The sequence below is a fragment of the Macaca thibetana genome, chromosome 11 (assembly GCF_024542745.1).
Source record: "Macaca thibetana thibetana isolate TM-01 chromosome 11, ASM2454274v1, whole genome shotgun sequence".
In the NCBI taxonomy this organism is placed as follows: Eukaryota; Metazoa; Chordata; class Mammalia; order Primates; family Cercopithecidae; genus Macaca; species Macaca thibetana.
The window spans coordinates 27,829,038-27,973,216 of NC_065588.1; the positions used below are offsets into that span (position 1 = coordinate 27,829,038).

At 41.7% G+C, this 144,179-nt stretch overlaps 3 protein-coding genes across 3 annotated transcripts; 2 read left to right on the top strand and 1 right to left on the bottom strand.

Moving 5' to 3' along the window:
• Window positions 1-827: 827 nt before the first annotated feature.
• Window positions 828-43,570, top strand: MRPS35 (mitochondrial ribosomal protein S35). Its single transcript, XM_050746752.1, has 8 exons — window positions 828-1,003; window positions 4,771-4,811; window positions 6,564-6,731; window positions 10,059-10,119; window positions 14,277-14,416; window positions 23,905-24,014; window positions 26,010-26,079; window positions 42,461-43,570. The coding sequence occupies exons 1-8, from the start codon at window positions 892-894 to the stop codon at window positions 42,728-42,730; spliced, it is 972 nt and encodes a 323-aa protein (XP_050602709.1). The 5' UTR covers window positions 828-891; the 3' UTR covers window positions 42,731-43,570.
• A 6,653-nt stretch (window positions 43,571-50,223) lies between these two features.
• On the bottom strand, window positions 50,224-58,969 carry MANSC4 (MANSC domain containing 4). The gene is made up of 3 exons (XM_050746751.1): window positions 58,739-58,969; window positions 54,275-54,409; window positions 50,224-50,948 (listed from the first exon to the last, which is right to left on the bottom strand). The coding sequence occupies exons 1-3, from the start codon at window positions 58,965-58,967 to the stop codon at window positions 50,332-50,334; spliced, it is 981 nt and encodes a 326-aa protein (XP_050602708.1). The 5' UTR covers window positions 58,968-58,969; the 3' UTR covers window positions 50,224-50,331.
• A 9,378-nt stretch (window positions 58,970-68,347) lies between these two features.
• KLHL42 (kelch like family member 42) lies at window positions 68,348-91,612 on the top strand. Its single transcript, XM_050746715.1, has 3 exons — window positions 68,348-69,522; window positions 80,319-80,512; window positions 86,334-91,612. Exons 1-3 carry the CDS (start codon window positions 68,651-68,653, stop codon window positions 86,783-86,785), a joined length of 1,518 nt encoding a protein of 505 aa, XP_050602672.1. The 5' UTR covers window positions 68,348-68,650; the 3' UTR covers window positions 86,786-91,612.
• Window positions 91,613-144,179: the final 52,567 nt, after the last annotated feature.

Consider the following 144,179-nt stretch of genomic DNA (forward strand, 5'->3'; position numbering starts at 1 on the left):
ATGTAGTCACCTCTCAACACCACAACTGGCTAATGTTGTATTTTTAGTAGAGACCAGGCTTCTCCATGTTGGCCAGGCAGGTCTCAAACTCCTGATCTCAGGTGATCAACACACCTTGGGCTCCCAAAGTGCTGCGATTACAGGCGCAAGCCACCGCAGCCGGCCGAGAATATTTTTATTAATTCGTGTATGTTAATCCATCCTACCGTGGAAAATAACAGTGTTCATTAAGGTTTATTTTCTAGGTTCTGATGAGTTCTGACTTTCTGTAATTCTAACCTGATCTAACAACAAGCTAACCATATAGAGCTAAAAGTTATAGGCTATGTACACGCGGTGTTCACTGTATGCCAATGCCGTACACAAACATTTGTCTATGCTAACTTGTCTAGGATCATACCTCCCAGAAATGGTGAAGTCAAGTTTGAAACTCAAGCACTCTGGCTCAGGATACTGCTTCTCTCCCCTTAGCGCATATCACTTGCATTACTTTAAGATTTCTTTCATCCAAGTAAATGTAGAAAAGCAGCAATTATAAAGAACTAGGAGTCCCTCGGGTAGACTGCCTGACTCTTGGATCATCTGAGGTTCCACCCAGACCACACCTGCCTTCAGTGAGCCGCAACCCCCATCCCTATGGTCCTTATCTGCAATTCTCTACGAACTGATTCACTCGAGTTTTAAGGACTTTTTTGTTTTCTTTTCATTACTTCTTTCAGTTTGGGGGTATCTTCCTGCACATTTGACTCGGCTCTGTGTGCGCAGACCCACGTGTTTCCTGTTTCTCCAGCCTAGTGCGGCGCCAGCCCAGGAAGCCTGTGTTTAGTCGCCCCAGGCACGCCCCTGACGCTGAACGGCGCTTGTCCCCTCCGGCTTGCCGTACTCGCAGTCATGGCGGCCGCCGCGCTCCCGGCATGGGTGTCTCTGCGGTCGAGAGCAAGGACTCTGCGTGCATTCTCCACCGCCGTGTCCCCGGTCACTCCGGTCTCGAGACGTGGCCTGCGTAAGTGTCTGTCTCGTCTTCTCCGGGCTTTGGGAGAGGTGCAAGAGCGGAATACCGGCCCCATGAAGGGTGCCGCGGTGGCTGAGCCAGCGCCGCGCGAGGGAGGCCGGTGCGTCAGCTGCCAGGCGGGTCTGGTAGGAAAGCCGTGGACGTAGGTCTGTGCTCTGCGCCGGCGTTGCCCGGCTCCTAGTCGCCTGTTTCTGCCCTGGGTGCTCTGGGCGTTTGCTCAGAAAGCTTACATCCCCCTTCCCCGTGACCTGCTCCTGTGTTGCCCCCGCCCGCAGTCCCTGGCACAGGTTACTGGTGCTCTGTATTGCTTATCCGGCTTCGGCAGTGATGAACTGTGGATTTCCCCAAACATTAAGAGAGTCATACGGTTGTGCTAGGACAAATTGCTGCTCTGAATTCCAGGCAACCAAATGGGCGGCCTTCATTCAACAGGCGTTGATGACCTGCATTTAACAGAGATTATAAGAATGCTTGATAGCGTGATTACCCCGGAGGAGTCTAGTGGAAAATACAGATTTATTAACGGAGAAGTGCTGTGTAGAGTGAGAGGCGCTGTGATAGAAGTATGGCTGGAGTGAGTCTAATCAATCAGCGGATTCTACCTGTGCTATTTCCTGTTATATCTCTACTTTACTCTCCTTATACTACCAACTATCTAGTTCCAATGACCATCTCATTTCTACAAGTTTCTTTTCCGTTTCCTGTTTCCCTTCTTGCTCTCTCCTACATTGAATTCTCACAACAGCCAAATGAGGTTTTCAGAACTTAGATCTTGTCTTGCTGTTCCCATGTTCAAGATCTACCCATTGTTTTCAGATAAAGTATAAATTCATTAATCCTAAATACTGGCTCTTAATAGGTCTAATATTTGTCTGTTTTTAATTTTTCATTCTTTCACTCTTGGAATATTTAACACCTATTGCATACTATGCAGTGTTCTGGACACTCACCGGGGATACAGCAAGGTGGGGAAGTCAAGAGTATAAACAACCAAACAACTAAATAAGATGTCAGATAGGGTTTAATGCTATGAAGAAAAATAAAGCAGAGTATTGAGAATGATGGATTTGTGGGGAGTAGTGGCCATAGGGTAGTCAGGAAAGATCTTTCTGAGGAAGTGACATTTGAACAGGGCCCCAAGCCATGCAGAGATCTGGGGAAAGAGCCTTTGGGGCATGGGGAACTATAAGTGCAAAGGCCAAAAGTTGAGAACAAGCTGAGGGGTGTGATCAAGGAACGGAAGAAGGACAACATGGCAGGAGCTAAGTGTGAGTAGAGGAGAGAGCAGTAGTATAAAACGTCAGAGAGTTAGTTAAATAATGATCTGATCTCTCCAGAGTTTGTAGACATTTCATTTGGATTTTTGGCTTGGGTTTTATATCAGAAGGCTTTGAACAGGGAACTGATATAACGTGATTTACATTTTTAAAAGATCACTGGCTGCTTTACTGGGGTAAGAGTGGAAGCCAAAGACATGTTTGGAGGCTGTTGTAGTAGTCAAAATGAGATGATAGTGACTTGGATTAAATAGTGGAGAAGGGGGTGTGGTTGTATTTGCAATATATTTTGAAGGTAAAGTTTGTAGGATTTACTGATGGATTTGATGTGGGGCTTGAGGACAAGTCTCAAAAAAATCCTGTTATATTTTTGTCCTGAGCAATTGGATGTCCTAGCAATTGTAAATGATTCCATTTACACGAGTTGGGAAGACTGGAAGAAGAAAATCAAAAGCCCTGCCAAGGGGCTGAGCATGGTGGCTCATTCCTGTAATCCTAGCACTGTGGGAGGTGGAGGCATGTGGATCCCTTGAGCCCAGGAGACCAGCTTGGGCAACATGGTGGAACCTCGTGTCTACTGGAAATACAAATTAGCCAGACGTGGTGGCACATGCCTGTAGTTCCAGCTACTCCAGAGGCTGAAGTGGGAGAACCACCTGAGCCTGGGAAGTTGAGACTACGGTGAGCTGTAATCGCACCACTGTCCTCCGGCCTGGGTGACGGGAGTGAGACCCTATCTCAAAAAAAGAAAAAAAGCTTTGCCAAGGATGCATTATAGTTAAGAAGCTTGTTAAGTGTCTTCAGCCTCTTTTCTCTCTGTCTCTCTGTTCTGTTCTTAAACTTCAGCCATATTGAATTTGTTCACTTTGATTTTCCATGTGCTCTCGCTCTGTCAAAACACTTTTTCTCACCTGCTTGTCTGCATGGCTATGTCCTGCTCATCTTTCAGGTTTTAGCTTAAAGTGCACTTTCTCAGGGAGATTTTCCCCAACTGTATTGGGGTTTTCCAGAGAGACAGAACGTAGATGTAGGATAGGATAGATGTAGATGTAGATATATAGACATGTGACAGGGGAGTTTTTAGGGGAATTAACTCACCTCACAATAGGCTGTCTGCAAGCTGGAAGCCCATGTCAGTCCAAATCCAGAAGCCTCAGAACCAGGGAAGCCTTGTAATTTTCAGGCCAAAGCTGAAGGCGTAAGAACTCAGGGGGCTGCTTGTGCAAGTTCCTGGAGTCCAAAAGCTGGGGCACCTGGAGTTCTGATGTCCAGGGGCTGGGGAAGAGTGTCCCAGGTCCAGAAGAGAGAGAGAGAGAAGATGTTCTTCTTTCATCTGCCTTTTTGTTCTCTCTGTGCCCTCAGCTGATTGAATGATGCCCACCCACATTGAGAGCAGGTATTCCTCACTCAGTCCACTGACTCACGTGTGTGTCTCTGCTGGAAACATCCCCACAGACATGCCCAGAAATAAATGCTTTACCACATGTCTATGTATTCCTCAATGCAGTCAAATTGACACCTAAACTTAACTATCATGGCTGGGCATGGTGACTCACCCCTATAATCCCAGCACTTTGGGAGGCCAAGATGGGTGGATCGCTGGAGCTCAGGAGCTTGAGACCAGCCTGGCAACATGGCGAAACACTGTCTCTACAAGAATTAGCCAGGTGTGCTCATGCTTTTAGTCCTAGCTACTTGGGTGGCTGAGGTGGAAGGATTGACTTGACCATGGTAGTTCGAGGCTGCAGTGAGCCGAAATGGCACCACTGGACTCCAGCCTGGGTGAGAATGAGATGACCTTGTCTCAAAAAATAAAAAAGAAAAAATTCACCATCACACCAACTAATTGACTAAGTTTAGTTCCCTGCTATATGTGTTCATAATATTTATCGCTTAATTGAAATTATTTGTTAAAAAGTTGTCTTACTTGACAGACTCTGTAAGAGTCATTTTTTAGATGATGAATTCACTGTATTGGCAATTCAAATAACTATAGAATTTTCCTTACTGGGGCTGGGCATGGTGGCTCACACCTGCCCACTGCACTTTGGCAGGCTGAGGCAGGTGGATCACTTGAGGTCAGCAGTTTGAGACCAGCATGGCCAACATGGTGAAACTGCATCTCTACTAAAAATACAAAAGTTAGCCAGGTATGGTGGGGTATACCAGTAGTGCCAGCTACTCAGGAGGCTGAGGCAGGAGAATCACTTGAACCCGGGAGGTAGAGGTTGCAGTGAGCTGAGATCACACCACTGCAATCCAACCTGGGCGACACGCCAACACTCCCTCTGTTTCCAGTTTTTAGTCTTCATTAAGATGATTTTGGTCCCTGAGCTTACCAAAAAAAAAAAAAAGAAAAAGTTGTTTCATTGTTATGTTACAGAATACCTTAAATTGTGTTAGAATAATGGGATCATGATTGATGTTGAACAACTAACTTGACATGATAAAATTCCCTTTATTGTGTTCTTTTACGTACAGAAGAAGGAACATCCAGAAATGAAAGGCCTCCAAGAAGAAAGGTAAAAAGTTCATATACTCTACCATCTTAATGGTTTCTAGAGTTCTAAAATGAGGCACGTGCTCATTATAAGGCAGAAGGGTGTTGCCAGAGAAGACTTCACAAGGTCATGTTTACTGGATGATTACCATAGCCCTGAGAGAGGTTAGTCTTTGTTTTTTGTCAGTACCCAGAGAATAGATCATCTTTGAGAGGTCAACTTACTGAGGAACTCCCAGGAAACAGGTGTATAAACCAGAATGTGGAACAATTTCTTTTTTTTTTTTTTTTTTTTTTTTTTTTTTTGAGACGGAGTCTCGCTCTGTCGCCCAGGCTGGATGGAGTGCAGTGGCCGGATCTTAGCTCACTGCAAGCTCCGCCTCCCGGGTTTACGCCATTCTCCTGCCTCAGCCTCCCGAGTAGCTGGGACTACAGGCGCCCACCACCTCGCCCGGCTAGTTTTTTTTTGTATTTTTTAGTAGAGACGGTTTCACTGTGTTAGCCAGGATGGTCTTGATCTCCTGACCTCGTGATCCGCCCGTCTCGGCCTCCCAAAGTGCTGGGATTACAGGCTTGAGCCACCGCGCCCGGCCGGAACAATTTCTAATGCTATCTTAAGTCCTGCAGCCTGGGACTTATGCATTAATATAACTAGTTTGTTTATTTATTATTGTTTATTTGAGACGGAGTTTCACTCCTGTTGCCCAGGCTGGAGTGCAGTGGTGCAATCTCGGCTCACTGGTACCTCCGCCTCCCAGGTTCAAGTGATTCTCGTGCCTCAGCTTCCCAAGTAGCTGGGACTTCAGGCACGTACCTCAATGCCCGGCTAATTTTTGTATTTTTAGTAGAGAGGGGTTTTCACCATGTTGGTCAGGCTGGTCTTGAACTCCTGACCTCAGGTGATCCACCCGCCTCAGGCCTCCTAAAATGCTGGGATTACAGGGGTGAGCCACTGCACCTGGCCATATTCTGACTAGTTTAGTCTCACCGTGTGGACATTTGGATTCCTTACTTCTGTGGAGGAATCTAAACTATAAGGTCAGTTGGTCAGCATAGTGTCAGAACAAAGACACATTAGTTGGAAGTTAAATGGTATCAAATTACAATAATCAAGAGCAGTCATTTCCTCAGGACTATTACCTGCTTCTAGGACATCGACTACACTGGTTTTGATATTGTGTAGGTGGGGCCTGGCTGAATTTTGCCACTATAAACCCTACTTTTGTATGTGGGCCATCCCCTAGTATTTGATGCCATGAAAAATAAATGTTAATGTGATTGACTAAGCTATCGAGTACTAGTTTTTCTCTGGGCCTAGGAGACATATAATTTTTCATTATGTATTTATTCAATCAGTTTAACCCTAATTATTTTTTCTTTTTCTTTTTACTTCTAAGTACTTAATGTCCCCTCGTGCTACTGATTTCCATCAAAGAAGTTTGAAAAATTATTTCAAAATGTATTGTTAATTCACCCTTTCATAAGCCAAATGAAAAAATTTTTGCTGAAAGTCTAAAGAAATTTTTAGTGAAGAAAATGTGATATTAAAGGGGACCCTTACCAGAGGGTGTGAAGAAACAGTGCAGAGATATTTAGCTATATTTAGTGTTTTTAAAATTTGGACAGCGGCAGCTTTGTGGGAGGTCAGATTTTACATATGTTGCAATTTTGCCTCTATTTCTTATAATTGTAGCTTTTGCTTTAAAATTAAAATTCTTTAAAAATTAAAGAATGTTTTTATATTTAAAATACTAAATGATTTTATATTTCTTAGGCACTACCTCCTAGGACAGAGAAAATGGCTGTTGACCAGGACTGGCCTAGTGTTTACCCAGTTGCAGCACCATTTAAACCCTCTGCAGTACCTCTTCCTGTTCGAATGGGTTATCCAGTAAAAAGGGGCGTGCCCATGGCAAAGGAGGGAAATCTAGAACTTTTAAAGGTAAGACAAATTGCTGATTCATTGACTCAGACTTACGTAGAAATAAATGCTGATCTTACCCCCATTTCTACTCTCTTATGCTTCAATGTTCAGTGTATAGCAGCTTACTGTATTTTAATTAAAATTGTTTAAAATAATATAATAGGTATATTATTATACAACACCAGATAATAATAGGTGTTGATTTTGATTATCAGTGGTAAAGGATACTCAAAGAATCCTAGGCATTCAATAATGTAATTACTTGCCTGGGCGCGGTGGCTCATACCTGTAATCCTAGCACTTTGGGAGGCCGAGGTGGGCAGATTACTTGAGGTCAGGAGTTCAAGACCAACCTGGCCAACATGGTGAAACCCCGTCTCTACTAAAAACACATAAAAAATTAGCCAGACGTGGTGGTGGGCGCCTGTAATCCCAGCTACTTGGGAGGCTGAGGAAGGAGAATTGCTTGAACCCAGGCAGTGGAGGTTGCAGTGAGCCGAGATGGTGCCACTGCACTCCAGGCTGGGCAATAGAGTGAGACTCTGTCTCATGAAAAAAAAAAAAGAATGTAATTAGTCAATCTTGTGGCTTCCCTTGTGACCTTTTTCTATTGTATCTCTTCTTTTTGGAGACGGGGGTCACTGTGTTGCCCAAGCTGGTCTCGAACTCCTGGGCTCAAGAGATATGCCTTCCTCAACCTCCCAAAGTGCTGGGATTACAGGTGTGAGCCACCACACCCAGCCTATCATATCTTTTCTATATTGCATCTTACCAGTGGAATTAAGAAAAATGAAATAACCTAGTTTGAGATTGAGAATTGGGAGGTAAAACTTCCAGTTTAAAAAGAGGGGCCGGGCATGGCAGCTCACACCTGTAATTCCAGCACTTTGGGAGGCTGAGGTGGGGGGATCACGAGGTCAGGAGATCGAGACAATCCTGAATAATACGGCGAAACCCCGTCTCTACTCAAAATACAAAAAATTAGCCGGGCGAGGTGGCGGGGCCCCCTGTAGTCCCAGCTACTTGGGAGGCTGAGGCAGGAGAATGGCGTGAACCCGGGAGGCAGAGCTTGCAGTGAGCCGAGATCGTGCCACCGCACTCCAGCCTAGGCGACACAGCAAGACTCCGTCTCAAAAAAAAAAAAAAGAATTTAAATTTTTTCTGTCTATAAAGGTAGAATATTATTTAGTATTATTATTATAGTCTACCAAATTTAACTTTATTGCTTAAAGCAAAATAGGTTAAGGTAAATGCTTTGATAGCATGTATAATTATGATGGGTGTTTTAAAGAAAATATAAATGCTTAGTCTGGGAATGCATGTCTTAGATGGTTTCTTAAATACGATGAAAGTTATACAAAGGAAAATGAACTGTTTTCCATTAGATGAGAGTCTTTGAAAAACAAAAGTTTGCTAAAAGGTGATGGGAACAGGGAGAACGGGTACTCTGTTGCTGGAGACGGGAAATGAAATTTAGAAATAGGAATGTGAAGACACAAGAAAGCGTACATCAAGGAAAACAAATGTTTTCTTTGAATAAAAGAAGATAATTTTGTTCAAAGAGATCTTTGGAGAATTACTGGGTGAGAGAGTAGCAGTATATTTGCAATAATGCTAATGGTTGTAAATGACATTTTAATAAACATAAAAATCCAAACATTTAATGCATGCCATTTATTTGTAGTGATGGTGTCATTGAATAAGCTTATTAACTGAGCTAACATATGCAAAGTGCATGGAACTGTGCCTATGTAAGTCCATGCAAATTGTCTGTTATTTTTTCCTTTTATGATTTTTGAGGTTTATACGTTCATGTTTCAAAAATAAAAGTCTGTCACTGTGATCTATTAAAAGTAGCCCCTCAACACTAGAGTTTATAATTTTTAAAATGTATAAAAAGGAAAAAACCAAAAAGTACAGTAAATGAAGCTGCCTATCCCCAAATCCCAGTTTTCAGTGCCTATTTTCTCTTGATTAAAACATTATTTTCTGGCCAGGTGTGGTGGTTCACACCTGTAATCCCAGTACTTTGGGAAGCCAAGGCAGGTGGATCACTTGAAGTCAGGAGTTGGACACCAGCCTGGCCAACATAGCAAAACCCCATTTCTACTAAAACTACAAAAAAATTAGCCAAGTGTAGTGGCGCATGCCTGTAATCCCAGCTACTCGGGAGGCTGAGGCAGGAGAATCACTTGAACCCAGGGGGCGGAGGTTGCAGTGAGCCGAGATTGCGCCACTGCAACAGCCCGAGACTCCGTCTCAAGAACAAAAAACATTTTCTGATGAGCCCTCAAGATACCTGGCATAGTTCTTGAGTAACTTTCGACTTGTTTACACTTTCTTTCCAAATGAGCCTTTAAGCTCTTTTAGATGTTTAACATTATTCAAGAAATGACCTAATAAATGCTAATTATTTATTTGAAGGAATCAAATCTCTGACCTTTCCTGAATTTTCATTCACACTGTGAATGATTCATTAGCCTTTTAATATGTCATCATAAATATATTCCTAACTTCATTAAACTATCCAGTTATGATTTGCTAGCTTCACTTATTAGTTCATAAAATGTTTCTTATGTACAAAGTGGAAATACTTTCATGCTATGCAGTCCAGGGGACTTGGGATGATTAAACAATGATCCATATCCTGGCCGGGCACAGTGGCTCACACCTATAATCCCAGCACTTTGGGAGACCAAGGCGGGCGGGTCACTTGAGGCCAGGAGTTTGAGACCAGCCTAGGCAACATGGTGAAACCCTGTCTCTACTGAAAATACAAAAATTAGCAGGGCATGATGGCACATGCCTGTAATCCCAGCTACTTGGGAGGCTGAGGGAAGAGAATTGCTTGAGCCTGGGAGGCAGAGGTTACAGTGAGCTGAGATTGTGCCACTGCACTCCAACCTGGGTGACAGAGCGAGACCCTGTCTCAAAAAAAAGAAAAACAAAAAAACAAACAATGATCTATGTCCTTAAGTCCTTTCAGTTTTATAAAGGAAATATACATGTATACCTGTAGATTTGTGGCAGGAAGAATAGTATAAAATGATGTTTAGTTTTTTTCATTATGATTGTCATTATAAGATGCTTGGTAAAAGACAAAAGATTTATATGATCTGAAGACAAACCCAGGTATCACTGTAAATTACTTGGTACTGAATTTATATTTTAAGAAATGTATTTCTTGAATTGACAACATCTGTGACAGAAAATCACTATTGTAAAAAACCAGAATTTATTTACTGCATGTTTTACTGGGCCTGTGATTTAGTTTTACCAGAAAACTATCTTTTTCATGTTTTTAAGACATTTAGCTAATTTATCCTTTAAATTTCTCTATTTAAGGTTCCCAATTTTCTGCATTTGACTCCTGTAGCAATTAAAAAGCACTGTAAAGCCCTTAAAGGTAAGTGGTTATTTTCTTATATGAACTTTATATTGACTTTGAACATAAATTTAAGAATCTCTTTTCTAATATACTGTATAGCCTTATATTAAGTTGTTTTCAGTGAATTGTTACATGTCAAGTCTGCAAATTGTTTTTGCTAACTACTACAAAGTATTAGGAATAATAATGAGAAACCATGATCCTTGTTCACAGGTAGGTTAGGGACTTACTGTTGAGTTTTAGAAAACATGCACATAAGGCTGGGCATGGTGGCTCATACCTATAATCCGAGCAGGTGTTTGGGAGGCTGAGGTGGGCAGATCCGCTGAGGTTAGGATTTCGAGACCAGCCTGGCCAACATGGTGAAACCCTGTCTCTACTAAAAATACAAAAAAATTAGCCCTGCATGGTGGCAGGCACCTGTAATCCCAGCTACTCTGGAGGCTGAAGCAGGAGAATCGCTTGAACCCGGGAGAGCGCAGAGATTATGGTAAGCTGAGATCGCGCCATTGCACTCCAGCCTGAGTAAGAAGAGGGAAACTCCATCTCAAAAAAAAAGAAAACAAACATGCACTTAAGAAGACTGAAGTAAATGTTGCAGATACTTCGCAGAGAAGAATTATCTTGAAGAAATTATTGAAAATTTTAAAAAATGGATGACACATGCATGTGGTAAATCAAATAGTAAAAGAGTTTATGATGAAAAAGCACTAGCCTTATGTGCTTTCTTTACCAGCCCCTCATTTATTTATGTATATATGCTTTTATTTATAATAAATACTCTATATGTAGTATATATATTTATATATACTTACATACTCTCTGTAGTGTGTATGTGTATTTATAAAATAACAAGTAATCACTGGACTATGATTATACCTTCAGTTCTGGATTTCTTGATTTTGAAAACCTATTGATTCCTAGGTATAAACATAGATTTCATGTACTTACATTACTACTTCTCCTTCTCCTTTCTGCATGCATGGAGGTAAAGGCAAATAACATTTTTTAACTCATGGTTTTGTGTATGTTTTTATAATTATGTACATATTCCAATTTAAGTTCTCATTGATAGTTATGATTGATTAGATTAATTCAGGAGTTGGTGCCTGTGGATAAAGTCTTAATATACTCATGCTGATTTAAAGGTGTTGTATATACATGCTCAGTATACTTATTAAGGCTTTTCAGGAAAGAATATGAAACCTAGAAACACTTCACAAGTATCTTGATTATGCTGGGAAGGAGATGTGGAGTGGTAAACATAATTATGATTAAATTTGAGCTTTTCAAAGAGCCTTCCATTTAAAAATATAAGGAAGACTATATAAAGAGGTCCTGAAACATAGGAATAATAACCTTACTCTTGAAATGAGGGAGGAAAAATATGTTTCCTTTCATTTATTTGGTCTTTTGGGACATTGGGATGCTTTTCTATCCCTTTAGAGTATGTGTTTCTATATGCATTTGTGCCTGGAATTAGACTAAAACTGATCACTTCCAAATTTGTGTCCCAGGCTGGGCATGGTGGCTCACACCTGTAATGCTCGCACTTTGGGAGAATGAGTTGGGTGGATTGCTTGAGCTCAGGAGTTCAAGACCAGCCTGAGCAATGTGGTGAAACCCCATCTCTACAAAAAATACAAAAAAATTAGCTGGGTGTGGTGGCACGTGCCTGTAGTCCCAGCTACTTGGGGGCTGAGGCGGGAGGATTGGAACCCAGGAGGTTGAGGCAGCAGTGAGCTCAGATCGCACCATTGCACTCCAGCCTGGGTAACAAAGTGAGACCCAGTCTCAAAAAATAAAAAAATAAAATAAAATAACAAATTTGTGTCCCGTTTGGCACAAGTCATGTATTACTATTTGATCATCTGTAAAGCCAGTTAACAAATGGCATTGCACTGTGAAAAATTCCGTGTTTCTTCTTTTTAAATATGTGTTTATAATCTAGAAACTTGTAATTTTAATAAAATATTTCTGTAATACTTCCTTATTTTTAGATGAAAGGCTTTTGACAGGGCATGTTAGCTCATGCTTTTAATTTCACAGCATTTCGAGAGGCCACAGAGAAAGGATTGCTTGATCCCAGGAGTTTGAGACCATCCTCAGCAACATAGTGAGATCATGTCTCTACAAAAATATTAAAAAATTAGCTGGAGTGTGATGGTGCATGCCTGTGGTCCCAGCTACTCTGGAGGCTGAGGTGGGCTTGGACGACAGAGTGAGACCCTGTCTCAAAACCACATAAAAATAAAAAATAAGTTGAAAAAAAATTAAGTGAAAGACTTTCATACAGCACATTCAGAAGAGTGGCATTCTATTTTATAGTACTTAAACGAGTGTCTTAATCTTTCCTTTGCACTTGCTGCCAGTCTCCGGATTTAGATTGTGTCTTCCGAATAACTCAAAGGCTTTTCAAGTACTTCTTCTCAGTTTTCTTTCAAAGTAGGTCAGTTCAGATTTTATATCTAACTTGCAAATGGAAAATCTGAAGCACAGGAAAGTTAGGTAATTTACCAAAACTTTAATATCAGTGGCAGAAGTTAAATACAAACCAAGGTCTTCCAAAGTCTCGTCTATTGCTCTACCTATCAGATGAGTAAAGGCTAATAGGAATCTGTTACTTATTTTCCATTTGGCTGTGTTTTTTTAGACATATAATTTAGGTAATTTAATTTTAAAACTGTAATTATTATTTGGTGATTGAAATAACTTATTCATAGTTTCTAAAAAAAGAAAAGAAAAAGAGTCAGTGCAAACCCAAGAGCTCACAAAATTCCCCAAACTAGTCTGTCTTACAAAGTGCTTGGCAGTGATGCATCTTGTAGTGCAGGATATTGGAATAAGTTCATGATGGGGATGAAATTCAGCCTCAACAATCTTGTTCTGTTCATATTTTTTAAATGTTAAAATGATGTTAATTGCAAAGATACTTTTTTCCCCTCAAAACGACTGGGTATTGATCTTTTAAACAGTGTTCAAGGAATGGAGTGAACTATATTTAATTTGTTAGCATAAGAAAATTGTTAGCCCAAGGAAATGTTATTGGCAAAATAGTTCTCACTGTCCCTTAGATTATCACCTACAAGAGCTCCCACGTCTGCCTGTGATTATGACCAGCCTCTTCTGCAGTTGTGCTTTTTTGGAGGAAGCATGTATGCAGTCTAATATGTTTGACCCAAAAAGCCAGTTGCTTTTAGCTGTTCATAGAGTGAGGCTGTGTAAGAAATGAGATTTCCATTGTGGACAGCCTGATAGTGCCAGAAATTTTCATCTCAAGCTGAAAGTCCTCTGCCATGCTAACTTGATTGAAACAGGGCAAGATGAAATCAGCTCTGATACCTGGAAGAGGCTGGGAGCTACCTCTTTTCCTTTAAGTTTTTCTTTTTTTTTTTTTCCTATTCAGGGCCTGAGTTTATACTTCTGTGTTATGAAGGTAACATGCTATGAAGATAACAAGAAGGCATGTTCACAGTGCTTGGAGCTCCTGTTGTGACCTAGGTCTCAGACCCAATCCCACTTCCTGTCTATGCTGTCTTGCCCAGATATGAGGACAAAGCTTTCTTCTTTCCATTTAGCCCCCTTGGCACATAGAAGTCACACAGAAGAAATATCAGTTCTTACAAGAATCCATTTAAGGGCTTAGGCTTTTGTACCTGTTTGAGTTGAGGTTCTATTCAGCCAGATTTCTAAACGACTGTTAACTCCATCTCAGTTTCTTCTCAGGGCTCTTTGAGAGCTTTCAATTCCTTTCAGCTGATTTTTAGTAACCTTTAGTAATTAATATTATCTGTTACTTTTTTGAAAACAGTAATGCTCTGGGTACTATAAACTGTTTGCTTTTAGTTGGTACGGAGGAAGTAAACTGTCCAATAACAGATATGTGCAAAGCTTATAATCAGCTTCCATCAAGGCATAGTTCCCTTTTAACTGAAAATACCACTACCATCAAACCTGAAATATCCAAAGAATTCCCTGATTAAATTGCCTAATTTAGCATGTACCTAATAGGAAAAGGGATAAGGGATGATGGTATATATGTAAAGTGCAGAAGAGAATCTGTTCTTTCATGTGACCTGGCAATGATCTCAATAATTTGGTATTGTCTAGTAGTATGCATTACAATGAGAATTTACTTGCAAAAGTGTAATTGAAATTATTTCTTTTATTCTCAGATTTTTGCACTGAGTGGCCAGCCGCACTGGACAGTGATGAGAAATGTGAGAAGCATTTTCCAATTGAAATTGACAGCACTGATTATGTTTCATCAGGACCATCTATTCGGAACCCCAGGGCACGAGTAGTAGTCTTAAGAGTAAGAGTTTTTTTCGTTTTTTGTTTTAAATAAGAATCATTATAATACATTATTTAAAGATGTCTTTGGTGGCTGGCACAGTGGCTCATGCCTGTAATCCCAGCACTTTGGGAGGCCAAGGTGGGAGAATTGCTTGAGCCCAGGAGTTTGACACCAGCCTGGGCAACATAGCAAGAACCTATCTCTAAAAATAAAGAGAAAAGAAAAAAAAAATGTACTTGATATGTGTGATTATAAAACTGTAATATTTATCACAGAAATTTTGGAAAATACAAGTTTTAAATTATACGCCAGGCACGGTGGCTCATGCCTGTAATCCCAGCACTTTGGGAGGCCGAGGCAGGTGGATCACCTGAGGTCAGGAATTCGAGACCAGCCTGGCCAACATGGTGAAACCCTGTCTCTACTAAAAATACAAAATTTAGCCAGGCATAGTGGTGGGCACCTGTAATCCCAGCTACTCTAGAGGTTGAGGCAGGAGAATTGCTTCAATCCGGGAGGCAGAGGTTGCAGTGAGCCAAGATCGCGCCACTACACTCCAGCCTGGGCGACAGAGCAAGATTCTGTCTCAAAAAAAAAAAAATTATAAAATTGCCCATAAATCTATCATTTGTAACCACTGTTAACTATAGTAGCTCATTTTAGTACATACAGCCTGCCTGTGTGTATATTAATAGGATGATACCGTATGTGTTCAGCAGTCTCTTACTTAACAAGAATTAACCATTTCCCAATAATATTAAACATTCTTTAATTTTAATTTGAATTTTTTTGAGATGGAATCTGACGGGCAGAGAGCAGTGGCACTAACATAGCTCAATGTGGCCTCCAATTCCTGGGCTCAATTGTCCTGCCTCAGCCTCCAAAGTGGCTGGGGCTACAGGTGTGAGACACTGTGCCTAGCCCATTTTCCTACATTTTTTGTAGATACGGGGTCTCACTTTGTTGCCCAGCTGTTCTTGAACTCCTGGGCTCAGGTGATCTTCCCACTTCTGCCTCCCAAAGCACTGGAATTACAGGTGTGAACCACTGCACCCAACCTAATTTAATTTTAATGGCTACGTAGAATAACGTATAAATGAGAGACTGTTATGTACCAAGACAGTGTTTGAATCTGGTGGGTGTAATGTTGATCACTTCAAACTTAGCTTTTTTTCTGAGACTGAAGTGATATACAAATAATTTCATAATATAGATCTACCATAATTTATCTGTATTATGGAACCTTTAGGCTTTTTAGTGGTTTTCTTTATTAGAAAAATGTTTTTCTAATAAAGGGTTGTCCTCTTACTTTCTTGATGGTGTCCTTTTTTAAGCACAGAAGTTTTAATTTTGATGAAGTCCAATTTATGTAAGTCATATGCTGCATAATGATGTTTTGGTCAATGATAAACACATACACAACAGTGGTCCCAAGAGATTATAAGACTGTATTTTCACTGCACTTTTTCTATGTTTAGATATGTTTAAATACACAAGTACAATTGTGTTACAATTGTTACAGTATTTAGTACAGTAACATGCTGCACAGGTTTGTAGCCGAGGAGCAATTGACTATACCATGTAGTCTAGGTTTGTAGTAGTCTGTACCACATTGGATTGTGTAAGTAGGCAATGATATTTGTACATGACAAAATCACCTAGCCATGTCTTTGTCAAAAAATATTGTTAAGTGGCGCATGACTAAGAAATCATTGTCTTATTCAAGGTCATAAAGATTCACTCTTGTGTTTTTTCCTAAGAGTTTTATAGTTTTAGCTCTTACATTTAGATCTATGACCTATTGTTTGTTAATTATCATACAGTTGTTCCTCAGTATCTGTTTGGTATCGGTTCCAAGACCGCTTGCAGATGCTTAGATCTGCAGATGCCCAAGTCCCTGATGTAAAATGGCATAGTATTTGAATGTTGAATATAACCTAGTACGTCCTCCTATATACTTTAAGTCATTTCTAGATTACTTATAATGCTTAATACAATGTAAATGCTATGTAAATAGTTGTTATACTGTATTTTAAGAATATGTATTTTAAAAATTGTTGTATTGTTATTTTTTCTGAATATTTTCAATCCACGGTTGGTTGAATCCACAAATGTGGAACCCGTGCAGACAAAGGGCTAACTGCATATGGTGTGAAGCCAGGGTCCAGCTTCATTCTTTTGCATTCCTTTTGCATGTTGATCCAGTACCATTTTTGAAAAGACTATTTTTTCCCCTTTGAATGGTCTTGGCACCCTTATCAAAGTCATATAGTTACCTTTTAACTTTTCATTTGGCTACTTTACCAAATTCTCTTTTTTAAATTTTTTATTATGAAAATTTTCAAATGTATGGACAAGTAGAAAGAGGCTAATATAATAAATACCCATGCACATGGCATCTTGGTTTGGTAATTAATATTTTGACAAATTTGCTTCATACACATACATACACATCTAAGTACCTTAACATTTCTGACACCTAATGTTTCACACTAAAATACTTCAGTGTGTTATCTCTAAGAATTCAGATGTTTCCTATTTAATTCTAATACTATTAACACATGTAACAAAATTGTCAGTAATTCCCAAATATTATCTAAAATATCTACCCCACACTCAAATTTCCCCTATTGCCTTACAAAATGGTATTTATTAAGCTCTTTTATTTAAACCAGAATCCCGTCAAAGACCATTGTATTTGATAATGATGTATCTTATGTCATCTGGAATGGCCAACAACTCCACCTCCCTCCCTTCTTCCTGATGAATTTGACTGGTTAAAGAGGCAGGTATTTTATCCTGTAACATTTCCTACCTTCTGAATTGGCCCCATTGCATCTGGATGTCATTTACCATATTTCTTTATCTCCTGTATTTCACATAACCTGGACATTAGATTTAAAGGACTGATAAGATTCCAGTTAAATATGTTTGGCCAGAATATTTTATAGATAATGCTATGTATTTTATATTGCATCAGGGGCACGTAAAGTCTGGTTGCCTCATTCTTGGTATGCTGAAATTGAGCACTTGGCTAAGAAGCTGACAACCTAATCATTCCTTTGTGAAGATTTTTGTTGTTTTGCTTTTCCCTTGAACAAGTAATCTGTGGGTGGATGTCAAGCAAAATCATTATCCTTTTTGATCCTTGAAGTATATCTATCTTAACTTTGGCCAGTGGGAACTCTTTTAAATTGGTTCCTGTGTCCTTTTGTTACAATCCATTAGCATTTGAAAGTTTCTTTGTATTTTGACACAAGATGGTTCAGGCTCATTTTTATAAATTTCTTATTCCGGACCTGGAATCAGCCATTTCTCAAGGAGCCCTAATACCTGCCATTGGACAATGGTGTTTACAGACCATAATCTGGATGCTAGGACTTCTCAGTTGATTCTTTCAGAAGTTTCTCAAGAAATAATAAATAATGGTAGTTTTAATTCCCCTTTTCAAGTATCCATAGCTTGTTTTTTCTTTTTGTCTTCTGCATTAGATAAAATTTCTGAAATCACATTTCTGTAGTCCCTTATGCTGTTCCATACTTTGTCTTTGCCTCTAGTGTTTAACCTCAGGTATGAGGTATGATTTCGGTGAGATAATATAATGTTTATTATGTTAATGGTGTATCCTATTCTTAGATTACTAGCATTTATGAAATTACCTCCTTTGAATTATTGAAGTCATAAATTACATTAATAGGTTTTCAGTATACTGATGCATTTCTGAATCCTGGTCAGTTCATGGTGTATCATTCTTTTATTCTACCACTGATTTGCTGTGCTAGAATTTTACTTAGGATCATTTGTTCAGATGCCGTATTGCTCTGGAGAAATATGAGATCCTGCTGTTACTCACCTGGATCACGCCACGTGCCATTGCACTTCCAAGGGTCTGTCCTAGGAACTTCTAATTTAGTATTTGAAACCACTGTTTGTTTCCTTTGTCAAAGAAATTTGGTACACATGGCGTATCTTTTTCACACAGCAGTCATGGAGCAGTTACCTGATACACTTTTTTAAAATTAAACTTTTTATTTTAGTTTTTAATTTGCAGAAAGGGTTAATTTGCAGAAAGGTTCCAAGAATAGTAGAGAATCCTCTATATTTCAGACCTAGGTTCCCCTGTTGTAAACATCTTAAAATATACTATGGTATATTTGTCACAACTAGTGAATTAATATTGATACTGAATCAATATTGAATTTATTGTTACTGAAGTCCCTACTTTGTTCAGATTTTCTTAGTTTTTTTTCTAACACGCTTTTTCTGTTCTAGAATCCCATCCAGTTTACTACGTTACATTTAGTCATCATAACTTCTTAGGTTTCTCTTGGGTGTGATGTTTCTCAGACTTGACTTGTTTTTGATGACCTTAACAGTTTTGAGGAGTACTAGTTATATATTTGGTAGAATGTCTTTCAACGTGTTGTGTGTTTGGGGAGAAAAACCCCAGAAGTAAAGTGCCATTCTTGTCACATCATATCAAGAGTATAGGCTATTAAGATGATTTGTTTTGTTTGTTTTTTTGAGACAGGGTCTCATTCTGTCACTTAGGCTGGAGTGCAGTGGCACAGTCACGGCTCACTGCAGCTTCGACCTTCCCAGGCTCTGGTGATCCTCCCACCTTTGTTTCCCCAGTAGATGGGACTACAGGCACAAGACACCACGGCTAGCTAGTTTTTGTGTTTTTTGCAGAGATGAGGTTTTGCCATGTTGCCAGGGCTGGTCTCGAACTCCTGGGCTCAAGTGATCGTCCCGCCTCAGCCTCCCAAAGTGCTGGGATTACAGACAGTGAGTCACTGTGCTGGCCATGATTTGTCAGTGATGATGCTAATCTTGATACCTGGCTGAGGTAGTACTTGTCCATTTTCTTCACCGTAAAATTATACTTCCTCCCCTCTTTTCCATACTGTACTCTTTAGAAGAAAGTTTTACAATGCAGAGCCCACACTTAAGGATCAGGAGGTATGCTCCACTTCTTTGAGAAGGAAATGTCACATAAATTATTTACAGTCCTTTTATATGGCAAATTTGTTTGTTCCTCCCTATTTATTTAATCATTTATATCAGTATGGACTCATGGGTATTTATTTTATACTATGCGTCATAATCCAATAAAACATGTTTTTTTGCTCAAATTGTTCTGAGTTTAACCATTGGGAACTCTTTCCACTGGCTCTTCTGTTCCTTTGCCATGCTCCCATCATTTGTATTTTAAGCAATTACTTACTTTCTGGCACTACAAAGTGCTCTGGGCTCTTTCCCTGTCCCATTCCTAGAATCAACATTTCTCCAAGGAGCCCTGACTGATGTGCTTTTGATTGGTCTGGAGGGTGACTACTACCTCTTTGAGGTGCCTCCTGGGACCCTCAAAATATTAACTTTTATACTCTCTGTAGCCTGTATTTTAAGCCAGAATATTTGAAGTACACTAAAGAAATTTGTTGAAAATCTATGCAACCATTTTTACATTATATACTAGCAAATAAACAATCTTTAATTTCTATAATTAAAGATTTTCCTTTAATTTCTATAATTTTCTATAATTTTCCATTTTCCTCAGTGATATTGTTGATTGATTTCTATAATTTTCCATTTTCCTCAGTGATATTGTTGATTGATTTGTAGTTTTCTTTCTTTGCTGCGTTTCAGTATCAGGGTTATACCATTTTTAAAAATTTAATATAATTTTTTTTTTGAGAGAGTCTCGCTCTGTTGCCCAGGCTGGAGTCCAGTGGCACAATCTTGGCTCACTGCAGCCTCCGCCCCCATGGTTCAAGTGATTCTCCTGCTTCAGCCTCCCAAGGAGCTGGGATTATAGGAATGCTCCACCACATCCAGCTAATTTTTGTATTTTTACTAGAGATGGGGTTTCACCATGTTGGCCAGGCTGGTCTCGAACTCCTGACCTCAAGCATTCTGCCCTCCTTGGCCTCCCAGAGTGCTGGGATTACAGATGTGAGCCACGGCACCTGGCCTGTACCATCTTTATGAAGTGAATTATGAAGCTTTCCAACCTTTTTTATTTTGTAGAACAGTTGAAATATCACAACAATATACTAAGTTCTTAGATTGAAACTATTTTTAAATCACAAAGACAGTATATGTTTACTGTATAAAATTTCAAAAATCCCAATAAAAGAAAAAAAAAGAATTGAAAGTTCAGCCATGCTTGTATCATTCCACAGGTTCATATTTTTAAGAACATATTAAATGTTACCTATTTTTCATAATAATGTTAACAACCACAATCAACAGTTGTTGAGCTCTGTTGTGTGTTGAAAAATCTCTGAACTGAGAGTCAGAAAACCTAGATCCTCATTTATGTTATCCACCTCAAGTTTTGTGGGCCTCCGTCTTCGGTCCTAGAATTGACATCTGATGTCCCTACTGGTTCTAAGTTTGCTTATTTTATTTCACACAAAAATAATCTCATTGCTTTATTTGAAGGATGGCACCAGATTTCATTTCTTATATCATGCTTTGCCTCTTGTCCTCTGTGCCTTGTGCTAGCCTGTGATTGCTCCCTTGTACCCCTTCTGCTGACTTCACATCTGCCCTGCTAGACTCAGCACTCCACGTGCTGGCTGTTGAGGTTCAATGGTAGCGTCCTGGATGTGCCATGTAGTTCAAGGGTAAACGTAGGTCAAACAGATGAACTAAAACACATGCAGTCCAGTATGATTAAAGCAATCTTGTGAAGGTAGTCAACTGTTAGAAACTATTGAACATACTCACATTTTTTAATTCACAGAAAAAACATTTTTGATAGTCATAAAAGTAGTTTAGGATTAAAAACAACTTATATATAACTTTACTTCAAAAGTGCTTTCTTCTATTAATCTCATTTATTTCTGATAAAAATTCTGGAATTAAGTGTTCCCGAGGAAACAGTCTCAGGGAGGTAACATGATTTGTTTAAGGTAACATATTAAATGGCAAATCTACAAATCAAACCAATTCTTGTCTTTTATGTAATACCAGCATTCTTTAACCACATATACTTGCATGTAGAGAAAATATTTCACAAGTTAGATATTTATCAATTTATGTAGCTCTTTTTGTGTTAAAATGTAGGCATTTGAAGATATATATATATATATAAAAAAAACCAACACCTCCTGTGATTTGCAATATCAGCGTTATTTTGGGGATAATGTTAACAGTATTATATTGATTCTTTGAAAAGTAGCAATTGAGGGCAAAATACGTAAGTACTTTGAATTTGGTAAAAGACAGTGAATGCCACTCAGCCCAGGTTAAAGTATTAGCCCATATTAAAGACTACAATGTTGCAGTGCCTTTGAGTGCTACCAGGTGGCGTGAGTGCACCACACAGCTGTTGCTGAAATATTTATGATTTTTGGCATAAACTCCATATAGTTTTTGAACATTAAAATGTATGTTAATGTGAGTTTTAAATGAATGTGAATGTGATCTTACATTACATTGTTACAGTAATGACCAGCTTTGCTGCCTTTTTTTTGGACCACTTCTTATATAAAAAGCTACAATACTTTAAGCTTTTGAAACTTTTAAATTTATTGTTAAACATTATTATGATTTCATCGAAGGGAGGTTTAAAAAAAGCAAAATCATGACATTCTCACTATCCTAATGTAAAAACTATTCATTTTTCTCTCCTTACTCCCTCTGTATACATGCATATGTGCATATATTTGTGTATTCATAATCATAATAAAGGTATATTTTATTTTTTGTAAAAAATTCTTCATGTTTGTTTTAATCAGAGTATAAAATGGCTTATTTTATCTATCAAGTCAGTAACCTGGTGGTTGATACATTCTCTTTCCAGAAGACTGGTGATTCACATTGTCTAATTGAGAGTTAGTAGTCGGTATTCATATTACTTGAGTTATTTTTAAGAGTGCATTTGTATTTATCTATTTTCTCTAGTTCAAATACAAAATACAAAAATTTACAGTGCTTTGAAAAACAATATATCCTTGCTTTTAAAAATTTATGTATTCATTCCACAAGTATTTATTGCATGCATTTTAAGTGTTAAGCCATTGCCAAGAACAAGATAGACATCATTCTTGCCCTCAAGGGTTTCAATTCAGTGAGAAAAAAATGGGAAAATAAATAGGCTACTATACTTTGATGTCTTGAGGGAAGTGTACAGGGTTATTGAAGCTTCAGAAAACCAAACAGATTTCAAAATCCTATTTAGCCTTTTTTCTTCATATAGTTACAGCTCTTTTTTTATTCTTAGTGCTCTCCCTGGAAGATTAATCTTTACCTTATTTAATTGTATTCCGGTATCTAACCTAACCTATCTTCTTTTTTTTTTTTTTTTTTGAGTCTGAGTTTTGCTCTTGTTGCCCAGGCTGGAGTGCAATGGCGCGATCTCAGCTCACTGCAACCTCCGCCTTCTGGGTTCAAGCGATTCTCCTGCCTCAGCCTCCTGAGTAGCTTGGATTACAGGCATGTGCTACCACAACCGGCTAATTTTGTATTTTTAGTAGAGATGGAGTTTCTCCATGTTGGTCAGGCAGGTCTCGAACTCCCGACCTCAGGTGATCTGCCCACCTCAGCCTCCCAAAGTGCTGGGATTAGAGGCGTGAGCCACTGTGCCCAGCCTGTCTTCTTGTATCAAACATATTCATCTCTAGATAATACCTTTAGCCCATGCCCTTATTCTCTGCAAATTAAAAAGTGTGTTCTTTTGGTCTTGCACTTCCTAAAATATGTCTAAGGAAGACTAGGGTTGTGAACTGTCCCTTGAAAAGTGGAATCTGAGGTCAAATAAATTTGAGAATCATTGCATATTAACCCTACATTTTGAAATTTCAAGATGCTTATTAGCATATTATCTGTTCTAAGAAATACTACCTTAAAAAACCCAATTTACCTCGGCATTTCCTAAACATTTTCAACAGAAAGAGCCTTTAAAAAAAATTCTTCTTAGCCTGTGGGACTAGTGTTTTGAGAAATGTTGAGCTAAATGAATTTTTTAAGTGTTTCCTTCCCTAATGCTGTATTCCAGCTTCCATGAGATATCTGTAGCTTTTTAAAAAATCTTGTTGCAATGATACAAGTCTCATAATTGCATTGTAGAACTTGTTGTAATGATACAAGTCTCATAATTGCATGGTAGAAATTTCTTTAAGCTCTTATGTTTTATCTATTTATTTCTATATTCCAACTTTACTAACACTAATTGAGTTTAATTCTATTAGTGCTACTCATAAGCACCATAATTTCATTTATTTACCAGATAATGTCATTAGTTCTTTCAGGGAAGGCACTAATGCCCAGAACTTTCAAAGAGCTTCAAACAGTATGTATGTTCCCCTCCCTCTTTTTGTTTCCATGAGTAAGATCAGAGTTTATAATATGTCCCAACTGCTTGCTCTGTGTAGAAAGGAGTTTGAAAAGCTTTCTTTTTAGTGGATTTAATGTTAATAGGAATAACACTGCTACCTTTTTTTTCACTAAACAATTATATGAAATTATTTTTTCAAATAGCTTTTCTTATTTTTAAGGTAAAGCTTTCCAGTTTGAATTTAGATGACCACGCAAAGAAGAAATTAATTAAACTTGTAGGAGAGCGATACTGCAAGACCACGGATGTGCTTACCATAAAAACAGATAGGTAATGGAAAAACAGTTCAGCCTACTGGTCACATGAGTTTCCCCATTGTCTTTCAATTCCTTGGCAGTCCTTTTCAAAGAAATTTTGTTGAAGACGGGGGAGGGGGTAGCCTTTTCTTATTAAGCAGAGTTCTCTAATTCATAGTTTTAATGTCCTCATACTAGCCTACTATTGCCATGATCTTTATGCAGAGGCATGCTTAGCTAATTTAATGTTATTTTTAACCTTGATTTTAATATGTCCATGTATATAAAACTCAAGAGAGATATTAAAAGAAAAAAGTGTGATTTGCTAGTGATTAATGCTTAAGCAGGCTTTTATACATTCAAAGCATATAAAAATCTTATAGTTCAAAAGTAAAATTATTAAATGGTCTATGTGGAATTGATCAAAGCACATTTGTAAATAATCAAAATCTCAGAGCCAGGACAGATGTTTATAAAGGCAATACTAAATCTATCATATATGAATTTATAAATTGGGTCATTTCTATTTGAAGTAAAGAAAGGTTATTGGTATGTTTTCACTAAATGGCTATTTTATTTTTAGAATTATACTTTAGCTGTTTCCAAATTATGTCAAAATATAAAAGACCCACTTTTAGAGATAACTAAGTGGACCAATCTGCTGTCTTCCTGCCCGTCCCTGTGTGAAAGCATTTGGAGTTGTCAGTTTTGATTAGGTCTCATGATTCACAGTGGTGGGAAGAAGGAGCCTGACACATGCAGAGACTGCAACAGTGTGGAGGCAGAAACAGCCATGGGGCCATGGTTTGTGATTATTACCATATGGGAGAAAGTAGATTTGAACTATATTAGGAATAGTCCTTTTACTATCTTTAGATAATGTTGGCTTTTCTAGTTCATGCAACTTAAACGCCTTTAAAATGTTATTGTGTGAAATTCTGTGAGTATCCAATAATGTTGCTTTTTTTTTTTTTTTAGCTAGTTTTACAAGTCTTAGTGTATGGCTATGTTTTATGGTAATTATTTAGAGTAGAGGACTTAAATAAATATAAGTACAGAATAAGCAGTATAGTTGAAGTTATTTGTCATATGATGGTTTTATTTGATATTTAAAGAAATTGGAAGTAATTGTATCTTTCTGTGTATTGTTTCATTATCCTTAAAGCTCAATGTGTCATCTCATGTATGTAGACGTTTTACCTAATTTTAGGTTATTAGTTTCATTTTAAATACAGCAGCAACAGCACGGCATTGTATAGTGTAACTCACTTTTAAAAGAATCAGTGTAACTCATTTTTAAAAGAATCAGCTCTAGGAAAACCAAGGTTAACATCTATCATCTTTCTGTACCTACGTCTTATTTATATTTTTAAATTTTTTTAGAGATTGAGTCACTCACTCTGTCACCCAGGCTGGAGGTCAGGGGCACAGTCATAGCTCACTGAAGCCTTGAACTCCTGGGCTTATGCAGTCTCCTGCCTCAGTTTCCCAAGTAGCTATGACTACAGGTGTGCAGCACCATGCTTGGCTAATTTTTTAATTTTTGTAGAAACAGGGTTTTGCTGTGTTGACCAGGCTGGTCTCAAACTCCTAGCCTCAAGCAACCCTCCCACCTCGCCCTCTGGGATTACAGGCATGAGCTACCATGCCCAGCCCTATGTCTGCTTTGTAGGTGAACTCATCAGATATATTCATGCTATTTGGCAGATTCTTGGCACTGAGATGGTGAAGGGAACTTGGATTGGACACAATCATAGTAAAAGTAGCGTAAAGCTATTGTCATATACAAATAACTCCATTACTAATGAAAACAAAGAGATACTCGAAATAAAGTTAAAATAACACCAGTATTTAGCTTCCTCAAGTAATGAACTACAAAGACTATTTTTATTCCAAAAACAGTTTTCCTAAAGCAGAGAAGGAATATCTGAAAGCATTGTCTTCTGTATTTAGTATATTGCATATTTTGCAAATTATTCTGTATAGTGAGTTTTTAGAATTTTGACTTCTCCCGCTTTCTCTTTAATAGGTGCCCTTTAAGGAGGCAGAACCGTGATTATGCAGTGTATCTACTAACAGTGTTATACCATGAGTCTTGGGTAAGTGTGTGTGAATATTTAATGATTTTGTCAGTGTAATTTAGATGATGTTAACCTTTCAAAATACTCTGTGTGGCAAGTACTCAGTTGAGTATTTTGTGAACTGCTAAATAATCTAAGTATGTATGAAATGTCATAGGTAGCTTCTACTGACTTTAAAAGTGAAGTAGGATTTGAAATACGATTATTCGGTTCATCTCAGGACCTTGCTGAAATCATATTCCTAAAATGCCTTGAAACTTCAGAGTTTTTGACTTTGGTTTTTTTTTTTTTTTTTTGACTTTGGGTGAAAGTTGTTAGCCATGAAGAGAATAATAATTATTGTATAGTTTGAGAATTTATAATTCATCCTCTTTAAATTGCAGAGCAAAACTTTATAGAAAGGTATTTTAAATGTTTATTGGAATTTTTAGTGAACACATAACATTTTGTGTGAACATTTGACTGTTATACATTAGGGACAACTAAGGGCAGTTAATTATAGCTTGAATATTCTTTATCCAAAATGCTTGGGACCAGAAGTGTTTCAGATTTTAGGTTTTTTCAGGTTTTGGAATATTTGCATATTAATGTATAATGAGATACCTTGAGGATGGGACCCACGTCTAAACAGGAAATTCATTTATGTTTCATATACACTTTATACACATAGCCTAAAGGTAATTTTATACAATATTTTCAGTAATTGTGTGCATGAAACAAAATTTGACCATGCTCCATCACATGAGATCGGGTGTAAATTTTCCATGTGTGAGTCATATCCGTGTTCAAAAAGTTTTGGATTTTCAAGCATTTCAGATTTTGGATTTTCAGATTAGGAATGCTAACTGTATTTAAATAGTATTAAAAATACTCGAGTCTGAATGTATGGAGTTTTCATATAAGTATATACATTTATAAGGAAGATTTCACTATGTCTGAGCAACAGCTCATCTGATTTGAAGTTGGTAGCTAATATGTTTAGGTAACTCAAAGTTTGAAATAGTAATTTTTAAAATTAAAATAATTTTAGGTATGCATTTGAATTAAATTTTTTGTGCCTTACCCAACACAGGGGAACTCAATAGCATTTCATACTAGGAATATTCAAAGGAATAAAGATAGCTGGAGAAAGGGGTCATGTTCTTTAGAAAGGACTTCATATGTCAATGTCTACAGAAACAGTGAAAAAAGGAAAAAGTAAAGAAAAATTGAAAAAGATAAATAAAATTTTTCATATGGAAGAGGGTTTACATTTGTTTTTAATGACTCTTAGAGATACAACAAGGTAGAAATAATAGTAAGACAGAGACAGACTTCAGTTTACTAAGTGAGAACTTTTTTTTTTTTTTTTAAGTCTTGCTCTGTTGCCCAGGCTGGAGTGCAGTGGTACAATCTCAGCTCACTGCATCCTCCGCCTCCCAGGCTCAAGTGATTCTTCTGCCTCAGCCTCCTGAGTAGCTGGGACCACAGGCATGCACCACTACCGCCTGGCTAATTTTTGTACTTTTAGTAGAGACGAGGTTTTGCCATTTTGGCCAGGCTGGTCTTGAACTCCTGACCTCAGGTGATCCACCGACCTTGGCCTCCCAAAGTGCTGGGATTATAGGTGTGAGCCACCATGCCCAGCCCTCCCAAAGGGGAACTTTCTAAGAGAGCCACCATAAGATGCAATGAGCTACTTCAATAGGTAGAAGACATTCTGTCCATTGGCCATTTAGTGAAGATAGGCCAAAAATGTATGCTCCCAGAATAGGTAGTTAAATTCCATGGCCTTTGGAACCTCCTTTCAGCCCGAGTTACTGTGATTCTGTGAGTACATGCAGCTGTTCTCTAAACTGCTCACAGCTCTTCCTTCATGTTATGATAAAAGAGTTTTAACACAAGAGGATGAATGGAAAGTGACAGAAAAAAAACTTGGTTGGGAGATTAGTAAATACAAAAAGTAGCTGGTAAGCTCTTCTCTTCTTTACAATTATTTCCATTATCATAATTTATCTGGATTTTCTAGTTCTGGCTTTAGGAACAACATCAGAATAGCAGTTAATCTCTCTTTCCTAACAATTGATTTTAGAAATGCCGTTGACTTAAGATAATTAAGTTTCCTTTTGAACCAGCAACAGGGCTGAAATAGCTACAGTTTTATGGCTGTTGCTGCTTAAAGAGTTAATAACGAACAATAAATACAACCCGTTTTGACTCTCTTATTTTGCCAGTATCTTATAAAATGAATTTGCCCCAAAGGAAATGATAGGCATAAATTCAGTGGAAGCTGATTTATGGGATTCTTTCTGTGGTTCCGCGACTTAGAATCCAAACAGGGTTGCCTTCTGGATTCACACAGAAGCCTTTGATCTTTAATGCTAATTACTTTGATGCCAGAATAAGTAGCCACATCCAACTGTCCAAACAAGCATGCTTGAAGAATTCTATATTAACATTGTTTCTTGGTCCTTTCTAAACAAGTACCATCAGTGAAGAAGATTTTGAATACAGATGAGCTGTGAAATTTTGCAGAGCTGCTAGAAAAAAAATTTTATTTAATTGAAATTCATTTTCTCTCACCAACATGGAATTCATACTTGAAATTGATGTTATCACCTGTTATTTAATCAAATAGAGAGCCTCTTTTTAATCCATTGCTTGATTTTTTATAGGCTAGTGTCTGAGCATTTAATATCCAAATACATGCTTCCCTCGGCTTTTTCTTTTTTTTCTTTGAGACAGGGTCTTGCTTTGTTCCCCGTGCTGGAGTGCAGTGGTATGATCATGGCTCACTGCAACCTTGGCCTCGTGGGTTCAAGTGGCCCTTCCACCTCTGTCTCCTGAAGAGTTGGGACTAAAGGTGCACGCCACCATGCCCAGTTAATTTTTGCTTTTTTTTTTTTTTTTTTTTGTAGAGACGGGATTTCACTGTGTTGCCCAGGTTGGTCTTGAACTCATAGGCTCAGGCAATCCATTCACCTTGGCCTCCCAAAGTGTTAGGATTATAGGCATGAGCCACTGTGCCCTGCCTTCCCTTGGCTTTTTAACCTTCCCCTAGAGGTTACCTCTAAGTAGCACTGAGGGGAAAGTAGCTGGTATTTTTATGTAGCTTGTAGTACTGAAATCCCTCTGGAGAAATGATCATCTAGACTCTGGTAGAAGGATATTACTGTTATATACTATTCAAAACAGTTTACTATAGAAGTGTCAAAGTAGACTTCAGTAAACAGACATCACAAAGCGTAAGCTTCAGGCATAAAGGCTTAGTAATACCTCAAAGAATAATTATTTCAGTGCTGGGAAGGTTAGATAAGAGTTGCATATTCACTGGACCATGCATTTATCCTTCAGCAGTTTAAAGAAGCAAGGAGGCTGGGAGCACTTTCGGAGGCCGAAGCAGGCAGATTGCCCAAGCTCAGGAGTTCGATACCAGCCTAGGCAACATGAGGAAACCCTGTCTCTACTAAAAATACAAAAAATTAGCCTAGTGTGGTAGTGGGTGCCTCTAGTCCTAGCTACTCGGGAGACTGAGGCATGATAATCGCTTGAACCTGGGAGTCGGAGGTTGCAGTGAGCCAAGATCGCACCATTGCACTCAGTCTGGGTGACAGAGTGAGACTCTGTCTCAAAAAAAAATAATAATAATAATTTAAAAATAAGAAGCAAGGAGAGTTGTAGAGATTTGGTTTCCTATTTTAGTATTACATATTGTTAGCATTGGAATACATTTATAACCCTTGGGGCCAGACAGACATGGATTTGAATTCCAGGGCCATTACTTAGTACCTGTGTAATAGTCAGCCTCTGACTATTTAATCTCTGAGGTTCAGTTTTTTTCCTAAGGATTTTTGGATGGATCAGGGAGAATTCGCATAAAGTGTCTGACAAATAGTGGGCTCACCATAAGCGTCTGTAAATATTGTTAATATTAATAATAAAATAAGGAAATTTTTTTCTTAGAATTTTAAATTCATGGTTTCCCAATTTCTGTTAATATATACAGTTTACATTTAATTTGGCGGAGTTTGTACAAGTAAAGTCAGATCTATACTCTTCAGGATGTGTATCCTACTCACAATTCGACGTAATTGATGATAACACAACTTCCTTCATTTTAACTTTTTAGTGATTTTTTAAAAATTGAAACCTTCCGTAAATGATTGGGTTAAGAAATGATTGAATCATTTTGCAAAGTGACTTACACAAAAGATAAGCACAAATACTGGGAAAGAGAAAAAAACACTTGCTTTAGAAAAGTTAGAGATCTGAAATCAAATTTCAGAGATTCATGGATGATGCTGATATTGAATTACTAATGGTTGCTTTTTTACATTTTAAAACTTCAGCTATATTATTTGGATTTCATGATAGTCTTATTGCCAGAACTGTATCTAGCTTTGTAATAAATTGGTTCTGAAAAGTCATGTAACAAGTATTTCTAATTTAGCCAAGCAGTGTTGCACTCCTGTAGTCCCAGTTTCTCTGGAGTCTGGGGCAGGAGGATCTGTTGAGCCCAGGAATTCGAGTCCAGCTTGGGCAAGTAGCAAGATCCCCCACCTCTAAAAATAAAAATTAAAAAAGTCTAAGTTGGAGAATTTTATACTTACTAAGAGTTCATTTTAAAGGGGACATTATTACAGATACTTCTGATAAAAATGAATACTTTTGCAGAGCCATAATCACCACTTCATCTGTCAGATGTATGAGTTCATTTTGATTGTGTATGCCTACACACCTGCATTTCCACTTGAGAATGCTTGAGCAATGTTTGTTACGTTGTTGTTCTCTTTTTGCATTCAACAACTATTTAGTTCTTGTGTACAAGATATGTTGCTAGGTGCCACTATCAAAATGAATGACCCCCTGCCTTAGGTACCTTGATTTCTGGAAGGAATCCGTTGATTATAATATAATCTGTTGAGTTTAATGGAAGTAGGAACACAGTGCTGTGAGAGCCACAGACAAGGGTTAACTCTCCCTGAAAACATCACAGGAATGATGATGGGTTTTAGAAGATGAATAGAAGTACGCAGTACAGAGTGGGTGAAGAACTTTCTAAGCCTTGTGAGTTTAAAGAGCAGGCAGAAGTTTGGTGTAGCAGGGGTATAGAACTGACAGGGCTGGCCGGGCGCGGTGGCTCAAGCCTGTAATCCCAGCACTTTGGGAGGCCGAGAAGGGCGGATCACGAGGTCGGGAGATCGAGACCATCCTGGCTAACACGGTGAAACCCCGTCTCTACTAAAAAAATACAAAAAACTAGCCGGGCATGGTGACGGGCGCCTGTAGTCCCAGCTACTCGGGAGGCTGAGGCAGGAGAATGGCGTGAACCCGGGAGGCGGAGCTTGCAGTGAGCTGAGATCCGGCCACTGCACTCCAGCCTGGGCGACAGAGCGAGACTCTGTCTCAAAAAAAAAAAAAAAAAAAAAAAAAGAACTGACAGGGCCAAGAAAGGAGGTGAAGCTGGCAGTAAGTCAGAGACAGGCTGTGAAGCTCGTCCTAGTGCTTATTTGCAAAATGTAGATTTGTAACCAGAGGGCAACATTGAGCTGATACAGTATTTTACTAGTCATTTGAAAAAGTGCTTCTCACTATTTTTGTTTTATTTTATTTTGGGGGCTTGTGTGTGTGTGTTTTACTAGATAATTTTAGAAGTTTATTTTCTCTTTGGAGACTGAGTTTTGCTTTATCACCCAGGCTGGAGTGCAGTAGCGCAATCATAGCTCACTGCATGCAGCCTCTACCTCCCAGGCTCAAACGATCCTCCCACCTCAGCCTCCCAAATAGCTGGGACCACAGGCAAGTGTCACCATGCGGAGCTAATTTTTTTATTTTTTGTAGAGATGAAGTCTCGCTCTGTTCACCACACTGTTCTCGAACTCCTGGGCTCAGGTGATCCTCCTGCCTCTGCCTCCCAAAGTGCTGGAATTACAAGCGTGAGCCACCACATCTGGCCCCCTCTGAGTGTTTCACTGTTCATGAAACAGTAAACCATCCTGTGTCAAATGTCAAGTGCACGTTCGTTAAAAATGTTGCCCAGCAAATGTTGGCTGGGCACGGTGGCTCACGCCTATAATCCTAGCACTTTGGGAGGCTGAGGCAGGTGGATCACCTGAGGTCAGGAGTTTGAGACCAACCTGGCCAACATGGTGAAACCCTGTCTCTACTAAAAATACAAAAACTAGCTGGGTGTGGTGGTGGGCACCTGTAATCCCAGCTACTTGGGAGGCTGAGGCAGGAGAATGGCTTGAACCCAGGAGGCGGAGGTTGCAGTGAGCCGAGATGGCACCACTGCACTCCAGCCTGGGCAACAAGAGTGAAACTCCGCCTCAAAATAAATAAATAAATAAATAAATAAAATAAAAACGGCAAATGTTTATTAATTGTCTATTTGCTTTGGATATGAAGGTTAATAAATCGTGGGAAAACCATTGTCTCCAATTGAGGAACACTCTAGTGGGAGCAAGGAGGTATAATAATAAATATCACAAAAGTGTTAAGATTATCTTAGTTTGAGCTATCATAACAAATTACCATAGACTGAATAGCTTAAACGACAGAAATTTATTTCTCACGGTTCCAGAGGCTGAGGAGTTGATCAGGGTGCCAGGATGGTTGGATTAGGGTAAGGGCCCTTCTCCTGGTTTGCATATGGCTATCGTCTTACTGTGTCCTCACTTGGTGGAGAACAGAGAGAGAGGAAGGAAATTCTCTCCTCTCTCTGTCGTATTGAGGATTGGAATTCCAATATCTGAATTTGGTGGGGGGACACAAACATTTGGTCGGTAGCACAGGTTGTATAATTTACCATTTCATGTTTAATTCTTCTCTACTTCTTCATATGTATCTTTCAAGACCTCGACCTGCTTTGAGGCTGTTAGTGTTTGTCTGACTTCCGCTTTGTATAGATAGCAAGTTACTCTGTTGTATTTTATTTTCTATGCTGGTCAGTGGAACACCTGACTGCAGTTAGCTGTCTTAGTCACGGATTGTTCCATGTATGTTTTCTTTTTCTAACTTTAGGGCCTCATTAGCAGGGACCTGACCTATTGTACTTTGTACTTCAAACTGTCTAGGTCAGTGCTAGGTAAGAATACTAAATGTTTCATAGCAACTATTGAGGCTGGGCGCACTGGCTCACGCCTGTAATCTGAGCAGTATGGGAGGCCGAGGCAGGCAGATCACTTGAGGCCTGGAGTTCGAGATCAGCCTGGCCAACACAGCAAAAGCTCATCTCTGCTAAAAATACAAAAAACAACTAGGAAGTGTTTTAAAAGGTATTCAAATTCTACATTACTTTGTAAGTTCGCCACAAATACTTGCTTCTGTGAGTTCAGTTCATGATGCAAATTTACAGTCAGCAATGTTAATAGAATCTACATTCTAAAAAAGAACTGGCTCTTCCTGGCAAGATGCATCTCTTTAACATGAAGCGTATGTTTTTATTTAACACTTTATGCATAAACTTACTAATGTTACAGTGTTTGTTAAACAACTAACTATATGCATGCATTGAATTCCCGTGAGTCCGAGCATTAGTGGTTGGCCAGTAATGGTAAAGAATAACTACATGCCACAGTTTTACTTGATTTCAGACAAATACATCTGGCCTTTGTTCTAAAAAGTAGACCTGTGATGTTGCTGTGAGAGTTAACTGGGTCTCTGTCTCTGACTTTCTTTTTTTTTGTTTTTTTAACTCTGTGCTGCTTCAGTGATCACTTTGCATTAACATAAAAAGGACACCAGAAAGGGGGTTGAAGTAGTTGTTCCAACTCTCCCTGACAACACACAGTGAGGTGGGGTCTCACTCTGTCGCCTACCCTGGAGTGCAGTGGTGTGATCTTGGCCCACTGCAGCCTCTGCCTCCCAGGCTCAAGTGATCCTCCGCACTCAGCCTCCCGAGTAGGACTACAGGCGTGTCACCATGCCCAGCATGTTCCGTCTTTTAAAAGTGCTTCAAAATACTTTTTCTTTTTCTTTTTCTTTTTTTTTAAACACAAAGCATTTAGTGCAGCCATCCATTTTAAATTAGGGCTAACTTTGAAGGTCAGGAATCAAACAGCTTATCTTATTATATAGCCTTTTCATTTTATCCACTGAGAAAGTAAAATTTAGAGGAAAGGTCAGGTACTTTGCCCAAGGTTACAGAACTTTTTAGTGGAGGAACTCAGACCTGAACTGCAGCTTCAGCGTACCATATTCTTTCCATGGTATCATATTATTTAGTTTTATTTAACTTTGACTTTCAAAATGTTATGAAATAAGAGATGAAATCAAATCTGACTTTAACTGCTAGTTTAGTCTCCTTTCAAAATGAAAAACTGACTAGCTGAAAATTCATCTATCTCCATAACCTGTTTTCAGCTGGGGGTTTTGTCAGTGCCACCTGAGAAGCTTTTGTAACTACAGCTGCTGGGGCCCTGCAGAATCAGAATCTCTAGCTGTAAGACCTAGGTTTTTATACAGTTTTAAAAGCTCCACAGGTGATTCTGGTGCTGAGCCCTGATTGTGAATAATTTCTCCAGTCTTTGAATGTTGTAAATAAGGAAACTGATTAAGTTGGCTTGTCTTTTTTAAGACAGCTTTTGTACGTGTAAGTTTGAGTATCCCTAATTTGAAAATCTGGTATCTGAAATGCTCCAAAATCTGCAACTTTTTGAGCACCGACAGGATGCTCAGAAGAGCATTTCACATTTCAGATTTTCGGATTAGGAATGCTCAACCAGTCAGTATAATGCAGATTCTAAAATCCTTTAAAAAATCGAAATCTGAAACACTTCTGATCCTAAGCATTTTGGATAAGGGATACTCAACCTATATCTCATATCAGAGCTTGAGGATAAAGTGTGGTAATTAGAATGAAAGAGGCAGGCAAGAAAATGGAGGGATTTTTCTGTTGTACATAAATAGGAATTTAGACTTGATGTGGTAGACAATAAGCAGTGTTCTAGATCCTTGAGTAGGATGGTGCTACACAGAAGGTGACAGTCACAGAAGGTGACAATCTCAATTTCTGCCCACATTCTGCTTCCCCACCCAGTGGCTGAAGTCATACATTTGAGAGTTACAGTCTTCTTCCCTCTCTTCTGATACCAAATAAGTTACCAAGTCTTTCAGTTTTGCTTTTAAATATCGGTTAAAACCGTTTCCCCCTTTTTATCCCTACCGCTACACTCTAGTATAAGTTTTCATCATCATTTACCTGAAAACTACAATAGGCTTCTAATTGATTTCCTTGTCTCATCCACCTTCTATATTACTGTTAGAGTAATTGTTCAAAAAAACAAATCTCTTGCACCATAGTCCTTTACAAAATCCTTCAGTGGTTTCCCATTACTTAGGATAATGTCTGAACTCCTTAGCATGCCATTCACAGCAATTTGCCACCTCATTACCAGCACTCAGGAAATATACATTATATAGCCTATACCTTAGACATAATGAACATAATATGTTCTTTCATAACTTTGCATATGTTATTCTCTTTGCTTATAATTCTTTTTTCAAATTGATCAGCCTTGCAAATTCATATGAATCTTTTAATACACGTCAAATGTAACCTCTCTGTTTCCTGCCCATCCCTTTTCCCTCCTCTAGCTAGCGTTCCTTTTATTACTTTTCTGGTAATTGCCTGTACACGTGTCTGCTCACCTCATTAGACTGTGAGATCACAGAGGTATAAGGAGTGTATATTCATTCATCTTTGTATTTTCAGCATCTAGTACAGTGTCTGGCAAATTTGCATTCAGTAAATGTTTTTTAAAACTTAATTGAATTCCTTGACATAGTTAAAAATTTAGCTTTGGTAGCTGAAAGAATTGACAGTAATTCTTTTCTCACTTTTTATGAATATTTGCCTCTTCGTATTTTTTATGATTTTCAAATTGCTTGGGATTTTAAAAAATGGTTAAACTGTTTTCTCTCATACAGCACAAGGCCTTACTTGTAATCATGAGAAGTGGAATATTACTATGATTCATGTCCTAGGCAAAGAGAGTTGTAAATAAGAAGGTAGGAGGTGACAGGCTTGTGTATTCAGTGGAGCAGATATTTCTTTGCCTTCTGTTACAGCAGAATACACTGACCCTTGCATGAATTAGCTATTATGTTTTTCTTTGTATTAAATTGATACAAGGAAAAAAAAAAGATGATAGGTTCCAGTTATGTTACTATATTTTTTTGTTACTTCTTTTATCATGCCTGGAGGTTCCTTAGAACATGTTGTTCTAACACTAACAAGCGGTGTGGTTTTGGGCAAATTATTCGGTTGCTCTGGGCTTCAGCTTCCTGATCTGTAAAACAGATGATAATAGTAATAACTCACTCCTAGGTTTATTGTGAGAATCAAATGAGTTAATATCTGTAAGGCACTTAGAATAGTGCCTGGCATGGAGTGAGTGTTCCAACAGCTTTTCAGCCTCAGCCCATGCCACTTCCTTCTCATTGGCCTTCATTCATTTCCTTGATTGTGTTAACCGGCTTCAAGGCCTTTGTGGATGCTTCTCCTCTACTGGGATCACAGTACTCATCTGACAGGCTCACCGTCAACTTCAGGTCTCTCGTTAGACTGAACGTTTCCAGAGAACACTATGCCTGGTAGAGTAGTTGTGCAAGAAATATTTATTGAATGGATGAGTAAATAAATAATCGAGCCAACTGGAAAAGAGAACAGGATCACATGGAATGGAAAGTTGCTTCTTCAGGGGTTGGGGTCAGGGCAGATTCTCTCATTGCAGGCAGGAAGGAAAGGAAAAGGGGTGTGTGTGTGTGTGTGTGTGTGTGTGTGTGTTACATATACTTATAAATTAAATGGTGAAATTGTAAATATTTAATGGTCAAAGCATTAAAATAGGAGTTGACAAATTAATTGATTTGCCTAAGTAGTGATCAATTTGAGCTTAAAATGGTATTGTTAATTGCCCCCAGTAATTTGAATATGCTGTTGTTTGTGCTTTAAAATTAGTATATATTTTAAAATTAGTATATAGTGTAAAATAACTACACTTCAATAAAATAAACTTTGTGTGTGTGACAAGGTCTGGCCCAGTCACCCGGGCTGGAGTGCAGTGGTGTGATCTTGGCTCACAGCAACCTCTGCCTCCCAGGCTCAAGAGGTAGGGAAATGTGGGTTTGAAACCCACTCCTCTTTAAAGTTGTATTATTAACAACAACATTTATGTAATGTTTACTATGAGCCAGATCCTCTAAGTACATAGATATTCCTTACCTCTTTTAACCTTCAGAACAGCCCTGTGAAGTCAGTTCTTACAGAGATACAAGTTCAAGGAACTCACCTATTACAATAATAAATGATGAAAGTTAGGATTTAAACAGGTCTGGGAGATACCAAAGCTCACAGTAAATACCATCTTATACTAACTTCCTGGGTGACCTTGAGCAAAACTTAGCTGCCTCAGCCCTGCATCTGTAATTTAGAAACCCAAAAAGCTTTAGAAATTGTTAGTCTTTCCATAACTTACTTGGTGACAAACATGTGACCTGAATAGATGAGAGGCTATTTATATTTTTTGTTCATTCCATTTAGTGTAAATATTCATATATGTTGCATTAAAAATTACGTGTTGGATTAGGTGATGCTGCTATAGACCCCCCTCTAGAGGTGTTAAAAAATATATGCTATATGCACCATAATTCACTTTCTAAAATACAAAAATTTCTGAATTCTCCCAATAGATTGTGGACCTCTGTTTAACTTCCATAATACTCAGTTTTCTTACCTATGTAATTCTTAAAATTTATCCCAGTACATCTTAACAAGAATTATATGTAATAGTATACGTAAGCATTTAAGATACCTGATATATAATTAAATATTCAGTTTGTTGGGATTGTTACTGTCATTATCTTGGAATTTTTATTCAGCTGTGCAGAGTTTGGATCCTAAAGCTAGACCATGTAGAAAATGTGAATTTGGCTGGGCACAGTGACTCACACCTGTAATCCTAACATTTTGGGAGGCCGAAGCAGGTGGATCACTTGAGCCCAGGAGTTTGAGAACAGCTTGGGCAACATGGCAAAACCCCATCTCTACAAAAAAATGCAAACATTAGCAGGGCATGGTGGTACTCTCTGGTAGTCCCAGCTACTCCGGAGGCTGAGGCAAGGGGATCGCATGAGCTCAGGAAGTTGAGGCTGCAGTAAGCCAAGATAGCGCCACTGCACTCCAGCCTAAGTGACAGAGGGAGACCCTGTCTCAAAAAAGAAAAAAGGAGGCCAGGCGCCGTGGCTCATGCCTGTAATCCCAGCACTTTGGGAGGCCAAGGCTGGTGGATCACCTGAGGTCAGGAATTCAAGACCAGCCTGGCCAACATGGTGAAACCCAATCTCTACTAAAAATACAAAAATTAGCCGGGTGTGGTAGTGGGCGCCTATAGTCCCTGCTACAAGAGTGAGAGAGAGAGAGAGAGAGAGAGAGAGAAAAAGGAAAAGGTGAATTTTATTTTGTTTAGTTTGCAACTGAGACTGAACACTGCATTGTTTTCAGTACAGGATAAGAAGCCAGGCCTTTTACAGAATGTAGTTTGTTTTCCTTACTAGTGACTTTAAACCATAGTGATTTTCTCCCATAAATGTACATTATTCCGTAGTACAGGGTTTCCTATCCTTTTTGTCAGATCCCGGGGTCCAGGTCCAGCCCATGCTGAAGTCGGAGGGGTGTGGGTGGATGAGCAGAAAGAACACTTGGGGGGCTGTAGACAGGTGAAAGACAGTTTTATTCAGCAGCAGCTCAAATTAACAGCTTTCTTACACTAGCTCTCTTATGAACAGCTTTTCTTACACTGTCCACCTTTATCTCAGCGGTTTGCTCCAGCTGTGTGGCTCCCGCAACCGCCATGCCTGCAGCTTCACGGAAGGCTCTCCCCAGCCTTCAGGGTTAGCAGCTTAACCCTTTATCTGGGCATGAGCAAGCCGAGCTGTGTCCTGGCTCCCTCCTGTCCAGACGGACAGCTTTGGCTCTCTCTCTCTTTCTCTGGGCACCAGTGCCTACACAAGAGCCATGTTGAGCCAAGCTGAGCCCCAAGAGCGCCTGTACAACGGTAGCAGGGCAATTATACCTTTTACAGACAACAGTGGCTCAGAGCCGAGGATGAACTTACACAAACAGGTTATGTAACAAGTGGGGGTGTGCACCTGCACGCCAGACTCGCTGTCATGCAGGCCTGGATATCCACCTTGGCCTGCCTCCATGTACCTGTTCATGTGATTACACACTTAGAAAATTATTTACTGGCCAGGTGCGGTGGCTTCCACCCTGTAATCCCAGCACCTTGAGAGGCTGGAGCAGGAGGATTGCTCTAGGCCAGGAGTTTAAGACCAGCCTTAGGCAACATAGCAAGACCCTGTCTCTACAAAAAAAAAAAAAAAAAAATTAAAATTAGCTGGGCATGGTGGCGTGCACCTGTAATCATAGTGCAGCTAATCAGGAGGCTGAGGCAGGAGCGTCCTTTGAGCACAGGAGTTGAGGTTGGCGGTAGGTAAGCTTTGATCACATCTGAGATGAATGAAGGAGGAGGGTGCTTCATTCTGCTGCCAGTATTCGAGGCTCACCTGGCTACAAGGGCTGAGGGAATCAATATCTTGGCATACCTATAATACATCTTGGCAAACCAGTGTATAATTATATATACCAAATGTAAGGGGAAGAGACATGAAATGTGGGAATTATTAGTGGATTTACTTTAATTCCTCTGCATAAGCATCTATTTTGAAGCGTTAAGAAAATTCAGATAAAACGTGTGAAACTTAAAAATACTAGTTAAGTCTCTTAATTGCCTGTCTTCTAGCAGTCAGGCAGTTGAGTCAGGAATGAGATGGAGTGACTGTTTTACTTAACGCTTTATACAATGTATTTATCGGTTTGTTATATTAAGTATATTTTACCCTGTAAGTTTGAATTGTGAAAAAACTATGACATTGTCTTGAAACATCTAAAACATTTCTAAGAATAGATAGAACCAATAATGTATTTAATTTAGGACATTTATTTTTTAAGGGGTTGACATTTATTCCTTTCTCAAGTACTACAGTAAAAATTAGGTGAAGTAGGGTAATTTTGCCAATTTTTTTTAATGGACACATTCAGAGTTTGTTAGAAATTATTTGCAGCAGAGTTGTGGGGGAGAGGCATAACAAGTTGTTTCAGGCTGGTCTGAAGGTAGTTATCTCAGTTGATTGTTCACAGTCAGTTACAGGTTGAATTCCTTGTTCCGCTCTTACCCCGTTCTCACTACTCGACTAGCCTAAAAAATAATAATAAGATAAAAAGAAGTTGTTTCACATTATGCCTTCCCTGCCAAGCCTAAAACCTCCCGACCAGATTTTCTTTTAAAAAGGATATAGAGTTGGTTCTCAACTGGATATTTCTAGAACATACGCTGAGACGCTGTCCACAGCCATAAATTTATTACAGGGAGGTGGAGCAAACATGCAGGAATTGTAAGTGCAAATATACCCCACGTGGCTTAGGAATTTGGGGGCCAGGGAAGACATCCTGCATCTTACTGGTTTCCCTTGAAGGAACGGTACCCAGTTTGAAGGATTCAAAGGAGAATTTCTTCTCCTAAGTCTGTTCCTTTCGCCTCGGTGATCTGAGCAGGGTTTGCCGACTCCGTGTTGTCCCCAGTGGCCTGTTTGTGATCGGTGGGGCTCCTCTTTACCCTTGGAGGAACACATCTCCAATGCTTTCTTTTGTTTTCATAGGCACTTGTAGTGGGGATGGGGGTGGGAGGGTGGCACAGGTGGAAACCTTACCTGCTGCTTGGTGCCCACTCATCTCTGCAGAGCCTTGGAGCTGTCTACTCAAGCTGGGATCTCTTTGAAGGGGATTTTCCAGAGGTAGAATAGTATTTCTGACAGCCTCACAAATATACTCATCTTTTAATATTTTGCCACCTTTAAAAGTTGTTATTCAGAATAGTAGATGATTCCATAGCAGCCTGTGGCTCAGAATATTGTTATGTGTTAATTTGGAAGCAATGTGACTAGTATTCAGCACTTCTTTGAACAGGGTATATTACTTAGTAGCTGTGTTGCTTGATTTTCACAGACTGTTACATCTCCATTTAAATCATAAATCTGAATTATGCTGTATTACTGTAAAGCCTACCAGTGTTCCCTAGAATAGCATGGTAATAATTTTTGTAAGAAAAAACAAGTAGTAACAAAACATTGTTCACATTATGGGAACAGAAAGATAATAACAAAATAAAATTCCAGGATAGGCTGGGCACGGTGGCTCACGCCTGTAATCCCTACACTTCGAGAAGCCAAAGCAGGCAGATCATTTGAAGTCGGGAGTTTGAGACCAGCCTGGAAAACATGGTGAAACTCCATCTCTACTAAAAATACAAAAATCAGCTGGGTGTGGTGGCGGGCGCCTGTAATTCCAGCTACTCAGGAGGCTGAGGCAGGAGAATTGCTTGAACCCGGGAGGCGGAAGTTGCAGTGAGCCAAGATCGCCCCACTGTACTCCAGCCTGGGCAAGAGAGCGAGACTCTGTCTTGGGGGGTGGGGGGGTAGAAAATTCCAGGATATATGAAGTCATTATGACTAAAAACCATGTATTATGTACATCATATTCTTAATTGTATTATAATAATTAGTCTTCCTCATCATCCCACAAGTATATCACAGAGATAAATACAATCTCAGCTCTCATTATTTTTAATAATGATCTCCTTGGTACTAAAGAAGTTGAAGATTACAACTCAGACATGCCAAATGTTGGGCCAGGCGCAGTGGCTTGCCCCTGCAGTCCCAGGACTTTACGAGGCCATGGCAGAATAATCACTTGAGCCCAGGAGTTCAAGACCAGCCTGGGCAACATGGCAAAACCCCATCTCTACAAAAAATACAAACATTAGCGGGGCATGGTGGTGGGCGCCTGTAGTCCCAGCTACTCAGGAGCCTGAGGTGGGAGAATCACCTGAGACTGCGAGGTTGAGGCTGCTGTGAGCTGTGATTGTGCCACTGCACTCCAGCCTGGGTGACAGAGTGAGACCCATCTCAAAAAAAAAAAAAAAAAAAAAAAGTGAAATGTTGATGTTTTAGGGTTTAGAGAATAGCTGCCAAAAGTTATTTTCTATATCTGCTGGAAAACAGCATATCTTTGTAAGTATAGTTTGTAAGGCAGACAGATTGTAATTATGTGGATAGAGTAGCGAGTGGTAACAGAGCTTGACAGACCAGTGTTCACGTGACAGTGTGTGCAGCCCTCAAGCGCAGGTGCAGGTGGCCAACAGTGCTGGGTTAAGGGGCCAAAGTGCACAGACAAGGCATTGGCCAGGACTCTCCACATTTTGCAGACTTCTCTTCCCTTAACAAGGAAAAAAAAGAAAAAGAAAGAAACAAACTTTTGATATTTCTCAGAATTCAGAACTCATTTTTTGTTTTGTTTCAGAAAACTGAAGAATGGGAGAAAAGTAAGACTGAAGCAGACATGGAAGAGTATATATGGGAAAACAGTTCATCAGAAAGAAATATCCTGGAAACGCTTCTCCAGATGAAAGCTGCTGAGAAAAATACGGAAATAAATAAAGAAGAGCTCCTTGGTACTAAAGAAGTTGAAGAGTACAAAAAGTCTGTTGTTAGTCTTAAAAATGAGGAGGAAAATGAAGATTTGGTTTCTCAGTACAAAGAATCTGTGAAGAGACTATTAAATGTGACATGAATTATGGAGTAGAAAAGCCTGCTTGATTTATTAATTTTATAATATATGTAATCAGTATCTAATTTGATACAAAGTTGAAAATGTTAAATCATTGTTTTTCCTCAGAGTTAAAATTATTTCCCTCATACTAATGCTTAATGGCAATGATTACTCCAGAGTTTTTTTATTTTTGCACTGGGGCAATAGACTAGGAGATCTCTGATTTCTTCTTGGTCTAAAGTGTTTTGATCTTATTTCTACGTAATAGCTTTGGTATTCATGTATATACATGCTTTTAATTGTGATTTTGCCACCTTCCCCATTTCTTTCCCCACAAGCTGGCGTTCAGTAGTTGCTTTTGAATAATGGTTTTGGTTACCTCGGAAGGTAGGCCCAGAACCCATTTCCTTGACTTGCGGTTCCAGGGTCTGTTCACATGACTGCTGTCTGGCTGATGCATTTTTCACGTTTGTCAGTTCTGGTTAGAAACAGGTCCTCAGGAGTACTCTCTAACCTGATATTGTCTAAAAAGATATGTTGACTCAACTTTGTTTAGTGTCCTACTTTCTAGATTGTGGGGCTCATTTTGCCAGGGCCAAGCTACCAGAAAAGTAGAAGTGGAGATTACCTGGTGTGTATCCCCCTGGATGCCCCAGTCAGAGCTGCCACAGCTCAGGAAAAAGATGAGGCATAGGGACCTTGAATGTAATGGAGTAAGTGACAAAATAAGAACTACCCTGGGAAACCCTGCATTCAGTGTAGCTGTCAATTCAGTATTTCTGAGTACACCTGTCAGCTGTTTCTTACCACTTCGATGGTTGTGATTAATTTAAAATCAGAATAAAGGAATCACTGAGTTTATTTGCCTAATAGACTTATTTTGCCTAGAAGAATTAGAGAGTATAAATGAAAGCCAAAAGGGAATTTCACAACGATTTCCTAAACCATTTGTGTGAAATGAAGGTATGGTCTGGTGTGAGTGAGGCCAGGAGTCTGTAGGTTATGAAGGACAATATGGCCTTGAGTACAAAAGGGGGAGAAAGAGGCATGTCGTGCCTTGCTGGGGCACCCTTACACTGGTTATTTTAATCCTAGGCCTGACTTACGAATGAACTCAAAAGGGGCTAGACAGCCAAATTGGTAAGTAGCGGATGAAAAACAGTATAGATAAAACCAATATTTTAGATCATGTTTAGAGCATATTTCAAGAAACATACCAGTACATTTAGAGACTCACATGGAGTTAAGAAAAACTCAGATTCCTAACAGGATTGAAGAAGGAAACATTTTGAAAACAGTAGAAGCTGAGAAGAGATGATCATTTGGGAACATGTAAAGCAGCAGTAGCTTAGGGTGGTTTATCCTGTGTAATAATACAGTGCAGATGAAAGCAGAGAGGAGGATGTGTAATAAGGAATTTGACCTTACCCAGAGGTCTGGCCTTTGCCCTTGGCTTCTGGGAGGTAGTCTATACCATACCCGTTAGGACTGTCTTTGTTTAGCGGGGTAGCTGGCCCCAAAATATCTCAGGATGGGACCAACATGCCAGAAAAATCTACCATGTGATTTAGGGTGGGGGCTTTGAGTCACATGGTATTAGTCCACCTGACAGCCGGGATGACTCACCAGACAATCAGCTATCATACCTACATAATGGAGTCCAGTAAAATCTTTGGGCCGGGCACAGTGGCTCACGCCTGTAATCCCAGCACTTTGGGAGGCCGACGTGGCGGATCACGAGGTCAGGAGATCGAGACCATCCTGGCTAACACGTTGAAAACCCATCTCTACTAAAAACAAAAACTTAGCTGGGCGTGGTGGCGGACGCCTGTAGTCCCAGCTACTCGGGAGGCTGAGGCAGGAGAATGGCGTGAACCCGGGAGACGGAGCTTGCAGTAAGTGGAGATCGTGCCACTGCACTCCAGCCTGGGTGACAGAGCGAGACTCCGTATCAAAAAAAAAAAAAAAAAAAAAAAAAAAAAAAAATCTGAACAGGGAGGCTTGAGTAAGCTTGGGTTAGCAATACTCCATGCATATTGTCACACACTGATACTAGGAGAGTAATGTGTCGTGACTCCTAGGGGAGAGCACCAGAAACAACATTTGAACCCTTCCTGGGCCTCAACTTATGTACTTCTTCTGTTGGGCGACTTTAAGGTATCCTTTCCCTGTAATAAACTGTAAATGTGAGAAGAATAGCTTTCATTCAGTTCTGAGTTCTAGTGAATTATTGAACCTGAGGGTTGTTTAGGGAATCCCCCACAAACTTAACAGTTGGTGTCAGAAGTAGGACGGCATTGTAGAGGACTCTACCCTCTTTTGCAGTTTGGCCAACTCCAAGTAACCTGAAGACTCTTAAACAATTATTGATGCCTAATGGCAAAATCGTAGAGCTGGCGGATTAATACAAAACTGCCTCAAAAATAAAACAGACCGGGTGCAGTGGCTCATGCCTATAATCACAGCACCTTGGGAGGCTGAGGTGGGAGGAGGGCTTGAGGCCAGAAGTTTGAGACTAGCCTAGGCAACATAGCAAGACCCTGTCTCTACTTTAAAAATGTATATATACATACATATTTGTATGTATATGTAACAGTTGTTGTTACTGTAATTTTAGCAAAATTAAGCAGCACTATTTGTCATTAATCAGATCCTTGTCCTTTAAAATCTGCCAGTTGACCGAATGTATGCAATTGGAACATATATTCATCTTGATAATGAAAATGCTAGGGGACACTTTGCTATATTAATGCAGTCATTTCTGATTTAAACTTAAATTGTATAGCCCAGAAGTTGCTTAAACACATAGGCAACTAAGATGTAGATCAAATCTCTTTTCTTAATTGTGGGATGCTTTAATTCTTTGGCATATTTTTGCAATATTGGTATTTCATAATACTAAACAGTTACAGACTTTTTTTTTTTTTGAGAAGCTGGACCCAGTGGCTCATGCCTGTAATCCCAGCGCTTTGGGAGGCCAAGGTGGGAGTATTGCTTGAGGCCGGGTATTGGACACCAGTCCGGGCAATGAAGTGAAACACTGTCTCTATATAAGAAAAAAATTCCCGAGGCATGGTGGCACACGCCTAGCAACTTGGGAGGCTGAAGTGGGAGAACTGCTTGAGAACAGGAGTTCAAGGCTGCAGTGAACTATGATCATACTACTGCACTCGAGCCTGGGTGGCAGAACAAGAACTTATCTCCAAAAAAGGAAAAGGAAAAGGGAAAAAAAGAAAAAGAAACAAACAAACTGGACCCTGGGGTCCAGTCGATAACTAAGGCTAAGGTTGTGACACCCACCTAGGAAGTAACCATGAAATCTTTCCAATGTTGTCACTTTTTTTTTTTTTTTTTTTTTTGGAGACAGGGTCTGCTCTGTTACAGCCCAGGCTGGAGTCTGGAGTGCAGTGGCACATTCATGGCTCACTGCAGCCTCAACCTCCTGGGCTCAACCGATGCTCCCACCTCAACCTCCCAAGTAGCTGGGACCTCCAGCTACTCCTAACCTCCCAAGTAGCACGCCACCACGCCTGGTTAAGTTTTTGTTTTTGTACAGATGGGGTCTTGCTATGTTGCCTGGGTTGGTCTGATTGTTTCTTAATAAAATTTAAAATTTTACTCAGAAGTTTTCTTTTGTCTCTGGCTCCCAGTAAGAAAGTGGTTTCTAGTCTCAGTTTTGCTTCTTAACTGATTCTGGTCTGTTGTCTTCCCAGTCCAAATTTACTCAATTTATCTAATGGTCAAAAGGGCTGAAGAGGAAAAGGAATTTGTTTGTTTTCTTAGAAGGTAAATATGCTTTTCCCAAATTAAGATCATTTATATGAAATTATCAGCTTTAAGGAATGAGTAAAATTCTGAGAAGCCCCAAGGGGGAAAAAGAAAGCGTTTTTAATTCTAGCAGCCCTAGTCTATTGGAAAACCTCTAAGCAATTCACATATACTTAAAAGTAATGATTTTTGGCAGTGGCTCATGCCTGTAATCCCAGCACTTTGGGAGGCCGAGGCAGGTGGATCACCTGAGGTCAGGAGTTCGAGACCAGCTTGGCCAACATGGTGAAGCCCTGTCTCTACTGAAAAATACAAAAATTAGTCGGGCGTGGTGGCAGGCACCTTAATCCCAGCTACTTGGGAGGCAGAGGCAGGAGAATCGTTTGAACCTGGGAGGTGGAGGTTGCATTGAGCCAAGATCAAGCCACTTCACTCAAACCTGGGGGATGAGAGCAAGACTTCTCTCAAAAAAAAAAAAAGTAATGACTTTCTAAATGGATGTACAAAAATGTATAAAGACAACTTACTAAATTATTTCTGTAAATATAATGTTAGGGTAATTTAAATCTTGCCTCCCCACCCCACCACCCCCTGCTTCAAATGGCATGGGTTTTGGCCAGGTGCAGTGGCTCACGCCTGTAATCCCAACACTTTGGGAGGCCGAGGTGGGTGGATCATGAGGTCAGGAGTTTGAGGCCAGCCTGGCTAACATGGTGAAAACCCGTCTCTACTAAAAATACAGAAATTAGCTGGGCATGGTGACGGGTGCCTGTAATCCCAGCTACTCGGAAGGGTGAGGCAGGAGAATCACTTGAACCCGGGAGGCAGAGGTTGCGGTGAGCCGAGATCGCGCCATTGCATTCCAACCTGGGTGACAAGAGCAAGACTCCATCTCAAAAAAAAAAGAAAAAAAATGCGTTTTTTTCCCCCTAATGTATTAGGGAAGAAATTAAAGAAATTTATAACAACTTTATGAATTATTACAAATTAAGGTAAATTGATTTTTTTTTTTTTTTTTGAGACAGAGTCTTACTCTGTTGCCCAGGCTGAAGTGCTGAGGCATTATCTTGGCTCACTGCAACCTCTGCCTCCTAGGCAGCCTCAACCTCCCAGGCTCAAGCAATCCTCCCAATGCAGCCGTCCAAGTAGCTGGGACTACAGGTGTGTGCCACAATGCCTGGCTAATTTTTTAATTGATTATTTATTTATTTAAGACAAGGCCTCACTGTTGCCCAGGCTGGAGTGAGGTGGCACATTCATGGCTCACTGCAGCCTTGACCTCCAGAGCTCAAGTGATCCTCCCACCACAGCCTCCCAAGTAGCTGAAACTACAGGGACACACCACCACACCCAGCTCATTTTTTTTTCTTTTTTTCTTTTTCTTTTTTTTTTTTTTTTTTTTTTTTTGAGATGGAGTCTCACTCTGTCATCCAGGCTGGAGTGCAGTGGTGTGATCTCAGCTCACTGCAACCTCCACCTCCCGGGTTCAAGGGATTCTCCTGTCTCGGCCTCCCGAGTAACTGGGACTACAGGCATGCGCCACCACGCCCGGCTAGTTTTTTGTATTTTTAGTAGAGAGGGGATTTCACTGTGTTAGCCAGGATGGTCTCAATCTCCTGACCTCAGGTGGTCCACCCGCCTCAGCCTCCCAAAGTGCTGGGATTACAGGCGTGAGCCACTGCACCCAGCCAATTTTTGTATTTTTTGTAGAGACGGGTTCTTGCCATGTTGCTCAGGCTGGTCTCAAGCTCCTAGGTTCAAGCGATCCTCCTGCCTCAGCCTCCCATAGTGCTTGGATTATAGGTATGAGCCATCATGCCTGGCCTTTTGATTAAATTTTAAAATCAGACTTTTAATTGTGGATAGTATTCAACTGCAAGAGATTTTATATTTTTCTTTTCTATTAAAAGAAAGAGTCATTCTCTTTTTCTACCCAGTATTAATACCAGGGAAAGAAAAGGAAATATAAGCCACTGGACTTAGAAAAATTTGGGTTTTCTTTTTCTTTTGAAATCAAATGTTTTATTTTTATGGATTTAGGGGTACAAGTGCAGTTGTGTTACATGAATGTATTGTGTAGTGGTGAAATCTGGACATTTAGTGTACCCATGGGCAATTTGTTTTAACATACGAGGGAACAGTACTATTTTATAAGTGTTATAAATAGGATTTCCCCTTATTTATTCTTTTTTTTTTTTTTTTTTTTTTTTTTTTTTCCCGACAGAGTCTCACTGTTGCCCAGGCTGCACTGCAGTGGCGCAATCTCAGCTCATTGCAACTTCTACCTCCCAGGTTCAAGTGATTCTCCTACCTCATCCTCCCAAGTAGCTGGGATTACAGGCACGTGCCACCCATGCCCGGCTAATTTTTGTATTTTTAGTAGAGACAGGTTTTTGCCATGTTGGCCAGGCTGGTCTCGAACTCCTGACCTCAGGTGATCCTCCCACCTCGACCTCCCAAAGTGCTGAGATTACAGGCATGAGCCACTGTGCCCAGCCCCTCATTTATTATTTATGCTTATTAGCTATCTTTTAATATCTGTTCTCACATTAAAAACAGGTTTCGGGAATGAGAAGAGGGGCCTAAAAAGCTTAAGTTTCTTAGAGACTTGAACTACAGTATTCCACACTTAAAAGTCTTCTAAGATTTAGGGGGTAAATCTGGTGTAAGATTAGGACAGAACTGAAACACCCAGAGCTAATCTTTACACCTAGGAAAACAGAATGTATACAAGTGAGGGCTGTAACTAAAACTAAAACTCCCAAGCTTTATTCAACAGAAATCAACACAGAAAGCTCAAAGAGCTCCGTAGCACAATTACTGAAAGGAAGATGAAGATGGGTTGGAATTGAGAAGGATTAATCAATTGAAAGTAGAAAGCTAGATTAAGGTCAGGAGGCATTTGCTTATGCATTAGTAACTGTTAGTAACTGTGTTATTTTGCTCAAATTACTACATGATCGTATTACTATACGTGACAATAATTTGACCTTGACTGGGAGGCAAATATGATGATATTGTGGTGTTTTCTTCCTGGTATTGTTTTTTTTTTGTGGTTTTTGGGAAAACATACACTTTTAGTCTAACAGTGATTTTGAACATGGACTTGAACCAGACTGCCTGTGTTTAATTAAGTCCTGACTTCACTACTTAATACTTGTGTGTCTTTAGGGAAGATGCTTAACCTCTCTTCACCTCAGTTGCCTCGTCTGTAAAATGTGATAATAGTATCATGGTTAACAGCAGGATACCCACCTCTCAGGTTTGGAAGGATTCAGTGAGTTCATGCCCCTAAAGCACTCAAACAGTGTGTCTCACTCAGTAACAACTGTAAGGATCAGAATTTTGCAACTCTGGCAGAGGGAACACTACTCAAAAAATAGAAATAACAACGAAAAAAGCATTATGTTTACCAAGCATTAGCCTTTTTTTCTTTTTTTCACAGATTGGTAGGAGTGCGCATCCTATTTTTTCTTTTGAGACAGGGTCTGGCTCTATTGATCACTGCTCACTGCAGCAGCAGTCCTCTCACCTCAGCCTCCTGAGTAGCTGGGACCACAGGTGCATCATGTTGCCCCATGTGCTATTTTTTTTTATTTTTTATTTTATAGAGACAGGGTCTCACTATGTTGCCCAGGCTGGTCTCCAACTCCTGGGCTCAAGCAATTCTTCTGCCTTGGCCTCCCAAAGTGTTGGGATTACAGGTATGAACCACCACGCCCAGACCAATTTTTTTTCCCACTAAACTGCCCTTTCTTACACAAAACTAAAAATGATATCCTTTAAAGCATATAATCTTGCTACAGCTTTTGCTATGAAGAGTTCTCCTTCACATGGTTACGATTTTTAATTTGCTAGGATCCTGATTTTCTCTGTCTCAGTTTACAGTGGCCCTGCTGCTTTCCACAGCATCCAGATGCTAGGATGACTATACAATAGCCAAGGAAGGTGACAGAGGTGCAAAGGGCCACAGAAACCGGCCAAGCCTTTGAAGTCACAGATACCTCATCTTCATTCGCAGATGTGTGGTTTCTGCTGTTGTATCCTTTGGTTTTATTCAGGAATTGCTTGCTACTGTTGAGTAGGGGTGGAATAGGCATATGAGAAAGTTTTGTGTCTATGGGTACAAAGAAAGGAGAAATAGTCTTATTATCTGGATTGCTGATGAAATCAGTATTTGGTGACACCATATTTATCTTTGCGGTGATGGAGTCATTCAGGGAAGTAAATCTTGCCCAAAAATCTGTGGTTAATTCCTTAGAATAACTGGTACTGTTTGTGTTTACAACCAAATCTTGATGTGTGGTTGAGGACGGAGCCTCTGTGGATGGCAGCATACCATTTATCATGGTGGTTTGTTTATCTAAATTCATAGCTTTTAGAATCCTTAGTCTGTCCCATCTCTTGGATGAAGAACGAGTATTGAGATATGTGGAAGATTGTTCGAAAACCAGCAAATCTGGATCTATACCTGAAAAATAAATAAGGCATCATTCATTTTATTTTTACTTTCAAAGCAAAAACCTTAAAGCACAGTTTGGAGAAAGGATTGGCTTTTGCCACTATGAGTTACTGAACAAAGCTAAATTCACGTTCTACTACCACATTCTTCTCAAAGGTTTCCAAACATACTGGCTACATTTGAATTTATCTTAACTTTCTAAAACACTTTTTTTTAAATGAACAAATTTGACTACACCCAAGGAGAAGGCTTTGTGTCTGTCAGGGTTTTTGTACAATAGTGAGTGTTACTTTGAGAGCTGTAGAAACAGTAACCATTTGAGATACAATATAGCGTTTATTATTTATTTATTTTTTTTTTTGAGACAGGGTCTTGCCCTATCACCCAGGCTGGAGTGCAGTGGTGCAGTCTCGGCTCACTGCAACCTCTGCCTCCCGGGTTCAAGCAATCCTCTCACCTCAGTCTCCTGAGTAACTGGGATTACAGGCATGCGCCACCACGCCCAGCTAATTTTTGTTTTTTGTTTGTTTGTTTTTTTTTTTTTTTTGTAGAGATAGAGTTTCGCCATGTTGCCCAGACTGGTCTCGAACTTGTTAGCTAAAGCGATCCGTCCGCCTCGGCCTCCCAAAGTACTGGGATTATAGGCAGGAGCCACCGCACTCAGCAATATAGTGTCTTTAAATCAAGTTAAGCAAAATAGGGCCTGAGAAGGGTGACTACAAGCAAAATCATGAACAAAGCCTTAAGTCTCATCCCTTTTTGACCTCTGAGGGTCTTGCTTTGTCTTTAGTATTTTCTCCCTTGTATACTAACTCCTTTCCCTCTAACTTCAGACATGAACAAATACTGCTTTGTCTTTATAGAAGAGAAAAAATTGTCAACAGCTTTCCAGTGGTCCCTGCTGGTGACTTCTCTCTCTCTCTCTCTCTCTCTCTCTCTCTCTCTCCACCCCCCCCCCCCCCCCCGCCGCGCAAACACGCCAGCATCCATTGCTTCTGAGGTAGTCAAGTGTTTCCTTACTTCCTGATCACTCACGTCACCTTGCTTTGGCTTCTCTCTTGTCCTTGATGCTACCAGCCACCTTCTTGAATTCTTCTCCCATGACTCCCTGGACCTTGGACCCCCTTGGCATTTTCCCCCACTGCCTCTCATTTTCACTTTCTTTTGCTGGTTCTCTTGTACAATCTCATTGCTTGTGTGGTTTCCATAATCTTCAGTCCTTGGTTTTCAGATGTATTTTCTCTTCACCGCCCCCTCCCCTCCAACACACACAAAGAGATCATGCTCAATTGGCACCACTACATCAATGGCATTGAAACCCATATCACTATGTTTTCCCCTCTTTCTTGAGTTCTGATCTCATTTATCCAGTCTTCTATTGGAGGTTTCCATCTGGACATCTTACATCATCTCTTAATATGCCCAAAGCCAAAATTATTACCTCTGCCTCCTTGTCTCCTTCATTGGCATCATCATTCCTCCATCACCCACACTGAAATCTGCACTGTAAGGTGATTTTTTTTTTTTAAGAGACAGCTGTCAGTCAGGCTGGAGTGTGATCATGCAATCATAACTAACTGTAACCTTGAGCTCCTGGGCTCAAGTGATCCTTCCACCTCAGCCTCATGAGTACCTGGAACCAACCACAGGCACACATCACCTTGCCTGGCTAATTTTTTTTTGTAGAGATGGGGGTCTCTCTATGATGTTCAGGTTGGTCTCGAATTCCTGGGCTCAAGCGATCCTCCTGCCTCAGCCTCCCAAAGTGCTGGAATTACAGGTGTGAGTCACCGCACTTGGGCCTGCAAAGTGATTTTGACTCCACTCACTTCATTTCCTTTCATTAAAAAGGTGACTAAGTCCTTATTCAACCTTCCCAATGCTCTGATAATTATCCCTTCTCTTCATTTCAACTACAGTCACTTTGTGCAGACTTTAATGCTTCCCTGACTAGATTTTCTAATCTGTACCTGCATATAAGTGTGGACTAGGACAAATAGATATCACTTCACATGTTTTTTCATTAAATGCCCTTGTTGTCTGTTTCAGACAAAGTCAAACCAAAACTCTACTCTGTCCATGGCCCTTATGATACCTGTCCCTACCTTATCTTAGCCATATTTTCATTGCAATTACATGTCTCCTTATTGTGTCCAGACCTGTTTGCTTACTCTCCTGTGGCATAATATAGAACTCATATTCTTCTGCCTGCCTTCTTCCATGAACCTGCTCTGAATACACTGACTTTCACTAGCCTCCCCTTCTTTGAAACTTTGCACTGAGACAGCTTCACACATTTCTGTATTTAGTTGTGTCTTAACACTAATTGTAAGATCTGTCACATCTACTAGATTATAAAGGAGCTTGAGGGCAGAGATATGGCTGCGATCTTCCACAGTGTTGATTCTAGCCTGGAGCATCAGGTGTTCAATACATACAAATTGATAAGAAATTTATCTCCTTTGCATTTTGATGGCAAAAATCTCTTCTTTTATGGTCAGTAATTTACACCCTGAGATTACATAAATGGGCACAAAACACTTATATTTCTAAAATAAAATACACTGGTTATCTTGGGACCAATGATATGCTAATGTATGTTAGCACACGGTGGTAAGTTTCCCTGAACGTGACATCCCTCTTTTCAGAATCCTGTATGCAGTGTCCATTGGATCTCAGAACTGCCATTTAGCATGTTCTTTATCTCCTAGTGGCACCCTCAGCCACTGCAGGAGAAACGCTTCTTTCTTTTTTTTTTTCGAGACGGAGTCTTGCTCTGTCACCGGGCTGGAGTGCAGTGGCGCGATCTCAGCTCACCGCAACCTCCATCTCCCAGGTTCAAGTGATTCTCCTGCCTCAGTCTCCTGAGTAGCTAGGACTACAGGCACATGCCACCACGCACAGCTAATTTTTGTATTTTTGGTAGAGACAGGGTTTCACCATGTTGGCCGGGATGGTCTCGATCTCTTGACCTCGTGATCTGCCCGCCTTGGCCTCCCAAAGTGCTGGGATAACAGGCATGAGTCACTGTGCCCGGCTGAGAAACCCTTCCTTTAGCTTTACTAAGAGTTCTTGAGATTCATGAAATACAGTGGGTAAACTCTTGTTCAATCATGTATCATTTATAATCTGGAGTGAACTAATTGCTAAACATTAAACTAAAGAGAATTTTCTTTCAGTTTTCCGTCCTAGATATGCAAAATTTTTCCAAAGTTCACTGGAAATAATGATTCTAGGGACTCACATATGACTGTTGCCAGCCAGTTTCTCAGCTATATGCCTCTACTAGAGTATTGCCAGCATTCTTTAAAAGTCTTGAAATATGTAATCATTACCATCTGTTATGTTGTACAAAATGGCACTGGTTCCAGGCTCTAATATGCAGCTCTCCAGTGTTGGGCAGTGAACATGGAGGCAGTTGATATTGTCATGAATAGGATCGTGGTAGAAGACAGCCAGGTTACAGGAAACTGAAAGGGAAACAAGCAAAGTACATTGTGGATGGTCTCAATTTCCACGAGTTTCATGAACTCTGAGTAACTTATATTTGTTTCAGGAATACTGGATTAACAGTATTTTTCAGGGCAATGTGCAGACATTTTGCAGAACATTTATAAACTATTGTAACTGCTTCTGTGAATATGGAAAATACTTTTTAAAAAAATTTTTTTGAGACAGGGTCTCGCTCTGTCACTCAGGCTGGAGTGCAGTGGTGCGATTACAGCTCAGTGCAGCCTAGACCTTCCGGGTCCAAGCAATCCTTCCACCTCAGTCTCCCAAATAGCTGGGACTAGAGGCCCACATCACCATGCTGGGCTAATTTTTGTATTTTTTGTAGAGGCAGGGTTTCACCATGTTGCCCAGACTTGTCTCAAACTCCGGAGCTCAAGCCATCTGCCTCCCGCAAAGCTGGAATTACAGGGAGGAGCCATCCCACCCAGCCAGAAAATGCCTTTTTAAAGAAAATACAGATTTTCTCAAAGTAATCTTTCATACTTTCCATCCCACACAGGATATTTGGAATCATTCATTATTTCCTGGTCCCAGAATTTTGTGTTCATGAAAAGTTAGATTAGCTACAAAAACCTCTGGGGGCCTGGCGTGGTAGCTCATCTCTGTAACCCCACCACTTTGGGAGGCTGAGTGGGGCAGATCACCTGAGGTTAGGAGTTCGAGACCAGCCTGACCAACATGGAGAAACCCAGTCTCTACTAAAAACACAAAATTAGCCAGGCGTGGTGGCGCATTCCTGTAATCCCAGTTACTTGGGAGGCTGAGGCAGGAGAATTGCTTGAACCCGGGAGGTGGAGGTTTCAGTGAGCCGAGATCGCGCCATTGCATTCTAGCCTGGGCAACAAGAGCGAAACTCCGTCTCAAAAACAAAACAAAACAAAACAAAAAACCCTGGGGATTTACACATCAGGTTTCTAGGCACAGTGTCCTCTCAGAATACTAAGGGGCTGGGAGTCACCAGAGAAAGAAATAGGAAAATACAAGGACAAATGCTGTAAAGAAGAGGGAGTAGTGGGAAGGGCAAAAGAGTAATACCTGAACGGCCCAGATGGTGGAAAGGCCACAGGCTGTGTGAGCATCACCTTGCCCTGACTGCAGGTGTGCACTCTCCCCAGATGTAAAACCACATCCAAAGAAAAGCCTAATCAGTGTCATTTAAAGAGGCAGGGACTGGACAGGCAGAGATGCTAGCAGGTAGAATTCTAGCAGGTGGGGACACACTACTGGCTCATGCTGTCTTTCCTTCTCTAAGCAAATTTGCTTTTTAAAACATGCTCTCTGGCCAGGCGCAGTGGCTCACACCTGTAATCTCAGCGCTTTGGGAGGCCAAGGTGGCGGATCACTTGAGGTCAGGAGTTCGAGACCAGCCTGGCCAACTTGACAAAACATCGTCTCTACTAAAAAAAACAATTACAAATATTGGCTGGGCGTGGTGGCACGCACCTGTAACCCCAGCTACTCAGGAGGCTGAGGCACGAGAATCACTTGAACCCAGGAGGCGGAGGTTGCAGTCAGTTGAGATCGCGCCACTGCACTCTGGCCTGGGCAAAAGAATAAGACTCTGTCTCAAAAAAAAAAAAAAAAAAAAAAAAAAAAAGAAGAAGAAGAAGGAGAAGAAAAAGAAAAAGAAAATGTTCTCTGACAGAGGAAGAGAAGACTTAAAAAGAAAAAAATTTCCTTACTTCTGGAAAATCTGAAACAGATTTGTGTAATGCAAATCTTCAGTCTACCCTCACAAAAGTGCAACATAGATTTTACTTCTGCTGCAGTGCAGTAGAGACCATGTGATATGAAATATCCATTGGCCAAAAGGTATCAGCTTTTTTTTTTTTTTTTTTTTTTCAGTCACCCAGACCGCAGCAAAGTGGTGCAATCTCGGCTCAATGCAACTTCTGCCTCCTGGGTTGAAGTGATTCTCCTGCCTCAGCCTCCTGAGTAGCTGGGATTACAGGGGTGCACTACCACACCTGGTTAATTTTTGTATTTTTGGTAGAGACGGATTTCACCATGTTGTCCAGGCTGCTCTCAAACTCCTAACCTCAAGTGATCTGCCTGCCTTGGCCTCCCAAAGTGCTGGGATTACAGGCATGAGCTACCCGCCAAGGTATCAATCTCTTTAATAAAATAAGATTACAGAGGGCTAGCGTCTGATCACCAGACCTCAAAGCATGCCTAAAGCTGTGGATCTGCTGCTTGCAGAACCTGTACTGCTTTTGTGTAAGGTGAACTGTGAGGAGTTACATCTCCATCGTTACTTCTAGGACATCCTCATGTTGCTGCACTCTATTTTTCCAGGAGAAAGAATAAGACAAAAATTAGTTAATAATACATTGCTAATACATTACACATTACAAATACATTCCCTGAGAACTGTGCTGTAAAGTTGAAGGGAAAGAAAAACTATTCAAACTTAAGACTTTTAAGTTTCTGATGAGAAAGTAGTTGATTCTGTAGAGGACAATTTTGAAACGTGTTTTATATTCCTTGTATACATTTCAGCATTCCAGCTCTGAGCAGGATTGTGGCATTTTAAAGTTATGGCTTCCAGCTAATAACTGGAATGTGCCTTCCTGTTTTTCTCGTTCTGAAGGAAGAAAGTCACAACTGGGAAGTTACAGGGGCTCTAAAATCATGGGATTGCCCTGTATGCTTACAGTATCCCCGACAGTCCAAAGGCCAGAGCTTCTCTGCTGTGGAGTCAGGTAAATTCATGCTAAGGGAAAATGCAAAAAAATGTACTGCCCCTCCGCCGTCTCCTCTCAGTGAAGACTTATGGGAGTTAGAAGCATCTGGAAGGTGGAAATCTGGATTGGCTATCTTTTCGAAAAGATTTCCTTGTATTAAATTAATTATTGTAGCTCCAATTTTCATCTCAAAAATCTTACATACATAATCTTACACACACAAAAATCTTACATAATTGGGCAAGAGGCATTGGAAGTTAACAAGTTGATACGGATCCATGGAAAGAAAGTGTGGAACAACCAAGGGAATTATTTTAAAGTGCAGTGCTGCTTTTGCTGTTTCTTTTCAAGTAGCTTTAAAATCTTGGAAAAATGAAAAAGAAATGAAAGAAGTCTTTAGGCAATTATAACTTGAAATCCTGCAATAATAAAATAAACATTCCTAATTGCAGGTCTTGATCATATTATATGGATGAAGTCTACATGCAGATTCCATATGACAGACAAAACATTTATGAGGAATATTTGGAAATACGATTTTGGGGTGGGTATTTGACATATATCTCCCCATTTCTTTCAAAACATGAATCACACTCTAAATTCTTTTTTAATATATTCCACATTTGGTAAACCCAAGTCAGCACATTTTAGTTTTGTGTGTGTGTGTGTGTGTGTGTGTGACAGAATCACACCAGCATAAGGCAGTGCCCTCTGTTTTAACCTTTACAAGGAAAGTAATCTCTTTATTATTTATTTATTTATTTTCAGACGGGAGTCTCACTCTGTTGCCCAGGCTGGAGTGCACTGGTGCGATCTCGGCTCACTGCAACCTCGGGTTCAAGCAGTTCTCCTGACTCAGTCTCCCGAGTAGCTGGGATTATAGGTGCCTGCCACCACCGCTGGCTAATTTTTGTATTTTTAGTAGAGAGGGGGTTTCACCATGTTGGCCAGGTTGGTCTCCAACTCCTGACCTTAGGTGATCCACCCACCTTGGCCTCCCAAAATTCTGAGATTACAGGCATGAGCCACTGCACCTGACTCAGCACATAAAAAAAATTTGATATGATACTAATATCACCAAAATGTACTTTGAAAGGGAAATTATAATAAATATTTGACTGGGTGCAGTGGTTCACATCTGTAATCCTGGCACTTTGGGAGGCTGAGACAGGAGGACTGCTTGAGTCCAGGAGTTTGAGACCAGCCTAGGCAACACAGTGAGACTCTGCCTCTAAACATTTAAAATAAAATGAGAAATAAATATTTTAAAAATCATATATATTTTGAGCTGTAAAAATATTGTAAATTAACCTTGGGGGAAATGTTTTCATTTAGCATTTTGGTGAAGAAAAGAGGATTCTGTTTCCTGTAGGTTCTATTGAATTTTGGGTCATTATTAGAATGTAAATAGAGCCTGCTCTGGCCCAGACTGTGAAATCAGTTTCACTGGCTCTTTTTCCTCTACCTCTCTCTCCCACACCCCAGGGCATCTTCTCTAGTCCTTTACAACTGTTTACTGGCCTCTGCCTAGGACTCCTCACTTAGGGCTTCATCCTTGGAAGTTTCGTCTTATTTTTGCCCAAGCATATCATGACTACTTACCATCCTTCCGAAGACAGCAGCTCCTACTGCACTTCTGGCCAGTGCTTTCAGAATAATACTTCAAGAACTGGGCTCCCAGCTTCTGAGACTCCTCCAGATCGATTAGAAGACCTGGGAAGCGACGGATCCAGCAGTCTCTGTAAAAAACTGTGGGTGAGCAGAGAGAGTCTGACGTCCAGCCCATGCTTAGGAGCAATATCACGTTAACTGCTACCACTGCCACATGCATTTTTCCTGTATGAAGGAAGACTTGAAGATAAGTCTGATTTCCAGACAGAAGCTGAATACCGGAGTTTAGGACAGTCTCTGGAATGTCAGAGGTGTTAAGGGAGAGCTTCCTTGGAGCTTTTCTGGAGAGTCACTTTCTAGAAAAATAAGACCACTCTTTGACTGCATATTGATTTTTCTTTTCTTTCTTCCCAAGCCCCAGGTGAACATTTGATTTGCTGGCATTCTTTCTGAACATTTTCCAGGCTATTTCAATCCCCTGTCCCTTAGCATCTTAAGACGTGCATTCTCTTTTCTGCTTTTCTTCTTTCTCTGAAAGTGAATAGTCACAGACACCTTTTGCTAATGAAATATAAAGACAAGTGGAAACCTTAGTCAAGAGGCTTTCTGAGGGAAACAATAAGTTAGTCACTTGACGTCAGATAAAGGAAGTATCTGTTTCATCATAAACAAGACATGATTTTGTGAGGGTACTTCTGTTTGATTTTTAAAGAACTTGTAACTGCAGATTGTTTTTTAAAAAATCATCTATATTTCTTTGAATTTAAGTTCTGACATTCAGGTTCACTAAAAAAATTTTTTTGCACTGGTTTGGGTTTTCACTCTGACTTAAAAAAAAACCTTGGCGAAGCACAGTGGCTCACACCTGTAATCTCAACACTTTGGGAGGCTGAGGTGGGAGATTGGTTGAGCCTGGGAGGTAGACGTTGCAGTGAGCCGAGATGACACTACTGTACTCCAGCCTGGGTGACAGAGGGAGACCCTGTCTCAGAAAAACCAAACCAGACAAACAGAAAACACTAGGAAAATGGTGAAATGTTTTTAAATTTCTAAATAGTAATAAAATCATTTCAATTGCAATGCCCAAACATTTGAAAAGGCAGTGAAAATGAACTCTTGCTTTTGTGAAAGTTATGGGTTTCATATCCTGTGACATCCAAGGTGACAAATTAGTTCAAAGCATAAAACTGTTGCTTTTTTCTATCCAATTTTATATGAAGCATTAGTGATAATCAGCTTTTGGCACAAAGCACTCTATTGTTTCTTTTAAAAAAGAAACTTTCTAATCTGTGATCTGTATTTCTTTTATACCTTTTTATACAATGACTCATTCACCTTCTTGACACAAAAATCGTTAGCATTCTTTGAACATTCACCTCTTCACCTGTTTCCTAATAATAGTCAGTCTAGTTGTTACATATCTTTTTATGTTTAGAAACATATAATAATTCATAATGAAAAGGAAAGTAGTTAAGACTGAATAGCTTTAAATATGAAACACTTCATTCTCTTCTGAGCAAAAATTATATTATGCACTAACTCCTAACCTTGCCTAAGCCACACAGAATACACAAAATGATAAATATTTCATTCTAATGAACTTCGTATAGAAAGCAAATTTCAGTTGCTTACCTGCAAAGACTCAGACGATTCCATCTGATCAAAGGGATAGGGAAGAGAGGTTTTATAATGGCAAAGGAAGGAAGAGAAAGGATGAGTAACAAAAAATTGCTCTCGGCCGGGCGCGGTGGCTCAAGCCTGTAATCCCAGCACTTTGGGAGGCCGAGACGGGCGGATCACGAGGTCGGGAGATCGAGACCATCCTGGCTAACACGGTGAAACCCCGTCTCTACTAAAAAAAAAAAATACAAAAAACTAGCCGGGCGAGGTGGCGGGCGCCTGTAGTCCCAGCTACTCGGGAGGCTGAGGCAGGAGAATGGCGGGAACCCGGGAGGCGGAGCTTGCAGTGAGCTGAGATCCGGCCACTGCACTCCAGCCTGGGAGACAGAGCGAGACTCCGTCTCAAAAAAAAAAAAAAAAAAAAAAAAAAAATCAAAAAAAAAAAAAAAAAAAAAAAATTGCTCTCAATATTTTATGAGATTCCATGGTGATTTCTCTTAGAAAATGCCCTCGAGACATAAACAGGAAGGTCTACTCTCTAATCTTATGATCTTCAAGTCTTTGAGTCATATTAAATATAGGTTCTTTTGTGTGTTACCTAATTCCTTGAAGTTCTTGTGTTCCTTTCAGGGATAATGGAATGAGCCACAGTCGTTTAACCCTTTTGCTGTCAGAGTATATTTAAATAAAGATCAAAGTTTCATTTTAAAGGATCTACAAGTCTTGGCCAGGTAGGGTGACTAATGCCTATAATCCCAGCACTGTAGGGAGGCTGAGGCAGGAGGATTGCTTGGGCCTAGGAGTTCGAGACCAGCCTGGGCAACATAGGGAGACAAGGTCTCTACTGAATAAATAAATAAATAAATAAATAAATAAATAAATAAATAAAACCCTGCAGGGGCTGGTGCTATTAAGAAACAAACAAACAAACAAACAAAGGACCTACAAGTCTCAATGTAAAAACATGCTTTAAACTTTTTTAAACTTTTTTTTTGGAGATTGCATAAAGTCTGGAAATGGATAATTTCTTGGGGCCAAGTATTTTAAAAAGAAATGGTAGAAACTGGAAGGCAGAGGTTGAGGGAGGCATCCATAACAATCTCGAAATTTGTCCCTGTGCGCTGAAATTGCAGAAACCAGGAAGCCATGCAACTGAATCAAAAGTTGTTATAAGGCCTTGTTATCAAATACCTAGAAACTCTACACTGTTGCAATGTGGAATACATTATATTTCTTTCCAATAGGGTGCTCTTGCTATGCAGAAGGGTTCACAAATGTGAGCTGTACTTTAAAAGTCACTTATCTCTCCCAACAGCCTGATTCAGTAGCTGTTGAGTGGAGAGTGGCCTTCTTATTTTTACAGGAGTCCCAGGTGATTTCCTAAGATGTTTGGGAAACACTGATGTAGATAGATGACTGAAATAAATGGAAGTTTTACCTAAACAAGGAGGCTCAACTTGAATTAACTAGAGCCATTTTAAGACCATGTACTACTTTTATCTCATTTAAATCACCCCATAAGCTTTGATGAAAGGAAGACACTTCAGTTTCGCTTGTTAAAAAACAGAAATAGGACAGGTGTGGTGGCTCACGCCTGTAATCCCAGCACTTTGGGAGGCTGAGATGGGCGGATCACTAGAGGTCAGGAGGTGGAGACAAATGTGGCCAATATGGTGAAACCTCATCACTACTAAAAATACAAAAATTAGCCGGGTGTGGTGGTGCATGCCTGTAATCGCAGCTACTCAGGAGGCTGAGGCAAGAGAATCACTTGAATCTGGGCACTCCAGCCTGGGAGACACAGCAAGGCTCTGTCTCAAAAAAAAAAAAAAAAAATCCAGAAATAAAGTTGTGTTAGGAATATTGAGAAACTGAAAAAAACAAAGAGAAATAATTTTTAAATGGTAGTGAAGTAATAGCATAGCTTTAGTAAATTCAAGACATTTGGAAAACAGTCGATATTTCACCTTTATTTATTTATTTATTTATTTACTTACTTACTTACTTTTTGAGACTGAGTCTCACCCTGTGGCCCAGGCTTGAGGGCAGCGACGCAATCTTGGTTCACTGCAAGCTCCGCCTACCGGGTTCAAGCAATTCTTCCATCTCAGCGTCCTGAGCAGCTGGGATTACAAAAATGCAGCACCATGCCTGGCTAATTTTTGTATTTTTAATAGAGATGGGGTTTCACCATGTTGGCCAGGCTGCTCTTAAACTCCTGACCTTAAGTGATTTGCCTGCCTCAGCCTCCCAAATTGCTGGGATTACAGGTGTGAGCACCGTGCCTGGTCACCTTTATTTTAAAATTGCTAGTTGCTTTATTTACTTATGTTTCCGTTTCATTTGCTGATAAAATTAATAAAAATTATTTTTTTAAAATGGTACCTGAAAACTTTAAATGTTATTTTTTCTTTAAAAATGTTTTTGCTTCTATTAAATTGACATATGGTCACTTTAATTCAAATCATGTAGAAAAATACAAAAAGAGAAACTATTCAAGCACTTACCATCTTAATAAACATCTTTCTGGATATTGCTATTTGACATATGAACTGTCAAAATACAAAATTACAACAAATTTAGTTTAAAGATCTTAATTGACTTTTATTTGTGATTCCAGAATAGGGCAACATCTCATTCTATAAAGTCCAATCAACTGAGCAGAGGAGGTGGCTTTGTTGATGGAAAAGACCTGAGGAAAGCAGAAATAGAAAATAAAAAGCAGGGGCCGGGCATGGTGGCTCAGGTCTGTAATCCCAGCACTTTGGGAGGCTGAGGCGGGTGGATCACGAGGTCAGGAGATCGAGACCATCCTGGCTAACACAGTGAAATCCCGTCTCTACTAAAAATACAAAAAAACTAGCCGGGCGTGGTGGTGGGCACCTGTAATCCCAGCTACTCGGGAGGCTGAGGCAGGAGAATGGCGTGAACCCGGGAGGCAGAGCTTGCAGTGAGCGGAGATTGCGCCACCGCACTCCAGCCTGGGCGATAGAGCCAGACTCCCGTCTCAAAATAAATAAATAAATAAATAATAAAAAGATTACTTTCCTTGTAAAGGTTAAAGCAGAGGGCACTGCCTTTTGCTGGTTAAAAGCGGCCTGTCTGGGGATATGGTTATTATCTCTCTGCTGGGTATTTCAGAGATCAGATACAGATCTTGGTTCTCGCTTGGTGGCATCATGGAACATCACCATGAGTAACTCCATTTTGGTTTCATCTGTGGGGCTAGTGCAGGAGTTCAGTTCAAACCAGTGGTCTTGGCTGGTGCGGTGGCTCACACCTATAATCCCCACACTTTGTAAGGTCGAAGAGGGAGAATTGCTTTGAGCCAGGAGTTTTGAGATCAGCCTGGACAACACAGGGAAAGCCTGTCTCTACAAAATTAAAAAAAATTAGCCAGGTTGAGGTGGGGCCCATGAGGTTGAGGCTGCAGTGAGCTGTGGTTGTGCTACTGCACTCCAATTTGGGCAACAGAGCAAGACCCTGTTTCAAATAAATAATAAACAAACCAATGGTCTGCACATTTTATTTATTTTTAAATTTATTTTTTAATTTTTTTTGTAGAGACGAGGCCTCACTATGTTGCCCAGGCTGGCCTCAAACTCCTGGCCTTATGCAATCCTCCTGCGTTGGCCTCCCAAAGTGCTGGGATTACAGGAATCAGTCACTGCACTGGCCTCCTATAAATTTTATTTAACAGTATATAGGTTTACATAAATGAAATCATACTGTTCCAAAATCTGTTTTTTAAAAAACTTAATGTAACAGTATATTTTTCAGCTGGGCGTGGTGGCTCATGCCTGTAACCCCAGCATTTTGGGAGGCCGAGGTGGGTGGATTACCTGAGGTTGGGAGTTCAAGACCAGCCTGGCCAACATGGTGAAACCCCGTTTCTACTAAAAATACAAAAATTAGCCAGGCATGGTGGCAGACACCTGTAATCCCAGCTAGTTGGGAGGCTGAGACAGGAGAATGGCTTGAACCCGGGAGGCTGTGGTTGCAGTGAGCTGAGATCACACCACTGCACTCCAGCCTGGGCAATAAGAGCGAGACTGTCTCAAAAAAGAGTATGTTTTTCAGTGATCCTAAAGAAAGATCTACACAAAAACTTCTAATGGCTCTTTGGTATTTCATTCTACCATACCAAAATTTACTCTGCACTTCAGCTTCCTCAGCTGTAAAATATAAAAACAGTACGGTAATCCATGTAAAGCACTTACAATAGTGCCTGGCACATACTAAACACGCAATACATATTAGCTACTATTATTATACATTATGTTGTTTTCCAATTTTTTGTTACTAAAAGCAATACTGTGATAAACATCTTGTGCTAAGATTTTTTTCTACTTGCTACTTCAAAAGGGACATTTTCCATAAATTCTTTAAAAAATGACCTACTTCAGCTGGGTGCAGTGGCTTATGCCTGTAATCCCAGCACTTTGGGAGGCTGAGGAGGGAGCATCACTTGTGCCCAGGAGTTCAAGACCAGCCTGGGCAACATGATGAAACCCCATCCCCACAAAAAAATGTAAGAATTAACCGGGCATAGTGGCGCATGCCTGTAAATGTCAGCTACTTGGGAGGCTGAGGTGGGAGGAGCACTTGAACATGGGAGGCTCCTTGGAGGAGCACTTGAACCTGGGAGGCTTCATTGAGCCATAATAGTGACACCGCACTCCAGTCTTAATGGCATAGTGAGACCCCTTCTCAAAAAAATAAAAAATAAAAATTACCTAACTCTATTTGACCTAACTCTTTGTAAAACTGTTTTACAGATAGTACCACAAAGCCAGTTTTTATTATCCAATGATCAGTCAATAACAGATCTATAAAATTATACCTCCAGTTATATAAAATGGTATTTTCAAGAGGCCTAGAAATAAATTTAGGTCTTTTTAAAATAAAGGAGTTTATATTGCTCTGACATTGCTTTTCTAGCTTAACAGAAAACTTACTGTGTAATTTATTAAAATGATTTGATCGTTTAAGATGCTCCCAATCCTAAATAATGTTATTATCATATTGGGAGCCAAAAAACTCACAAGATCAATGCCCAGTATTGTGAGACTAACACCCCAGACTCCCTGTCCAACCTCATCTTACCCTGATAATGTTACTGTGCTTGAATTGCCTTTCTAATGCACATCATTCTTTGAGCATGATTTTTTTGGTCTGTTTTAAAAAGGCAAGAAAATACCAGCCTGAGGCATATCTATGACGGCTGGGAAACAAAAGCATCCATTGGTGAAAGATTCAAGAGACAGAGGAGAGACTGAGAGCCTGTTCTTTGTGGCTGACCCACTGAATCTGGCATTGTTGCCAGTTGAGGCATAGATAAATCGTAGGTCTAAGCCTCTTTGATACAGGAGGTGCCTCCCAGCAAAATTCCGCAGCCTGATGCTTAATACTGGATGTTATACTCTACCATCCCAAAGAAGCTGCTAAATCCATGATCACCCACTCCACCTCCTGCTCCAAAGCTTATCGTGTCTCACTGCACCCTCATAGAGAATGGAAGTGTGAAGGGTTGATGTGAAAATGGAGTTTTATCAGTAACGATTTAAAGGCCAGGTGAAACAAGGTGAAGAGATGAATGTTTTTTATAGAATCCAAGAAAACAACTGAGTAAGTCATAGATCCATTTTTATTTCCTTTATTTTTTTCCAGGGAGGCCAGAATCTACTAGACCATTTTCGATGTCTTTTATTTTTTAGTTCCTTATTCCCAGCATTATTATAAAGAAAATAGGCCAGACACACTAGTGCTTTGAGAAGCCAAGGCCAAGGCAGCAGGATCACTTGGGGTGGCAGGATCCCTTGGGGCCAGGAGTTTGAGGTTAGCCTGGGCAATGTAGCAAGACCCTATCGCTATGGGGAAAAAAAATGCATTTTTTTGCCTGGCACGGTGTCTCATGCCTGTAATCCCAACAGCACTTTGGGAGGCCGAGGTGGGTGGATCACCTGAGGCCAGGAGTTCGAGACCAGCCTGACCAACATGGTAAAACCCCATCTCTACTAAAAATACAAAATTAGCCGAGCGTGGTGGCTGATGCCTGCAATCCCAGCTACCTGGGAGGCTGAGGCAGGAGAATCGCTTGAACCCGGGAGGCAGAGGTTGCAGTGAGCCGAGATCGCGCCATTGCACTCCAACCTAGGCAATAGGAGCAAAACCCATCTCAAAAAAAAAAAAAAAAAAAAAAAGAATTTTTTTCCTAAAAAATAAAAAGATAAACCTCCTTTCCAAAGTAATAATAACACCTCTCTGTGAGGCAGCAAATTCCATAGTAAGAACCACAAACGTAACCAAACTATGTTAAAAGGATCTCATGTTTCACCTATGACTTTCTTTAGTTCTCTGGTTTTTAACCCTTTCCCTTTCCCAACAGAAAATGTTAGCATGGTAGGATGTACTTCTTTAAATACGGGAAATGTACTTATGAAGAAGATATTATTTAACAACCTGTCATTCAAGAAGAAAGCTGAAGTTTGTAAAAACAAACAAACAAACAAACAAAACAAAAACCAAACACATATCCTCTCCAAGTTAAGGACTGTTTATCATAGGTGGTTTTCAAATCTTGGTTTGGGGGAAGTTTTCAAGGTTTTCTGTTTTTGTTTTGTAAGATAAGAGTGAACACACCCTCTGCTTCCTCTCAATCCTTCTCTCTTCTCCTACCCAAAGATAACCCTAACAGTATATTTCTCCCCCCATCCCCTTCCTTGGATGAATTCATGAGCAACACAAAAAGTCCTTCCTGTTATTATTTGGGGTGGGCCTTCTCATTGCAATGGTCAGTGAGAGAACATAGGAAACAAGTGGTCGCTCTTTTCCGAGACGGAGTCTCGCTTTGTCACCCAGGCTGGAGTGCAGTGGCGCGATCTCGGCTCCCTGCAACCTCCGCCTCCTGGGTTCCAGCAATTCTCCTGCCTCAGCCTCCGGAATAGCTGGGAGTACAGGCGCGTGCCACCACACCCAGCTAATTTTTGTATTTTTAGTAAAGACGGGGTTTCACCATGTTGGCCAGGCTGGTCTCGAACTCCTGACCTCGTGATCTACCCACCCTGGCCTCCCCCAGTGCTGGGATTACAGGCGTGAGCCATCGCGCTCAGCCAAACTGAACGTGTGATCTCTCTTAATAGTCCTCAGATGATGGAGGCAGGGTAGGTGGAGAAACGGGGTGACAAGAAAAGCTACCTCTTGCAGACATCTATGAGCTGATTTTGTCAGATCTTTTGCGACAGGATAACATTCCGTAATGGCTAGTCCAAGCAGACTGAAGTAGACAAGCAATGGCTCATAGAAAACGTGGTTTAAAACCAGAAGCCACGTGATGTAACTTTATTTAGTCGAACTGCGCTTTCATCTTTCTTTTAATAACTTAGGGAGAACAACGGGCCCCAGTGGCAAATGCAAGGTCCCCTGCCTCCCAACCCGATTCCTCTGAGAACCTGCTGCCATCTGCCTGGACCTCCTGTAAGATGGCTCCTACGCGACGACCCTACCAGAGAATCAGCTCTACGTGCCACCAACATTGCCACCAACATGTCCACAGATTGCCTGCTTGCCTCAGCCCACTGACACTCGATGCCGGACTGGGCCAGAAGGACGATCCTAGATTTGATGCCTTTTTGTCTCCCTGGACCAGAGACTCCCTCCTCTTTCCTCCCACGTTCATTTCTTTTTCTTTAGCCCGTGTAAAGCAGCGTGGGAGAGAAAACTAATTTCTTCTCCCTGGGGTACCCCGGAGCATCGCTGCAGCCCCTGGCAGGCGGCGGAGCCGCGCGCCCCGGGCGTGCGGAGAGGCTGCGGGGACGCGCGCCCTCCGCCTCCCGCAGCTGCGCGTCCGCAGCCGGGGCGCCCAGGCCGGCAGCCTCCCGGGCCTCCCCGAGGGCCGGATCCAGCCTGCAGGTCAGGCCGGCGGCCGGGGTCCCGCGGGCGGAAGTGAGAAGGGCGGCAGGGGAGGAGGCTGCGGGCTGGGGGCTGGGATTCCCTTCCCGCCTGGCGCCGCCTGGGAGAGCCCGCGCGAGGACGCCCGGCGCGCTCCGCCGGCCCTTTTTTGGCGCTGAGGAAAAGGAGAAGGGCAGAGCCGCCGCCTCGCGGGAGCGGGCCCCGGGAGGAGGGGCCGCTGGAGAGGCCGGGCGAGCGCGGGCGGCCCTCACCTCGCCGCTCCTCCCGGGCCGCCATCCCTCGGCGCCCCGCCCGGAACCGGCGCGCGCGTGGGGGCGGGGAGGCCGGCGCGCAGATCTGGCGGTGAGCGCCGCCGCCCCGGGGCCCCCAGCCATGTCGGCCGAGGAGATGGTGCAGATCCGCCTGGAGGATCGCTGCTACCCGGTGAGCAAGAGGAAGCTCATCGAGCAAAGCGACTACTTCCGCGCCCTCTACCGCTCCGGCATGCGCGAGGCCCTGAGCCAGGAGGCCGGCGGCCCGGAGGTGCAGCAGCTGCGCGGCCTCAGCGCGCCGGGCCTGAGGCTGGTGCTGGACTTCATCAACGCCGGCGGGGCCCGCGAAGGCTGGCTCCTGGGCCCGCGCGGGGAGAAGGGCGGCGGGGTGGACGAGGATGAGGAGATGGATGAGGTGAGCCTGCTGTCCGAGCTGGTGGAGGCGGCCTCCTTCCTGCAGGTCACGTCTCTGCTGCAGCTGCTGCTGTCCCAGGTGCGGCTCAACAACTGCCTGGAGATGTACCGCCTGGCGCAGGTGTACGGGCTGCCCGACCTGCAGGAGGCCTGCCTGCGCTTCATGGTCGTCCACTTCCACGAGGTGCTGTGCAAGCCCCAGTTCCACCTCCTGGGGTCTCCTCCCCAAGCTCCAGGGGATGTCAGCCTGAAGCAGAGGCTGAGGGAGGCCCGGATGACTGGGACTCCTGTCCTCGTGGCCCTCGGGGACTTCCTGGGGGGACCCCTGGCCCCTCACCCCTACCAGGGGGAGCCCCCGTCCATGCTCAGGTACGAGGAGATGACTGAGCGTTGGTTCCCGCTGGCCAACAACCTTCCTCCCGACCTGGTCAATGTCAGGGGCTATGGGTCTGCCATCCTGGACAACTACCTCTTCATAGTGGGCGGGTACAGGATCACTAGCCAGGAGATCTCTGCTGCGCATTCCTACAACCCCAGCACCAACGAGTGGCTCCAGGTGGCCTCCATGAACCAGAAGAGGTAAGCACCCCGGCAGAGTGCTGCTGCCTTCTCATTCATTCACTTGTTCATTAGTTCATGGGCCCGGTGTTTACTGAGCCAGTAAATAGGGGAGGGTGTGCTGAGGTGGAAATGACATCTTCAGGAATGTTGTTGGCCTTGGTGCTGGCAAAGTTCCCAGTGAACTAAGAAATTGCGAAGAGGAACTCCCCAGTGAGGTCAAGTAGTGGAGTGGTTTTTTGGCAGGTATTGTGCCTTTAGGTGAATCTGCTTTCTTTGTCTCTGTTCTTGTGAAAAAAGATGTCGTGATTTCCTATAAGAATACTTTAAAAGAAAATTGCTCCTTAATTTTTAAAAAAATTTTTCTTAGTTTTTAGGATTCGATCCTGATGGTAATGACACACTGGACAGTAACCTGGGACACTGACTTTGGGGGATTTTTTTCTGTTGTCAGTGACTGTGACAACAGAGAGTCTTTCACACTGTGACACCCATCATGACCAAGAGATAATCACTGGAAATGTATTAACATTTGCAATAGGGGTTGCTTTTCTTATTTTTTATCTTCTCTTTTGCTTCCTTCCCTGGACAGCCATCGTCATGACCCAAAGCTTGAGCCTGGAAGTGTTCAACTATAGAATTGGAATATTTTCATTTACCCAACCTTCTCCCCCTCCCATCCTGCAAATCCCTCCTGCCTCCAATATGGGTGACTTGAAGAAAGGAAGAGGAGGAGCTTGAGGAGTGGGATGAGAGGGGAGAAGGGAAACGAACCAGGGAAGGAATATGAAAACAAGAGCAAAGAGCATATACAGGAAGAGATGGTAGGAAATAAAGACGGTAGCGCCGAGGAGGCCTCAGAGTCATTCAGAAGCAGGGAAGAGAATCAATGTAACTCAAGAAAGAATGAAAATACCCTTTCTTCCCATCCACGTGTTTCCATCTCAGTCCTCACAGGGTCCTGGTCCTGAAGTGTGGAGCAAGGAATTGGGGAACTCACAGCTAGGCGAAGGAAGTCTTAACAGTAACAGAGAATCCTTTATATATCTATCTGTTTGACTCGAGGGTCCTCCTTGGCCAGGGATTATTTGGGGAAATAACTGGCTTTATTTCTCCTATAATATGGAATTCATTTTGAAAAGTATGCTTTTTTCCCTGATTAATACATGGTTACAGAAAACTAGAAAATGGAAAAGAATGAAGAAGCAAAAAGATGATTATTACCGCTCGTTCTTCCTAGAGGCAGTAACTGCAGGTTGGCATATTTCCTGCCAGCCCATTTTTAATGCATTATTTGCACCATTGAGATGATACCATATTTAAAATTTGGTATCAGAAGTGTTATTTTAAAACATTCTATGCGCTGTAATTGAAACAACAAAGAAACATTGTGTGGCTATGGGTGGTGGTCTGATTAGGGGTGGGCGGCCCTGAGTTCTCTGTCTCCTCTTGCATGCCTCCAGCTACACATCATTTGACGCTCACCAGGCCATCCTTAGTACCGCAGTTCCTCACAGTTCTTTCTTCCCTTCATACATCCTTGGTAGTCTTTGTCTTTTTTCTAGGAAGGCCCTTTTCATCCCCTGAAAAAAAAAAAAAGCATTCAAGTAATGCATGAATGCATGCTTCTTAGAAAAACTGCAAATTACACAAAAATACAGAGTAAGAAGAGGAAATGTCTGCCCTCAGGGTACAGAAAAAAAGTGTCAGTGTATCGACAGACTTTTGTTACCTTTAGATATTATAAATGTATAAACATTTATATTTGTAAATTACATGTATACTTATATAAATACACTTAACCCTTAAGTAATGTGGGGGCTAGGGACACCGACCCCTGCACAGTCAAAAATCCCCATATAACTTTTGACTCTCCCAAAAACTTAACTACTAAATAGCTTACTGTTTACCAGGCGCCTTACCAATAATATAATCAATTAAAACATTTTGTATATGTATTATATACTTTATTCTAACAATGAAGTATGCTATAGAAAAGAAAATGTTATTAAGAAACTAAGGAAGAGAAAATTAAGCGGAAGTGGATCATCCTTAATCGTCTTGACACTGAGTAGGCTGAGGAGGTAGAGGAAGTATTGGTTTTGCTGTCTTGGGTGGCAGAGGCAGAAGAAAAATCTGAATATAAGTGGACCCTCGCAGTTCAAACCCGTGTTATTAAAGGGTCAGCTGTATAAGTATGTTGATAGTGGTTAACAATAGGGGAAAAGTGTTTATGTATATTAATGTGCACGGTGGTGTGTCACCTTACACATTTTAAAAATTCTAAAATTGACTAGGTTGTAGTGATTATTATGGCACTTGATATTTCCACTTAACCATAGCTGAGAGTTTTTTCTCTGTCAACAAATGTAGATCTACCTCACACTTTTTAATGGCTGTGTGTCATTCCACCCTAAGGATGTACCATAATGTAATTAGCCTTTCCCTTATTTATGAACATTTTGGTCACTTCCATTTGCACTGGATGTTTCAATAAGCATTGCCATATTGAACATCCTGGTAGATGTGCGTGTATCTTGGTAGCCATATGTGAGTTAGTTTCCTATGTCAAAATTCGTGGAATCTCTGGATAGGTAGGGCAAAGTGTATGCATTTTTTTTTTTTGAGACTCTGTTGCCCAGGCTGGAGTGCAGTGATGCGATCTCGGCTCACTGCAAGCTCCACCTCCCAGGTTACGCCATTCTCCTGCCTCAGTCTCCTGAGTAGCTGGGACTACAGGCGCCCGCCACCATGCCCGGCTAATTATTTTTTGTATTTTTAGTAGAGATGGGGTTTCACTGTGTTAGCCAGGATGGTCTCGATCTCCTGACCTCGTGATCCGCCCACCTCTGCCTCCCAAAGTGCTGGGATTATAGGCGTGAGCCACCGTGCCCAGCTGCATATACATGTTTTAAGTTTTGTTGAAGCTGGGTGCAGTGGTTCACGCTTGTAGTCCCAGCTACTTGGGAGGCTTAGGCAGGAGGATCACTTGAGCCCAGGAGCTGGAGGCTGCGGTGCACTCTGATTGGGCTTGTGAATAGCCATTGCACTCCAGCCTGAACAACATAGTGAGGCCCCATCTCTATAAACAGTTAAAAATAAATAAATCAATAGATTTTGGTTGCTCCTGCCAAATTGCCCATCAAAAATATTCTTCTGATTTCTTCTTCCATCAACAGTGTTTGTACTTGCCAGTTCCCTATACTCTTGCCAAGATAGAATATTATCATCTTTTTTTCCCCAAACCTAATGGGCAAAAACACTAGTGTGATTTTTCCCAATTAGAAGAGAGATTATTCTTTTTATATGTTGGCCATTTGTATTTCTTTTGTAAATGATCTTTGCCAGTTTTCTAAAAATTGGCTTATTTTCTTCACATTCGAGAAGTTCCATGTGTGAATACAGATATTAATCTCTCGTCTGTTACGTAATGTTGTGCATGTTTTCCCATGCAGTTATTTTTTCTGCAATATTCAAAAATAAGATCCCAAAGTGACTGGGTAGGTGAAATTGTTGCAGAGAGGGGTGGGTGGGAGTTACGATGAAGCCGAGAACTATTGCCCCACCAGAAGAGGGCTCTGCCTCTCAGCCACAGCTGGTTACTTCCACGTGGAAGAGAGAAAATGTTGCCAGACATCCAAATATCCCTTTTTTTTTTTCTTTTTTAAAGAGATGGGGTCTTGCTTTGTCACCAGACTGGAGTACAGTGGTGTGATCATAACTTACTGCAGCCTTCAACTCTTGGGCTTAAGCAATCCTCCTGTTTCAGCCTCCCCAGTAGCTAGGACTACAGGCATGCAATACCATGCTCAGTTAACTTTTTAAAATTAAATATTTTTTTTTTGTAGAAATGGGGGTTATGTTACCCAGGCTGGTCTTGAACTCCTGGCCTCAGGTAATCCTCCCATTGTGGCCTCCCAAAGTGCTAAGATTACATGCCACCATGCCTGACCCTCCATTATATCTTCTAATTGATTATTGATGCTGTATTGGAAATTGTACCCTTCTTTAGCTCCCTCTGCTTTGACTCAGGTATGACATATCTCCCAGGAGTTCCTTCCTGAACTCTCGTTTGGGCTGAATGTTCCATCTCTGCTCCTCTAGCATCTCATGCCCACTCCCCCACTTGAATTGACATTCTCTCCTCTCTGCCTTCCCATCAGGAGCTAGGACTTATTCAATGCTTATGTATAGCCCTACTCCTAACAAGATGTCCAATAATAATAGGTGCTTAAAATACGTGTTTTCTTTAAAAAAAATTATGTAATATATTTTTACATTATTGTAATAAAAGTTAATGTATAATTTTATATTTCGCTTTATTTGTAACACTATAGTGAACATTTTTACCTTGGTAACAGTCATTATATTTATTTAGAGTAGCTGAGAAATAATGAGAGACATCATTTAATTGAACACTTAACTCTGCATTAGGTGCTGTTCCCGCTGCTTTGCATGTATTATCTCACTTATTCTTCACAAGGGCTGTTAGGCAGGTTCCCATTCTAAAGAGACAGGAAGTGAGGCACAGAGAAGTTAAGTAAATTGCTCAAGGATGTATAATAAGTATAGCAACCAAAATGTAAATATCCATTGATTAGTTATAACCACTTAAATTGTTGATAAGTTTTGGCTTTTAGACTTGCAGGGACCATCTTCATGCACATTTCCCCCCTTATTTTTGTTAAAAAATATTTCCTTCTAAGAAATAGAGCACAGATCTCTTGTGGTACTGTGCTACTTTTTAGAATTTCATCATGTGTGCCTCAGCTCCACCACAGCCTTTAAGCCCAGCATTTTTCTAGTGACAATTGGATATACAGAAACTGATGACATAGTTGCTGCCCTCAAGAAGTTTAAAATTGAGTTTAGATGATGAGACAAGTAAAAATGAAACCTAGTATGGAGTTGTTCCTGGATGATGCATCCAATGCAAGTTATGCATGCACTGGAAGTAATTTGGAACCTTGAGAAAGAAAACCAGATTTTGGCCTCTGGCTATGCAGAATTTCACATCTACTTTGATTCACCTTTGTTGGAGACTGCTTTGGGATGTATCAGTATTTTACTTTGAAAAAGGGGTCAAATGTAGAGCAGTTCACTTTTCCCAGGGACTGAATAGTGCAGTGATCCAGAATCTTAAATAGCAGGAACTCTAGGATTGAGAGATTTTTTTTTTTTTTTTTTTTTGAGAGGGAGTCTCGCTCTGTCCCCCAGGCTGGAGTGCAGTGGCGCGATCTCGCCTCACTGCAAGCTCCGCCTCCCGGGTTCACGCCATTCTCCTGCCTCAGCCTCCCGAGTAGCTGGGACTACAGGCGCCCGCCACCACGCCTGGCTAATTTATTTTTTGTATTTTTAGTAGAGATGGGATTTCACCATGTTAGCCAGGATGGTCTCGATCTCCTGACGTCGTGATCTGCCCGCCTCGGCCTCCCAAAGTGCTGGGATTACAGACGTGAGCCACTGTGCCCAGCCAATTGAGAGATTTTATAAAGCCTTTTGCACTCTGGAGAAGATAGTGGGTGCTATATGATCATCAGGGGGTAAAAAAGAAATGTTTTGCTCTGTAGGCCAAGTGTGCAACACTGCCTGATGGTCTGAATGTGGGTTTGATCTCACACATTGTCAGGATGTAACTCTTCACACATAAAAGCTTGTGAGACCTTCAGGCGTGGTGGCTCACACCTGTAATCCCAGCACTTTGGGAGGCTGAGGCAGGCGGATCACCTGAGGTCAGAGGTTTGAGACCAGCCTGGCCAACATGGTGAAACCCTGTCTCTACTAAAAATACAAAAATTAGCTGAGTGTGGTGGTGGGCACCTGTAGCCCTAGCTACTCAAGAGGCTGAGGCAGGAAAATCACTGGAACCCGGGACGGGGAGGTTGCGGTGAGCCAAGATCGCGCCACTGCACTCCAGCTTGGGCAACAGAGTGAGATTTTGTCTCAAAAACAAAACAAAACAAAAAAAACACTTTGTGAGATCGAGGGTGCTTGCTTTCCCTCCTCACTTTAATCAGTGGTAACTTGCAGGAACTGACCACTGTTGCAGCAGTTTGTTCGTTAATGTTCTCCATTTCCAAAGCTTTCTCTAGTCTTTTCCCTTGCCCTGCACTTTAGCTCTGAAAATGGAGTTGGAGTGATTCCTCCTGTTCCATGTGTGAATACAGCAAGGCTGGGAGAGAGACTTTAATAAACAAGTGTCTCCTGGCAGAGATGGAATTGCAGTTCTCAGCCTTAGCGTTTGCTGAGCTGTCCCTTCTCCTCTCAGCCAATGTTTACCATTTTTGGAGCATTTCTGTGGTTGATGTTGTAGTAGAGCCTGGGAATAGTGCAAGAAAGAAAACTGTATGTCTATTCACAGTCCCCCCCCTGCCTCCCCCCATTTAATTTTGGCCAACAGTTTAAATTGCTTTTTGCATCTTTGCTTTTGGAGTTTCTTAGAGCTGGGCATAAGTAGCAACAATGACTACCTCTATTTTCTGCCCTTCCCCTTCTCCCCTTCCTAGTCCCTAGGGGAAATTAATGCGTAGGGACGTGGCAGAAGGCAAGTAGATGAAGGGGAAAGAGGAGACAAAAGGACCTGCCCACAGACTTAAGCAATCGTGTTCTGAGTGATTGAGAAAGGACTTTTGAAAGGATCTTGGCATTTTGTTCTAATTTTTAGTCTGGTGGTAAGCAAACTTCTTTCTCTACATAGGGAGTCATAATGATGGTTTTCATTTCCTGAGCTCTTACTCGGGGTCAGGTATTGTAGACACAACTTGAGGTGTCACTTCATATGAATGCTCACAACATCTCTATGAGGTAGATGTTATGAATCCCATTTCCTTAAAGTGGAAACTGAGGCTTTGTGAGTTTAATTACCTTCCATATAATCACAGGGCTAGACTCGAAGCCACCCAGACCTCTGTGTCATCTTGCCTTCCTGTGGTTGTATGTAGCTACTGTTAATCCTTGAGATCTGTGTGCTGGTGTTTAGCATGTTTCATGTTACTTAACTTTTAGGGATTTAAAGAGCTTTTTAAGCCACACATGGTGGCCTAGCTACTTGGGAGGCTGAGTCAGGAGGATCGCTTGAGGCCGGGCGTTCAAGGCTGCAGTGAGCCATGATCAGGCCACTGCATTCCAGCCTGGGCAATGAAATGAGACCCTGTCTCTTAAAAAGTTCTCCTTTAAAAAAAAAAAATTCTTATAAGTGACCTTGAAATGCAATTGTGGTTTTATCTAATTTTTTCACTTAGAACAGAAATTTTAATGATAATATTTTTATTGCAAGTAACAAGTATATAGCTATGATAAATGATTTGTTACTTGGTCTTGAAGTTCTTCTTTTTAACTCCTGAACATAGTATGTTAATATTAAGAAAATACTGTAGAGATGATAATTTTGAAAGGCTGTTGATAGCTTGAATTTATACCTTTACCATTCAGGAGGTGAAGACTGGAAGAATTTTTTTTTTTTTTGAGACGGAGTCTTGCTGTGTCTCCCAGACTGGAGTGCAGTGGCGTGATCTCGGCTCACTGCAAGCTCCGCCTCCTGGGTACAAGCCATTCTCCTGCCTCAGCCTCCCGAGTAGCTGGGACTACAGGCACCTGCCACCACGCCCGGCTAATTTTTTGCATTTTTAGTAGAGATGGGGTTTCACCGTGTTAGCCAGGATGGTCTCGATCTCCTGACCTTGTGATCCACCCGCCTTGGCCTCCCAAAGTGCTGGGATTACAGGCGTGAGCCACCACGCCCGGCCTGGAAGAATTATTTTCAGAAAGTTGGAAATGAAGCAGTGAGTGATGAGAATTTGCGGATGAGAGCGCACTTTGTTTTTTTTTTTTTTTTTTGAGACGGAGTCTGGCTCTGTCGCCCAGGCTGGAGTGCAGTGGCCAGATCTCAGCTCACTGCAAGCTCCGCCTCCCGGGTTCCCGCCATTCTCCCGCCTCAGCCTCCCGAGTAGCTGGGACCACAGGCGCCGCCTCCTCGCCCGGCTAATTTTTTGTGTTTTTAGTAGAGACGGGGTTTCGCCGTGTTAGCCAGGATGGTCTCGATCTCCTGACCTTGTGATCCGCCCGTCTCGGCCTCCCGAAGTGCTGGGATTACAGGCTTGAGCCACCGCGCCCGGCCGAGAGCGCACTTTGTAGAGAGTTCCAGAGTACGTCGCAGTCAGTGACTGTTGCAGTTGACAAATGAGAAATCAACCCTCCTGAGGTTAAGAAAAACTTGGACTTACGACACCCAGAGAAGCATTCCGTAGAATGCCAATGCAGAATGACTTATCTCTGCAACTGCTGTCATTTTCAGCTCTTACTGCATGCCAGATATTGTGCCCTTCTTATCCCCACTTAACAGATGAGAAAACTGAGGAACAGATAAACAGATTCAGTAATTTTTCTAAGGTCAGACAGCAGTTGATGTGTGATGATGTCTGAGATTTCCCTGTGTAAGCCCGGACTCATAACCTTTAGCAGTATGCCTCTTTATTAAATGGTCTGATTTTAGGTGGCAATTTCATCTTAAAACAAATTCAGCATTAAAAAGTGTTTCTCTTCAAGTGAATTTGAGCGTGTCGGGGTCTGGAGAGATGGAATCGTTTACTTTAACTGCCTATTCATTGAGCCTCAAAAAGAAGCCCCTTACATGTTTGCTTAGGACAAATGATTATGCTGGATAAATACTAAAAACTGTTTTGATCTTACAAAATTTACTATCTGTGTACTTTTGGGGAGCAAAAACAAATTGTGGCTGGGAAAATTTAGTGCTTGTTTACAAGCTTGATTTCCTTTGGTTCCCCAAATTTGCACACACAGAGAGGGCATCATGGTTGGATTTTAAGGACCATTGGCAGCAAGAAAGGTAAGCAGCAGGAATCAGGGACCCCCCAGTACCTGCCACCCTGACGTCTGTTGGCACAAAAAAGTGGGCTGACTGGCTGGCTGGCCTTAAGGGACAAGACGAGGCTCTGGATGAAGAGTACTCTATTCACGCTCTGATTGGAAAAACAAACTAAAATACATTTAGATACAAACATGATAGGAATCTTTAAAAAATCTTAACTGTTTAGTAGGTGCTTGTTACTAACCTTGTTTCCATAGTCTAATGCATCAGTTTTATTGAACACTTTTTAGGAGATCAAGCATGGGCTTCTTGTTCACTGCTTTTTCTTAATCTACCCCCTTATATAATTTTTTGTGTGTGCATAGTCTCTACCTCCATTCTTTCTTAGTATATTATTATTTTTGAAGACATCATTGTGTTGGAATTAGATGTGGTCTTGAAATTCACTTGGTTTAGCACCTTTATTTCAAACACTAGAAAACAGAAATTTGAATGATAGTATTTTATCTCTGTGTAGTAGTTTCTGATAGACTATTTGATTTAATCATCTCTACCACGTTGTGATGGCTGTTATCACCATTTTACAGATGACGAAGTGAGGTGGTTGGAGCAGGGTCAGACTGCTGGTTATCAGCAGAGCTGGGACTAGAAGCGAGGTCTTCTGATTTGTGCTCAGGTCTTTTTCTGTTGCATCATGCTGCTGCGCATACTCTTGGAAACTTGTGACTGTTGTACATCTCACAGCAGACTGACCCAGCACTCCCAAGTGTTTATCCTTCCTGGCTTTCAAAGGTCTGATTCATCCTTGTGTACTATATCAAAACAAATTAATTTTGTGTTACTTTTCAGTTCAAAAATCATAAGACTTATTTAGTGTCTGAAGCTGATGAGCAGCATTTAATTATTTACTGAATATAGAGCTGGAAATCATTGTACATCTCTTTTTCAAGTTACTTAATTTAATGAAAGATGAGCATTTGTCAATAGAAGTATTTGTTGAATTAACATATGTAAAGACTCCAAGAATGCTGGATCAAAATATTTTTGAGGCTGGTTGTGGTGTCTTATACCTCTAATACTAGCACTTTGGGAGGCTGAAGCAAGAGGATCACTTGAGGCCAGGAGTTCAAGATCAGCTTCGACAACATAGTGAGATGCCATCTTCACAAAACATTTTTATAAAAAGTTAGCTGAGTATAGCTGAGTGTGGTGGTGCACACCTGTAGTCCAAGCTACTCGAGAGGCTGAGGCAGGAGACTCTCTTGAGCCCAGGAGTTCAAGGCTGCAGTGAGCTATGACTGTGCCGCTGCAATCTAGCCTGGGTGACAGAGCAAGACCTTATTTCATAAATAAATTAGTAAATAAATAAGTAAATACAAACTGAATTTGTTCAGTGCTGACCTCTCCCCATCTTATATGTTGTGAAGCAGTATGTCAGATGCCTTTGGAGCGGGGAGGCAGGACCAGTGTCCTGCTCAGGTGTACTGGTGGTGCAAGCGTCTCCTGACCCACCCTTTAGCAGTCACCCCTCATACCTGCCTGTCTGTCTCGGCAGCACCAGTGTGTCCCTAAGATGAAGCCATACTACTCAGTAGGAAGAATGAAATAACCATTCTGAGAGGTGAAAGACAACCGGGTGAGGTGGGTGCCTTCCCCTCTTACTTTTGTGCCTGCCCCTGAAAGAAAGTGTGGAGTTTAGTGTATACACACTGTCTTTGGTTGCTGGACTAAGGCTGAACAAGGTTAATAACTTGTTGTATTGAACTGCTTATCTTCGATAGCTAGTGTTTGGACAGTGTGCCATTCCCGTGGAATCTTGGGGACAGGAGTGAGGTTCGAGAAGCCATCCTTTCCTCCTCTGTCCTCAGGTGGAATGGCCCCCAACGGGGAGAGCTAATTTTCTTCTGATATCCAGGAGAGTTCATGCCGTCGTTACACTTCTCATTGATCAGAAGAACTCACTCTGTGGGCCTGTGTGTCTCTCTTTCAGGTCTAACTTCAAACTTGTGGCTGTTCATTCAAAACTCTATGCCATTGGAGGGCAGGCCGTTTCTAACGTTGAGTGTTACAACCCTGAGCAGGATGCATGGAATTTTGTGGCGCCCTTACCCAATCCTCTGGCTGAGTTCTCTGCCTGTGAGTGTAAGGGAAAAATTTATGTCATTGGAGGATACACTACCAGAGGTAAGTGAAGGGACCAGGTAGGTGGTCTGCCCATGTGTAGGCGCCAGCAGTCTGGGAAGAGCAAGAGGGTGTCAGAGGAAACCCCGACATATCCAAGTGTCATGTTATGCTTCAGTAGTGTACACTTACACATCTGGAAGGAAGAGAGTCCCGTATGGCAGGGATGATTGGGACAGGAGGGATCTTTTGATAACTTCGTGTGAGCATGGGGAAGGGAGAGCTGTGAAAAAAATACGTTCTCTTTTTTTTGCTTCTGGAAACCCAGCTTTTTGGTCAGCTGTCTTGTGATTTGGCTGGGCCTGGTTTGTGGGGATCGCTTTCTGAGGTTGGGTAGGTCTTTGGAGAAGATTATCCGGGAATTCCCATCCTTATCACAAACACACAGCAAACCTGCCCCCATCCACCATTATGGAATTTAGTACCAGAGCATCCTTGCAAATTAGTTCTCATTTTCTCTTTGTGAGCACACACACATCAGACAGAGGTTCCAGAAACCCAGCTTTAGGACAGTGGTCACACATCACAGGAGGAGCAAGAACATGAATACAAGAGAGCTCTTTCCTGACCAGCAGTGGGAGGTGGTTGTACTATCTATTTATTTGTTTATTTATTTTTTGAGATGGAGTCTCCCTCTGTCACCCAGGCTGGAGTGCAGTGGCACGATCTCGGCTCACTGCAGTCTCCACCTCCCAAGTTCAAGCACTCCTCCTGCCCCAGCCTCCCAAGTAGCTGGGATTATAGGCATACACCACCACGCCCAGCTAATTTTTGTATTTTTAGTAGAGATGGGGTTTCACCACATTGGCCAGGCGGGTCTGTAACTCCTGACCTCAGGTGATCCACCTGCCTCAGCCTCCCAAAGTGCTGGGATTACAGGTGTGAGCCACCGCTCCTGGCCTGGTTCTACTATTTATTAAAATGTGCATATGTGTTTTTCACTTTTTTGGCAGGCATTGTATAGTTAATAATTTGGAAATGAAAAAATTTCTCCACAAGTTTATTTATTTTTTGTGGAGTCGAGGTCTCCCTATGTTGCCTAGGCTGGTCCTGAATTCCTGGGCTAAGTGATTGTTCTGCCTTGGCCTCTCAAAATGCTGGGATTACAGGCATGAGCCACCATGCCCTGCTTGCCAGCAAGTTTTATACTGCTCTTCTTGGTAGGGAATTGTCTCATGTAACAGTGACAGGGAACAGTGTAGTTGTTGGCGGGACACAGTGGCTCATGCCTGTAATCCAGCACTTTGGGAGGCTTAGGCAGGAGGATTGCTTGAGTCTGAGAGTTCAGGACAGGCCTGGGCAACACAGCAAGACCCCTTCTTTAAAAATGAAAAGAAAAAAATTAGCTGGATGTGGTGTCATGTACCTGTAGTTCCAGTTACTTGGGAGGCTGAGGCAGGAGGATCGCTTGAGCCCGGGAGTTCAAGACAGGCCTGGGCAACATAGCAAGACCCCTTCTCTAAAAATGAAAATAAAAAAAATTAGCTGGATGTGGTGGCATATACCTGTAGTCCCAGTTATTTGGGAGGCTGAGACAGGAGAATTGCTTGAGCCAGGGGTTTGAGGCTGCAGTGAGCTATGACTGCCCCACTGTACCCCAGGCTGGGTGACAGATTGAGACCCAGTCTCTGAAATTAAAAGAAAAAAAAAAGAGAGAAAGAAAAAAGAAAACTGTGGTTGTGGGAAGACAGACAATGGGGGACAGTCAAGCAGAGGGGTGCCTTTCCTTCCCTCCACTCTCCAAAGCAGATGTCTCCAAGTTACCTCTTATCCCAGGAAATCGATGTCTGCATTTGGTCTGTCTGACTCTGTGGAGCCCAGGACTTACAGAAAAGGTGTAACCTGGCTCTTAGGACTTTAAGCCACATTAAAGTAGTAGAGTTGCCGTTTGATTTGACATGGTGAAATGAACTGCCACTCCTTCGTGGTACCATATGGGCAGGACAGAGCTCTTCAGCCCTGGCTAACAAGCACGAAGAAGACCTGTGAGGCCGCAGCAGCCGTGGGGACTTCCCAAAGGACAGAAATCCACAGGCTAACAGAGCATCCAGATAGGTGACAGAAATTCCTTCCACCATCTCCAAATGTGTCCTGTTTTGGGGGATTTATGTTAGGAGGAAGTTAAAATGTAAAGTATTTGATGAACATCTGATTTATTTCTTTTTAGAGTAAGTCTTAACATTAATTCAGTGGGGAAGATGGTGGGAGGTGTGTTAGTTTCCTGTGGCTGCCATAACAAGTGAGTATACACTTGGTGGCCTAAAACAACAGAAATATATTTTCTTATAGTTCTGGCGACCAGAAGTCAGAAGTCAAGGTGTCAGCAGGGCTGTGTTCCTTCTGAGGCCTCTAAGGGAGGAGTCCTCCTTGCTCCTTCTAGTCTCTGGTAGCTCGGCGCCCCTTGGCTGGTGGCTCCGTGATGCCCCTGCCTCCATCTTCACAGGGCCTTCTCCTCTGTGTGTGTCTGTGGCTTCTCCCCTTCTGTCTAAGGACAGTTGCCACTGTTGGATTTAGGCCCCATCTGGGTAATCCAGGAAGATCTTGTCTTAAGGTTTTTAACTTAATTACATCTGCAAAGATCCCCTTTCTTTTTCTTTTTTCCCTTGAGATGGAGTCTCACTCTATTGCCCAGGCTGTAGTGTAGTGGCACAGTCATAGTTCATTGCAGGCTCAACCTCCTGGATTCAAGCGATCTCCCACCTCGGCCTCCCAAAGTGCTGGGATTACAGGCGTGAGCCACTGTGCCTGGCCCAAAGATTCCCCCCGCTTTATTATTATTATTTTTTAAATAAAATCACCATTCACAGGTTCAGGGAATGAGGAAATTGACGTATCTTGTTAGGGACAACCATGCAACCCACTGAAGTGTTGTGTATATTTATGTATTTAAGGAGAGGGAAGACAAAGAGAAGTGACCTTTTTTTTCCCACTCCAAGTTTTCATTATTTGTTGAGCTGTTCCCAATGTCCCTCTCTGGTGACTCTCCACTAAAGATAGTTTACAACTTTTTCTTTACATATAATTGAAAAAAAAAAAAAAAGAGAGACTTAGTAGTCATTTCTTTGATCTTCAACATTGGTTGTCAGGTTACAGTGATTAACTTTATAGGTTTAGACTAAGCTATGGGCCCCTCAGTCCCCCAGAACTCCTGTGTTTATGTAGTAATCCCCCTCTCTCTCGTGTGTGTGTGTGTGTGTGTGTGTGTGTGTGTGTGTGTGTGTCTTTTCTTCTAGGAAAGTAAATATTCCCAGTTATTTACCTATGAGCAATTCTAAGAATTCTCATTCCTCTCTAGGTTGAGTAACACAGACTGCATCTTGTGGGCTGACATAACGCACATATGTGCTTTGACTTCTCTTGTAACCAAGAGCTGTTCAACACTGACAGGCGGCACTGTAACCCAAAGAGTACTTTACTGGTAGATTTCCTAGTTTTTCCATGACCCTGGCTGAGCAAATGTTCTTTAGATTTGACCTAGAAAACCCTTCTTGTGTGTTTTGTAGCTTCACAAGCCACTGCTAATGTACCTTCTTCACTTGGGCCACCCACCGTGATTTCTGTTCTGGATTCCCTGAGCCAAATACCCTTGATGGGATGGTTCAGTGATGTGGATGGATGGCTATTTGTATAAGGGTTGACAACTAGTTTTTTAAAATGGGAGAGCTGGGCAGTTACTTATACTCTGAAGCCCTCCTCTTTCTCTGCTGGGGCTTTCCCAGCACTTCCTAATAGTTCCGTGTATTTCAGATAAGACATCATGATTGTTAGGGAAAAAAAAAAAGAAAGTTAGTTTTTAGCCTCCTGACTTTTTAAGTCAAGTGAGACTTTTATAATTTAGTAAATAATAGCTCATTTTTATGGTAGCTATTTGATGATTTTAATTCTTTAGCGGCACTGAAGAAATTCAAAGAAGTTCAGTAGAGAGTAATAGCTGTAAAGGGAAGAAGGGTGATTTGTCAAACTTCAGAATCAACTTTAAATGTAAAAACAAAAAGATCATTCCACCAACTCAAGCCACCTCTTCATGGTCTGAGCCCTTGTTGAGTGAGGAGAGAAAACATTTACAGAACACCTGGAAAGACCTTTGGGCCTGGAGCTTAGAAATATGTGGAAGCCTCATATAATGAGTTCTTTATTCATTCGGTGGACAGCCAGGTCACTAAGGAGCACTTTTTGATAAATTAGTGACTAAAATCCCCTTGGGCCATCTCCTAAAATAATCTTTATCGTAATAGCTACAGTAAAAAGAAAGAAGGAGAGGTATTAATATGGGTGGAAGTCAGGACAGTTTCCTAATGCCGTGGCTTACAATTCTGAGATTTCTCCAGGCATCAGGACATGTGCGCGCACAGGACTTTGTCTGCTCTCTTAGGAGATCCTTTAGTTGGTATCAGATGTGGCTGTGGAGGGTGCTCTTTAAGCATTGCTAACTATGGGTGGGTCTCTCTCAGAAGGAAGGACTGTAAGAGGTATGCAACTTCTGAGAAAATGAGCTGTCTTCTCTTACCAAGCGTCTGCAGCCAGCACAGTGCTGTAGGCTTTAGTTGTCTGTCAGTTCCCAAGCTGAGCTGTCTCCTTCATGGATAGGATTTGTTTGTTTAGAAAAAGCAACAAACGAAGTTCATTCTGTTTATAACTCAGAGCATTTGTTTTTTCTGCTGTGGCTAAAATACTTATTTATTCTTTCCTAGAGGAGAAAAGAAAAAGAGAACAATTAAAAACAAGAAAAACAAAACTAGATATTCTAAATTTCACAAGTGTTTTTCACAAAGAGACTAGGCAACATTTTTCCTTAAAGAAAATTACTTTTTTTTTTTTGAGAGACCAGGATCTCACTCTCTCACCCTAGCTGGAATGCAGTGACATGATCACAGCTCACTGCAGCCTCACCCTCCCAGGCTAAAGTGATCCTCCCACCTCAGCCTTCCAAGTAGCAGCTGGTACCATAGGTGCACACCACCATGCCTGGCTAATAATAGTCTCAAACTCCTGGGCTCAAGTGATTTTCCTGCTTCAACCACCCAAAGAGGTGGGATTACAGGCATGAGACACCATGCCTGGCTGAAAATCATTATTGATTTAAAATGTCAGAGCAACCTTTTATCTAGACTTTGATCTTATCTACACTACAACTGTCTCTTGTGAGGGACATGGGAAGACCTTTGTTAGTGTCTCTCTGGTGATAAAATTGGGAAACCAAGGCTGGACATGGTAAAGACCCTGCCTTTACAAATAATAATAATTAAAAAAAACTGGAAAACTGAATTGCCAAGTGATTCTGTGGCTTGTTAGAAGGCTGCAGGTGAGACTTTGATGCATTTCTCCTGAAGTGTAATGTTGTGTCCTTTTCACTGGACAGCCCCTGGAAATCCTGTGTTGCTACTTGTCCTGTTTCTTAGGATCAGCTGTCAAGAATAATCTGCTTCCTGCCCAGCCTGGCTTCTGTATTAAGTAGTCGGTAATTTTGTAGCTATTGATGAGGGGTCTGAGGCACTTACTTTTTTTTACACTGACCTGGTGGTTCACGGGTGTGGAGATACCAGGGAGGAGGGGCTGTGTGAAAGTCAGAGCTGCTCTTTTTCCTGGTTTTATCCAGTCTGAGTCTCCCAAGGCAGAGACGTTTGGGAGTGAGAAGTGAGTGTGGATGGATCTAATTATATCTCTTCCCAGCCATTTTGAAAATGGTTTTCCCAAGTTGTGCTTTTTCTGAAACAGTTTTTTCTCTTTGTTACCAAATTATGCATGTAGAGTTAGACATTTCTGTACAGCCTTGCCTAGTGGCGTTAGTGGGGACGGAGTCATCACTTGCCTTTCTTTCTTTCAGACCGGAACATGAACATTTTGCAGTACTGCCCCTCTTCCGACATCTGGACGCTGTTTGAAACATGTGACGTCCACATTCGCAAGCAGCAGATGGTGTCTGTGGAAGAGACCATCTACATCGTCGGGGGGTGTCTCCACGAGCTGGGGCCCAACCGCAGGAGCAGCCAGAGCGAAGACATGCTCACCGTGCAGTCCTACAACACCGTCACCCGCCAGTGGCTCTACCTCAAGGAGAACACGTCCAAATCGGGTCTTAACTTGACTTGTGCGCTCCATAACGACGGCATCTACATCATGAGCAGAGATGTCACCCTGTCGACCAGCTTGGAACACCGAGTGTTCCTCAAGTACAACATCTTTTCAGATAGTTGGGAAGCATTTCGGCGTTTTCCAGCTTTTGGACATAACTTGCTGGTTTCTTCTCTTTATCTGCCCAATAAAGCAGAAACATGACTGAATTGAATTAGTAGATGAAAGAAACCTGGTTCAAGATTTTTTTTAAAATGTGGTGTCCCATTCCAAGGGAGACCGATTCCTAAAGGGTAAAGAAGGGTTAAAGTAGGTCACATATATACAGTAGCAGCTGTAAATAAGCTTACTTGAATTAATTACTTGAAAACTGTTGGAAAAAAGAGACCAACTTTGTTATTTTTTAAATTATTGATTTTTAAATTATGGGAGCAAATCCATCTCCAGACATGATACTCGGGCCAATGACGGATCATCAAAATGTAGATTCATTGTGTCTGTGTGGTAAAGGGCCAAAGTCAATAATTGGAACAAATGGTAAAGATGATTTTAAAATCTGTTGTATTTAGGACCCTTGAGATGTCATTAGCACCTTAAGTGAGAGGTTTTCTTATCAATGTGCTTGACAAGCATTCATATTAACATACTCATTCTCTCTTCTCCATCACCCATACCCACACATACATCTAGTATGTTTAAAATAGGGTTCTGTGTTCAGATATTTTGTTTGCACACTACTTTTTAGGAAACTTATAATGATGGAGCCCTACAGTGAATCCTTACCAGTGTTCAGTCCTCCCCAAAACTTGGATAAAAATATTCTCAGCTATTTTTCCAGCCGTTTTTGCAGTTACAAATGCTGAATGAATAGACTGATGTAACCTTTTATTTTATTTATGTGACAGACTGCATATTTATGTGGACACATAGGTTGCATTGCTAAGCATTCTGTATGGTTTTAAAGAGGATATATTATTTAGAAAAATGGATATATGAATATTTTTAAAAATTGAGTCTTAAATTTAAATGGGAAGGGAAGAAAACACCAAATAAGAAAAAAATTTGCCTTTAAGAGTTACCTTTATTGAATGTATTTGACTTAGTTCTTATTTTAAGGCTAAAAACACTTTGTCATATTTAAGTCAGGCAACTTTCTAATTTAATCTTAGCTTTGTAATTCATGTTTTTGCTTTTGTAGACTAAGGTAAGGACAGCATTTAAATATTTGTGCTGGAGTGAGGGGAAGACTCTTACAGAAGTGGAATGGTTTCTGGTGGTATTTCTGAAGTTAGGTAAAGTGCTTTACTTGCCTTGGTTAATTGAAATAGAATTCAGCTCAAGCAGTTTTTACTGAGTGAGTTAACAATAAAAGCTTCTGCCAATCATAGATCAACATTCCTCAAAAATATATATACTCATACTTATGGAAATTTTATTTTGATTGAAAACACTCTGAAATTATGTGATATTTTGTGATGGAATCAGTTAAACTGTGAGCTGGATTCCATTTTTCTGCAGTAACAGCAGGCAGAACCATTTCAGTTAGCATGTGCCTCACTTTTAAGAAAGTCCCGTAGGGGGAGAAAAAACTGTCGGAACAAATTCATGCATTCAACAAACACTTACTGAGTGCCTGGAGTATGCCGTCCACTGTGCAGATGTAGGTAGGACAGGGGCTAATCACTTAGAGTTCTTCATTTTATTAGCGGAGTCATTACAGGGTTTCTTTACAACCATGGCCTCTAGTATACTTAAAATAAGGGTCCAGTTATAAAAAGCCTATTTGCACAACTTTTTGGGAATACTTCTATTAACTAAAATGAGGTAAGCCATTATTTTGGACATAGAGATCTTTGTATCTTATCACCAAATAATCTTATCTCTAGTCTACTTATAACTTTGTAAGGGTTTCTAAGCTGTGCCCATTTATTCCCAAATATTATGCCCTTAAAAAATAACCTCTGAACCAAAATCTTCCCAGGAATAGTACTTAATAGATTTTAATGTTAATTTATATTCATTGTAGAAATGAATTTCCAGTGACCTATAATTTCATTACATATATTTTAAAATTTAATTTATTTTAGATGATGTTAACTTTTTGTTGCTGAAAAGCTTAACGTTTTAAAGACTTAGTCCTATACATTTAGAAGATGAGTCAGTTGAATTAGTACTGGACAAACAGTTGGAGATTAGTTTGCACATAAGCACATCATATCAAATACAATATTCCAGCCAACCAGTTAATTCTCTTCCTGATTACATTCATTGGGTCTGTTTGCCTAATGTTGACAATTAAATTCTTGGATCAAGTGGAGGTATGCTGTGATCCACAAAGCTCTTTTATAACCCAGGTTTTTTGTGTTGTGTGTGTGTGTGTGTGTGTTTGCATATTATAGCTCTCTTTAAGACAGACATCTAACAAGATTTTGTTATTCTGGGCTGCCAAGAGTACTTGGGGAAGGTGGAATGTGCAATAGGAACCGATCTGTGCATTTTTTGACATCGTCCTTCCTGCTGCGCACATCAGCTCTGTTGACATTTCGAAGGGTAGTTTTAATTTAGCTCTGTTCTCTTGTTGGTGCCAGTATTACATTGAAGACTCTCACCTATGATAGAGGCAATGTTGCTTTGAAAATCTCCCTTCAGGTGGAGCTTGCAGTAAGCTGAGATCGCGCCATTGCACTCCAGCCTGGACAACAGTGCAAGACTCTGTCTCCAAAAAAAAAAAAAAAAAAAAAAAAATCCCCCTTTATCCCCCAGGACTGTCCTTTACTCTTTGATAGTATCTCTCTATTTTCTTCCCAATTCTCTAAATGCTTTATCATTTTTTTCTGAGATTCTTCTGAGGGATGCTGACCTCCCACTATGGGGAAAGGGGTTGCTTGGAGGACCTGGGGTGGCATTCCCCAACCAGAAGCACCCTATTTTATAGATAGCAGTCTGAATGGTAGAGAGAGTCCTGTGTGTGGGTTATTAGAAGGTTGGTTCTTCCTGTCATTCTCTCTGGCTTTCCTTTCAACCCTCGTAGTTTCAGAGGCCTCTCCCCTTACCATCCTTTAAAAGGTTTTCTGATGAACGTGTAAAAGAGTTGATCATTTCAACAGTACTGGTTAAGTCACAATGACGAAGTGCTGAGAAGGTTATGGGTACCAGGAAGAAACAAACAGAAGATTAGAATGAGAACCAAAGATAATTTAACCCTGCCATTTTTTTTAACACCAAGATCCTAAGTAATTCCAAATGCCTTAGATATCAACAAAAGCTACACACCATTGAGATGGGCAAAATTCTTTCTCTACAAAGGTAGTAATCAAGTAAATGCCTGTTCTCTCTCAATGAATTGTTGCTTATTGAGCATTGTGGGTGATGTGTTTTCAGATTTCTAGGTGAAGTTCTGACCCTACCTGTTTGGCCAAAGACATAAATTGAGAGGAAAGGCCTTGGTCTTCCTGATCAACCAGCACTTAACGAACAGTGGCTTAATGCAGATCACTCAAGAGGCAGCCTAGCAATGTAAAAGGAATATGAGTAGGGGTTGGCTGCCTTTTTCCTAGACCAGGAGTGGGAAATACATAACACCTGTGCCACCGCTCTTTTAAGGAGGCATTATGAATGAGTGCAGCATTCCTGTCCTCTGTGCCAGGATTTGCTCTTAGAATCCATGTCAGATTGGTGCTTCCAGACATCTATTCCCAGTCCATCAAGTGAAATGAAGGCTGTTTGCCATCCCTGCCTTAGAGGAGTTGAAGGAATCAGGTCGGTAGATACCAACCAAAATGGCTTTGAAAGCAGTGAGCTGATTGAGCTCCAGTTCTGTGGTTACCAGAAATACTGAGTGTCTGTCATTTGCAAGACAATGCTAAGAGCTGAGAATACAGACATAAATAAGTCACGGTCCATGACCTTGAAGAGTTTATGGCCTTATAGAGAGGTTCACTGTAATTGTCTTCACCACGGCATCGTCTCAAAAATGCCCACTTTTGTCTGGCACATTGGGGCTCGGTGGTCTGGTGGTCCCTTCGGTCTTGGCCCTATCCTTTGTTTTTGTGATTTGCTAACAATCATCACGAACCAGTTTTGTTTTTCTCTTAAATTTGAACATCACATCCTGTGTTTTAGGTTTTTGCTCTATGCCTTTTTCTCATTCCTTCTCATAGTCTTCTCTGTACTTCTTTTTTTGTGTGCGAAAAAATGAAAATCATATGTAATCTGCTTTATTTAAAAATGCTCACTAAGCACTGCAGACTTTGCAGTTAGGGGCTCAGCAGCTTGGTCCAGTGAAAAGGAGGAGTGAAGCCAGGGAGGTTAGTATCCAACAGGGGCAAGCTGATTGCATGTGCATTTATACCTATGCCTTTAAAACATTCCCATAAAAAGTATTAATAAAGAAACTTCCATTCCACACTAGGACTGATGAAAAGGTGGTTGATTTTGCCTTGTGATAATTATCAAAGGATAGTTTTTCATCCTTAGGTTTTATTCATATAAGAGTTTTTTTATTTTTATTTTCTCTGTTAACTTAGGAACACATCATAAATTCACACCAACTGACACGTTGCTGACATCTGTACTTGACATAACCATTTTTATTCCTACCGGAAGCATTAAATATAAAAGATGGTTAATTTTGAAGAGCAAAGGGTGCTGAAATGACTTGTACGGCTGGCTGGTGCTTTCTTAAATGGATTGCCATAGTTTAGTAAAGAATGTGATTTACATTATTGTCATTTTTTCTATTAAAACCTTAAGAATGGGGCGCTTTAGCTGTCCCTGCAGTGTTTTCATATCTAGTAGTCATTTTAGGGAAAGTGATAATCTGTAAAATGAATAGTTATGTTTTGATATGACTGATACTTTCTTTGTTAAAAGGGTGTATTAAGTCTTCAATTTCAAGTGTAGCTTAAAAGTGTAAACATTATGTGATTCATTTGAATACAAGAATGCCTATGAAGTACTCACTATAACAGCATTCCTTTTGTGTTTAGGACTATAGAAGAAAATATCTTCAAATAAAGTAGTTCTCAGTCACTTTTTGTTATCTAAGTTGTATGTATCAGTTACGTATGCAGGGCTGTGCCAGGACTGGGAGGAAATGGGTGAAGCGACTTGGGAGCCTGAGGTGGGAGGATTGCTTGGGGCCAGGAATTTGAGACCTGCTGGGCAACAGTGAAATCCTGTCTCTACAAAAAATAAATTAGCCAATATGGTGTTTTATGCCTGTAGTCCCAGCTACTTGGGAGGCTGAGGCAGGAGGATTGATTGGGCCCAGGAGTTTGAGGCTGCAGTGAGCTCTGATTGCGCCACTGCACTCCAGCCTGGGCAAACAGTGCAAGACCCCAACTCAAGAAAAATCTACAAATAAATGGACAACCATTTCCTACACACTCAGGACACGCTGATGGAGGAGAAGGAGGATGGCTGACCCAGCAGAGCGACACCCAAACCTAACTGAGCACTTTTTTTTTTTTTTTGCCAGGAATTATTCTAAGCATTTTTTAATTTAAATTATTTAATCCTCACATGAATCCCATGTAGTAAATACAAATATTATCCCCCACTTTACAGTTGAGGAAACTGAGGCACTGTAGGTTACAAACTGTCATTTGAGAAAGGAGAAGGGAAAACTACATTGGTCACTGGTCTAAAGGGTATCCTTTCTCTTGCTGGTGGAGGAGTTGGTTTCCGAGTGAGCCAGTCTGGGAGCGTCTGGTCCTGCTTTGCAGCAGCGCGTTCCATGGCTGACCTGCGTGTTGGTGACGTGGCAGCTTCTTCCTGTGGGCGTGGTTACAGGAGGTGTGTGGAGGGGAGCCCGAACACTTCCTCGGAGGCCAGGGATCCCAGGCTCCTGTTTGTAGGCCATCAACAGTTCCTTGGCAAGAAAACTTTAAAAACCCATTTAGGGCTGGGCACGGTGGCTCACACCTATAATCCCAGCAGTTTGGGAGGCCGAGATGGAAGGATTGCTTGAGCCCAGAAGTTCAAGGCCAGCCTGGGCAATACAATGAGACGCTGTCTCTATTAAAAAATAAATAAATAAAAACTCAGATGCTGGTAAATCCGATCTCCAGTAACTCCATAGGATAAAGGCCCAGATTTAGAGGAGCCCAGTTTCTTTAACTTAGAGCCCATCTTTATTATGTCTGTCTGTTAGCCACAGGCTTCCTGTCCATGCCTCCACCTTCAGTTTGATGGTGTCAGTCTCTCTCTAGCTTTGGGATGGTCTGAAACCATAGGGGCCTGGCGTTCCCAGACTACATCCCAGGGAATGCTGCATTAGTGGAAATGATTACCTCTGTGTGGCAGGAGGTGTTTGGGGAATAAAATACCCACCCTATTTCCTCTTCTTCTTCTTCCTTTTTTTTGCCTTCTCCTCCTCTTCCTCCTCCTCCTCCTTGTTTTTAGAGACAGGGTCGTGCTCTGTCACTCAGGCTGGAGTGCAATAGCACAATCTCAGCTCACTGCATCCTCGGTCACCTGGGCTCAAGTGATCCTCCCCCCTTAGCCTCCTGAGTAGCTGGGACCACAGGCACTTGCCACCACACCCAGCTAATTGATTTTTTTTTTTTTTTTTTTTTTTTTGTAGAGATGGGCGCTCACTACATTGTTTAGGCTGGTCTCAAAAAACGATTCTCCCACCTCGGCCTCCCAAAGTGCTGGGATTTACAAGTGTGAACCAGCATGCCAGGGCCCCCACTCTGTTACTTTGCCTCCTCCAGGAGCCTGATCTTACTATATTTCTGGCTGTTCACCCCGCTTTAAGGCAGAGAACCTGGCTCCTATAGTTCTGCCAGGCACATGTTGTCTGATCCTCTGCAGTCTGCTAGCTGTAGGCAAAAGGGTGAAAGGCATGGACTCTAGAGCAAGACTTCGCTTCCCAATTCTGCTACTTTCTTTCTTTCTTTTTTTTTCTTCCCCAGGATGGAGTCTTGCTCTGTCGCCCAGGCTGGGGTGCAGTGGTGCAATCTCGGTTCACTGCAACCTCCGCCTCCCAGGTTCAAGTGATTCTCCTGCCTTGGCCTTCCAAGTAGCTAGGATTATAGGCGTGCGCCACCACGCTCATCTAATTTTTGTACTTTTAGTAGAGATGGGGTTTTACCATGTTGTCCAGGCTGATCTCGAACTGGCTGGTCTCAAACTCTTGACCTTGTGATCCGCCCGCCTCTGCCTCCCGAAGTGCTAAGTGCTGGGATTACAGGCATGAGCCACCGCGCCTGGCAATTCTGCTACTTTCTAGCTGTAGCTTTGGTTAGGCTACTTCATCTCCCCAGGCCTTTCTCTTTATCTGTAAAATAGGGATAACAATAGTATCCACTCTGTGAAATTGTTGCAAAAAATTGAGGAAATTCATGTGATGTGTTAAGAATGGCATCTGGCACATAACACACAATGAAAGCGAGCTATTATTATTACGGAAGCTGTTTCCCTTATACCTTCAAATGGACCAGCTCGGCTGGAAGCTTACGCCTTTCCTAAAATATCTTAGCAAAGCCGTTAAGAGGTAGCTAACAGATTCAGACCCTGGCACATGTCTTTCGCTTCTCCCAAACAGCCGACTTGAATGGTCTGAGGCCCCAGATACAGCACCATAATCAGTTGCTTTGCTTTTCACATAAGGTCAGGGATGAGAAAATTCTATCTACCCCATCCCTTCCCTTGATTTAGCTGGTTCCATATTTCAGCTTTAGATATTTGCAACATCCCATCCCAAGTACCAAACCCGTTATTAAGACTCGTTTGAACCAGCCCAGGTAATGTGTCCATTTCTGAGGTAACTACTGTGACCAGGGGCATGGAGGAGAAGCTCCAGTTCAACCATGTGGAATGAAAATCATCTCAGATAATAGGGGTCTGCTATCTAGAAGAAAGGGGTGTTGACTGTTGACTTGCAAAAGGAACAGCTAGGTAACTTGTTGGTCAAGCAAAGCCAAGGTTGTTATGCTTACTGTGGTCAGGGAGGACACCACCTTGAAAAAGACTTAGCAGTGCCTCAGAAGGGGAATGTCAGGTTTTGGGGCCTGGGCTGGGTGATTTTGAAGTAGGTCTTAAGACTGGGCAGAGTTCCTGATACAAGAACTTTGGGCACAGGACTGTATGCACAGTGCAGTGAGAGTCCCAAAGCTAATCTTGAGAGCTTGTTTTGAGGTTCCAGCAGGGGAGTGAAGCTACTCATACACCCTTGACTGAAGACCGGTCCTCCTCTATTGGGGATGGTGGTCCCTTTCGACCGAGTACGCAGCTTTGGGAGGCATGCACATGGAGCGGTAAGGGAGGAAGGGGTTACCCACCTAGCCAGCCAGATCAGCCGCATCAACCCTGGCGATCAATGGGGTGAGAGTTGTCGCAGGCAGATCACCCTCACATCCCCGAAGCTAGCCTTGATGAGGAAGCTGTCAGTCTTGGTAAGTAAGCTAGCTGGTCGGTTTATAGTGTTATGGAAGATAAGCCTTCTGAAAATACATGTTCCTGGATACAGCTTCAGCTGTCTGTCTGTCGGGGCACACATACTTGTCTCATAGAACAGTTCTTTTTTTTTTTTTTTTTTTTTTTTTTTTTTTGAGGCGGAGTCTCGTTCTGTCCCCTAGGCTGGAGTGGTGCAATGGCCGGATCTCGGCTCACTGCAAGCTCCGCCTCCCAGGTTCACGCCATTCTCCTGCCTCAGCCTCCCGAGTAGCTGGGACTACAGGCGCCCGCCACCACGCCCAGCTAATTTTTTGTATTTTTTAGTAGAGACGGGGTTTCACCATGTTAGCCAGGACGGTCTCGATCTCCTGACCTTGTGATCCTCCCGTCTCGGCCTCCCAAAGTGCTGGGATTACAGGCTTGAGCCACCGCGCCCGGCCTAGAGCAGTTCTTATGTGCTTGTCTTATTCCTCTTCTAGACTGTAGTTTGCTTGGTAATAGAGTGTTTCATTACTCTTTTTATCACTCTATGTCAGGACATACACCAGAGCCAGTAACACAGCAAATTCTGGAAGTATTTGTTAAACTGGAAAGGTTTCGAAGCCTCCTTGGGTTTTCTGAAAATATATAGGTTTTTGGTTTATGTAGCCCTAAAATTTCCTTATTGGAAAAAATAGTGTTTTCTTGATGAACAACTGTTATTAGGAAAACAGTGGCCTTTTCTAGCAATGTACATAATGCATCACGCAGATGGGAGAAGTCTCAGCTTCCGGCTGTGGCTGGAAAGGAAGTTTACTCACAGACAGCAGCAAGGCAAATGCTTAGGAGTTCAGGGGCCCCGCAGGCAAATGGGAAGGGAGCCCCATTGCTTCATTATTTTCTCATCACTGGAATCAATATTAGGGCTTGAGTGATATTATTGTCACTTGTAGAACTGTGTTTTTCCTAAAATCGGAATTGAATGGCACAAATATACAGTTACCAGAATTTGAACACCAGCAGGAAAAAGACGTAGAAAAGGTAGGGGATGCAGCCGGGCGCGGTGGCTCAAGCCTGTAATCCCAGCACTTTGGGAGGCCGAGACGGGCGGATCACGAGGTCAGGAGATCGAGACCATCCTGGCTAACACGGTGAAACCCCGTCTCTACTAAAAAATACAAAAAACTAGCCGGGCGCGGTGGCGGGCGCCTGTAGTCCCAGCTACTCGGGAGGCTGAGGCGGGAGAATGGCGTGAACCCGGGAGGCGGAGCTTGCAGTGAGCTGAGATCTGGCCACTGCACTCCAGCCTGGGCGGCAGAGCGAGACTCCGTCTCAAAAAAAAAAAAAAAAAAAAAAAAAAAGAAAAGGTAGGGGATGTTGTTGTCAGAAAGTGTGGCAGTCTGTGGCCGAGGGCCAGTTTCCCACTGTGGTCTGACCCCCATGTGGACCTGTGAAGGGGTTCCTGAGGAAGTCTAGGGGACAGAGATTCCTCTGCTCAGGCTACTTTCAGCCCTGGTGGATTTCGAGGTCGTGCTGGGTAGGAAGACAGGAAGTCAGAGGCAAGAGATCTAGAAAGAGGCACTGCGATAACAAGTGGTCTGTGGCTGGTGGTGACTTTTCTTATACAATCTGGTGTGTATGTATATGTTTGTCTGCTGGTTTTATTTATTTATGTGAGACAGAGTCTTGCTTTGTCGCCCAGGCAGAAGTGCAGTAGCGTGATCTCAACTCACTGCAACCTCTGCCTCCCGGTTCAAGCGATTCTCATCCCTCAGCCTCCTGAGTAGTTGGGATTACAGGTGTGCACCACCAAGGCCAGCGAAGTTTTGTATTTTTAGTAGAGATGGGGTTTCACCATGTTGACCTGGCTGGTCTTGAACTCCTGGCCTCTGCCCGTCTCAGCCTCCCCAAATACTGAGATTACAGGTGTGAACCACCACGCCTGGCTGCCTGCTAGTTTTATTTTTCCAATGCTTCTGCAATTGAAGCAATGTCTTTTTGAAAGTCAAGAGGGTACTGCATTAGTTTCCTAGGGCTGCTATAACAAAGTACCACAAACTGGGTGGCTGAAAACCACAGACATGTACGGTCTCACAGTTCTGGAGGTCAGAAGTCCAGGATCAAGGTGTCCGCAGGGCCATGCTTCCTCAGAGGCCTGAGGGGAATGCTTCCTTACCTCGCCCTGGCTTCTGTTTTGCTGGCCTCTGGCATTCCTTGGCTTGTCTCTGCTGTCCTCATCACATGGTGTTCTCCCTGTGTGTCTCTGTCCTCACATGGAAATCAGTCTTATTATTATGATTTTTAAATTTTTTTTTGAGATGGAGGTTTGCTCTTGTTGCCCAGGCCAGAGTGCAATGGCGTGATCTCGGGTCACCGCAACCTCCGCCTCCCGGGTTCAAGTGATTCTCCTGCCTCAGCCTCCCGAGTAGCTGGGATTACAGGCACCTGCCACCACGCCTGGCTAATTTTGTATTTTTAGTAGAGACGGGGTTTCTCCATGTTGGTCAAGCTGGTCTCGAACTCCTGACCTCAGGTGATCCACCTGCCTCGGCCTCCCATTGTGCTGGGATTACAGGACACCTGTTATATTGGATTAAAGGCCCACCTTGCTCAGTTATGATCTCATTTTAACTAAACCAGTTACATTGGCAACAACCCTGTTTCCACAATCTGAGGTACTTGGGTTTAGGACTTCAGCATATTTTTTTTTTTTTTTTTTTTTTTTTAGGAGGTAGGGGGCATCATTCAGCTCAAAACAGGTACTAAATCTTATCTCAAAAACTTTTTAAAATGTGCTGTTTGCTTCACATGCCATTCGTTAGGGGGCGCATTGCCTGAAATGAAGTTTGCTTTGAGTTGCCTACCTTCCCCACCTCCCCACATCCCCATGATGCGTGTCATTTTAATGGCTAATAATGTCATTTTAATAATTACAAGTCTGAAAGAACAGGATAGGTAAATCCTATACCGTTAGCCATACTTTGACGAGATCGGGAGCATTCAGGGTGGTATGGCTGTAGACTGTTAGCCATACCTTGATTTCAACTTTTAATGAAAAAACACAGCTCCTTTCCTAGCTGAGTGCACGTGTTAGCAGGTACAGTTGTTAAATGATGTCTATGAATTCAGTGTTGTCAGTGTTCAGTGTCCCATGGAGGCTAATTTCTGTCATCTTCCAGTACCTGGAAGGCACCCACCAGTCAGGATTTTTTTTTAAATCAACAGACACTGACTCTAGCTGAGAAAGAAAAGAAAGAAAGAAAGAGAGAGAGAGAGACAGGGAGGGAGGGAGGGAGGAAGGAAGGAAGGAAGGAAGGAAGGAAGGAAGGAAGGAAGGAAGGAAGGAAGGAAGGAAGGAAGGAAGGAAGGGGAGGTTACTAAAAAGATAGGATTTAACTCAATCTTTAATAGGAAATGAAAGAAACAGATACGATGGCAGCTCTGGCAGTTGGGAACTCAAGGACAATCTCTTCAGGGCTCCACCAATGGGACAGAAACTCCAACCCACTTTAGGTCTTGTGCCATGAGCCCTGAATGGAAATGGAAGGAGTGAGCACCCTGATTGTCCCGCTGGGGTTGGACAGTGGGAGAGTCAAGGCAGTGTTGTTCTAATCCCAGGAATCACCTGATTCCTTTGTCTTACGTTTCTTTTTTCTTTTTTGAGACACAGAGAGACTCTGTTGCCCACGCAGTGGCACGATCTTGGCTCACTGCAGCCTCTGCCTCCCAGGTTCAAGTGATTCTCCTGCTTCAGCCTCCTGAGTAGCTGGGACTACAGGTGCATGCCACCACGCCCTGCTAATTTTTGTATTTTTAGTAGAGATGGTGTTTCACCATGTTGGCCAGGCTGCCTGGCCTCAAGTGACTCCCCCCAACTCAGCCTCCCAAAGTGTTGGTATTACAGGTATGAGCCACCGTGCCCGGTCAGCTTTGGCTTTTGTTTCTGAGCACCAGAGTCATCCTAAGCCTTCTGGTTTGGGCAGGTTCTCATGGGAAAAGGGAAGTCCCCAGGGGCCTGCTCTGTGACTATTTTAAGAAAATAACACAAACTGACCCAAGGCCAGGGCTCACATTATGGCATATTAGACAGCGTACAAAGGCTGCTGATTTATTCAGTTCTCTTATCTGATCGCCATTAAGGGGATAAGGAACAGATGGGGAACATTCATTAGCACTGTTTATTATTAACTCCGTGGGCTATTTCACAGCCCAAACTGTGGCAACTCCATAATCCTTCTGAGGCATTGATTTAGAACACGCTTTATTTTAACCAAGGCAGCCTAATTGTGAGAGAACATTCTGCATTTTTTCCCATCTAGTTGTTGTCCACAGCAATGCCATCTATGTTACCCTGGATTCCAGCCATCTCATGACTTTTGTGGGCCTTGGCATTTTTGCCTTCCTGGGCCCCTTCCTTGGTAAAACAAGATAAAAAATCATATTTTACAACTTTGTATAATGACCAGTATAATCCAGGCTGGACTCATTATTACCCATTCATTATTGTTATACTCACGTTTTTTTTTCTTTTTTATATTTTTAGAGACGGGGGCTTGCTCTGTTGCCCAGGCTGGAGTGTAATGACACGATCATGGCTCCCTGCAACCTGGACCTCTTCAACTCAAGGTATCCTCCCATCTCAGCCTCCCAAGTAGCTGGGACTTCAGGCCTGTGCCACCACACCTGGCTAACTTTTTATTTTTTGTAGAGATGGGGGTGCTTTCACTATGTCACCCAGGCTGGTCTCAAACTCCTAGACTCAAGCAATCCTCCCACCTTAGCCTCCCAAAATGGTGCTGGGATTGCAGGCATGAGCCCCCATACCCAGCCCTTTCTTCTGGTTTTAAAATAAATTACAATGAAAGCGTTTTTATGGACCTCCAAAAGTATGACGATGTTTCACCTGTGTGCCTTGAGGATATGGCCCTGCACTCAGTCCATCCTAGACATGCACGCCCTTGTCCTATGCCTAGCGCTGTTCTGGAATGATCCAGAATGCTATCCCCAGAGATCCCTTTCTGAGAAGTCTGGAGTCAAACGGGCTGGATGCAAATACCAGTTTCATTCTCAGTAGCTAGTGACCTGCATTTAACCCTACAGACCTGTTGCTTCATTTGTGGCATGCTGGTAATAATGCCAGCTTTCTTATTGGTTTTTTGTGAAGATTACCAGAGAAAATGTCTATCAACACTTCCCACCGGATCTCACATGCACTAGATGCTCCACACGTGATAGCTGCACGAATTTCTTGTGATCACTACTCCTAGGTCCTGAAGGTCATAACCTCACAGAAGGTGCCCCTGAAAGAAATCTAGTTACTTAGTGACTTACTCTGCTTCCCCATTATCTGGCACATCTGCAGAAGCGGCTTTGGTGAGGGAGTGCAGGCGGGTTGTATGTACTCATTGCCATTATTAAAAAAAATATCTCGGCCAGGCGTGGTGGCACATGCCTGTAATTCCAGCATTTTGGGAGGCCGAGGTAGGCGGATCACCTGAGGTTACGAGTTTGAGACCAGCCTGGCCAACATGGTGAAACCCCATCTCTACTAAAAATAGAAAAAATAGCCAGGTGTGCTGGTGGGTGCCTATAATCCCAGCTACTCAGAAGACTGAGGCAGGAGAATCACTTGAACCCGGGAGGCGGAGGTTGCAGTGAGCTGAGATCGCGCCACTGTACTCCAGCCTGGGCGACAAGAGCAAAACTCCGTCTCAAACAAACAAACAACAACAACAACAAAACAAACTCATACACAAAGAAGTAGAGGAGGACTTCCGATCTGCATTTTATTTGGAAGAGATGCTTGGAAGGAAGAGAGCTGAAGCAGTTCAGTGGAAGGCTGTGTATTTCCTAGGATTGTTGGTGCCATTGTTGGGTTCTGGATTTGGGTGTGGACACCAAGCTGTCCTGTCACAGCGTAGCCAGCACTGCTGGTGTGAGTGCCTGTGATGGAGAGGGAAGGCTGTATTCTGGCTGTCTGTGCCTCCGGTCTGGTGGGAAAATGGCCAGACCCTCCACTGCAGCAGATCCATGCAGGGTGATTCGGAGCCACTAAAATGTAAAGAAAAATGTTCTTGTTTGTTTTCCCAGCTCAGTTTTCAGAGAGGTGAGTAGGTGTTTTCTAGCAGTGCTGATGTTTATTTGTTCTGAAGTCTTTTCTGCTCTGTTGTGGGTCTCAAACGTCACCGATCTTCAGAGGCAGCTTTGTAAAATGAAGTGAGGTTTTAATGTCTCATACTCCTGGATTTGTTGCATCGCTTCAAAATATTTTCCACCATGGTGCTTGCTCAAAGGTCTCTGTAAAGCATGGTGGTTATTGTCTCTCTGACACAATTGCCCTTCTGTTTCCTCCTGAAGTTTGTAAAGTTATTTGGGCTCTACTGTATAAGGAGCAGGGTCAGTGTTACTAGCAGGAGGCTGAAATGAAACGGCAGCTGCTGCGAATGCTGTATAGAGTAAAACCTGGCACCACACACTCACTGTCCTGCTGGATCCAAATGCATTCAGCACACAGAAAACCTCCAGTAAAGAACATTTCAACGCTGAAAGAGAAGACTGGAGAAAATTACCATAGAATCAGGTTTGTCTGCATGTGCCAGATACCCTAAAATAACAGTAACTTATGTAAGATAGCAGTTAATTTTTCTCTGAGGACAAAGCAGCTTGGAGGATAAGCAGTGCAGAGCTAGAACAGCTAGTGGTGGCTGCAGCTGGCTCATTCCAACTTGAGAGAATGGATTACTTGCCACTCCTCTCAGTTCTATGTTCAGTGATGTCACACTGGTAACTTGAAATTGGTGTGGCTGGGTGCAGTGGCTCATGCTTGTAATCCCAGCACTTTGGGAGGCCAAAGCAGGAGGATTGTTTGAGCCCAGGAGTTTGAGACTAGCCTGGGAAATATAGTGAGCCTTCATTTCTAAAAACAAAAGAAGAAAGAAAGAAAGAAAGAAAGAAAGGAAGAAAGAAAGAGAGAAAGAAAGAGAGAAAGGGAAAAAGAAAGAAAGAAAGGGAAAGAAAGAAGGAAGGAAGGAAGGAAGGAAAGAGAGAGAGAGAGAAAGAAAGAAAGAGAGAAAGAAAGAAAAGAAAAGAAAAAAGAAATTGTCCATGGTGGAGGATTTTACATCACAGACGTTGGCAAATGCTGCAAATCTGGGCTTTGCCCTCCAGGGAGCTGGTTGTTTACCACTTATCAGCACACCACTGGGTCTAGCTCTCTAATGGGGTTTAGGAACCCCAAGCTCTTTCTATTCTACTGCCCCACCATGCTAATATGTGGCTGTCATTCTTACTGTCATTTTACAGTTTAGAGTTGATACAAGGGTTCCAGCCATTAAATGACACATTCCAGATGGCAAGAAGGAATAGAAATATAAGGAGACAAATATTGAACACCAGCGGTATTTTCAGATCTCTTGGAAGCTGGTATACATCATTTCTGTGGCAAATACTTAGCTACATGGCTTTGCTTAGCTATAAGGGAGGCTGGGAAATGCTGTCTTTATTAGGGGATCCACATGTCAAGCTAAAAGCTAGGGGTCAGTGGTAGACAGAGCTCTACAATTTTCCCAGTGATCTTTACTTTGTATAATCTCTTTCTCTTAACTAGGAGGCAGAACTTGTGAATATGACAAAATATCACTCCTGCGATTGTTATATATCAAATCAGTTGATCTTAAGATACGGAGATTATCTAGGTAGGCTTGACCTTAAAAAAAGCCCCTTAAATCTAGACCTAGAGTCAGAGATGGAGGAAGTCAGGAATTAGGAGCATGAGAATGGTTGGACGTGCCATTGCTGGCTTGAAAGTGGAAGGGCCATGTGGCAAGGAGTGTGGATACCTCTAGGAGCTGAGAATGACCCCACCGACAGCCAGCAAGGAAATGAGGGTCTCAGTTGCACAACCACAGGGAACCCAATCTTGACAATGACAAAAATGCTAAATGTAAAAGTGGATTTTTCTCTAAAGTCTGCAGACAAGAACTTAGGCTGGCCAACATGTTGATTTTAGCCTTGAGATGCTCCGAGCAGAGAACTCAGTCATGCCATGCCAGACTTCTGACCTACAGAACTATGAATTAACTAATGGATATTGTATTAAAGTGCTAAGTTTGTGGTACATTGTTATACTGCAAATGAAAACAGATACAGGATCTATTATTAAGGAAAAAGGGCTAAAAGGATATTGGAGTATACACCTTATAGTCTTTGACTCATCAATGCAGTAAAACCCCCAAACATGTTAAATTGGAAGGAAACAGTTTGGTGAGCCTGACCTCCATGCAGGCATCTGTGCCCATACTCAAGTTCTTGGAACTTTTTTTTTTTTTTTTTTTTTTTTGAGATGGAGTCTTGCTCTGTCACCCAGGCTGAAGTGCAGTGGCACAATCTCGGCTGACTGCAACCTCTGCCTCTCGGATTCAGGCGATTCTCCTGCCTCAGCCTCCTGGGTAGCTGGGTCTACAGGCATGTGCCACCATGCCTGGCTAATTTTTATATTTTTAGTAAAGATGGGTCTCACCATGTTGGCCAGGCTGTTCTTGAACTCCTAACCTCAAGTGATCCACCACTTCAGCCTCCCAAAGTGCTGGGATTACAGGCATGAGCCACTGTGCCTGGCACCTGGGCTACATTCTTATCTAGAGGCCTGACTGGGGAAGAACCTACTTCTAAGGTTAGGCAGGTTGTTGGCAGAATTTATTTCCTTATGGTCGTAGGACTGAAAATCCTGGCTTCCTGTTGCCTTAGCTGTGAGAGGCCATCCTCAGCCCCTTGCCACATGGGGCTCCCAACATAGTCAGCTATGGAGAGAGTCTCTAGCAGGAATGTTAGCCAGACAGAATCTTATATAATGTAACATAATCAGAAGTGACGTCCCATCACTTCTGTCATTTCTATTGGTCAGAAGAAAATCACAGGTCCCACTCACACTCAATGGAAAGAAATTATACAAGGGTATAAATGCCATCATTGGGAGTCACCTAGAGTCTGTCTGCCACACAGACTGTAATTTATATATATATATAATTATTTTTAATTGACACATAATAATTATATTAATATATATTTATGGGATACAGAGTGATATTTCATTGCATGTATACAATGTGTAATGATCAAATCAGGGTAATTAGCATATTCATCGCCTTAAATAGTTACCATTTCTTTGTGTTGGAGACATTCAAAATCCTTTCTTCTAGTTATTTGAAAACAAACAAGTTATTGTTAACTATTGTCATCCTTTAGTGCAATAAAATACCAGAACTTATTCCTCCTATCTAGCTGTAATTTTCTATCCTTTAACGAACTTCTCCTTATTTACCTTTCCCTCTTACCCTTTCAAGCCTCTGGTAACCACAATTCTACTCAATTTCTAGGGGGTCAACTTTTTTAGCTTCCGTATGGGAGTGAGAATGTGTGGTATCTTTCTGTGCCTGGCTTGTTTCACTTGATATGATGTCTTCCAGGCTCACCCACAGAGAAGGAAGACAGGATCTCCTTTTTTATGACTAAATAGTATTCCAATGTGTATATATACTGTGTTTATTTTATCCAGTTGTCTGCTGCTGGACACTCACAAACCTCAATTATTTTTCTCATGTTCATGATTAATCTCAGCCAACTATGAGACTTCACTTCCTGTTTCCCCAATCCCCCTTGTGAGGAGTGGTCGTGTGACCTAGGTGTGGCAATGATACTAAGCAGAAGTATCATGGGAGGTTTCTAGGAAATCTTTTGGGCTCTCCTGATCAAAGGGAAGAAACACAGTTCGTACCATTCTTTCTTCTTTCTTCTTTTTAAAGCTTTGAATGTGTGAGTCATAACTGAAACTACAACAGCACATGATCAAAAGAATTACAGAGATATCAGCATTAGGACCGGTGATCTACTGAATGAACACTTGTAATCCCTACAGCTGGATTTTCTGGTGTATGAGAATAATTTTTCTGTGCTTAAGCCATTATAACAAGGTCTGTATTATTTGCAGTCAAAAGCATTCCTAATGAATAAAATTGGCTGTGATTTTTCAGCCTCCATCCTTGGGGAATTATATTTCTGACAAGAGTAGGCAATTTTGAGGAGGTCTGCTGAGCCAGGGATCTCTATTCTCTGAGTGATCATTTTTTTGCATGTGACCTTGCCCTGGCCACAGCTGGATGAAGCAGGATGCGTTCCAATCAGGTTCTCTTTGGCATTCAAACTGAGAGATCTTTACCAGAGTTGGGCCAATCAGATTCTCTTTTGCATTTAAACTGAGAGACACAAGAACAGGCTCTTGGGGGCTCAGTCACATTAATTCCAGAGCTCTGAAGTAAAAGCTTGTACTTTTGCTTCTGGTTCTGGAGCTAAGTTCCAGCCCTTCCTGGGGCCTGGCTGTTCAGTTTTTCACTAGATTGCATCAGAGGCATCTATATCTTCATAATCGTTTTTTTCCTTGTTTAATCAAGGTAGATTCTGTTATAAGGAGTATGAACCAGGAAACATGGCATTTGCAGAGCCCTTTATGATCTGACCTTTGTCTTCCTTCAGCAACAAATTCTGTACTCATCTTCAATTACAGCCCTATTTTCTCAGCAAAGTCTTCCTTAATCCCAACAGGACAAGAGAGCTGGAGTTCCCTCCTACACCTGCACATCTCCCCCCACTACTGTCTGATTTAATAGGCACAGGTAGACACTGTGTCTTTTTCATTTTTGTCTTTCCAGAACCTAGCACAAAGTCTGGCACCTCGTAGGCACCCAGTAAACGCTTTTTGAATGAATAAAGACAGAGGTGGGAGTTTCTGACTGAAGTAATGGTATAAACATAACCACAGAGAAGGAAAGTACATGGGATTCTATGTTCCTGACGGGCAGGGGCCATGTCTTATTTAGCCTAACACAATATTTGACATATGGTAGGTATACGAGGCTGTTCTTGCATTGCTGTAAAGAAGTACCAGAGGCCAGGTAATTTATATAAAAAAGAGGTTGCCGTTTTGTTCTTCTTTTTGGAGACAGGGCTGTCGCCCAGGCTGGAGTGCAGTGGCACGATTTTGGCTCACTGCTACCTCTGCCCATGCTCAAGTGATTCTCCTACCTCAGCCTCCCGAGTAGCTGGGACCACAGGTGTGAGCCACCATGCCTAGCTAATTATTTTTTAAATATTTTTTGCAGAGATGAGGTTTTGCCATGTTTCCCAGGCTGGTCTTGAACTCCTGAGCTCAACCAATCTGCTTCCCTGGGCCTCTCAAATTGCTGGGATTACAGGTGTGAGCCACTATACCTGGCCAAGAAAAGAGGTTTTATTGGCTCATGTTCCTGCGGGCTGTACAGGAAGCATAGCGGCATCTGCTTCTGGGGAGGCCTCTGGAAGTTTCCGATCGTGGTGCAAGGTGAAATGGGAGCTGGCACATCACATGGCAAAAGCAGGAACATAAAGGTGGGGGAGGTGCCACACACTTTTAACCAGATCTAGAGAGAACTTACTATTGCAAGGACAGCATCAGAGGAGCAGTGCTACATTATCTATGAGAAATCCACCTCCATGATCCAATCAGCTCCCACCAGGCCCCACCTCCAATACTGGGGATTAGATTTCAACATGAGATTTGGGTGGGGCAAATATCGAAACTGTATTAGTAGGTATTTGTTAAAAGTCTTTTGAACTGAACCGTGCATTGCTGAGAGAATGCCAAGTGTCTCTCTGGGGCTGGGGCATAGGAGTCATGTGTGTATGCATGTGAGTGTGGAGCAGGGGCGGTGGGTGGGGAGTGTAGTGGAGATGAGATGAAAAAGGCAAACGAGCCCCTACTGTGTGAGGCTTTGCACACTGGGTGAGGGTTCTTGACATTTGTTTTATAAACAACACATAAATCAAAGTATTTTATTCACAGATGTAATGGGGCCAGGAGTGGGCAGCTTCTAAATAGTTCAGAAAATAAAAAACAAGTGACTGCAGTAAGGAGGCAGCAGTAGAATTAGAAAGGAGCCCTGGCTCTCACGAACATATTGTTAAATTTTTAAGTATTTTAGGAGCCAGATGTTAAACCTTTGGTAGCTTGAAATTGGCCGTAGTGGGAATATTTACACCACAGAAATTGGCAAACACTGCAAATGAAAGCTTTAAAGAAATTCATTTTATGGGAAACTGTTTGACCGGTACACCACTGAGAAAGATTTCAGAAAGAGACATTTGGATGAAACCGATAGGCCTTGATGATTGGATGGGGTGGGTCTGCGATTAAAAAGCTCTTAAAGATGGTTCTGAAGTTTCTTATCTGAGATTTTAACTCTGAGTAACTTGCAGGATGAAGATGTCACTCAGTGGAAACACCAGGAGACTAGGTTTTGGGGAAAAGATGATATATGTGATTTGCTACATGAATTTGGGGGTATAACATGATACGCATGTGGCTTGTCCAAAAAAAGAAATTGAAGCCTGCGTTTGATGCTCAGACCAGTCAGACCTGGAGTATAGACTTGAAATCAGCTACCTTCCCTCCCCTCCCCTCCCCCCCCCCCCTCCCCCCTCCCCTCCCCCTTCCCCCTCCCCTCCCCTCTCCTCCCCCTCCCCTCCCCCCCCCCCCCCCCCCCCCTCCCCCTCCCCTCCCCCTCTCCTCCCCCTCCCCTCCTCTGCCCTCCCCGCCCTTCCCCTCCCCTCCTCTCCCGTCCCCTTCTTATTCTTCCCTCCCTTCCTTTTGTCTTGCTCTGTCACCCAGGCTGGAAGGTAGTGGTACAATCATAGCTCACTGCAGCCTCAAACTTCCAGGCTCAAGCGATCTTCCCACCTCATCCTCTTGAGTAGGTGGGACTATAGGTGTGTACTACTATGCTTGGCTAATTTTAAAATTTTTTGTAGAGATGGGGGTTGGCGGGTGTGTCTTGCTATGTTCCTCAGGCTGGTTTCGAACTCCTGGCCTTAAGTGATCCTCCCACCTCAGCCTTCCAAAGTGCTAGGATTATAGGTATGAGCCACCATGCTTGGCCATGATGAACTTTCTTACATTTGCTTTTAAATGTTAAGATGGAGCATCAAACAGGGATTCCAGGAAGGCACGATCTGGAATAGGTATTCAAGAACCCCAAATTATTATCCATAGTGTAGAGGAGAGGCCATGCAATTCCCATGCGCTTCACTCCTCTCTCACCCTCTTATTGCCAGTGAATTCTCTCCCTCTCCTAAAGTTCAAAACTGCCAGCCCCAACTTGGCAGCAACTCGGGAGACAGGGCAACAGCAGTCAGGGTGCAACAGCTGTAACCTCTTGCAGTTCACCTCCTTCTCTGAGTGTAAATTTCACAAACACATAGTTCAACAGTTGCTAAAAACACTCATTGCTTCTTGGCATCTAAAGAAGGCATTTCAGGACTCCTCAATTTTAATTAACTATCTCAAATATTAAAGCACGTTGCTGAGTTTGCTGAAGCATTTTTACAGTTGTAGAAGAATGCATTGGGTGCGAGGGGAAGACCTTCACAGAAACGCATGCTATTCTGGATATGTGACCATTTATGAATCTGTCCTGCTTAATTTTGTTATTGTCAGGTTCCCGACTACGCCAGTTGTTATGTTCAGGGTCAGGTACCAGCCCATGCTGCAGTCTGGAGGGAGGGGGTGGATGAACAGAAAGAACACTCGGGAGCTGTAGGCAGGTGAAAGATGGTTTTATTCAGCAGCAGCTCTCATCAACAGCATTCTCACACTGTCTGCCCTCGCTGGGCGGCTTAGCCCAGCTCCCACATACAGCTGTGCAGCTGGCTCTCCCTTGCCTTCAGGGTCAGCAGCTTAACTCTCTCTCTCTGGGCACAAGTGAGCCAAGCTGTGTCCTGGTTCTCCTCTGTCCATCTCCAAAGATGAACAGCTTTGACACTCTTTCTCTGGTGCCAGCATGCCTGCACAGTGTCAACAGGGCAATTATACCTTTTACAGACAACAGTGGCTTAGGACCAAGAAATGGCCTTCCCATGTTATGGTTACATGGCTGTGATAACAAGTGGAGTTATACGCCTGTGCTGTAAACTCGCTGAGTCACTCAGGATGTTTACCGCGGCCTATCCTTGACCAAAGCACAGCCATGTTTCTTACAATTATGAATTAACCTGAAAAGGGGAGACAATTGACTAACTTTGAGTAGGCATGTTCCAAAAAAGGTGGATTGTTAAGCTGCCGTATTTTGTCCATAGGATCAAATATTTAAGGAAAATACTTCTTGTTTTCTGATATTAGTGCTAGGTTTTCCTTTGCATCAGAGCAAGGATATTTATCCCCAAGATCAAAAAAGAATGGCCCTACCTTAATTACTTACTACTCATCATGGAGAAATATAGTTCTTTTGTGTACTATGAACATTTAATTAGTGGCCTCTTTTGGAATACTCAGTTGGCACTGCTGTGTTACTTATCAACTTTTTCTGGCCTTGCCACTGCAGTCGCTGCTAATGCCTAACTCCTTAATGATGTGATCATCTTCCCAATCAGATGTATTGGGAAGGGCAGCACATCTCAGATGGTAATGTGCATGCGGTTCACCTGGGCATCTTGTCACCTGCAGATTTTGATTCAGTCGGTCGGGATAGAGCCCATGGTTCCTCTTTTCTAACAAGCTCCTAGTTAATGCAGTTACTGCTGGTCACAGAACCATGCTCTTGAGTAGTAAGGTATAGCGGAGGAATGACAGGCAGCATTAAGAGGGAAGATTACTGTTCAGAGAGCCACAAACCACCTGGGAAAATAATATACCACAAAGAGGTGAGAAGAAGTGTGTATATGTGATGATGTATTTATTCATATAATGTATATGTATGAACATATGAACTATCTCTGCTTAAAAATGGCATTCTTCAATAAATGTTTTACAAAAACCATTTTAAAAGGTGGTATGGCCAGGCACTGTGGCTCACGCCTGTAATCCCAGCACTTTGGGAGGCCGAGGAGGGTGTAAGAATTAAAAAAATGAGAAGAGATACATGAAGGGTGGCTTGCCAGTTCACAAGGACAGGTTTATTTTAGGAAACAAACCTGAGAGGGACTTCTGGCCGAGTTAGGTCAGAGCCACACTCTCTTACAGACTGAGTTGTTAAGGATTTAGGGTGGGAGAGTTTATCAGAGGCTTGGACTGCTTCTGTGACTCTTTGTTGTGCCTATCTGAGAGAGAGAGTTGTATGTTCGTTCCCATAAATCTTTTTGCAGCTGCAGGCATACCCCCGAGTCTGCTTTTAGATTCCCTATTTTAGCGCACCTGAAGGGAAAGGAATGTGCTTATTAAGGCCCACTGTTTTACTGGGGCCCATTGTATGAGGGTGAAGATTGGCAGTTACCCAAGGAACTTTCCCCCCACCTCCCTTTGTGCCTGAGCTGTCTTATCTGTGTTTTACTGTCTGCTGTCTCTGGCTGCTTATAGTTAGAAGAGAAGTGATTTCCTTGAAATGCATGAGGCTAGAAAGGTAGCTGGAACTTGAAGTGTCAGTGTTTTTCTGAGGTGACAGTGCTACTCCTGTCAGTGGGCAGATCACTTGAGGTCAGGAGTTTGAGACCAGCCTGGCCAACATGGTGAAACCCCATCTCTACTAAAAATACAAAAATTAACTGGGTGTGATGGTATGTGCCTGTAATCCCAGCTACTCGGGAGACTGAGGCAGGAGAATTGCTTGAACCTGGGAGACGGAGGTTGTGGTGAGCCGAGATCATACCGCTACACTCCAGCCTGGGTGACAGAGCAAGACTTTGTCTCAAAAGAACAAACAAACAAACAAACAAACAAAAAGAAAACAGAGGTATGAAGCTATTTGAATGTTTTATAGATAATCTTAAATATTTGGTGTGCTGTTGCTTAAAATGAGTTAATATATATAAAATGCCTAGTGCTGTGATGGGTTTAAGTACAATGTGTTACTTATGTTTATTATTATAGTTTTATGCTGCTTCTAGGATTCAAAGATTGAGGAATTAGAATAGAAAGGTGTTCCTTGGAGAAAGAAATTGTTCATGATTGGAAAAGGATAGTCGCAGAGATAGTCACCAGGAAGTGGAACAAATCAAGAACTACCCATGTCTTTCACCACACAATAGCCACACCAGCTGGAGGAGGGACTATAAGGGTCACCTTTCCAGAAGTGTGCAGGTTATGGAATAGCGGCAGCATGAGAGGCTGCCAGTGCTTCCCACCTCAGTCACATTTGCAGCCTGAGACTCTTCCGACCACCAGAAAAACAAAACCAAAACAAAAGGAACACAGGAAAAAAAGTTAAATTTCCCTCTTAAAAACAGAAAAAGTAAGACCGGCATTAGGTTTAGCAATAATCAGCAGTAACTGAATTTTAGGGAGAAAGGCAGTGAATTATAGCAATATGAAAAAGCACTCTTCGTCCAAAATCAGATTTGTTAATTCTATTTTTTTTAAATAAAGAGGTTATTTTTACAAAACAGCATAATTGAGATTGTGTATTACAAACTAAATTTCTGTACCACGATCTTATTGTTCTCTCATCCCGTTTGAGTTATAAAGTCTTGTTTTTCAGTGGAGTTTATAGTCTTTAATTAAAGCTGGTAGAACTTACTTTATAAATGTAAATGTTTATCAGTTGCTGGGGAAAGCTTACTAGGATTCAGCAAAACCATTACTGCACAAAGCACTACCGTCCACCTAGTGGTAAAAATCCAAATTGCAAGCATTGAGTCTAAATTGAGAGGCTCCAAACCGCGTTTGAGGAGTTCGCCAGATTCCAGCCTACCTAACCACAGGGGCCACGTGTGGTCATCTGTGGCTCTCATTCCTATGGGGGTTCAGTGGACCCAGAGACACATGGGCTGCTCATGCACTGCTTTTGAGGCTGGAGTTAATGCACTCCTGAAAAAGCACACTCTTCACTCTCTTCTTAATTCATTAATACATGTTAGACCTGTCTCTATGTGGGAGAAAACTAGCTAATACTCCAATTATTATAACTATATTCAAAATTGTGTAGTAGATACATTCTCAAGTTTGTGAATAGAATGGAAGAAATGAAATAAGTATTTAAAAGGCCTGTTACTACTGATAGAGCTTACCTAAATTGAAGTGACAAAGACCCTAGTGAAAATGACTAGGAGGAGGCTCCGAGAATGTTTTACATAAGTTTTTACATAAGTTTTACATAAGTTTTACATAAGTTTTACATAAGCTTTTCCATTACATTACACTGCCTCCCAAGGGGAAGCAATAAGTAAGAAATGAAACATTTCTTACTTATTGCTTCCCCTTGGGAGGCAGTGTAATGTAATGGAAAAGCACCAGCAATGCACAGACTTTGTGGTGGGGCTTTGGGAAGCCCTCTGAGCCTCGGTTTCGTTACCTTTAAAATGGGGCGATAACTTGGAACACATACTATCATGAGATTAAATAATATATGAAAAGTAATTAATACCATGTGATCACAGAGCCTGGTTTACAGAGTAGGCGCAAAAGTCGTAAGTTTTTCCTTAGTTTCTGTATATTTGTGAGGCGTTCGGCACCTCCAGGAACACAGTATCCTCCAACACCACCTGGGCTCATGAGCTCAGCATTGAGTCAGAGGAAAGGAGGTCTCTTTCTGATTCATGGTTCCACTTCCTGAGGTTCCTTAGTCATCTGAACTGGTCCAGACAAGGCTACCCCTACTGAGAAATGTGCGTGTTCTGTTTTGAGTCAGGTTACATTATTTACTGATAGTCTTGCCTGGACGTAAATGGTGTTTGTGTATTGGTACACGATGTGGCCAAGGTAACACATATGTTCTCCCGAAGCTGGCTTTCATTTTTTTGGAGAAAGTTATGAATAGCCGCAGAGAACTGGAAACTGTCTTTCAGCTTGGTGGAACAGCGGAAGTCGGCAATAGGTGGAGTGGAAGCTGACTAACTTGCAGGGTAACCTCTGGGGAGGGTTACATAACCTCTGGGTTTGCCACCTGTACTGCGAAACCCATGAATTGAGGGTTGCTGCCCTGCTCCTGGTGAGGGGTAACTGACAGAGTGGTTTCCATGCACTCTTATGAAACATTAGCATTTCAGTCACAGTGATTGCCACATTTATGACTGTTAGCACTATATGACTATGGTGGTAAATAATTTGAATTATGTGAATTTAGTTTTATGATTTGAATGAAAAGAATACAGACTCACAAGAGTTAGAATGACTGGTTTCTTCTTTTTTTCAAAGGTACACAATACTGTCCCTCTACTTATTAAATGATACATGCTTAAGGCAGAACATTTAATATACGGATGCTCTTCAAGTTACAACAAGGTTATGTCCCAATAAACTCATCATAAGTTGAAAATATTGTAAATCAAAAACACATTTAACACACCTCACCTACTGAGCTTCATAGCTTAGCCTGACCTGCCTTAAATATGCTCAGAACACTTACACCAGCCTACAGTTGGGCAAAATCACCTAACACAAAGCCTATTTTATAGTGAAGTGTTGAATATCTCATGTAATTTATTAAATTCTGTACCAGAAGCAGGAGACATAGATGGCCATTTTGTGTACAAGACGGAATGCGAAAACACAAACACGGTGTCCAGAAAATGCTGGCAACACAGTGCCCTACAGAGACTCAGCTTTTGACCCTCATGGTCGCATGGCTGACTGGGAGCTGCGGCTCACAGCACCTGCCCTGCATCCTGAAAGAGTGTGGTCCCACATATCACTAAGCCCGGAAAAGATCAAAATACAGTACTTGAAATAACAGTTTCTATTGAATGTGTATGGCTTGCATACCATTGTAAAGAAGAAAAATCATAAGTCGAACCATCCTAAGTTGGAGACTGTCTGTTCATGGCGTAACGAAAACAGTCACTCACAATCAGGCTGTACGTCCTACTGCCCCTAGGACAGTCTCAGTCCAAGTAGTGCCCCCTTTCACTCTCAAGAGTGTCCCAGTTTGAGCGATAGCTTATGTAGTCACTCTGCTACCATAGTGTCCCTGGACCGCCTCACAGAGGTAACTGCCATGCACGTGTTGGCCAATGGTTATAGAATCCATTTTCCAACAATAAGATCATAGCGCAGGGAGGAAGCTCCTGCAATGGGAAGCCCCATAAACCAGGTTCTAGAATTTGGTTGGGTCACTTACTAGCTCTGTGACTTTAAGCAAATGATTTTCTTAAAAAGATGCAACTATTTCCTTGTCACATCTTGTCAAATGCATCCAAATAATATATGCTTATGGTAAAAATTCTAACAGTATAAGAAGGTCCAATCTGCTGCCCACTGCACCCATCCCCTACTCCCCAGAAGTAATTATCTCCTATTAGGTTGGTTATTTTACCTCTTTGCTCCTCCTTCTCTCAATTGAAAGATGGGGGATTATAATACTCCTCGCATAGCCTCGTCTATACTGACCTTATGTGCCCGGCACAGGTCCTGAGGTATAGTCAATGCTTAAAAAATGCTTATTAAATTAAGATTACTGGCATGTTCTTTAGCAGCCTGCTTCTTTTCGCTTAGCAAGTATACAGAATGGTTTCTTAACCTCATTTGTAATAAACAAAAATCCCCCAGTAAATATGGAAATGTGAGTTTTCTGAGGGGCCTCTATTCAAATGTTCTTAAGCAAATATTACCAGGTTCAATAAGCATAGAAATGGACCCATCATCCCCCCTGCTAGAAACTGGTCCTTCCAGATGGGGCTTGGGGCAGTCTGGGTGTGTGGGAGGCAGTGGGGTGGAACATTTGCACTGCTGTTTGTGGTGTACCTGTTCAGTCATAAACAGAGGGCTTTAGTTTCCATCTGGCTCCCTGCACTGGCACTAAAGTCACATTGAAAAGAAAAAGAGAGTAATGAAAAAGAGAGACATCTAAACTGCTCCTTGGGTAGGGTCAAAAAAAAAAAAAAAAAATGTGGTCCAACGACCCCAGGTTCTAATGTGGTCAGAATGAGGCAGGAGACGACGACTTCTGAAATACAAGAAGCCGAGGAGATGTATTTTGACCGTGAAGATTAGTTCTTGTCAATTCTCGGTATGATGAGTGGTACTCACTCTGTAGTCAAAACAACCCGCTGAAACGGAGGGTTGCTGACAAGAACGTCCTCCCTTTCCTGTCGCTTTATTTAGTTCCAGTCAGTTCCAGCTTGTTTTGTCACAGTCAGAGGGAGATGCCTCAGTTATCCTCAATATCGTGGAAACTCTGGTTCACAGAATTCACTCTTTTTAGGTTCTTCCAGCCCTCTGTCTCTGCTGTCCCGGTCTCCACCCTGTCGTACTGGGCTTGAAAACTCTTTCCTAAGTTGGGGATCCAGTAGTTGAGCTATGGTCACTCGAAGCCCATCTCAGTTTTCACTGAATCCTATGCCTTTTTAGGCTCTTTGAAGTGCGTTAAAATCCACTCCCAGCCTTACTCCCAGGTGGGAGCATGCAAAACAATAAACTCTAGCTTTTCCCCCAGTTACAGAGCTGTTCTGGCACCAGACATATATCAATAGGAGATCACACAAAAGACATTCTTGGCATGCTGTGAAAAGCAAAAGATTTACCTCCCTGATCACTAATAGGTTATAGATTTGTGTTCCTTTCTCTAGGGATGACACCTTGACTCTTGAAAACATTTGCTGTACGTTGATGTCCTTTACATATATAGGGTGACATGTGGCAAACAAGTCTTAATTATCATACTCCAGGTCTGTTACTAAAATTTGCCTTAAGATAATAAATATATGTACTTTTAACCACATATTTGTTGTTTTTAATCATATTAATGCCACACTTTAAAATTTTTCTGTATTAGTTACAGAAAAATAGATAACAAATACAGATAACTATTTTTATGTAACAAATCACCCCAAAACTTATCAGTTTAATAAACATATTTATTATTCATCTACTTTCTGAGGGTCAGGAATCCAGGAGCAACTTCACTGGGTGATTTTGGCTCTGTCGCTTGTGTGGGTTCAGTCAAGATGTTGGCTGGGGCCGCAGTTGTCTGAAAACTTGGCTGGGCTGGAGTCCACCTCTGAGCTCATTCACATGGCTGTTGGCTGGGGGCTTCAGTTTTCCTCCCTGTGGGCCTTTTCACAGGGCTGCTCACGACATGGCAGTTGGCTCCCTCCAGAATGAGTGACCCAAGAGTGAGGACAAGACAGAAGCCACAGTGATAGAACACAACTTCCACCGCATTCTATTGGTCACATAGACCAATTCTGGTACAAAGTAGAAGACGACTGTCTGAGGGTGTAAATCTTAGGTGCCACCTTGGAGGCTGGCGTTCACAGTCCATCTTTTGGGTTCTTATGATTTACATCCCTTCCACAGGCAAAATACTCTTAACTCCTCATAAGTTCCCCAAAAGTCTCATCCCATTAGAGCATAAACTTGAGGTCTAGATGATTGTCATATATTCAGGCCTGGGTGCAGATGAGGCTTGTCAGGTGTAATTCCATATGGACAGTTCCTTGAGTACCATTTCTTTCTATCCATACACCTGTGGGCTGCAAAGACAAGTTATTTGTCCCCCACACTCAACATACAGGCTTAGCTAGACATTGGATAACCACTACTGATGCTCCTGCCCAAAAATGGGCATAGTGGAAGGCACACAACGATCGCTAGCAGGTCTGAAATCCAGTTGGGCAAACACAGAAACTCCTTGATTGGGTCTCAGTCACACTCCTGAGTAGCAGTTATTCTATTCACTCCTGGCTCTGCCTTCTGGACTCTTGGTTCTCTCTGAGTCATCCTTTTTTCATGAAAACATCATGTGTTTGTGACCGAGTAGTTTTCCCAACCTGTTTCTTATCTATATACATTTTGGGGTTCAACAGCCTCTTTTCATTTTGTCCTTTTCTCTGTGCCTCTCAAAGTTGGGGGTGTTTCTGCTGATATCAATATCATTCTTTTTTTTTTTTTTTGAAACCGAGTCTCACTCTGTCACCAGGCTGGAGTGCAATGGTGCAATCTCAGCTCACTACAGCCTCTGCGTCCCAGGTTCAAGTGATTCTCCTGCCTCAGCCTCCTCAGTAGCTGGGACTACAGGTGCATGCCACCGTGATGCCCAACTATTTTTCTATTTTTAGTAGAGATGGCGTTTCATCATGTTGGCCAGGATGGTCTCAATCTCTTGACCTCGTGATCCACCTGCCTTGGCTTCCCAAAGTGCTGGGATTACAGGTGTGAGCCACCATACCCGGCCTTTTTTTTTTTTTTTTGAGACAGGGTCTTGCTCTGTCATCTAGGCTGGAGTGCAGTGGTGTGATCATGGCTCACTGCAGCCTGGACTTCTGGATTTAAGTGATCCTCACACCTCAGCCTCTCGAGTAGTTAGGACTACAGACACATGCCAACCATGCCCAGCTAGTTTTTTGTTTTTTGTTTTTTTTTTGTATTTTTGGTAGAGATGGGGTTTTGCCATGTTGCCCAGGCTGGTCTTGAACTCCTGGGCTCAAGTGATCCACCTGCCTTGGCCTCCCAAAGTGTTGGAATTGTAGGCATGAGCCACCACACCTGGCCTGATATCATTCTTTTAAAAATTTCATAAGTCTTCTGTGAATCCTACTGGAGTTTACTCCGGTAGATAAAAAGGCATAGATCTCTTCAAGAGAAGCCCCCCCTTTTTTTTTAATTTAAAAACTATAAATTTCTTTGGAGGGACAATGTCCTCCACTTCTTAAAAGTTCTATTGTTTAAATGAATAAATCTGTGACTCAAACCCTTTAAATCTTTAGTGAGTCTTTGGTGTGAAGCATGTCTTCCTTGCAGTGTCCCGGTTTGATTTTTGCTTACAAGCTCTTTCTAAAATTTATCAGCATTTGTCATCTGAAAGAGCTGAGAATTTTCAAAACCATTGTGTTTAGTGGTTTGAATGGTTTTCAGGCTTGTTCAGTTTAACAGTCTTTTATATTTGTTTGTTTGTTTTGAGACAGTCTCGCTTGCCTAGGCTGGAGTGTAGTGGCGCAATCTTGGCTCACTGCAACCTCCGCCTCCTGGGTTCAAGTGATTCTCCTGCCTCAATCTTCTGAGTAGCTGAGATTACAGGCACCCACCACCATGCCTGGCTAATTTTTGTATTTTTAGTAGAGATGGGGTTTTATCATGTTGGCCAAGCTGGTCTCGAACTCCTGACCTTAAGTGATCTGCCTTCCTCAGTCTCCCAAAATGCTGGAATTACAGGCATGAGCCACTGCACCAGGCCTTATATATCAATCTTATCTCTTACAAGCAGTAAGAAGAAACCAGGGGGCTTTACCACTCTGGCTGGGATTGTCCTCAGCCAGATCACCCAGTTTGCTGGGTAGGCTTTCTGCTCTCCACATAACTGCAGGTGACAGTGTTGCTAAACTTTCTTCCACTTCATAATCAGGATCCCCTTTCCTCCATTTCCAATAAGATTTTCCTCAATTTCCTTTAAATCCCCTCCAACAGCCGAAGTCCAGAATTGTGTAAGAAGTGTGTTCAAATGCATTTAATATTTCACTAATACTCTTAAAATCCTTACAGCTTGTCTAGTTTCTGCTCAGAGCTCAGTTGTAAAGCTATTCCCACATTTTAGGTTTTTGTTATGGTATGCCACTAACAAGAACCAAAATCTTTACAATTCCTCCAGATGAACATGTTTATTACCAATTTATTCCCAGTTCCAGATAGGATAATGGAGGTGCAGAAGGCTTGTGACTCAGGGTCACACAGTCACTATATGGAAGAATGATGACTCAAATCTAAGAATGCTGGACTCAAAGGGCCTCTTCTTTTCAAGATACCTACCATGCTGTCTCTGGAGGGGTAAAGGCAAATGGAATCTATTCACAGTTTGGAATTGCTGAAGTCTCGGCAAGAACATTCAATCAATGCAATTCCAGATGACACCATTTACGTTGTATTCTATTGTTTTGTATTGTCTGGTGCAGAGGTCCTGAGTCTTTAGATGCCCCCATTTTATAAATAAAGAAATTGAGATTTCTCAGGATACCACAGCTAGCAAGTGTTAAAGTCAGGATTTAAACAAGTTCAACTGACTCCAAAATACTTTCATCTTCCAAGTGTTCAGGCACACACAGCACATCTTATTCATTGACATTTGCATGGATGTAAAAGGCATTATGTTTACTGAGGAGGGAGAGAATGGGGCAAACTTATGGCTGTAAATTCTCTGTACTCAGGGTTCCTCATGTGTATAAAAGAGAAAAGGCAGGTTTCTCATAGGGCTGTTGTCACGATTGAATGAGGCAATGCGTGTAAAGTTTAGCAGTGCCTGGCCTCTGATAAGCTTCCTATAAATGTCCTCACATAGTCAGTGTGTAGGAGATTTGTATTCTAGCTCTAGCCCTGGCTGGTTACCTGAATTATTCAAGGCCCTGCTTCAGACCTGCATCAAAACAAAGATGAAAATTATCCATCCTGGATGTCACTAAGATCTGATGAGAAAAAATGAAATGAGTTCCATGACAAGCATTGAGTTCCTCAGCAGAAAGTTGTTCCAGAAGTCTGGCGCTTCTATATCACCATCTCGGAGGGTATGAAAGAGCCTCATTCTGAGTCTGTAATGCCCCTTTGGCTCCAGTCAGGAGCCCACGCTTCATTAAAAACTGTGAGCTGTGCCAATCTGTCTGGGGCTTTATGGGGTACATGAAAGGGGGCCTCAGAAGAGACTATCGGCTCCACCCTGGCTCAGGCTGCTGTTTGCCCCCAGACTCATGTGGTGAGATGAGAGCATCTGCTCACCCACTTCGCTTCAGGCTGGGCTACTCTCAAGGGCCAGGGCATTGATCTTGCCCCCAAGGCTTGGAATGTGGCTCCAGCCTTATCCCCAGGCCTCTTGAGGTTCCACAGTTGGCCTCACACTTTCACAGGTTTATTCTTGGTGGCAACGGGTCTCACAAGGTAGGAAAGTATGAATTTGGAGCTTTGTGGTCATTTTTATGTAACAATGTTTTAATACATAAGATGTTAGAGTCAAGCTTTCTATGCTTTCCAAACGGTGTCTGTATTTTGATTTTTAATGTGCTCCTGAACAAGGCTGCCTGCCAGCACAGGCCAAATCTGGTTAAGAAGGGCTCCTGTGCCTGGAAGGGGTCCCTGGAGAAAGCACTTCAAGTCGTTTATCCAGCGCTGGCTGCTTTCGCTCTTGGCTTGGAGACTGTCAACTTTCCACCAGACCTGCCGCATAGTAGAGCACATCCTCTTGGAGAGGGCGAGAGAGCCAAGGAGCGAGCAGGTTGCAGGAATGATGGCTATAAAGCAGATGTTATTAGTGGGCATTGGGTGAGGTTGGGAGGCTGAGTACAGTAGCTTTATTTCAGCCTCCAAGGTGGGCCACAAGACTGTGGTCTAGAAGGAAAGCTGTTCCCATTTGGCCGAGCCTGGCATCCTGAGAATCCCCAGGCGAAGAAACACTTCTGCCTGGTGTGTAAATTCAGAGCTTGGGTCTGGAAGGAGTGATGTTGATGAAATGCAACATTTGGGGCGCAGCCTTGAAAGCTGTCAAAAAGGCACCAGTGGAGACCTGGGAGCAGGGAGTTTAAATGTCTCACGACCACCCAGTTTTCATTTTGCTTTGATTATTCTTAAAGTAAAATAAATTTTTTTTTTTAAAGATTTCGGAAAAAAAGGATGAGAGATAATCAGAATGGCAGCAGGGTGCAAACTGGTTTGCCATCATGAAGTATGGCTTAACTGTGGGAGTCATACATGTTGCTAGGTCTGGTGACAAGGAGCTCCTATCCTAATTTAGCTTAGGGTATATGCCCCACATATGATATATGGAAGGTTGGGCCACCTTCCTGTAGCTTTGATTTCTTCACTCTGAAAGGTGGTCTGGGTCTGTTCAGTGTCCTTTCCCCTGCCAGCCCTTCTGGTGTCTATAGAGTCTCTCTTGGCATAGGGTGAAGGAGCTGGACTACCCACTGAATAGCTAAACACTTACCTAGCATTTCTGTTTGGATTTCTTCATTTTTTTCTCCCAGAGAATTGACATAAAAATAATTTTTTGACTCTGAATTTGATCTGGCTTTAGGTAAGATTACACCGTCTCACTGGGGTGGTGAGAGGGGTCTGTAGTAGCTCTCAGTACTTTCTGACCAACCTCTTGGGTTAAAGCCTTCCCTGATATTTCACCTTGTCATGGTCTCCCTCCCATCCCTCTTCCTCAAGTTCCTTAGGAAACTCCTAGTAAAACGCTCTGCTGATTATTGCTAGAATTGGAATCACACAATGAAAGGGAATGAAATATGTCAAGACCATACTTACCTTGCTGAGTTCTGTTTGAGCATTTCAAACTCAAGTTCTATGACTGTATGTGTGTATCATAAATAACAGAACGAGGATCCTTAGGGAGATCTATGCATAGTGCTGCATAGAATACACCATAGTTGGAAATGTTGTACCTCATGGATTTGTCTGTTGTGCAAGAATTACCTTTTCAAAAATCAATTATATTTATAATTTTGGGGCCACCCTTCTTGACCTTATGGAAATCAGGACCAGTTCTGGAGGCTCCTTTTTATCTTTAAGGCTAGCATACAGAAGGGTTCTCTGTGTTATGGTATCAGTCATTAGGCCGTCCTGGATATTTAATCTGGAGAGAGCTAAAAGGGAGTATTTCCCACTTTCCTCACCTCCTCAAGAAGTCCACTGCCGTTGGATGCCAAAGCCCAAATGTATAAAACAGAAAGCACTGACACAGCCTGGAAGCTTTGGGCACATCCATGAGAAGCATTTTTAACCTCCCAGACTTGAAATGTGTAGTGCCAAACCATTAATTCACTGCTCTGCACATTCATTCACAGTGTTCTAATTTGGCTTTGCTTTCCTGTTGTGATTAGTGAAGCAGCCTCGTTAACTTCACGGCTGTGTTGGTTCAAAGTAAGGAGTGGGCAATTGGCCTTCGAAATAGAATTAGAGTGGAGATTAACCTGGTATAAATGGGGTTGAGGTTTAATGTAGGCAGAAGCATTGAACTAAGGAGGAGATAAAGCTGGGCTCAGGGAAAGATCTGAAAGCTGGGAGGGACGCTCTCTGACCTCTTCACCCCACCTTTTCACACTCTTTCTCTCCCACTGCGTGCAGGGCTGGGCTCCTGCCCAGTGTTCTCATGCTGCCAGTCCTGCCGTCCTCTGAAATCAAGTCCATGATAAGATAACAATGACTGGAATATGCCTTCCTTCCCAGGGAGTCCATAGGTGTAAAGAGTATTGAGGATGGAGGATGATGCTTAACTCCAAAAGCAAATGTCTAATGATGAACCTGGATTCCTGTAACATTTAATTGACATAGGTGCTTTGAAGGGGGCAGACTTTATAGTGACCCCTACAGTCAACTGGGGAATTGCCCCCCCCCAGATAGTGTCACATATTCTGTTTTTCAGTGTGACGTAAAGGTAGACGACAGGTTGACAGTTTTCCCACTATTTAACCCATTAGAAATTGAAAAGCAGAGAGATTAGAGAGACTAAGAGGAGAGACTAGAAACCATCACTGCTTTTTCTTTTAAACTTTTATTTTAGGCTCAGGGGTACATGTGAACGTTTGTTACATGGGTAAACATGTGTTACAGGGGCTTGTTGTACAGATGATTTTATCACCCAGCTCATATCACCCAAGCCCAGAGTTATCTTTTCTGCTCCTCTCCCTCCTCCCGCCCTTCACCCTCAATAGACTACAGTGTCTGTTGTCTTCTTTGCATCATTGCCTTTTTTTTTTTTTTTTTTTTTTTTTGAGAAAAAGTTTTGCTCTTGTTGCCAAGGCCTGAGTGCAATGGTGTGATCTTGTGTCACTGCAATCTCTGCCTCCCGGGTTCATGCGATTCTCCTGCCTCAGCCTCCCGAGTAGCTGGGATTACAGGCACCTGCCACTATGCCCTGCTAATTTTTGTATTTTTAGTGGAGATGGGGTTTCACCATGTTAGTCAGGCTGGTCTCAAACTCCTGACCTCAGGTGATGCACCTGCTTGGGCCTCCCAAAGTGCTGGGATTACAGGCGTGAGCCACTGCAACCAGCCTGCATCATTGCTTTTAAAAGCTAATTTCTTTCTGTTGTGTAGCCTCAACGAATACTTGATAATTTCCAGGAAGGAGATCTCTTAGACTGTCATAAATGAAGGTTTTTAGTAATGTGTTGGCAACTTAGTATTAAGTAATCACTGGCAAAATCACCTCTCTACACTGCTGCTATGGTTACATAAATTGTGAATTATTCCCTTCCCTAAGTAATTATAATCAGCCAATAACCATACATTTACTTCTGTATATTTAATCTGTATATTCTGAGAATATCTGATTATATTGGATATTATACAGTTTGTATCTCTACAAACTGACATTTATAAATTAGCTTTTGAAAAGTTATTGTATTAGGGATAAAGGTGAATTGTTCAAATATGTATATGTTTAAATCTACTGAAAGCCAGTATACAGAACTCTTTTTAATTTGCTTTCTACTAGGGATTGCATTATTAATTTTCAGTATTCCAGTAATCTGGTATGCTGTACTATTTTTAAGTATCAAATAATCACATATTACTTGATGATTTGGTACTGTTATTTTTTATTGTTAAAAGACGGAGTGCCGGGTGGGCACAGTGGCTCATGCCTGTAATCCCAGCACTTTGGGAGGCCAAGGTGGGCAGATCTCCTGAGGTCAGGAATTCGAGACCAGCCTGACCAACATAGTGAAACCCCGTCTCTACTAAAAATAAAAATTTAGCCAGGCATAGTGGCGGGCACCTGTAATCCCAGCGACTCAGGAGGCTGTGGCCGGAGAATCACTTGAACCTGGGAGGTGGAGGTTGCAGTGAGCCAAGATTGTGCCATTGCACTTCAGCCTGGGTGGCAAAGCAAGACTCTGTCTCCAAAAAAAAAAAAAAAAAAAAGAAAGAAAAATAAAAAGACGAAGTCCCAATCAGCTACAGGCATACCTTGTTTTATTCTGCTTTGCTTTGTTTCACAGATATTGGTTTTTTTTTTGTTTTTTTTTTTTTGCAAATTGAACATTTGTGGCAACCCTGAGTTGAGCAAGTTTGTTGGTACCATTTTTCCAACAGCATGTGTTCACTTTGTGTCTCTGTGTCACATACTGGTAACTCTTGCAATATTCCAGATTTTTCATTATTATTTTATCTGTTATGGTGATCTGTGATCAGTGATCTTCGATGTTACTGTTATAAATGTTTTGGGGAGTTGTCAACCATGTCCATAAAGATGGCAAACTTAATTCACAAATGTTGTGTTCTCTGACTGCTCCGCTGGACCAGGTGTTCCTTCCTCTCTCTCCCTCTCCTTGACCTCCCTATTCCTTGAGATACGATATTGAAATTAGGACAATAAATAACCCTACAGGGCCTCTAAGTGTTCAAGTGAAGGAAAGAGTCACATGTCTCTCATTTTAAATCAAAAGCTAGAAGTGATGAAGCTTAGTGAGGAAGGCATGCTAAAGCCAAGATAGGTCAAAAGCTAGGCCTTTTGTGCCAAATGGTTAGCCAAGTTGTGACTGCAAAGGAAAAGCTCTTGAAGGAAATTAAAAGCGCTACTTCAGTGAACACATGAATGATAAGAAATCAAAACAATCTTATTGCTGGTATGGATAAAAGTTTTAGTGGTCTGGATAGAAGATCAAACTGGTCACAACATTCCCTTAAGCCAAAGCCTAATCTAGAACAAGACCCCGACTTTCTTCAATTCTGTGAAGACTGAGAGAGGTGAGAAAGATGCAGATGAAAACTTCAGAGCTAGCAGAGGTTAGTTCATCAGTTTTAAGGAAAGAAGCTCTCTCCACAACATAAAAGTGCAAAGTGAAGCAGCAAGTGCTGATGTAGAAGCTGTAGCAAGTGATCCAGAAGATCTAGCTGAGATCCTTGATAAAGGTGACTACACCAAACAAAACAGATTTTCAATGTACATGAAACATCCTTGTATTGGAAGATGATTCCATTTAAGACTTGCATAGCCACAGAGCAGACATCAATACTTGGTTTCAGAGCCTCAAAGGACAGGCTGACTTTCTTGTTAGGGGCAAATGCAGCTGGGTGACTTTAAATCGAAGGCAATGCTCATTCACCATTTCAGAAATCTTAGGGGCCTTAAGAATGTTGCTAAATCTACTTTGCCTCTACTCTACAAATAGACAAACAAAGCCTGAATGACAGCACATCCATTTACAGCATTGTTTACTGAATATTTTAAGCCCACTGTTGAGACCTACTGCTCAGCAAAAAAGATTTCTTTCAAAATATTGCAGCTCATTGACCATGCATCTGATCATCCAAGAGTTTTGATGATGTACAAGGAGAAATACAATGAGTTAATGTTGTCTTTGTGCCTGCTAACACAACATCCATTCTGTAATTCATGAATCAAGGAGCAACTTTGACTTTACAGTCTTTTTATTTAAGAAATACGTTTTATAAGGTTATGGCTGCCATAGATAGTGATTCCTCTGAAGAATCTGGAAAAGTAAATGGAAAACCTTCTGGAAAGGACTCATCATGTTAGATGCTATTAAGAACATTTATGATTCTTGGGGGGAGGTCAAAATATCAACATTAACAGGAGTTTTGAAGAAGTCGATTCCAACCCTCATGGATAACTTTGAGGAGTTCAAGACTTCAGAGGAGGAAGTAATTAGAGATGTGGTGGAAAGAGCAAGAGAACTAGAATTAGCAATGGAACCTGAAGATGTGACTCAATTGCTGCAATCTTATGAGGAAAACTTGATTACAACTTGCTGAAGGCTCAGATGATAGCATTTTTTAGTAATAAATTATTTTTAAGTTAAGAGACGTACTTTTTTTAGACATAATGCTATGCACACTTATTGCACTTGAATTTGAAAATTATTTCATGTATAACCCACTACAGTATGGTGTAAACATAACTTTTATACACACTGGGAAACCAAAAAATTTGTATGATTCGCTTTATTGTGATGGTCTGGAAAAACCTGCAATATTGTTGAGGTATGCCTGTATGCCTTAAGATGAAGAACAATGACTCATTTAAAATATCAAAATAAAAAGACAATCTGATGAACAGTCTACAAGTCTAGACAAAGTGTTTTAAATCTAGTGGAATATGGACACAAGAATATTGAACTTTAAGCATGATAAAACAAAGATGAAATAAACTATAGATGCATGCTTTGGAACAAAAGTTACAGGTTGCTCTCAGTAAAAGACAGCTTTTGCAAAAAAAAAATGATGTTTAAAAAGATCTGAAAATTATTAAATAAGAAATGGTATTATTTGAAGACGTAAGAACCAAAGGAAAATGTTTGCAGCTGGATCATAATTATCTCTCCACTAGTCCCCAGACTATCATAGTCATAAATTTTTTTTTCAGTGGCTGGATTATTTGTATGAAAATTTATGTATTATTTAAAGATGACACACTTTGCTTTTTTTTAAAAAAACACAACACTTGAAAAAATTAATGTTAATTCCTTATTAACATTTTACTATTCATTACATGCTTTCATTTTCATGTTAGTGACTTTGTTTTTAAGCATAAATTTATTTTTATGAATATGATTTTCTAGTGTTTAATTTTGGAATGACAATGTATATTTAATGGTTACATTTATATACATTTTACTGGAAATTATTTTAGTTTATCAATGTTGTATTTTAATGCAGACATTCTTAGTTTCACTGACACTTTTAATGAAATAATTTAAATTTAAAACTCTAGTGTTGGCTAGGCATGGTGGCCACACCTGTAATCCTAGCACTTTGGGACTCTGAGGCGGGAGGATTGCTTGAGCCTAGAAGTTCAAGACCAGCCTGGGCAACATGGCAAGACCCTGTCTCTATAAAAAATACAAAAATCAGCTGGCTGTGGTGGCACATGCCTGTGGTCCCAGCTACTCAGGAGGCTGAGGTTGGAGGATTGCTTTGGCCTATGAAGTCAAGGCTGCCATAAGCCATGGTTATGCTACTGCACTCCAGCCTGGGCAACAGAGTGAGACTCTGTCTCAAAAAACAAAGACAAACAAAAACCAAAAAACAAACCCTAGTATTACATAAAATAAATACAAATATTGTATAGCCATTTTGTCCTCAAAATACAATCAGGTTTCTACTTATCTTAGAAATATGCTAATTTTAATGTTTAAAAGGGCTTGAATTTGAAAATTATTTCATGTATAACCCATTACACAAATGCTGTAAATTCAAAACGTTTAAAAAGGAATCAATCTTTCAATATAATTTGTTCAAAGAATCTTTATCATCACAATATTACAGATAAGGAAACCAAGAGCTCTGGGACATAGCTGCGATTCTAACAATCTACAGTTGCTGTTGCATACAAAATCATCAAGGTCATTCTGGTGAATTGAAAAGTTAATTTAGATTAAAAGTTTTTGTTTTTTAGAGACAGGGACAGGTTCTCATGCTGTCACCCAGGCTGGAGAGCAATGGTTCAATCAATGCTCACTGCAGCCTCCAACTCCTGGGCTCAAGCAATCCTCCCACCTCAGCCTCCTGATTAGTTGGGACTACAGGCATGTGCCATCGTGCCTGTAATGTTTTTCGTTTCTTTGTAGATAAGAGTCTTGCTTTTTTACCTAGGTTGGTCTCAAACTTCTGGCCTTAAGCAATCCACCCACCTCGGCCTTCCAAAGTGCTGGGATTACAGTCATGAACCACTGTGCTGGCCTACATTTTTATCAAAGTATTATTTACAAGTAGCTTAAAAAGTTAGACAGTGTTACATGGCTTATTATAGAAAACAGTGTTTGCTTGTCTTCCATTTTTACTCCTGTCCCCATCCCCAGAAGCAACAATTTTGAACTCTTCAATATGTATCTTTTGGCATTAGCCCTGTATTTCTTTTTTGTTTTCTTTTTCTTGAGACAGAGTTTCATTCTTGTTGCCCAGGCTGGAGTGCAATGGTGCAATCTCGGCTCACTGCAACCTCCGCCTTCCAGGTTCAAGCAATTCTCCAGTCTCAGCCTCCCGAGTAGTGGGATTACAGGGGTGTGCCACCACACTCAGCTAATTTTTGTATTTTTGGTAGAGACGGGGTTTCACCATGTTGGCCAGGCTGGTCTCGAACTCCTCACCTCAGGTGACCCGCCTGCCTTGGCCTCCCAAAGTGCTGGGATTATAGGCACGAGCTGTCGCCTCTGGCCACATTAACCCTGCATTTCAATCTTTTGGTTTATCAGTTTATACATTATATATTGACTTCTTCCTATCCAGTCCTCGGTTTCTGCTCAACTACAGTATTCAGTCTTTCCATCGTTATGACTATGTTAATGTTTCCCCACTAAGCCAAGGAGGGATTACTTTTCCTGTTATAAAACTTTTTCTTCTTCCTGGAGGTAATATTATTATAGTGACTTCAATTCTTCATCTGTTTTTCTAGGATTGTGTGATGACGTCTTCCTATACCTTTCAACAGCTTGTTACAAAGCTTATGAATACATTTGCCTGCACAGTTAAAGTCCTGGACATTTTCTTACTTCCCTTCCCCTCACCTCCCCTTCAGGGAAGGGAAAGATCTGAAGGCGTTATCTGTTTGCTCTGCAGAACCTCACTCCCACCCTTCCCTGTGCTTCATGACTGCAGTTTCTCTGGGGAAACGTTGCTAGAGAGCAAAGCCCTTGTATCTTGTGGCCTAGGGTCTGAGATAGACTTTCCTTATGTAGACTTTGAGACAGACCTTTTCTTTTCAGCGCCTTGGCCTCATTCCTAACAGGTAGCTTGGATTCTGAGGTTGTTTTTTTTTTTTTTGAGACGGAGTCTCGCTGTGTCTCCCAGGCTGGAGTGCAGTGGCCAGATCTCGGCTCACTGCAAGCTCCGCCTCCCGGGTTCACGCCATTCTCCCGCCTCAGCCTCCCAAGTAGCTGAGACTACAGGCGCCCGCCACCACGCCCGGCTAGTTTTTTGTATTTTTAGTAGAGACGGGGTTTCACCATGTTAGCCAGGATAGTCTCGATCTCCTGACCTCGTGATCCACCCGCCTCGGCCTCCCAAAGTGCTGGGATTACAGGCTTGAGCCACCGCGCCCGGCCAGGATTCTGAGTTTTCCTGGATTTGCTTCTCAAACCATAGCTTGCCCCTTCTCCCTGCATCCCACCATTTCGGCACTGGTTTTGACTTTCCTCCATCAGTTAAGCAATCCACAGTTCTCCTATTTACTTTTAGCATTCTGATTCAGGATTGTAGGTGATTTTAGTGTCATCAAAAACATAGAGTCCTGTTTCTGTTTCCTATTTTCCTTGTTTTCAGATGACTTTTCAGAAGGGATTGGAAATGTCTTTGCTCTTCCAGCTTGGAACAGGATGCCTTTTATAGACTTTTTAAAAAGGCTTTGTTTTTGTTTTCTGGCTAACAGTAAATGGTGTGACAGTCCACGTGGTCTTTGGCCCATAGGGGTTTGCAGAATTCCTTTATATTCAGGAGATGCTTTGGTTAGGGCTCTTTGGTAGCAAATGAAGGAAACCAACACTGATCAACTTAAGCTCACAAAATCCAAGGACTAGCTGAGTGCCCAGGTCTCAAAAGGGGCAGAGGCCAGGAGAACTACAACTACGAGGATCTCAGTAGCAGGAACTAACCAGCTGTTTCTTCACTGGGCTGTTTTAAAAGGATTGCACCCAACAATTCCTGTTCTTTTGTCACTTCACTGAAGAGTCGAATTGCAAGAAGAGAAAATCTGATTGTCCAGACTAGGATCACATGTCCATTGCTCAAGCATTCTTAGCCAAAATAAAGGGGAAGTGATGTTGGCAGGCAAAACAAAACAAACAAATAAATAGATGTCCACGCAGGTGATAATTTTATAGGGTTGGAGAGGTTAATGGAAGCTAAGTTTGCTTTTTTGAGATCTTTCAGGCAAAATTCTCCTTGGGACGTGCCAGTGCTATTGGCAAGTCACTTTTTATTATAATGTGCCTGGCTGGTACAGGCTGTACACACTTGGAGAAGCACAGTGTACTTGCCACCATAAACTCATCTGAATTCTCTTAAGTAGGACTCTCTTGAAATGGTTTCCATAGGATATTTTGGGCTAGGATTCTTTGGTGAAGAATTACGAAATCTTTCTAGGAAGAAAGTGCTTTTACTTTTTAAAACTCAAGTTAGAACAGCATCTTTCTAGGAAGAGTCCCTGAGATAACTGTGCTGTTTTCAGCAGGGAAAAAGTTGAGTTCTTCACTGCAGGTTCCTGTGAGGACTCAGGGTCCTCTCTCTCACACTGCAGGGTAGTCACCATAGTGATTTATGAACCATAGCTTCAGGATCAGCTTGACTTGGCATTTGAGAAAGGGAAGAATGAACAAGTATGTTTTGTTTTTCCTTCCTTCCTTCCTTCCTTCCTTCCTTCCTTCCTTCCTTCCTTCCTTCCTTCCTTCCTTCCTTCCTTCCTTCTTTCTTTCTTTCTTTCTTTCTTTCTTTCTTTCTTTCTTTCTTTCTTTCTTTCTTTCTTTCTTTCTTTCTTTCTTTCTTTCTCTCTTTTTTTGAGACAGAGTCTTGCTCTGTTGCCCAGGCTGTGGTGCAGTGGCATAGTCTCGGCTCACTGCAATCTCCGCCTCTGGGGTTCAAGAGATTCTCTTGCCTCAGCCTCCTGAGTAGCTGGGACTACAGGTGCCCACCACCATGCCCAGCTAATTTTTGTATTTTTAGTAGAGAAAGGGTTGCTTCATGTTGCCCAGGCTGGTCTTGAACTCCTGAGCCCTAATAATCCACCCACCTCAGCCTCCCAAAGTGCTAGGATTACAGGCGTGAGCCACCGCACCCTGCCTCAAGTGTGTTTTCTAAGTCCTTCTCTTTGCAGATCAAATGGTAATCTTTGTAGCCAAGCACCCATCTAAAATAACATCAATATTTCAGTCTCAAGAGGGAAGCCAGTCTTAAAAGTTTGTGAACTGTCAGCACAATTAAACCAAGACTCTGGCATGGCACAAAGACATTTCCCAGAAACTTTAGGCCCCAAAGAAGACTTATGTCGAACATCAGATAGAATAGTTTCAGATTTCTCAAGAAAAGGAAAATTACAGTAATATTTATAAGGGGAATCGGTACAAATCCAATGTTTTCCTAAAGTCATCAGTTCTCAGACTTCAGCATGAGAGGGCTTTTGAATAAATAATGTGGAGTTAGTGTGAATATTTGGTGTTTGGAAAATTTATTAGCCAAATTAACCTCAGAAACATTGCCCTCTTCTGGAAGGCCTTTTACGTAGCTTTTCTGCAGAGGTATAATAATGCAATATGAATTTAATGAGAAACATATCTGTACCAGGTCTTTTTCTAAACCCTGCCAATCAAATGTACATGTTGAGTCCTTTCTAGTTGCAGTAGAAATGGAAATGTCACCTTTGAAATGCTGCCAAAATTAGGGCCTGAGAATTATAATACATGCAGACTATTTTAGCTGTTTTCAAAAGACTTGGCATTTAGCAACTTATGTGAAGCGGTATTTATCTTCGTTAGCTTAAGCAATCTATAGTATCATCCTCATTTTGCAGAAGAGGAAGCTGAACAAGCTAGAGAATATGAGAGACAAGTATTGAAACTAAAGAAAGATTGAATGAGGCAGGCGCTAAAATGACTTCAGTTTATTACCATTGGATCTGAAAGTGGGGCCCTAAGCCCTGCTTCTAAGAAGTCAGAAATTGCTTAAGATAACGTGGCCTGAAAGTGGTAAACCAAATTCAGCAAAGAACAAAAGCGGATTGATGGCTGGGGAGATTATACAGTTGGCAAATTTTAAGTCTTACAAAATTACAACCAAGATAGGAAGCGAAGTTTTTTTCTTGTTAGATTTTTAAAAGACAATGACACTGAAAGGGGATTCAGTCAATCTTGTCAGCTGAGTGTCCTAGAAGAAGGGGGATAATCATCTTGGGCTACAACCAGCTGAAACAAGGTACCTTGCTCTGCTGAGGTATGAGAGGTCTAAGCAAGGAATGTGTCCCATTCTGATGATAGCGTCAACAATTCCATGATGATGGATAAAGTCTGACAACTTCTGGATTAAAACAAATTCTTGAGTTTTCACCCCGATACACTATCATGCTTTTTGTTTAATATGCTGCAAATTCAGTTCAGTGAACATCTTTTGAGCACCTCCAATTTTTAAAAAACGAACCCTAGTGTTACTATCAGTGCTTCTAGAATGTTTATAATAATAAATTTCTTGTGAAACATAGGCAGGTCATTAATCCCTTTTAAAGTACAATTTAATGCAAGGCTTCATGACAGGAAGTGAGCATGATAATAAAAACCTTTACTGCTTAAAACCACACTTAATATTTTTATGACCCAGTCAGCCTGACAAAATATTCTTTGTGAGTCATCACTTCAAAGTGAGGGCCTGGGGACTTTAACTAAAGACATAACAGCAGGCAGCCTGCATGTTGTAGACAGCCCCTTGAACTTGAACTGCTCAGGCAAGACCTTTCAAGTAAGAAGAAATACACTAGAGGGTCACTACAGAGTGTCCTTGTATATCCCATGGTCTAGGAAGCCATGTGACCAGGTGCATTTATTTTCAATCTCTCAATCATATTTTTGACAGCTTAGCTTTTGTATGGTTTTACCTTTGCTCATAACTGACCACATTCTACTGACTAAAGAGATCATGAAGCCTTATGTGGTCCTATCTAGTTTGTGTAGCGCTTAAATAATTATGTCACGTTCATTAAAATAAAGGTTTAACCTGGAGCCATTTGCCAACTGTGGGTTGAGGGGAGAAACGGTTTGCAATGAACCACTCGTTAGTTGCGTTAGTTTTTGGGAAATGGTCAAGACAGCCTTAGCACATCTTTTAAACCAAAATAAGAGCACATAAGGGAATATAGGAAACTCTTGGGATTGTGTATAGGACTTTTTAACGTTATTACTATTACCATAACGCATATTTTTGATGATCTCTTTTCTTACAAAGTTCCAGGGGTTAGAAATCCCACCACTGGCATTGATACCCTTAAAAATGTTTCAAATTCTTCACAGTCAGAAATAGCTTTTATCCATCTGTTATCTAAATCTTACAATTTGTTACTTGAAAGTCATTTCCTCTTCTATCTATTTTATTTTATTTTGAGACAGACTCTTGCTCTGTCACCCAGGCTGGAGTGCAGTGGTGCGATCTTGGCTCACTGCAACCTCCACCTCTCAGGTTCAAGCGATTTTCGTGCCTCAGCCTCCTCTCCTGAGTAGCTGGGACTACAGGCATGCACCACCACGCCTGACTAATTTTGTATTTTTAGTAGAGATGGGGTTTCTTGTGTTGGCCAGACTGGTCTGGAACTTGTGACCTCAGGTGATCCACCTGTCTTGGCTTCCCAAAGTGCTGGGATTACAGGCATGAGCCTGGCCTCCTCTTCTCTTTAGATGCAAAGACAGTGGATTCACTCATCATCTAAAAATTATTTATTGAAACATGTATCATGTACCAGACACTACTCTAGACACAGATGATTGAGCAGTGAACAAATAGGGTCCCTACCCTATTTGTGTTGTTTACATTCTGGCAAATGTTGTCTTACATGTGGAAACCTTTTTACATGTGAACGTGGCCAGCCAGCCTCTTCTGTTGCCCATCTGGAACCTTCCATGTTTCTCAAAAGAAGTCACTAAGGACAAGTGGTTCTTATCTGGCTTTTACCTCCTCTCTCCACAAATTTTCAGTCTCTTTTCCCCACTCTCTGCTGTTCCCAATACGTACACTGCCTTTTGTTTTTCATTCTTCAACTATCCTTAAAGAAAAAAGTAGAAAGTAAATACACACACACACACACACACACACACACACACAAATCCCACATAAACAGATGCTTGTAATTATTCTCTTATTATCTTCAGGAATAAGAGCAATTTTGAAGTCAGGAGCTAGACCTATTTCCATCCCTACCTGGGTTCATTTATTCATTCATTTAGCAAGCATTTAAAATTATGTATTTGTAGAAAGGTCTAAACTGTAGAAAAGTTCAAGGAGAAAATAACATGCACTCATGTTCCCACCATCTGGAATTAACCACAGCTAACATCTTGGCATAATTGCTTCCAGTCTTGTGAGAACTTCATGTGGAGGTGTAAGAATAACCGTAGGTGAAGCTCGGTGGCTCACGCCTGTAATCCCAGCACTTTGGGAGGCCAAGGCGGGTGGATCTCTTGAGCCCAGAAGTTTGAGACCAGCCTGAGCAACATGGTGAAACCCTGTCTCTCCAAAAAAAAAAAAATAAAAATAAAAATAAAATAAAATAAAAATTAACTGGGCATAGTGGTGTGTGCCTGCAGTCCCAGTTATTTGGGAGGCTGAGATGAAAGGATCACTTGAGCCAGGGAGTAGAGACTGCTGTGAGCCGTGATCACACCACTGCATGCAGCCTGGTTGACAGACTGACACCCTGTCTCAAAAAGCAAAAACAAAAAAACCCAACAACCCTAATAATAAATGCTACCCCTGTTCATCAGCACTTAACTCCATAACAGTACCCATTAGTTGCTTCATTATACTCAATTACTAGGAAGAAGAGGGAATGGTTTTCATGGAATTTCTTCAAAACCTTGTTTCTTGAGATGCAGCTGGATGGCATGTGGCAGCCCTTGTTGCAGAAACTTCGCATCCCGACTCCCACTTCAGGGTCCTCGCCACACCGCCACAAAGCTTGTCTGTGTACACATGAGCATAACCCGGCAATGGCTCTTCTGTTATCTACAAAATATTTGGGTGTGGGTTTGGCGGTTGGACGCTACTGAACTCAGGCTCTTGTGAACTCAGACTTAACCGCAAATGATTAAAAACACACACATACTCTTCTCTCTCTCTCTGTAACATACACACACATACACACCCCATTGGCTAAAATAATTAAAAAATGTTTAAGATAAATCATTTTTGACAGTGATTGCTCCTGGGGGAGGGGTAGCAAGTTACACTGGGAACTGCCCCAATTTCTTCCCAACTCATGTATCCACGGGCTGGGAGGAATTTCCCAGCAAGCCTCTCCCACCCATTTGATCCTCTGGCAGTCTTATTTCAGGGATTAAATCTGTCTGAGTTCAGTTCTGATAAGTGACACAGAGGGAGAGGGTTTCAGTGCTTCTCATGCCTTTTACAGGGAAAGGGATTTTTGATTTTTTCTGTCTCTGATGAGGTTGTGGGGGGGTGTTAAGGAGGGCACATTAGCTCCAGGTGCAGCCTGTTTCATTCCTTGCCTTTCCTTCTCCCCTCAGCCCTGAACCAAGTATAGGATCAGACATGTTTGGCTTGCCTTTCCCCCTGTCCACGAGGGAAACCATGCTCGCAGAGCTGATGGGGCTGACGGCAGCGAGAGCCCTGATCCGAAGCCCTTGTTTGACTCCAGGCCAAGTTTTTCAAACAGCAGGTCTTTCATAGCTGGGAAAACCCCAAGCTAGACCTGCTGGACACACCACACAACCACACACGGCTCAGCTCATGTCAACAGAACTGATAACCAAATTGGGCTTCTTGGCTTCCTGTCTCGGGCAGCCTTGCCAGCCCGCTACCCTCCAAGTCCCAATTAACAGGCGGCTACCCTATAACCATAAAGGGAGAGTGGAGGGTTTGTTTACCACATAGTTAACAGGCAAATACAACTTAATCACAAGGAAAACAGCTTTTATGAGAATCATCTTGAAGTCCTTCTACGGCCCTAATAAACCATCCAGGAAGCCAAAACCCAGAGTTCTCTTCGATTTCGTCCCTTAGGAGAAAGGCCAGTAGGGACAGGTGGAGAGGCATATGGTCTTGCTTTTTGACCACTTACAGCTGCCAGATGAAATGAACGTCTCTTCCCGGTCTGAAGGTTTCTCCAAGTGATCCGTCTGCGTGATCCTTCTGTGATGGGCTGCAGGTGACCTTGAAAAGAACCGCAAGGTGGGGAGGGTATCTGTCTTTTCAGCAGAACTCACTGAGCGCCAGGCACTTGGCACACAGGCTCTCAATCCTTTTTCCATAATTGCATGGAAGACCCTTGTCTTCTTTCTACAAAGGGGAAAACCAAAGCTTGGCGAGATTGACTTTAGAAAATTACACAATTTAAGGGCAAAACTGGGATTTGAACCCAGGTCAGGTGGACTCCAAAGTCCATTTCTTTCTACTCCACATCTACCATCAAAGGATCTGGATTCCAGCTTTCGGTCTAATAGTGATTGGTCATGGGATGTTAGGCAAATCTCTTAACAGCTTAGCACTGATTTCATTATCAGTAAAATGTGGTTGTGGGAGAATGAGATTTGATAATGTAGATTTGTAAAGCCTTACGCCAAGCCCAGTGGTATTACTTGCGCTAAAGAAAGAAGCACTCCAGGGCTGGACAGGGGCCTCTCAGAGTCCCAATTTATTACTGGAAGGCTTGTTGGTTGACAATTAAGAGACTAGATATTTTATCTGAAATTCTGATTTTTTTTTTCTTTTTTTAAAAATTTTAAGTTCAGGGGTACATGTGCAGGATGTGCAGGTTTGTTACGTAGGTAAACATGTGCCATGGTGCTTTGCTACACCTGTCAACTCACCACGTAGGTATTAAGCCCAGCATGCATAGCTATTTTTCCTGAGGCTCTCCTTTCCCCCGCCCCTCCCTGCCATGCTCCAGTGTGTGTTTTTCCCCTCCTGTGTCCATGTGTTCTCATTGTTCAGCTCCCACTTATAAGTGAGAACATGCGGTGTTTGGTTTTCTGTTCCTGAGTTAGTTTGCTGAGGATAATGGCTTCTAGCTCCATCCTTATCCCTGCAAAAGACATGATCTCATTCCTTTTTATTGCTGCATAGTATTCCATGGCGTATATGGACCACATTTTCTTTATCCAGTCTATCATTGATGGGCATTTGGGTTGATTCCACGTCTTTGCTATTGTGAATAGTGCCGTAATGAACATAGGCATGCATGTATCTTTATAATAGTATGATTTATATTCTTTTGAGTATATATCCAGTAATAGAATTGCTGGGTCAGACAGTATTTCTGGTTCTAGATCTTTGAGGAATCACCACACTGTCTTCCACAATGGTTGAACTAATTTACATTCCCAATAACAGTGTAAAAGTGTTCCTATCTCTCCACAGCCTCACCAGCAACTGTTGTTTCTTGATTTTAATAATTGCCATTCTGACTGGTGTGAGGTGGTATCTCATTGTGGTTTTGATTTGCATTTCTCTGATGATCAGTGATATTGAGCTTTTTTTCCATATGTGTTTTGGCCGCATGTATGTTTTCTTTTGAGAAGTGTCTGTTCATGTCTTTTGCCCACTTTTCAATGTTTTGTTTCTTTCTTGTACATTTGTTTAAGTTCTTTGTAGACTGGATATCAGACCTTTTTCAGATGGATAGATTGCAAAATTTTTCTCCCATTCTGTAGGTTGTTTGTTTGCTCTGATGATAGTTTCCTTTGCTGTCCAGAAGTTCTTCAGTTTAATTAGATCCCATTTGTCAATTTTTGCTTGTGTTGCAATTGCTTTTGGCATTTTTGTTATGAAATTTTTGCCTGTGCCTATGTCCTGAACGGTATTGCCTAGATTTTCTTCTAGGGTTTTTATAGTTTTGCGTTTTACATTTAAGTCTTGAATTCATCTTGAGTTAATTTTTGTGTAAGGTGTAAGGAAGGGGTCCAGTTTCAATTTTCTGCATATGGCAAGCCAGTTCTCCTAGCACCATTTATTAAATAGGGAATCCTTTCTCCATTGCTTGTTTTTGTCAGGTTTGTCGAAGATCAGATGGTTGTAGATGTGCAGTCTTATTTCTGCATTCTCTATTCTGTTGCATTGGTCTATGTGTCTGTTTTGTACAAGTACCATGCTGTTTTGGTTACTGGAGCCTTGTAGTATAGTTTGAAGTCAGGCAGTGTGATGCCTTCAGCTTTTTTCTTTTTGCTTAGGATTGTCTTGGCTATTAGGGCTCTTTTTTTGGTTCCATATGAATTTTTAAATAGTTTCTTCTAATTCTGTGAAGTATGTCAATGGTAGTTTAATGGGAATAGCATTGACTCTATAAATTACTTTATGCAGTATGGCCATTTTCCCAATATTGATTCTTCCTATCTTTGAGCATGGAATGTTTTTCCATTTGTTTGTGTCTTCTCTGATTTCCTTGAGCAGTGGTTTGCAGTTCTCCTTGAAGAGGTCCTTCACTTCCCTTATTAGCTGTATTCCTATGTATTTCATTCTCTTTGTAGCAATTGTGAATGAGAGTTCATTCATGATTTGACTCTCCGCTTGTCTATTGTTGGTGAATAGGAATGCTTGTGATATTTGCACATTGATTTTGTATCCTGAGACTTTGCTGAAGTTACTTATTAGCTTAAGCAGCTTCTGGGCTGAGACAATGGGTTTTCTAGATGTCAAATCATGTCATCTGCAAACAAAGATAATTTGACTTCCTCTCTTCCTATTTGAGTATCCTTTATTTCTTTCTCTTGCTGATTGCCCTGGCCAGCACTTCCAATACTATGTTGAAGAGGAGTGGTGAGAGAAGGCATCCTTGTCTTGCACCGCTTTTCAAGGGGAATGCTTCCATCTTTGCCCATTCAGTATGATATTGGCTGTGAGTTTGTCATAAATGGCTCTTACTATTTTGAAGTATGTTCCTTCAACACCTAGTTTATTGAGAGTTTTTAACATGAAGGGATGTTGAATTTTATCGAAGGCCTTTTCTATGTCTATTGAGATAATCATGTGATTTTTGTCTTTAGTTATGTTTATGTGATGAATCACATTTACTGATTTGTGTATGTTGAACCAACCTTGCATCCTGGGGATGAAGTCAGCTTGATAGTGGTGGATAAGCTTTTTGATGTGCTTCTGGATTTTGTTTGCCAGTATTTTATTGAGGATTTTTGCACTGACATCAGGGAGAGTGGCCTGAAGTTTTCTTTTTTTGTTGTATCTCTGCCAGGTTTTGGTATCAGGATGATGCTGGCCTCATAAAATGAATTGAGGAGTCCCTCCTTTTCAATTGTTTGGAATAGTTTCAGAAGAAATGGTCCCAGCTTCTCTTTCTACCTCTGGTAGAATTCAGCTGTAAATCTGGTCCCGGGCTTTTTTTGGTTGGTAGGCTATTTATTACTTCCTCAATTTCAGAACTCATTATTGTTCTATTAAGGGATTCAACTTCTTCCTGGTTCAGTCTTGGGAGAGTGTTTGCATCCAGAAATGTATCCATTTCTTCCACATTTTGTAGTTTATGTGCATAGAGGTGTTTACAGTATTCTCTGATGGTTGTTTGTATTTCTGTGGGGTCGGTGGTGACATCCTCTTTATCATTTCTGATTGTGCCTATTTGATTCTTCTCCGTTTCCTTTTTTATTAGTCTAGCTAGTGGTCTGTGGGTTAGTATTGAGTGTCAACTTGATTAGATTGAAGAATGCAAAGTATTGTTCTTGGGTGTGTCTGTGTGGGTGTTGCCAAAGAGATTAACATTTGAGTCAGCGGACAGAGAGAGGCAGACCCACCCTCAATCTGGGTGGGCAACATCTAATTAGCTGTCAGTGTGGCTAGAATAAAGCAGGCAGGAGAAGATGGAAGGGCAGACTTGCTGAGTCTTCAGGCCTTCATCTTTCTTCCATGCTGGATGCTCCCTGCTCTTGAACATTAGACTCCAAGTTCTTCAGCTTTTGGACACTTAGACTTATACCAGTGGTTTGCTAGGGGCTCTCAGGTCTTGGGCCACAGACTGAAGGCTGCACTGTTGGCTTCCCTACTTTTGAGGTTTTGGGACTTTGACTGATTCACCACTGGCTTCCTTGCTCCTCAACTTGCAGACTATTGTGGGACTTTACCTTGTGATTGTGTGAGTCAGTTCTCCTTAATAAACTCCCTTTCATATATACACATATCCTATTAGTTTTCTCCCTAGAGAAAACCCTAATGCACAGTCTATTTTACTATTTTTTTTCCAAAAAGCCAGATCCTAGATTTATGTATTTTTTGAAGGGTTTTTCATGTCTCTCTCTCCTTCAGTTCCACCCTGATCTTGGTTATTTCCCATCATCTGCTAGCTTTGGGGTTTGTTTGCTCTTAGTTCTCTAGTTGTTTTAGTTGTGATGTTAGATGTTAATTTGAGATCTTTCTAGCTTTTTGATGTGGGCATTTAATGCTGTAAGTTTGCCTTTTAACACTGCTTTAGCTACATCCCAGAGATTCTGGTGCATTGTCTCTTTGTTCTCATTAGTTTCAAAGAACTTCTTGATGCTGCCTTAATTTCATTATTTACCCAGGAGTCATTCAGGAGCAGGTTGTTCAATTTCCATCCAGTTTTGTAGTTTTGAGTGAGTTTCTTAATCTTTTATTTTTGAGACGGAGTCTTGCTCTGTCGCCCAGGCTGGAGTGTAGTGGTGCAATCTCAACTCACTCAAGCTCCGCCTTCTGGGCTCACGCCATTCTCCTGCCTCAGCCTCCCGAATAGCTGGGACTACAGGCACACGCCGCCACGCCCGGCTAATTTTTTGTATTTTTAGTGGAAACGGGGTTTCACCGTGTTAGCCAGGATGGTCTCAAACTCCTGACCTTGTGATCAGCCCGCCTCGGCCTCCCAAAGTGCTGGGATCTTGAGTTCTAAATTGTTTGCTCTGTGGTCTGAGAGACTGTTTGTTATAATTTCAGTGTTTTTTTTTTTTTTTTTTTTTTTTTTTTTTGCATTTGCTGAGGAGTGTTTTACTTCTCATTATGTGATCAATTTTAGAGTAAGTGCCACATGGTACTGAGGAGAATGTATATTCTGTTGTTTCGGAGTGGACAGTTCTGTAAGTATCTATCAGTCCACTTGATCCAGAGCTGAGTTCAGGTCCTGAATATTTTTGACAATTTTCTGTCTTGATGATCTAATATTGACAGTGGGGTGTTGAAGTTTCCAACTACTATTGTGTGGGAGTCTAAGCCTTTCTGTCAGTCTCTAATAACTTGTTTTATGAATCTGGGTGCTCCTGTATTGGGTGCATATATATTCAGGATAGTTAGCTCTTGTTGAATTGAACCCTTTACCATTATGTAATGCCCTTCTTTGTCTTTTTTGATCTTTGTTGGTTTAAAGTCTGTTTTGTAAGAAACTAGGATTGCAACCCTGCTTTTTTCTGTTTTCCATTTTCTTGGTAAATTTTCCTTAATCTCTTTATTTTGAGACTATGTGTGTCCTTGCATGTGAGATGGGTCTCTTGAATACAGCATGCTGATGGGTCTTGACTCTTTATCCAGCCTGCCATTCTGTGTCTTTTAATTGGGGCATTTAGCCCATTTCCATTTAAGGCTAATATTGTAATGTGTGAATTTGATCCTGCCATCATGATTCTAGCTGGTTATTTTGCAGACTTGTTTATGTAGTTGCTTCATGGTGTTATTGGTCTGTGAACTTCAGTGTGTTTTTGTAGTGGCCGGTAACATTTTTTCCTTTCCATATTTAGTGCTTCCTTCAGGAGCTTTTGCAAGGCGGACCTGGTGGTGATGAATTCCCTCAGCATTTGCTTGTCTGAAAAGGATTTTATTTCTCCTTTGCTTATGATGCTTAGCTTGGCCGGATATGAAATTCTGAGTTGGAAATTCTTTTTTTTTTTAAGAATGTTGAATATTGGCCTCCAATCTCTTCTGGGTTGTAGGGTTTCCACTGAGACGTCCACTGTTAGTCTGATAGGCTTCCCTTTGTAGGCTACCTGCCCTTTCTCTCTGGCTGTCCTTAACATTTTTTTTCCTTCATTTCGACCTTGGACAATCTGATGATTATGTGTCTTGGGGTTGATCTTCTTATGGAGTATCTTACTGGAGTTTTCTGGATTCCCTGAATTTGAATGTTGGCCTGTCTTGCTAGGTTGTGGAAGTTCTCCTGGATGATATCCTGAAATATGTTATCCAATTTTGTTCCATTCTCTTTGTTTCTTTCAGGTACCCCAATCTGTCATAGGTTTGGTCTTTTTATATAATCTCACATTTCTTGGAGGTTTTGTTTATTCCTTTTTATTCTTTTTTTCTCTAATCTTGTCTGCCTGTCTTATTTCAGGAAGACAGTCTTCAAGTTTTGAGATTCTTTCCTACACTTGGTCTATTCAGCTATTGACACTTGTGATTGCATTGTGAAGTTCTCCTGTTGTGTTTGACACCTCCATCAGGTCATTTATGTTTCTCTCTCAACTGGTTATTCTAGTTAAGAGCTCCTATAATCTTTTATCATAGTCTTAGCTTCTTTGCGTTGGGTTAGAACATAATCCTTTAGCTCAGCAAAGTTTGTTATTACCCACTTTCTGAAGACTAGTCCTGTCAGTTCATCCATCTCAGCTTCAGCACAGTTCTGTGCCCTGCTGGAGAGGTGTTGCCATCATTGGAGGAGAAGAGGCACTGTGGTGAAATTCTGATTTTTTAAAATTAGTAAGCATTTTATTCAACATCAACAACATGTTTTAAGTCATAGAATACTTAGGAATAGAAAATGATGTCTGTCCTTTAGGTGTATATTCATGGGAACTTACACTCAATGTTCAAAAGAATCAGTAATGTTGGGGAAGGGGCTTGCAGACATTCTTACTCACCCAGCATTCATCTGCCTCTTTCACTTTCCCAGTGGGACTTTGTACAGCGGACGTCCCTGACAGCAATAGTTTAAGTATGCCCTGAGAATGACCCTGAATGGCAGATGCACCTGAATGTGTGTTTGGAGTTCTGAGTTAAGGAATTGGGGAGTGGCCAACCTGGAGATTCATTCCTTATCTATGAGGAACATCTGAGCCCCTAGTCCATCCTGTGGAATACTGTACAGGGGACCGAGGTCCTGTGTCTTGGATTAAATAAAGGTTGCCAGGTGGAGGCTTTTAGGGGGAGGGTGCTAAGTGGAGATGCTATATAAACTGCATGCTTTTTGCAAGTAGTTGTGGTCCTCCTGTTCAGCCCACTGCCACTGGACTCTCTCCTTGTATGTAAATTCCCAGTAAAATCCAGGTCACATTCTCTGTGTCTCTTCTTCAGCCTCTTGAACCTGGTGCCATCCCCATTAGAGTTAATGGGGTTCAGCACAACAGACCTCAATTTTTATCAATTCTCCCACCTGCATGCCCACCCCATCCTGAGCTCCAGGAACAAAGGTAACATGAGGGGAGGTTTGCTGAGCTTCTAAGAAAATTCTTTCTCCTGCCTGATTTCCCTGACCAGAACTTCCAACACTATGTTAAATAGGAGTGGTGAGAGAGGGTATCCCTGTCTTGTGCCAGTTTTCGAAGGGAATGCTTCCAGTTTTTGCCCATTGAGTATGATATTGGCTGTGGATTTGTCATAAATAGCTCTTATTATTTTGAGGTATGTCCCATCAATATCTAATTTATTGAGAGTTTTTAGCATGAAGCGCTGTTCAATTTTTTCAAAGGTCTTTTCTGCATCTATTGAGATAATCATGTGGTTTTTGTCTTTTGTTCTGTTTATATGCTGGATTACATTTATTGATTTGTGTATGTTGAACCAGCCTTGCATCCCAAGGATGAAACTCACTTGATCATGGTGGATAAGCTTTTTGATGTGCTGCTGGACTCAGTTTGCCAGTATTTTATTGAGGATTTTTGCATTGATGTTCATCAGGGATATTGGTCTAAAATTCTTTTTTTTGTTGTTGTTGTGTCTCTGCCAGGCTTTGGTATCAGGATGATGCTGGACTAAATGAGTTAGGGAGATTTCCCTCTTTTTCTATTGACTGGAATAGTTTCAGAAGGAATGGTACCAGCTCCTCCTTGTACCTCTGGTAGAATCTGGCTGTGAATCCATCTGGTACTGGACTTTTTTGGTTGGTAGGCTATTATTGACTCAATTTCAGAGCCTGTTATTGGTCTATTCAGGGATTCAACTTCTTCCTGGTTTAGTCTTGGGAGGGTGTATGTGTCCAGGAATTTATCCACTTCTTCTAGATTTTCTAGTTTTATTTGCGTAGAGGTGTTTATAGTATTCTCTGATGGTAGTTTATGTTTCTGTGGGATCAGTGGTGATATCCCCTTTATCATTTTTATTGCATCTATTTGATTCTTCTCTCTTTTCTTCTTTATTAGTCTTGCTAGTGGTCTATAAATTTTGTTGATCTTTTCAAAAAACCAGCTCCTGGATTAATTGATTTTTTGAAGGATTTTTTTGTATCTCTATCTCCTTCAGTTCTGCTCTGATCTTAGTTATTTCTTGCCTTTGGCTAGCTTTTGAATGTGTTTGCTCTTGCTTCTCTAGTTCTTTTAATTGTGATGTTAGTGTGTCAATTTTAGATCTTTCCTGCTTTCTCTTGTGGGCATTTAGTGCTGTAAATTTCCCTCTACACACTGCTTTAAATGTGTCCCAGAGATTCTGGTATGTTGTGTCTTTGTTCCCATTGGTTTCAAAGAACAT

Coding starts and splice junctions, on each gene's coding strand:
- MRPS35 (XM_050746752.1), top strand. CDS start 892: ATGGCGGCCGCCGCGCTCCCGGCATGGGTGTCTCTGCGGTCGAGAGCA. Junction 14,417..23,904: donor CACGAGTAGTAGTCTTAAGA/GTAAGAGTTTTT, acceptor CTTATTTTTAAG/GTAAAGCTTTCCAGTTTGAA. Junction 24,015..26,009: donor CTTACCATAAAAACAGATAG/GTAATGGAAAAA, acceptor TCTCTTTAATAG/GTGCCCTTTAAGGAGGCAGA.
- MANSC4 (XM_050746751.1), bottom strand. CDS start 58,967: ATGCATGTGGCAGTGGTAGCAGTTAACGTGATATTGCTCCTAAGCATG. Junction 54,410..58,738: donor CTGCTGTCTTCGGAAGGATG/GTAAGTAGTCAT, acceptor TTTCCCTTTCAG/TTTCCTGTAACCTGGCTGTC. Junction 50,949..54,274: donor TTTGTACAACATAACAGATG/GTAATGATTACA, acceptor TTTATTTTTCAG/GTATAGATCCAGATTTGCTG.
- KLHL42 (XM_050746715.1), top strand. CDS start 68,651: ATGTCGGCCGAGGAGATGGTGCAGATCCGCCTGGAGGATCGCTGCTAC. Junction 69,523..80,318: donor GCCTCCATGAACCAGAAGAG/GTAAGCACCCCG, acceptor TCTCTCTTTCAG/GTCTAACTTCAAACTTGTGG. Junction 80,513..86,333: donor TGGAGGATACACTACCAGAG/GTAAGTGAAGGG, acceptor TCTTTCTTTCAG/ACCGGAACATGAACATTTTG.